Source organism: Manduca sexta, chromosome 24 (genome assembly GCF_014839805.1).
Source record: "Manduca sexta isolate Smith_Timp_Sample1 chromosome 24, JHU_Msex_v1.0, whole genome shotgun sequence".
NCBI classification, from domain to species: domain Eukaryota; kingdom Metazoa; phylum Arthropoda; class Insecta; order Lepidoptera; family Sphingidae; genus Manduca; species Manduca sexta.
The window spans coordinates 8540342-8684520 of record NC_051138.1 but is presented as its reverse complement, the minus strand read 5'-3'; the positions used below and the strand labels follow the sequence as shown (position 1 = coordinate 8684520).

Sequence of the window (144179 nt, the reverse complement as noted above, 5' to 3'; positions counted from 1 at the left end):
TGCCGTGTAGTACAACGCTATTCTGCCCTGTACGCTTTTTGGCGAAATCATTGGATAATTGCAAATCGGGATATAAATACTATCTATATGTAAGATTTTTAATACTTTTATTAAATAAATATTACTTAAGTAGAAACATACATAATATAGTAAGTAACTACATAGGTAAGCTATGAAATGCTACAAAATGCATATTGAATGAGTTTAATCTTGAGTTCTTGACTCGACCAAAAAAGCTTGAAAGCAAATTTAAACTAGGTTGGTAGGTACCATATCAAGCATGTCGTGAATATTAAGTAAGTAAGAAATCTTTGGGTAAACAGTAGACGGGGTGGGACAGCAACGCAACTCTGGCGGGATGTAAACAATTGTAACATATTGGGAGGTATTAAGAAGATTTTTATATAAGTACTAGGGTAAATATAGAATATATCACGTAGAGTCCGCCGTTTGACTAAAACTTAAAATACTGATACCAAAAATATTTAAAAAAAAATAGATATATAAGTAGTCGTAAATACAAATACGAACCGATTCTGTGACATCCTGGTTTTTTCCATGCTTCTGAGGCAAAAGTAAAGTTAAATATCAGTATCAGTGTAATATATCTAAGAAACATCTTGATCTGTTTAGTTGAATGTTCAGATTGCGAATGATAAAACAGCAGAAAAATCGTGCTTTTATTTTCGCCAGGGTTTACAGAGATTGGAAACATTTGGTTTAACAACTTAATTTCTATAAGATCCATGTCGGCACTAGTACTGCTAGCTGTAGAATATTTCTGCCCTCCGTGATAGCGACGTAAGAATGTTGTATGCATGCATGATGGTGTCGACTGGTGAGGAATAATCTAATATCCAGCTCTCGACAGTCGACACTGTCGAGAATCGACTTCACTTATCATCAGGTATAATAGAGATAGTTCACGGTGCCCGTTTAAGAAAAATGCTGGACAGAACTGAGTTTAGTAGAAAATATTCTATGGTTGGCAACAACTGACTCAAGGTTTAGTTGAGTTTTATAGGGGAGGAAGTTAAACTGAGTTGATAATCGGCATAAGAGTAATGGACTGTGTACGTAAAGATTAAATGATCTGTGAATTTGAAATCGTCAGTAGATCCCTATTATCTATACTATTATATAAAGCTGAAGAATTTGTTTGTTTGGACGCGCTAAACCCAGGAACTACTGGTTTGAACTAAAAAAAATGTTTAGTGTTAGATAGCCGACTTATCGAGGGAGACTATGGGCTATATATAATCACGCTATGACCAACAGCAGAGGAGTAGTAATGAAAAAAGTTGCATAAGTGGGAAAAATTTATTACTTTTAACCGACTTCAAAAAAAGGAGGAGAGTGTCAATTTGACGTGAATATGTTTTTTTTAGCCTCGGAACACATTATTTTTTATTCGAAAAAATATACTTACATCCAGATTGGTCCCATAGATTTTTATTCAAAATCGCTTCAGTAATTTGGTTTTAAAACTAAAAAAACTAGAATAAGAACCTATTTATGTCGTCCGAGAAAACGAAATCGCGAATTTAGCTTTCTTGTGACGTTTTTTAGTTATGTTTTTTCATTGAGTTTGGTTGAGTGTACTTCTTACATACTTATACATACAGCATAAGACCTTTTCCCTTTTTCAGTGGTAGGCAGAGGCGTAAGATTTCAGCGCGATAGTCCTATTACGTGCGAAACTCATTAGTTATGTTTTTGCCTGGGGTATAGTTGACTCTACTTCTTACATACATATATATAGCATCACACCTTTTCCCCTTTTCAGGGGTAGGTAGAGGTGTAACTCCTCAGTACGATAGTCGTATTGTAAGCAAATCACAACTACGCCATCGCGACAGTCTATTTTTTATTTAAACAAAAAAGCAACAAATAAATATAATTTAACAAAAAATTAAGCCGCTTTCAAAAACCACTCAAAACCAAAAAAATATTTCACGTAACAGGTATATACTGGATACCAATTTTGGAGTCGGTGCCTAATTAAAATTGCTGATTAGGCTAGATAAATACATGAACAAATGTACGAAAACAATGTGCTGCCAGCGTACTAAGTCAATAAGTCAGATTGTCGCCGAGATGAACACACCGCCGCAGCACACCAAAGGAAGCTGTTATGGAAATATTTAAATCTGTGAACTGTACACTACCCCAATGCTTCCCCTGTTACATATAGCTGGTCAAATGTGGGTGTATTACACTTCCTGCCCTGAAAAAAGAGCCACAGCTAAAGTTCTACATTTAATTAAATCGGAACCCAAAAGACTGGCTGTCAGACTGCAAGACACAGTGAGCTCATTCTGCGTAGATCGGACCACCAACAGCTAAAATTAAAAAAAAGTTGTATAATTGTTAAATGACTAGAATAGATATTGTAACTTTGACTTTGCGGATGAACAATACTTCGGTCCCGCCGTGACCGTGAAGGCTGCAAAGTTTTCGAAATATCGGGGGAAAACTAAAATATAAAAAACCGCGATAGAATCCGAAAACTAGTTTAATTTCAATAGTTGCTAAGTGTGAAGGAAAATTACAATTTTCCAAAACATTTACGAAATGTGACCAACTACGATACAGAACTTGGGTGCACTAAGCAATAAAAACTTCATTTTTGATGAAACAGAAAATCTTATTTAGTACTTAAACGTCCAAACATGAATCCATCAAATGATTCGTTAGTAGATACTTCACGACGCAAACAAATTTAATGAAAATGACCGATTTAAACGTTATAGGCCTAGGCAGAAGCGGCCTTTGGGGGAGGCGAACCGGGCAACCGCCCGGGGCGTCGCGCTTACAGAGGTCTCACGCGTTGCCTCGCAGGACCTTTTTCTTATGTTCTTACCGATATGAAACTGTTAGAACCGGGGAAGGTTTTTGTTATTCTGCCCGGGGCCTCGCGTCCGTTTTTTTTGCTTTCGCCTGGGGCCTTGCGTCGTTCAAGGCCGCCACTGGGTCTAGATAATTTCATTGAACGACGCGTGCAACTCGCAAGTACCTACCTTGGGCCGCTGGCGGATGGCTGTTACTGTATTGTACATAGATTTTGACTACGCAATGGATCGCATAAGTTGCTGTCAAAAATTACGAAACTGTGATGCACACATATCCGGTTCATACGGACATCTTTATTTTAATATATTTAGGGATAAAATACTACTTTAAAAAAATCGGTAGGTTGTCTTTTACACGTTGTGTAAATAGACTATGATATGGATTACCGTAAACTTGATAAAAAGAATAACAAAGGTGTTTTAGCGACTTTTCGGTACTTTTCGTAACATAATTGTGAATATTAAATAAAAAGTTTACTTTAGTGCAGCGATGTTATGAATATGGATACGGATAAGGATATAGGAATAAAAGTATATCGGTTTCAGATACGGTTACAGATATGGACTTAATTATGATAATTACGGATATGTACTTATACGGATATGCTCGCCTGTATGGAATAACTATGTTAAGTAGTTTTCTCAGTAAGTAATTAATTTAAATTCTTATGAGAAATAAATGATTCTTAAACCTTAAACCTTAATTATTTCGGATTATCCGTTAGTTTCGGATAATTTCTTTTACGGATATTAGATTAAAGTAAAATAAAAATAATATGTAATACGGTAAAGCGACGATTACTAACTATCGTTCGTCATCATCGTCGATTAAAATTATAATCGATGAACTAATTAGGGGACATGGGTGTTTGGAAAACCTCTGTGTTTTAATTTGAGATGAACTTTCAGTGAGGTAGTGGCACCTCCTCTCCGTGAAAACTTTTTATCACACTGTTTTCATTTAGCAAAATTAACTTTAACTTGATCAAAAACTGCCCAAATTAAATTACTTTGAACTCATTTTGTCCTTATAAATAAATTTTGTACGTAAAACAACACTTTTCCTTCACTTTATTCAATTAAGTACCAACACTTACTTTATTAAAATAAAAAAATACTATTTATGAATGAGGTTATGTTATGACTAAAAATAACAAACAAACTATACAAGATTCACGTGGCGCGCTAGCGGTGAAATAAAAACCTGTCAGAAAATAGGTATTATCCATAACTTATCTGAAACTTTTAAAACGGATACGGTTACGGTTATATTTCTATTTAAGAAATCCGATAGTTTCGGTTACGCTTACGGAGCTCTAAAACATCCCTGCTTTAGTGTTACGTAACTTTTAAGAGGAAAGTCGGGGGGGTATAGGAAAACCTTACGGTTCGTTACATGGGGGGATGGGGAGTTTAAAAATCTTCGAAAACTGCGTAACGTACTTAATACTTGAAGGGCCCCTAAGTAATTTTAATTAGGCACCGACTCCAAAATTAGTATCAAGTATATACTAACCTGTTATGTAAAAATATTTTTTGGTTTTGAGTGGTTATTGAAGGCGGTTTAACTTCTTGTTAAAATTATTTTTATGAGAAATCAAGTTGCATGCGCTGCGTAAACGATTAAAGTTATGAAACAACAATTTGTCACAGAATTGTTCTACTTAAAATAGTTCTAAATAGTAAACAATATAGGTATTATTGATCAAAGACCTCAGCCGCATTAGTTTGCCTGTCTGACGCGATAAAAGTAAGTTTTTCACCTTACACTAACATTTTCATAATTTTCATTAAAGTTACGAAGCTGATTGTTTTTAGCAAACAAGCATAACTAATGAAAATTTAGTCTCGAATAAGACTTCTTTTTTAAAAAGGAAATATTTAATCGATCAAATCGAAAATTCTCAAGAATTCAGAAAAATATTCATAACTCGAAAACTATGAAAAACCGCGGAACATACATGTGGGTGATTCGTATACCCCAAGGGATGCTCTATCTCTGGACTTTCGCTTGACACTACTTTCTAGGACACCCTGTATAATAGTTATTTAATTTCCTTAAATAATAATAGTATAGATTCCGGGATTTTTAGCGCGGAATCTATATTATAAGCTTAAGAGTATGTTTGTTTATTTAAACGCGCTTATCTTAGGAACTACAAGTTCGAATTGAAAACTTATTCTATTGTTTGAAATCTCACTTATCGGCGAAGGCTATAACCCTAGATTTTATATAACCATATAACATCACGCTATGAGCAATAGGAGCGGAGCATTTGTAAAAAAAAACGGGATAAGTTATTCCTCTTGAGGGCTTTCGTTGCGTGTGCTGAGTAAAAGGTTAAAGTTACGCAACAAATATGTATGACGAATATTCCTCTTAAAAAGTTTTAAAACGATATAAAAATATGAAGTCCCTTGCCACATCTGTGTGTCTGTCTGAACGCCATAAACTCAAAAACTTCCCAACGTGTTTAGTTTGAGACCCCGGGAAGAACATAGGCTATTTTTTTAAACACGTTTTTATTAGCTTGGGTTGTATCTATGTATGTACGTATGTAACGGAATCTTTGAGCTCAATTTTCACCAATTTCCAGAAATCTGATTAATTTGAAAATTTACACACGTATCAAGGACCGATGACAATGCAATAATTTGATAAGAGTTTCCCATTATCCTTACTTATTAGGACCGCCAGGATTAATAAATTCTTTTATAGATCCGCTGTGAAAGAGTAAAAGAGATAGAGCTAGCGCGCGATCTCACCTTCTTCATTCCTTATACATGCGTAGGTACTGATGAGCCTCATACTCGCAAATTACTGTATCTAATATTCATATCTATCTATACTATTATATAAAGCTGAAGAGTTTGTTTGTTTGTTTGTTTGTTTGTTTGTTTGAACGCGCTAATCTCAGGAACTACCGGTTCAAACCGAAAAATTCTTTTTACGTTGGATAGCCCTTTGTTCGTGGAGTGCTATAGGCTATATATCATCACGCTATACCCAATAGGAGCGGGGCAGTAATGGCTAATCTCAGGAACTACCGGTCCAAACCGAAAAAATCTTTTTGCGTTGGATAGCCCTTTGTTCGTGGAGTGCTATAGGCTATATATCATCACGCTATACCCAATAGGAGTGGAGCAGTAATGGCTAATCTCAGGAACTACCGGTCCAAACTGAAAAAATCTTTTTGCATTGGATAGCCCTTTGTTCGTGGAGTGTTATAGGCTATATATCATCACGCTATATTCAATAGGAGCGGAGCAGTAATGGCTAATCTCAGGAACTACCGATTCGAACTGAAAAAATATTTTTGTGTTGAATAGTCCTTTGTTTGTGGAGTGCTCAAAGTTATATATCATCACGCTATGACCAATAGGAGCGGAGCAGTAATGGCTAATCTTAGGAACTACCGGTTTCAACTGAAAAAATCGTTTTGTGTAGGATAGTCCTTTATTTGTGGACCGCTATAAGCTATATATCATCACGCTATGACCAATAGGAGCGGAGCAGTAATGGCTAATCTCAGGAACTACCGGTTTGAACTGAAAAAATCTTTTTGTGTTTGGATAGCCCTTTGTTCCTGGAGTGCTATAGGCTATATATCATCACGCTATGACCAATAGGAGCGGAGCAGTAATGAAACATGTTGCAAAAACGGGGAAAATTATGAGTTTTGAGAGCTTCCGTTGCCTGCGCTGCGTAAACGGTTAAAGTTATGCAACAATGATGTATGACGGGATTGTTTCACTTAAAAAGTTCTAAATAATATAACAAAGTCCCCCGCTGCATCTGTCTGTTACGTGTTAAACTCAAAAACTACCCAACGTATTAAGATGAAATTTGCTATGGAGACAGTTTGAGACCCTGGGAAGAACATAGGCTCCCGGGAAACTACTATTTTTATAACGGAAAACTTTAGCTTGAAAAACTTTATAACGCGGGCGGAGCCGCGAGCAAAAGCTAGTACTATTATATAAAGCTGAAGAGTTTGTTTGTTTGTTTGAACGCGCTAATCTCAGGAACTACCGGTCCAATCTGAAAAATTCTTTTTGCGTTGGATAGCCCTTTGTTCGTGGAGTGCTATAGGCTATATATCATCACGCTATACCCAATAGGAGCGGAGCAGTAATGGCTAAACTCAGGAACTACCGGTCCCAACAGAAAAAATATTTTTGCGTTGGATAGCCTTTTGTTCGTGGAGTGCTATAGGCTATATATCATCCCGCTATACCCAATAGGAGCGGAGCAGTAATGGCTAATCTCAGAAACTACCGATTCAAACTGAAAAATTATTTTTGTGTTGGATAGCCCTTTATTTGTGGAGCGCTATAGGCTATATATCATCACGCTATGACCAATAGGAGCGAAGCAGTAATGGCTAATCTCAGGAACTACCGGTTTGAACTGAAAAAATCTTTTTTTGTTGAATAGCCCTTTGTTCCTGGAGTGCTATAGGCTATACATGAACAGTAATGAAACATGTTGCAAATCGAGGAAAAATTATTAGTTTTGAGAGCTTCCGTTGCGTGCGCTGCGTAAACGGTTAAAGTTATGCAACAATGATGTACGACGGGATTGTTCCTCTTAAAAAGTTCTAAAAAATATATTATAAAACAATGTCCCCTGCTGCATCTGTCTGCCTGAACGTGTTAAACTCAAAAACTACCCAACGTATTAAGATGAAATTTGGTATGGGGACAGTTTGAGACCCTGGGAAGAACATAGGCTCCCGGGAAACTACTACTTTTATAACGGAAAACTTTAGCCTGAAAAACTTTATAACGCGGGCGGAGCCGCGGACAAAAGCTAGTAATATATAATATGATAACCTCGACTTACAAAAGGGTTCTTAATCACAACAAAATAATCAGAACATAAATTTTAATCTATTTATTTTACGGAACAAAATTTGGTAAGCAGTAAAGCTTTGAAATTACCGTCGGTAAAGAAGTAATTTAATACGATCAAAAAATTTGTAATTAGAAAGTCTTATTGATTAACAAACTAAAAAATGAAAAATAAATTATTAATAGTTTAAAAAAACTAAAAAAACACGCTTTTATTGCTAATCGAACTAAAAAGGAGAAAATAATTTCTAAGTACAAAGAATTTATATTACAGTAGTAGAAGGTTGAAGGATCAATCATAGTTAAGTACCTCAAAATAAAATTATAATAAACTTGAAGTTATTAACAGAATAATTTAACTCAGAGTAAAAAGCGTGGGGTGCTTGATATAGTATGTATTATAATCATTCTATTGGCTACTATCTATAAGAGGAGAATTATGAAAACGAAGTAAAATGCACATATAAGTTACAACTTGATGATATAATTTTAAGGTAATAAATGTTAGATCCAACCTTATTCAGCAAATTGTCGTACCCTAACATCAGAACCCTAACATGTTTTTATTACGTCATTGGTTGTTTGACGCACTTTGTGGTTTTTTGACGATATAACTTGGTTTGTTTTTGTAGTGTTGCTAGGTAACGGTGGTATTGAAGTAAACTTTATACAGTGGAATATGGATATCGCAAGAATCTATAAATAATATCAAAACGCGTTAAATAGACCACCATGGATATTGAATACAGAATATTGAATTTATATTCAAATAAACAATACGATGAATGTCTAAAGCTTTGTATTTTTGCCTTACAAGATAAAGACGATCGTACGATTGAATTCGTGCAAATGAGAGTCATGACTATTCAAGCAAAAATAGCTGGAAATGGTTACGAAGAAGTTGAGTATTATCAACAAAACGACGATTTTAATTCTGTTGGCATTGCTAAAACACCGAGAGTAGGTACCTCATTTCAAAGGGAGATAAAAAATAATCAACATTTTGGGACTGCTAAGGTAAACAAAAGACTATCAACAGATTGAAATTTGTGTGTAACAAGGTCTATATTATGTGCCTTCCCAATGAATGCCTGCTATCAGTGGTAGAGGTACGATTCATAGGAATTAATGTAAATTTTGAAAGGTCGGACCAAGGGGGTATTGTGTGCTCAGCGGCCGCAGGAAACTAATTACCGAAGGCAGTGACGCGCATAACTATCCTTATAGGTATAAAAAAAATAACATATCAGTAAATTACAGATATTATAATTATTATATACGTAGAAAAATTTATAGCCTTGTAACTACGGACCGACGTTATCAAAACTTTGTCTAGATACTAAGTGCTTACTTTAATTGTTGATCGTTTTGACCAGTTACTGTTTCTAATATACGTAATACTAATTTCTCCCACCGATAATTTCAATATATTGTATTACAGAAGCGCGCAGCTGTGACTGCCACTACGCGTCAACGTACAGGCATAAACGTAGCAGTTTCTCGAAGTGCAAGAACTGCGCTACACACAGCATCGCGTATGTCTCGCGCAGCAACATCCATCGTAGGAGATACGTCTTTCACTGTTGCCACACCCTTATCACTTCGCTTGCTTAGCAAGGAAGACAATTTATTTGTCCCAGCAGCTAAAACTTTTTTTGAATATGTGTTCTATTGTGAAGGAGATGTTCGAAAGGTATATTTCTTGTTTATTTACCAGTTTCCATTTAACAGCCACAATAAGAGTATATTATGTTTAGCTTTATAAATTAAATCTAACATAATTGTATGTTTTTCATTTCTCCAATAGGCTATGGACGTGGCTTTCCAAGCACTTAAAACCGGAGATGCTACGGACTGGTGGTGGAATTTTTCACTAGCCCGTTGTTATAATGCATTAGGGATGTATAGAAGTACAGAAGAATCTCTACGTCAAGCTCTCAAACAGAATAAACACATTAGTATATATCTACGTTTGGTTGCAATGTACGTTGGACTTAACCAACCTCTATCAGCATTAGAAATATGTAAACAAGGGTTATCTGTTTTTCACGGATATACTCCACTTCTCTTAGAACAAGCCAGGGTACATGATGAGATGGGGAATACTGCTTTAGCAGTTAAAGAATATCGGTTGGTGGCTATTGAAGATCCTTCTAATGTAGAGGCTATAGCAAATATTGCCATGTATAATTTTTATAATGACCAGCCGGAAATAGCTTTGCGTTATTACAGGTATGACATTGTCCTTTGGATTTCAAATAACAATTAATTAAAATTTGTAAGTTATTGTTTTAACCACCCTTTTTTTTCTAGGAGGTTATTAGCAACAAATTCGTCAGGTCCAGAAATTTATAACAATCTCGGCTTATGTTGCTTGTATTGCAACCAATGGGATCTTATTATTCCGTGTTTTAGACAGGCTTTGTATTTCTCTACCAACCCCGCAACTCGAGCAAACATTTGGTTCAACATTGCACATGTTGCTTTGGTACGTTACTGTTTGTCTTTTGATAATGCCCACGCATGCATTCATAGCATCACACCATTTTTCCTTTTAGATGTAGGCAGATATATCTACATTTCGTCAGCTTTGTTAATTCTCATTATGTAGGTAATTGGAAGTGTACTATTCGCCTCAAGGAACAAAAATATCAATATTTCTCTATACTTTTATATAAAACTGATGAGTTTGTTTCAACGCGCTAATCTCAGAAACTACTGGTTCGAAGTGCAAAATTAATTTATTTTTGGATAGCCCATTTATCGAGAAAGGATATAAGCTGTATAACATCACGCTATGGTCAATAGGAGCGGAGTATCAATGAAAACTGTCGCCAAAACGAGAAAAAATATTCCTTTTGAGAGCTTCTGTTGCGTGCGCTGCGACAACGGTTAGTTACCCAACAAATATGTACCTATGATGGAAATGTTACTCTTAAAGAGTTCTGAAAAAATTTATAATAAAAGAAGTTACCCCACCCCACCCCAGTCAAGTGGTCTGCCTGTCTGAACGCGATGAACTCAAAAACTACCCAACGGATTTCCATTAAATTTGGTATGGAGATAGTTTGAGACCCTGGGAAGGGTATAGACTTCTTCCTATCTCGGAAAATTATATAGTGGCACTTTTATCCCGGAAAACTTTTGCGCTTTGACGCCGCGAGCTAATGCTAGTCACTTATATATTTAGAAACCGTGGTTATATGCCGCTGTAATCTAAGAGGTTTGACTGAATAAGTAGGTTCACAAAGACATTTTACGGTATATGAGCACTGTTATAATTATAATATCGTCCACCTTTTACCACATCTTAGTTTTAGATAAGCTCATGTCATTTTGTTTCTTATGATTTCAGAGAGGAATATTAGATAAAGAACCCAAGGTCGCCAAAGATTTTCACTTAAGCGTACATACATATCAGCAATGAGACTTTACGAAAAGTGAGTAATATTTTTAGGTACCTTCAGTACTTGATATAAATTGGGCGTCGCGTCGGCTCAAGCTAGCGCGTATTCATGCATTAGAGCTAAGTACATACTATAACACCAAATAAGACTACCTTATCGTACACATATTTTTGCTTCTCAGAAAATAAGAAAACTTTGGCGGCCTTGGGATATCGATCTATATTTCATTTTCCATGGTTTGAATTCGTAAATAACTACTTAGCTATTTTAGTAATATTTATTGATTAATACTTAGTTTTTAATTTTACAGTCCACGGGTGACATGACGTTAGCTCGACGTTGCTTACAAGTGAGTCTTGCAGTGAATTCAGAAAATGAAACCACGTTAAATGCCCTAAATGCATTAGATTTTCGTTTAAGGGCGCGGAGAATAATTGTAAAATAAACACAATTAAAATAAAATGTTAAAATTACATACTATTGTTTATTTATAGATTGTAAATAATCGTTAATTGTTATATCTAATAAATCTGAAGTACGTAACTCATCATATTTTAATTTCGTAAGTGAGTCCACAGAAGATTCTGGATGAGAAGATTTTTGAGATTTCGTAGCAACAGATAATTTGTTCACCGGGTCCGTACCAATCTTCGATATGTAGCGAAGTTTCACCTGTTGAAAATGATTTTATTTTAAGAAAATGCTAAATAATCACTATTATCAAAAATTTGTTTATTATTGAATAATTTTATTACAAGATAGATACCTACCTCATCTCTCTCTCTATCTCTCCTTATACTCTAGTTACTTACCTCATCAAATGTACTCGAAGATATTCCAATACTTTCCCAATTATCAGAGCCTTTTGGAACGATGAGCGGCTTCATGAAATTTATATTTTTTTCCTTAAATGGAATTCCATTACCAAAACCTATATTATTTAGCATATCTTTTGTGTATTTTAATAATGCTGAGTCTTTTGAGGAATAAAAAAGCAAATGAGCGTTTTGAAGTATTGCTACACTCCTGAGTGTTGTGCACACAATTTTTTTTACCTCAGTATCTGAAATGAAAGTAAATAATAATATTTACCTACCTGTATAATTTAATGTAATGTTAAAGTTATATATAAGTTTTTGCGCACTTTTTCGCCCGCGTGAAGACGATTCCCGGGTTAAAACTCCAACTAACTACTTTTCTGAGATGAAAGTAGCTTATATTATTATGGTCTGCCGTTCAAAGGTTTTTGCGTTTGTGTCCAACGAACATCTTCACAAATATTCGCTACACACAACAACAAAAAAACATGCAGTCGAATAGAGTATCTCCTCCTGTTTTGAAGTCGGTTAAAAAAACAATTAAAAATTAAGTACTTACCATAATTTTTGAACAAATCATATTTACCACCTATCATTATACATGTTGATTCTACGTCTGATTTCGAACGCAGTTCATTTAATGCGTTAACACAATTTTCTACAGTTTCCCATAAGCGTTTTAGCTTACTTAAATCAAAAAATATGCAGTAAAAAAATTGCCCTTTTACTGGTAGAGTTAATAAAATATTATTCAGTGTTTCTAATTTTCCTCCATATTCCCAAATGTGGTACACATTTTTTTCAATGTGTTGCTTTGAATTGGATTTCCTTCCAAAAGAGTATTCTAAAAGTAAAGTTTCTTTAGGTATTTCTGTCTTGTTCATAAACGCGTTAATTAGTGTTGATTTCCCCTGAAATAAAAGCATTTTATGGGTAGGTACCTATTTTCTTATAATTTGATCGATATGAGTTATTTATAAGTACAGTAAGTACCTACGAAATATTTTATGATAGACATATTGAAGCAGGGTAATCAGAATTCGCTTCTCGTCCCAGATACCTTTGTATCGTGATGCAGGTATCATAACATACAATAACATTCGCTACAACTTGAGACGCTAAAGACGAGGAAAGGATCCCTAACCAGCCTGTACGGCGGCTTTCACCTCTTCCTAAAGTACATGATATCATTGTATTTTGTTATAAATCAATCAAAGTTAATAACAAACACTAATATTGTTAAACAATTTCTGACGAACATTATGGTGGTATTAAATTTTTCAAAAACACCGAAAAAATATTTTTATGTACTTAATTCATTCGCAGGTAAATCTTTGCTTATTCCCGATTGTAACATGTGCATTGTAAATGTTTAGAATTAATGCTCAATGCCGTTTGTTTGAGGAGCCATAACCATAACTGAATGCACCTTAGATACTTACCACGTCTTTACTGCCAACAAAAAAAATTGTCCGAGAACTATCGCTATCAGCTTGAGAAAGAATTTGTTCTACAATTTGTGTAGCTTTTTCGGGAATTGATAACATTTTAGGTTTCTGAAAAAGTCATATAAGAAACTTTTAACATAACATATAAATTATTATAATTTGTTAGATTCCGTCTTAAATACTTACAATATTTACTTGACGGTCCGATATACTATTTTGGTATAAATGGTACTTTTTTTCAATGTGGATACGTAGCCTTTTAATAAATTACTTGTGTTCGTAGTCTTCATGGGACACCGTTTTTTATATCAAGTAAGTACTTAGCCAAATTTTTATTTACGTTACGCTCTTTGTAATAATAATTGTGATTTGGTACCACTAGTTTTGATAAACACTCTGGGTTTTTCCTATTTGCCTTACACAGGTATTGCTTTTTGCTCTGGTTCTTCCTTTAGTATTACATTAAACTATTTGTTTGGTTTTAATATTTTAAATGGTGTTTTTCAGTAGTACTTACTTATTATAAATTTTCTTCGGGTTCCCTGGGTTTTTGAGCTATTTCATGTGTATCGACAAAAAGCAGGCAAAAGTGGAATATAATCCAAAGAGAATAATATAATATATATGGAAAATATAATTACTACGTTTAATGTATTGGTTTCAAAATTTGGTAACCTAGCAACTATTTTTTTTTCTCGAATAGTAAAAACGCGTTACCTCTAATACAACAAGGTGGGTGAGAGAAACGGTTATGTTGGTTTCACCCTAAGATGTTTTTATTACCTAGATACGTTGTCCGAGCTCAATATTGGCAAGAAGAAAACAAGATAATTGCCCGACATTCACTTAGTCTACTCAGCCTAGCGCAAATAGGAACAAAAAATCTTTTGTATGGAATTGACATGGCATTTAATGGCAGATATTGCTATCTTTCTCTCCCAGTACGATTTCTCTTTCTATTCCTCATCCGCCATTATTATTGTTTGTTTACTTCCTGACGTTTTGGAATACATTTGTGTTTTATTGATTTATGTTTGTATTATTTGTTATTCAAACAAGTAAAAATATACCAAGAAGTGTTTTTGTTGGTGTAAGTGAATACGTTTTAAAGACATGCCATGTAAAAAACGTTTCATTACGTGTGAAATTTGTGGAGATCGAGCCAGTCGAATAAATCACAAAAGCAGAATATTCATGGCGAAATTTCCATTGGATGAGGTCAGGTAAGCGTTCATTAGATGTTTTTAGTCATCGCGCAAATAAAGTAGCTTAGAAATAATAAAAATTCTCATTTTCTAATTACCATTATGTTACTAGTGATATTGTTATTATTATCGATATCGATACCTGTTTAAATTTATTAATCAATTTGCCCTCCGTGGTTTCACCCATTTAGGTCCAGATTCTGTGGGAACATAGTGATAAAAGTAGCAAAAAATACTAAAGTCTTGTATGTGTCGGTGTGAGTGTGTGTGTACTTAAAAACGCGTTGAGCAATCAATGTGCCTGGTCACTGTTTACGATTTTAGGCTTAAATATAATTTAATGAGCAATTTATTTACAATTAAAAAATATTTCCAGATGCCGAAAGTGGGTTCAGGTAGTGGGAAAAGAAGATTTGATATATGTGCCCATAGAAAAGCTGCATACTTTGAAATATGTGTGTGGTTCTCACTTTAATAACAAAGATTTTAATAAAAAGAACAATTGCATAAGAAAGTCAGCCATACCCTCGAAAACTTTGAAAGCTGATCCACTTCCTGATGAAATGTTGCTTGAATTTCCGTGCCATGTTTTTATAAACAATGATTGCAAAAATGATAATATCTTTCAAGAGAAGTGCGACAAAGAAGTGTCACCATCCTTTGACTTTATAATTAAATATTCTCATTGTGCCTTGACCTATCATAAGTGCAACTATATTCGCCTACATGGTGAATAAAGGATTTTATTTTAAAATACAATTATTATTCAACATGTGAAAGCTTTTTATTTTATTTTGAGTCCTCATTTTAGTCCAGGCTTGTAATTATAGTGCTAAAATGTTCACTATATAGCGGGAGTTGGATTGATAATGTGGACTCGAATATACATTATATGAATTTTATCAAAGTAGCATTAGCGACGATTCCCACCCAGTAGAATTTATCGATATCGATAAAAAGTGCTCACTACTATGTATTTTGTTCAGTTGGTAGTATTGTTATTTGACGTTCCTGACGTATTCTTCCGTGATATTGGTATTGATACGCCATGTAAATTAGATTTTATTACTTTGTATTAAGGCGATACCTCAAGGTCCATTTTCATACATTTTGTTTCACCTTTAATCTGGGTAACTAAACAAGTATTGGCAAGTAAAGAATTTAAATTCACGTCTAGTTAGTGATTAGTTCTCGCAGTTGAAAGAAAAACGTAAAAATAATTAATAATCATGGATATTTCGGCCTTTAAAATTTAGTATGACGAAATTTTAAAGGCAGAAATATCCAAACAAAATGTATAAAAATGGACCTTGAGGTATCGCCTTAAGTCCTGTCTCTTAAAACGTAGTGATTATATTCTCTTTGAGTCTACTTCCAACCACTGTCGCGGCTAGTCGGCTTACTAACTTTTGCTATTTTTATAAATAAAATGCCTTTCTGTGTTTTTAGATAATATACAAATTATACTCTAATTCTGAATGGAAAAAATCTTTCATTTCATTCGTTAGTACTTAGTATACACTATTAACTTATTTTTTAACTAATAAATACATGTTATTCGATTGTCACGGTGACGACGGTCGGCGCTCGCTCAGAATAAGAACAAGCATAGAAGGAATCTAAATTACCCTAATATACTTATCCTATTTTTTCAAATAGGCCAAAACCATTGAAAAGAACGAGACAAATATTATGTTGCTAAGGTCAGCTTGCGTACACATTACAATTATCAAATGGTTACCTTTGGTCCTCTTTATGATGCCTAATTAAAAAGCAAATAAAATGTCAAATGTTCCAACTTGCCAATCTCAAAACAATGTCACAAACGCGCCCACACAATTTAGTTACGTTATACTTCAGCGCGTGCTTTTCAAAAGTGGCTACATGTTTTGTAATATTTTTGTTGTTAATTTTAATAAATACACAGTGCTGGGGCCTTATTCTCTATCCCGCACGTTATTTTGACAGTGTGTAACAAGCACGTAACACAACGCATCATGTTTAGGACTATAGAAATTTGGCTTACAGAATACCATTCCACACACATTTCTCGAAGATAACATGACACGGCCGCGTTACGCGTTTACATTATCATACAGAATAAGGGCCCAGTTTAAGTATAATATAGCCCTACGAACAAGCAATGGTCTGCGTTATTGTCGGGTGTAAATCTCATTCTTCTCGTAAAGAAAATGAAACTGAAATCATCAGCTTCCATCGGGGAGTAAACAAAAAACCTAATATATTTGCTTAAACCTTGTACATAAGTGCAAAAAGCATTATTAATTAATCTTTATTATGCTGTAGTCATATTATAATCTGCTGTTGGCCATTCGATACAGTAATTATTAAGTATTTTTCATTTTTACCAATTTACGTAGTCGTGTTCAATAGTGTTGTGCTGCATATTCTGTCGATAACAAAGATGTTAAGTAGTATATTGTAGTTTACTATTTTGCATAAATTGCCTTTTACTTTCAATATACGGTGGTGTAGTGGTAAAAGCCACTTGGAAACCGTGCGCGAAGGCTGGGGTCGAGGAAACTATCTGATTTTCATACAATGTGTTTCATTGCAGATTCCCCACAGATGATGCTATGAGGCAAAATGGATCGTTGCCATAGCTCGTCCCAATTGGCATTGAAAAAACAGCACCGTGTTTGCTCTAAGCAGTTTGACAAAGTTTTATTTACATTGAAATAAGTTATCAAACATATGTGACATGAATGATACCGCTGTGTTTTAATTTTACTGTCCCATTTTAGTAGCTTATTTCAAATCACACCTCTTGGGTATCTTTTAATGCCTAAGAAAGTCAGAAAAGAACAGAAGGCGTACTGGCTTTCTTATAGACGAAATTCCGGCCGATTTCTTGTTTGTTAAGGTCAGGTGGGGCAAGTGCGCCGACGGGGTAAGTGCACCTACCCTAAAAAAATCGAGAACTATTGATGTTATACAATTACCGCAATCTTACATCTATGCTACTAACTGAAATACAGTTCCACTAAAAAACATAAATGGCTATGTTCATTTTAATAAGATTTATTCGCCATTTTATTTTAAGTGTCATTTAGACCTGTAAACCGAGATGACCCCCCTGAAAAAATAACATCAAATATTTCAAGATATTTAACATATTTCTGTAAACCAGTAAGGTGAATACATAGTTTAAACCTTTTATTTGAACTTCGTGCCTGAATTTTATTTATATTTACTCAAATAAATGATTTTTTAGGTAAGCGTAAATTGGTACCTTAAATTGTCAAGTTGGGCAAGTGCGCCACAGTTAATAGTCGTATGGCGCACTTGCCCCTGATCCATATATAACCAACCTTTTTGAGAATAAGTTTTACTAATATGAATTATTATTATTAAAATGTTATACTTAACAGCAGAATTTGTTGTACTCAAGGTATTTTGTTTTGAGCCGACTTAAATAAAAGGGCGTATTAGTTAATTCGTTTTTACAAAAGAAAAACTGAAATACCTTGGTCTAGAGCAACTTTACGTGAATAGGTTGCAACTGTTCGATCAGGCACGTTATCTGGATATAATGCAGCTAAAACATATCAAATGTCATAAGGCCAAATTCTAAGTAATTGAGTTATAACGCATTCAAAATTGTTAATTCCTATATTTTTGTATGTTTTTTCTTAGTTTTTAGAAATATAATGGATTTTATATTAGGGCTACCATTTTTTTATTCCAACATATCCGCACACAAAACTCTAACATAACAAAAAATTTTATACACAAAAAAATCTATAATGTTTTCAAGCCCTGATTTACATATATATGGCGCACTTACCCCGAATTTGATTTGACAGCCATAGTTTGTTATAATATTGAGTGATTAAAAATTATCCAAGAGCAATGCGAGTAAAACTTATTTCTCTATGGACTAAAGTGAGTGTTTTCTTTATAATGTTTCATATTGGCGTTTTTTTTACACAGGCGCACTTACCCCATTTCCGGAGGCAAGTGCGCCTACTACCATTTTTTTTTTACTTTGAGCAAAATATTATTAATTTATGGTCCGATTTCCTTGAATGGCTATAGGTTGTTATCACAAAATACCAAATATTCTTAAATTAATAAAATTACATTCTTAAGTCAGCACAAAAAGAAATTATTTTGCATTGAATCCAGCTATGAAAATTTTATGGCGCACTTCCCCCGACTGACCTTACTTACAGCGGTTTCCATTCCTTCCGAAATTTCTAACATTTTCTAATTTAATAATCTAAATGCTAAACTATTTTATGTGAGTGACGTTCTGGAAGGCATGGAAACTGCTGTAAATAGCAAATGAAAATTGGACAAAATTTAGCTCGAAGAAAGCCGGTAGTTCTATAGTTTATCGTAACTTAACAGCTTCTTAACGAGTGCTTTTATATACCCAGACTTCTTTTGGTACTTGAATACCAAATCAGGGTTTTGATATCTTTTTTGTAGCCTTTATCTAAAATAGCAATTTGCAACGGTTTGTAGTTGACTGATCGAAAAGTGTTTATTTTAACAGGTCTGTGAATTTACCATAGCCGATAGACAAAGCATCTATCGATATCGATAAGATGTCAGAAGGGATCGCAACACAATTAAATTTCTTGCTGTCTAAGACAAAGTACACTCAAATGTCATAGTGTTACTTCTATGCTTGTCATTGTTCTGAGGGCGCTCGGGACGTATCAATGCGAACTGTAACTGCCGATGTATATATATCCTTTTCTAACGAACGTATTCCTAATCTTTGTATTCCTTCTTCGAGCTAACTTGTAATTATATGTACAGGTATGTGACTGTAGTGAATTGTGCGCCGTTTTTATGTGTAACTAGATTTTGCTCGCGGCTTCGCCCGCGTGAAGGAGTTTTCTGGGATAAAAGTCCACTGTATGATAAAAGTATCGCTACATATTTTTTCGGTACTGATAAGTTCAAACTAATTTTATCCCCATGGAGGTTGAATTTATCAAAATCCTTTTTAAGCGAATGTCTTCATGATAGTAGCGCCAATCTTTAATTTCAGTTCAATCAGTCGAAAATCAAAGAAGATTTATACAAACTTTCATCCCCTATTTTATCCCCTTAGGGGTGGAATTTATCAAAATCCTTTCTTAGGGGATGACTACGTCATAATAGCTTTATGCATGCAAAGTCTCAGCCCGATCGGTTATAAATTGACAAAGTTTCATACAAACTTTCATCCCCTATTTTATAACCTTGGGGGTAAAATTAATCAAAATCATTTCTTAGTGAATGCCTACGTCATAACATCTACCTGCATGCCAAATTTCAGCCCGATCCGTCCAGTGGTTTGGGCTGTGCGTTGATAGATCACTATGTCAGTCAGTCAGTCACCTTTGAGTTACTTACATATATTTATATTTTGTTAGTCTATGACGCGTCCATTTATAAATCGTCATTGGTTTCACTGGTCTTACAGCCCAATGTCGACACTCGGGAGTATAAGATCATCTAAGCAGACTCCGCAGTCAACGCCGGGGGAGAAAAAGAATGGGATACTAGACTCCCCCGGCTTAGCGACTGCAGGGCTCTGGAAGAAAACTGGAAAAGGAAAATAGGAAGAAAAAGTTGTGGGAGGCGAAGGGACCATCTTAGGATGGGCGAAGCGGAAAAGGAAGGGAAATGTTCGCGAGTGCTTCTTAGGCCTGAATGTACTTACAACCATGAGATATACACATTTGACTATGTGCCTAGGGCCGCAATAAATGTCGCACCGTGCATGGAAATTCGGCATGCATTCGGTGTGGAGACCGAGTGCACAAAAAAATTGATTCGGTTGGTGAATATTGGGCCGAGGCATTGCACCGAGTCACTTTATATGCCCTACATCGGCATACCAGCCAAAACCCGCAATAGGGTATTTGACATAGTAAAGAAATAAATAAATTTGGTATTGAAGATAATATAATTTAAGGTGTTAATTAAGAATATTTGACTTAAATTACAAATAAAAATTATTAAATATTTTATTTTCCTAAATAAAAATAAGAGTTTTTGAATCTGTGCATCATTTACAAGAAACGTCTCAAGCGACCAAGACTAGAGAACGTGACGTCACGATGTATTATATGTAATGTCTTGTCTTTTGGTCTTGTCATTCCGAAAAAGATTTTGGCGCGTTTCATTCGCAGGTTTCATTAATATTTATATGATTAATTCGTGTCCAAGGTGCACTTTACCGAAAAAAACATGGATATTGGTTTTATTAAAACTGACAGTGCAAATTTGCCAAAAATGGAGTCTTTTATGATCGCAAATTTCTTTGCCTCAAACCCGGACTTTTGTTCTGCAGAATTTAGGAACGTGGAAACTTCATTGTAAGTACAAAACTATCGTTTTCTGATATTTTGTTCAATTCACAATAGATTACAGTTTGATTTATGTACTTAGCCTTATTTTGTTTTGCTATAAAATAACCTTTGTCGTCATGCATGTGATAGGTACATGTTTACTTTGTAGACTATAAATACAAATAATACATTATTACGTTACCAATAAAATCATAACTTATAAAGAATCTTACTCTGGTTAGGTACCTGTTATTTGTGTAAAATCTTTTCAACGAAAAGTTTCTCGTATTGTGGCTATCTGTGATGCTTTATTTCTATTTTTACAGATCATCAAGACAGCTGTATGGTGATGATGCTAATTCATATGCTAACTCAAATCCTAAAACATCAAGCTGATTACAAAGTGCCCGACATTCTTCAGTTCTCGATGCATTATTAAAGCATCAAGCATAAGAAAGGAAGTGACTGTGAAACGTTTTCAGCCAAAATTAATGGTGTTTTTACACAAGAAAATATAAATTTTGTGGAAAGTCTGACTCAAGCACAACACTAAATTCAAGCATGGCGTGAGTTAAGGTATTATTTATTTATAGTTATTGATTGCATTTTAAATGTGATGTTGTCTTTTTAAATGTGATTTGATACTGTAAGGATTGAACTAATAAGATATTTAAAATCAATGTTCTAGAGCAAAATTCCCAACTTGGGGTCTGTGGACATACCTAGAGTCGGCTGATTTCAATGTTAAAGCTATATGAAGTTTCAGGTTGTGCTTAAGAGAAGCATTTTTTTGTGATTTAAGGAGGTCTATGGTGATCATCTTTGCTCATTTAGTGGTCCACAGCTAAGAAAGGTTGGAAAATGCTGTCTTAGAGTAATATATATTGGAATTATATGTTTCCATGTGAGATGCAATCTCAAAATGTAAATTAGTCTTGTAGCTTTACTAGTCTTTGATGTTTGTGTTCACATTCATATGTGTTGGGCACCCATTCTACAGGGCATCCTAGTGGGGATATAAATGTATATGTGGCCACCAGGCAGTCACTAGTTTAACATTAAAAAAAAAATGAATTTTCTTTTCAGGAAATAAAGCATCAAAAGCAATTGATGTTTCATAATGCAAAACAACTATTGGCTCCTTGGTTGCCTTAATAATGGGAGCTAAAGTACCAGATACTCCAACCATGAAAAGAGGAAAATCATTAGAAGAAGTAGTAAGAAAGGAGTTGGAAAAAAATATGACAAGATTGCAGAATGTGGTTTTATTATCAGCGAAAAATTTCCAATGGTAGCTGCATCGCCAGATGGTATTTTAAAGGGTGACACAGTTATTGAAATTAAATGTCCAACAAGCCAAAAAAGTTTTATATATTATAATATATGTAACAACACAATCACAGAAAAGTTTGCAGTCTAAGTTCTTTTGCAAATGTATGTGAGTAATTTAAGAAAAGGTTAATTTTGTGTGGCAGATTGGGAATTTGAAAAAAAAAAAATAAAGTCCATGTAATACCAATAGAGTATGATGAGATCAAAGTAATGATATTTTATCTAAAGTTGTAAAGTTTTGGAAGAATAATGTTTACAATCTATTGTAAAAACTTATTTTTATAACTTAATATAGGAAAATAAAACATTTTATTCTAAATTTTGTTTTTATTCGTCAAATGTTTTTAATTAAGGAGCCTTGTAAATTAATTAAGGCACATGCAATAACAATGCAATCGTCCAAAAACTTAATTAAATTTGTATTGACAACTGAATGCGGTTTTAACATTGAGAACTCCCTTAGACGTCGGATGACTCTTTCAATGTGTATCACTAAACTTGCTATCTTCTTAGTTTTTCGAGCTTCAACTTAGGTTTCATTAGACTTAACTGATACACTTGGCGGTCTCACTAAACTACATCCCTTTTGTAATAACAGTTACTCAATATGCTTGAATTCTCTATCAGCTAGTATAATTGCACCAGGTTCCCAATGATCTAAAAAGTTGCAATTTTCAACCAAACATACATCGCTAATCCTGCCACCATAACCAGGAGAAATGTAATTAATAATACCATCAGGTGTGCTACTTATAAGGTATTTTTTTGTATTGGCCTTTTTATAATCTTGAATAATAAACGAATTTCACGTATTGTTTACATTAAGACTATTACATCATGACGTCACGCCTCTTATTTGTCACGTGACTTAGCGTTTCAGCGGGAAACACAAAATGTATTTATTAAAACTGTCTTTTTGCTATTAAAATGGCTCTAAATATAAAAAAAACAATTGTTAAGCGTATCTTTAGAGACTCTAGAACATTTTAAAGTACTTTACGAAAATTTGTCAAATACCCAATTGTCTACACCGACGCATAAGAGACGGCCTTGGTGTATCACTGTTATTGTTGCACTAAGTTAGCTGCGCGGAACCGTTGGTACTTGATACTCTCCTTCCGCGAGATGACGCGATCGCAGAAAGAGGCCATCGCTCGCCATGAGTTCCTGCCTCCGACCATGGCGGAAATCACGGTCGGCAACGAAAGGTCTCCACCAACGATTGTTCTAAGAGCGTTGCGTTGTAGATCCCAAGCTGTGCACAGGAGTGTGTTAAACCGCGTCCTCGCGGCCGTTGCGTTTGGCAAAATGGTGCCATATGGCTGACTAATCTTTTCTGACGTGAGACAGAAACAACCCGATACTCCTGTGCATCGTCAGTACTTACGTCAGTCGGAATGTTCGCGCACCGTGGCGCCTATCAAGCTAGCTTAACAGATCGCACTGTCGCGACAGTCCTCAAGTCCGCACTCGGGCTCTCCATCCTAGTATGCCACTTCTTCATGGCGACGCTGCGAATGGAGGCCAACTGGGCCGTGATCTCTCTTGGGCCCAGTATTCGCCCCACACAGAATGCCTTCTCACGGCAGAAGAATTCTGATGAAAGGTCCCACTGATGAAAATGATCCTTTTCCCATGACAGACTACCGGCTAAGACACAAGTCCCCTCGTGGCAGACCGTGCGGTAACTCGTGACGATTCGCTGCGCCAGTAAACGCTGCAGCTTGCGCAATAGAGCGGCGCATCGAGCATTCTGGTACTCGGCCCACATCGGACAATCGTATAAGGCCATAGACTGCACAACTAACCTGGCAAAGTAGCCTTTAAATGTAGCTTGTCGTATTTATACGTAGTAGCTTAGTTTTAGTTATTGTTCTGTGTCGTAGGTATATAATAATTCCGCACACGTGCAAATTTTGGAATCAACTCCCTACATCGGCTTAAAAAGAGTGCTCACCTTCAGTTAGGTAACAACTTGGCTGTGTAACTGGCATTGTAAAGTTCACGGGCGGCTGATGCTGCTTATCATCAGGCGGACCGCGGACCATTTGCTCGTTTGCCTATTATGGCTATTGAAAAAAAATGGTAACCTTAGGTACTTAGTAAAGAGCACTTACTTCCCATGTATATTATAAATCTCATTGGCATATGTAGTAGTTTGTGTAATAATATGCACCTACTTAGTTTGTTTCATCAATTTGTTCTGTGTAAAAGGCAAAAGGTAGGTACAACTACCAAAATCCAAAGAGGATGACAATACTACGGAACTGAGGAAAGTACAATCTAAACTTCTTAGCGTCGCAACATTGTTCATTCCACTCAAAGATTCCACTCCTCAGAACAAGAACAAGCATAGAAGTAACACTATGACACAAAGAGAATATAATCACTACGTTTTAAGAGACAGGACTACAAAGAAATAAAATCGAATTTACATGGCGTATCAATACCAATATCACGGAAAAATACGTCAGGAACGTCAAATAACAATACTACCAACTGAACAAAATACATAGTAGTGAGCACTTTTTATCGATATCGATAAATTCTACTGGTGGGAATCGACGCTAATGCTACTTTGATAAAATTCATATAATGTATTTTTGAGTCCACATTATCAATCCAACTCACAATATACAGTGAACATTTTAGCACTATAATTACAAGGCTGGACTAAAATGAGGACTCGAAATAAAATGAAAAGCTTTCACATGTTGAATAATAATTGTATTTTAAAATAAAATCCTTTATTCACCATGTAGGCGAATATAGTTGCACTTATGATAGGTCAAGGTACAATGAGAATATTTAATTATAAAGTCAAAGGATGGTGACACTTCTTTGTCGCACTTCTCTTGAAAGATATTATCATTTGTGCAATAATTGTTTATAAAAACATGGCACGGAAATTCAAACATTTCATCAGGAAGTGGATCAGCTTTCAAATTTTTCGATGGTATGGCTGACTTTCTAAAGCGATTGTTCTTTTTAAATCTTTGTTATTAAAGTGAGAACCACACACATATTTCAAAGTATGCAGCTTTTCTATGGGCACATATATCAAATCTTCTTTTCCCACTACCTGCTGGGTTATTGGCTAATTTTGACGTCTCGAGTGACCAACGAAACATCGATGTCAACCGAACTTTGATGTCAACTGAAATTTTGTATCCATCGGTATTGCGTATGACATTGTAGCTATAACCCGTATAAGTGCCTATCGGCGAACCACTTAACACCTCTACTTTTTTATCGACATTATGCGACTAAGTTAAACACACCTATGACACGTAAAAACTAATTGGATGAATTGGCCATCTTCGTTTAGCGGGTTAACTACGCGTTAAAAACTGGATAATTACTTTGTGGACTGGGAACCATAATATTATTATTAACTTTCAATTGAGTAGTTTGTTATAAATACGATAAGTGTTTGTACTCGTGTGGTTAAATTCTTTTTAAGTTACGATTTATGTACACTCGAGATGTTTGATGGAAGAAAAAAACTCCCAAGGACAGAGTTGCTACTTGTTTCTAGAATTTGTGGAGGCCCAAAGCTTTGGATCGCTTTTCAATGGGCCACCAATCTAGTCAATATACTAGACAAACTTGGGAATCAGTCGCTGTTATGTTTAATGGAGTAGAAGATGACATCTTAAGAACCACAGGCCAATGAGGTAAGTGTAAATATTACTTATGCGTAATACAATTAATTCTTGAAAGAATAACATTGTAAATAATTGTACCATATGCACCTAGTAATAAAAAGGGTGAAAGCACTTGACCAACTAACTATTCCATTTGAGAACCTATCACACCTATAGTTGTATAAGTACGTGCTGAGTGCCATACTGAATTATAAAGAACAGATTTGTTTTTTATTGCGATAAATATTGTGGCATTGTACACAATATGTAGGTATATACTTAATATTATTCATTTTTATAATTTTCAGAGTGTCGAGTTGAAGGAGAAGCCTTGATTTGAGCCTGTCTCGATATTGAGGAGTAAATGGCTGCCTTGAAAAGGATTGCTGTGGACCGATGGTCATGGAAAGAGCTAGTGCACTAATAATATAATTGATAATAACAGTACACCTCAAAAAAATTAATAGATTATAGATAGTGGTTCTATATGTTAGCTTAGTTGTATATAGCATTATAATTATGCTCTAATGTGAATTGTATTGTATTTTTTTATAATGATAATACAATATGTATTGAGGGTTTTTTTTAATAAACATTATTAAAGAATTATGTTTACCTACATCATTTACATCATTTAATCGAGAATCAAGAGATTTTCATTTTTTTTATGAATTTCTATTTAGTATTTTAGTATTACCTACTAAAACTAAAATAATATTTATAGATTAGTCGCTGTTGCTCGCGGCTTCGTCCGCCGTAAATATCCCGCCATATATTTCCTCGGGATAAAAGTAAATCCTTCCGATCTCTGTATACCAAATTTCATCAAAATCTCTTCGGTAGTTTTTAAGTTTGTTGCGTTCACACGAACATACAGACAGACACCCGACGGGGACGGAGACTTCGTTTTGTAATATGTAAGGATATTAGAAACGGCGTCGGCGTCTGTCTAAAAATAGTCTATTTTTTTCTTAAGTAAAACGCAAAAAAATTGCAATAGCGGAGACATAACTAGGTACCTAATATATAAAAAATCCACAAATACTCGCACTCACGTATAAATAAAGTAAAACTTGCAATTATAATATTGTCAATTTAAAAATCTCAATTCTTATAACATTTCTATTTAACTACTTCGCTATGCTACATGGCCGTGTAATAGTGTTAATTACTTTCCGAGGCAAAAACACTGCTCTTGATTCGTGGCTTTCAGAAAAATGTTGACAGATAGAGTGTCTAACAATTTGATGTCAACTTTGCTTAGACAATACCGATGGATACAAATTTACACAGCAATCGCCGCTATCGATATCCACCGTGACGTCACCGGTGTCTATCAATGTTCATGGGCACCACGAGTTGTCCACCGGTGTTAGTCAATACGAAATCAGTAGTTTGACAGTTAATTGATGAATACCATGACTAGTGCTTATCAAATTTCGTTGTCAACTGAGATACACAATAGCCCCGCTGAACCCACTTTCGGCATCTGGAAATATTTTTTAATTGTAAATAAATTGCTCATTAAATTATATTTAAGCCTAAAATCGTAAACAGTGACCAGGCACATTGATTGCTCAACGCGTTTTTAAGTACACACACACTCACACCGACACATACAAGACTTTAGTATTTTTTGTCCTGATGATCAGTCATCATCTTACTAATATTATAAAGCGTGTGCATGCAATTGTATGTTTATTATTCGTACCCGCAAAAAATCTAAAATGATTGCGATTAAACTTGGTATGTAGATAGTTAGAATTACTACTTTTTATCACTATGTTCCCACAGAATCTGGACCTAAATGGGTGAAACCACGGAGGGCAAATTGATTAATAAATTTAAACAGGTATCGATATCGATAATAATAACAATATCACTAGTAACATAATGGTAATTAGAAAATGATAATTTTTATTATTTCTAAGCTACTTTATTCGCGACATGACTAAAAACATCTAATTAATGCTTACCTGACCGCATCCAATGGAAATTTCGCCATAAACATTCTGCTTTTGTGATTTATTCGACTGGCTCGATCTCCACAAATTTCACACGTAATGAAACGTTTTTTTGGTGGCATGTCTTTAAAACGTATTCACTTACACCAACAAAAACACTTTTTGGTATATTTTTACTTGTTTGAATAACAAATAATACAAACATAAATCAATAAACACAAATGTATACCAAAACGTGAGGAAGTAAACAAACAATAATAATGGCGGTGAGGAATAGAAAGAGAAACTGTACTGAGAGAGAGAGATAGCAGTATCCGCCATTAAATGCCATGTCAATTCCATACAAAAGATTTTTTGTTCCTTGTTGCGCTAGGCTGCTATGACATTTGAGTGTACTCTGTCTTAGACAGCAAGAAATTTAATTGTGTTGCGATCCCTTCTGATATCTTATCCATATCGATAGATACTTTGTCTATCGGCTATGGTAAATTCACAGACCTGCTAAAATAAACACTTTTCGGTCAGTCAACTACAAACCGTTGCAAATTGCTATTTTAGATAAAGGCTAAAAAAAAGATATCAATATCCTGATTTGGTATTCAAGTACCAAAAGAAGTCTGGATATATAAAAGCACTCGTTAAGAAGCTGTTAAATTACAATAAACTATAAGTAGAACTACCGGCTTCCTCCGAGCTAAATTTTGTCCAATTTTCATTTGCTATTTACAGCAGTTTGATGCCTTCCGAAATGTCATTCAAACAAAAATGGTTTAGCATTTAGATTATTAAATTAAGAAAATGTTAGAAATTTCGGAAGGAATGGATACCGCTGTAAGTAACAAACAAGAAATCGGCCGGAATTTCGTTTAGGAGAAAGCCAGTACGCCTTCTGTTCTTTTCTGACTTTCTTAGGGATTAAAAGATACCCAAGAGGTGTGATTTGACAGAAGCTACCAAAATGGGACAGTAAAATTAAAACACAGCGGTATCATTCATGGCACATATGTTTGATAATTTATTTCTATGTTAATAAAACTTTGTCGAAATGCTTAGAGCAAACACGGTGCTGTTTTTTCCAATGCCAATTGGGACGAGCTATGGCAACGATCCATTTTTGCCTCATAGCATCATCTGTGGGGAATCTGCAATGAAACACATTGTATGAAAATCAGATAGTTTCCTCGACCCCAGCCTTCGCGCACGGTTTCCAAGTGGCTTTTACCACTACACCACCGTATATTGAAAGTAAAAGGCAATTTATGCAAAATAGTAAACTACAATATACTACTTAACATCTTTGTTATCGACAGAATATGCAGCACAACACTATTGAACACGACTACGTAAATTGGTAAAAATGAAAAATACTTAATAATTACTGTATCGAATGGCCAACAGCAGATTATAATATGACTACAGCATAATAAAGATTAATTAATAATGCTTTTTGCACTTATGTACAGGGTTTAAGCAAATATATTAGGTTTTTTGTTTACTCCCCGATGGAAGCTGATGATTTCAGTTTCATTTTCTTTACGAGAAGAATGAGATTTACACCCCACAATAACGCAGGCCATTGCTTGTTCGTAGGGCTATATTATACTTAAACTGGGCCCTTATTCTGTATGATAATGTAAACGCGTAACGCGGCCGTGTCATGTTATCTTCGAGAAATGTGTGTGGAATGGTATTCTGTAAGCCAAATTTCTATAGTCCTAAACATGATGCGTTGTGTTACGTGCTTGTTACACACTGTCAAAATAACGTGCGGGATAGAGAATAAGGCCCCAGCACTGTGTATTTATTAAAATTAACAACAAAAATATTCCAAAACATGTAGCCACTTTTGAAAAGCACGCGCTGAAGTATAACGTAACTAAATTGTGTGGGCGCGTTTGTGACATTGTTTTGAGATTGGCAAGTTGGAACATTTGACATTTTATTTGCTTTTTAATTAGGCATCATAAAGATGACCAAAGGTAACCATTTGATAATTTTAAAGTGTACGCAAGCCGACTTTAGCAACATAATATTTGTCTCGTTCTTTTCAACGGTTTTGGCCTATTTGAAAAAAAAAAGGATAAGTATATGAGGGTAATTTAGATTTCCTCTATGCTTGTTCTTGTTCTGAGTTCCACTCTTACTTTCCATATATATTATAATTCTCTTTGACTCTTACGTAGTATAATACCTACTTTATGCGTTCCATTGGTTCCAGCAAGAAGTGGGTATAAGCTTATTGGGTTCCTGCCACCACTTAAACTGACAAGAAATACTTACATTCATGTACGACTGTTTTCTTATAATATGTAGTGGATATTATTGTTAAAATTTCTCCTTGAATATTATCGATCACAGAATAAATTCTATGGTATTTATTGAAATAAATTTTATTTCAATAAAAGATACCAGTACGTTTACATTTTTTAAAACCCTTTTAAAGAAAAATATATATTCACTTATCAGCGTTTATAAGGTTTGTGTGAAACGCAATGAACTCTAGATTTGAATTTTAGATAGATAAAAGAAAGTATATAAATGCCAACGGCATTCAAGAGTAGATACTACGGAAAGCATTCTTCCAGTCCCAAAATTGAGAATCAATAATCATCATTCATCCACGGAAATATTCAGCGTGTTTTGAGGCAATGCTGTTAGGAATTCAGAATGGAATTTCTGGATGTACAAGTACGGCCATAAGTAGTTAAATGAATTATTTCATTTTAATTCAATTCATGTAAAAAAAATGTGTATTTTTTACAAAATTTTGCAGTGACTGTCGTCGGGGACCCATGGCCCGTTTGCCCTTCATGCCATACTATTGTTACGATTGCTACCAAGATAAACTTTGATTAAAGTGATTAGTGAACAGTCGTCAGCTCTGGATTTAAAAAAATATCCATGTCTGTGGGACATGGATATTTTTTTAAAACCCGACGACAGTCGAAGCAACCATTTGCCTCGACTGTCGGGTTGTAATGTTATTGCGCACCCTAAAGATGACCTAACCCAACAAAAGATTTGGAAATAATATAGAAGGCAGTAAATTGGTCGGTCGTCAAAAATGAGAGTCTCTGTTTTTATTCTATAATTTTGTCTTTTTCTTGCCATAGAGTTATTATAGATCATGCTTTGGAAGATGGTTTTTTAATAAAATCAGAAAAATAAAAAAATATATATCTTAGGTCATTTTTTAATGGTGCGATTTGTTTTCTATATAGCTCTGTGCCAAGGAAAAGTTTTCCTTGTCTCTGGGCCTTTGGCTGAAAGTCTGAGGCTGAATGAGAACAAGTGCAAAGCCACAGAAAAATAATATGAATGGCGAAATAACCATAGATTATTATTATTTAGAGCTGCGATATTGATGGATAGGTTTTTTTGGTGACAAGAATTTTGTCAAATATTATTGCTAAATTGCGTTTTATCCCAAAGGAGAGTTTTTGTGATTTAGGACGTTTTTTTTGAAGTTGGAGAGATATTGTGGATATCGATGATTAGAATAAATTGATTTCAAGTGGTAAGTTATTAAAATCGTCACCTTCAACCATGTCCTTACTTATTTTATTATAATGTGCTCATATTTCATCAGCGTCTTGTTTGTTTTTAATTTGGGATTTCATTAAACGTAGTTCGTGTGGATGTCTTAATATAGCATCTTCCATGTTTGGTCAACCTAACTGTGATTGTGATAAATACAAAAGAGAAAGGTGCATTGTTCATACTTCATAGTACGATTCTTTAGTATTAAACTTTAACCTACATAGTATCAAAAATATTTTTCCGTATGTTTTTTCTCCCAAAATGCTTTGGAATAAGTAGTGATTTCTAATAATTCAGTAATGGATTTACATGCCAAGGCCAGTTTTGTTTAAAAAATACCAATATTTTGTTAAAACAAAAACATTTTAATTTTGGGTAATTGTTTATATTTATGTCACTTACAAATTATTAACTCTTAATTGTCATTTGGTACTTAGTATTCCAGAGTGGCAGTTAGGTGTGTGGGCAAAAGTTAATCAATCACAAATATATCTAGGCATACATTTTTTTAATACTATTTTTTTAAGAGATACAGATTACAGGCCATCAGTTAGTACTTTAAGTTATTAATTTAAGTATAATCTTTAAATTAGCATGTTTCTTTCATTGAAGTTTATATTAATTATTACTGACCACAAAAAATATATAAATTATAGGGGTAGAAGAGTTCCATAGGAATCCACCCAATTATTTTATTAATAATGTGTACAGGGGCCATTGCATTCATAAATAAAACCATACACTATTTTTGACTTCTGCTAACATTTTACCAAAATTCATCCATGAATGACAAATATTTTTACCAAAAATCCCAGTTTTACCATTTTGATTTTTTATCATTTTATAGTTTAGTGCAAATATGGTACTGTGTGCTTGAGTGTATGACGGACTGAAAGTGTGAACTTGGCACTGTGATGAATTCCATTAGAATAGTTATTGGCTTTAGGGTGTGTAAAAATAAATTCACTTTTTATTGGCATTTATTTTGTGTGAAACTTACATATTGTTTGTTTATTGCAAGAACTCACTAATGGCAAAAATCATCTAGTACAGTTTATAACACCCTGAACATAATATAATATTTAACAACTCACTTGATTTTAAGAATAAAAATATTCAAGAATATAATAGTGTTTTACTTTTTTGAACATAATTATATATAAGATGATATAGGGAAATTAATGTAAATAAAACTAAATGTGGCTTAATTCATACTCTTATATTTGCCAGTTAATGAGTTCTTGCAGTAAACCAACAATATTTTTATGTTACATCTACTGTTCTCGTGATGTATTGTAAAATGTTATTTTCAAGAAGATAAGTATCTATGTGGTTAAATTTAGTAACACAATGTCACAAAATGAAACTGTATAAAAAAAGAAGCTGATATGTTGCTAGAAGATAGAAGTTGTTATCATATAGGTATAAAGTAATGCTTTAAAAAATATTGAGTATGAATTTTGGTTCAGAATAAAATAAAAACAATTTTATTCTCATATTTATCAACAATTTATTCCTTTTCAGGTATCTGGACCACTAACTTGGGAAGGTATGTAGAATAACATAATTAGCTGGTTGCATGATATGAGATTTACCTATTTCAAATACTTGTATCTAAGACTAGCTTTTGCTCGCGGCTCCGCCTGCGTGAAAAACTATTTCGAGATCAAAGTCCCGCCATGTATTTGTCTGGGATAGTAAGTAGTCTAAATGCTTTCCAGGGTCTTAAACTGTCTGCATACCAAATTTCATAGAAATTCTTTAGGTAGTTTAGGAATTTAGCAAATTCAGACAGCTAGACGGATACGGCAGGGGATTGTTTTTTTAATATACATTTTAGAGGTTTTTAACAGGAATGATTTTGCAATACATGATTATGGTGAACTATAACAGCTTACCATCGCATGTAAAGGATGTTCTCACAAGAAATAAGTTTTTCTCGTTTTTGCAACATTTTTCATTGATGCTACACTCCTATCGGTCACAGCGTGATGTTATAGTCTTCCTCGATAAATGGAATATCCAACACTAAAATAATTTTTCAATTCGAACCAGTAATTCCTGCGATTAGCGTATTAAACAAATAAATTCATCAGCTTTATATAATATTATAGATAAGTAGAGAGTTAGGTTTTTTAGCATAACATTATGACTATTTTTTGAGTTGTTTTTAATCCCATAATAATCACTTCCTAAAGTAATGTGATAACTCTAAGTATTTTTAACAAGGATCCTATTTCTTTTTATCCCAAATCAGTCTTATATTAGATAACGATATTTTTTATACGACTGCTTCCGTGGCGTAGATTTAATGCGTATACGGTACGAGTATGACTACTGAGACTGAGGGTTGGAATCCTAGTCGGACCAATAATAATTATAGAGACTGGGTTTTCCCATCTTAAAAATTAATTAGTTGCAGCTCGGAGTTATAATGTTGGCACTGTGATAAGCTTGTGCCTCGGAAAGCACTTAAGCTGTTGGTCCAGCGCCTGATCGATCCGCAATCATGTCGGATTGCCGTCTCAGCAGACTATGAGAGTGTAGGAACAGAGAGTGCTCCTTTGTATTGAATACAAACTTGTGCACTATAATATCTCCTGCAGATCTGGCTGATCTCCATTGAGATTGGCCGCCGTGGCCAAAATTCGGTTAGGAGGGATTCATTAATTTATTTTACACATGCACACACAAAATATACAGAACAGTATATTATACAGAAGACCTAAAATAAAATTATCAGTTTTTAATCCTAGACAGTTTTGAATCCAGACATAATCAAAATATCTATGAATATATTTTATTGACAGAAAATTTTATGCCACTTTAAAAAAACAAACACCTTCGATAAAGTAAGTGATAAGACATCAAGGGTATACTATTCTCAACTTATTCTCATTTCACTTTGATATCATATAAGCCCCAAATCTATGAAATTTTTATAAATTCTGCTTTTATGTGCATTAGCTGAACCTCAAATATTAATAGTATATTTTAAATGTGGCCTATAATTTTTTAGACAGTATTTATATTATTAGGGCAAAAATATAAAATAATATCAACACAACTAGAATCCCATAAGAAATAATATAATTAATATGTATATTGTAACATTCAGATGGCAGAAGTGGATCCAGAAACACTGTTGGAGTGGCTGCTCACAGGTCAAGGCGATGAGCGCGACATGCAGCTTATTGCTCTTGAACAACTGTGCATGCTGCTGCTCATGTCCGACAATGTTGATAGATGCTTTGAAAGGTATTCACAGGATTTGGATATATTACAAGTGTAGGAACACTTAAAAGTAGTAATCACTGATTGATTCTCGTTATTAGTTCAATTTAAATCACGAATGATTTATACATTTTCTTTTTTTATTGCAGTAAAAAAAATATATATAAATATTTATGATTGTGATGAAGTCACTAGAAGATATTATGATGTTGTAACTTTATAAAATATCCATTTAGAATATGTTTTATTTTGTGTGTTTAGCTGCCCACCAAGAACATTTTTACCAGCACTTTGCAAAATATTTTTGGATGAGAGTGCACCTGATAATGTTCTGGAGGTAACAGCAAGAGCTATTACATATTACCTTGATGTCTCTGGTAAGTGTAATGTTTATACTGGGTTAATGAAAAACGGGAATGTAAATTATTATTTTTATAAATCACTCTGTGATACACAAAAGATTTAGTTGAAATATATATAGAAAGCAGTGGCGTAGCGAGGGCGTCGGCTGACGGGGCGAAAGACAATTTGGCTGCCTTCTTACTTTGGTGTTTTAATTTAATGTCTACTATACATGACATACATTAATTCTAGAGAACTTTTCGCCAAAAACAGTCATCCTTATTTTGCATTGTACACGTTAGATTTTAAATAAAAAAGTTTATAAGAATATCAAAAATTCTTATACGTCTTATTCTACTTAACTTAATAGAGCTTCGTGTCTACAGTCCTTTTACGTTTAAATTGTGGAATAATCAAACTTGTAGGTTAACGCGATCAGATATGTCCATTTATGTTGCAAAATCTCGCAATTTTCGTGATATCCGAAGGGAATCCAAACCTACAGGGTACTTAGCGTTGACCTAGAAACATGAAAGTTGACATGAGTTAGGTATATTTTATAGGACATTTATCTACAAAACTTTGCTTTCTTTTTTGGTATTTATTATGAAATTTAGCCGCCTACTAAACATTGCCGCCCCTGCCGTCGACTACGCTACGCCACTGATTGAAAGTATATTTTTGTAGAGAATCCATCCATCTAGAATAGCTAAACTTGATCTACAACCTGCCGAGCATTTGCAAGTGAACTATCAAACTTTAAAACAATTACTAAAACTGAAGAAACTTTATTCAATTCATCACTTGAACTATATACAGATCTTATAAGAATAAAATTATTCAGTTAATTCTCAATACTTTGTATCCAAATAATTGTTCAATATAAACTTGTAAATACGTTTTTAGTAGTAGTTAATGAATGAAAAACGTAAATTCATAGGTCAATGAATTTACCTCGTGGCTCGAGGGGCCATTGCCCATAACTAAGACATTGTTGTAGCCTGTGTTTAAAGAACAAACGTTGAGTACATTGCTAATCTAGAATGCCTAATAGCACTGTAACAGTGTATATCGAATTGTGTATGTTTTTCAGCTGAGTGCACACGGCGTATTGTTGCCATTGAGGGAGCTGTCAAGGCCATATGCAGCAGACTGCTTACCGTTGATCCTAATAATCGTACCAGCAAAGATCTAGCAGAACAATGTATAAAAGTTAGTATAAGTGTATGTTAATATATGAAACATTATATTCTATGTAGTATTTGAATAAAATAGAATTGGTTGTGTTAATAATAATATAGATGAGTAGCACATTTTACATGTACTAGGACGTTTTTTGTATGGAGTTACATTTTTTAAACATATAAATATTACACTATATAAAGATTTGAATCTCATTATCGATATATTACGAATTGTTAATATCAGTACCATACATTGCACGAACCCAAAATAAAAATAATTTTAACAAAAAATTAAACCGCCTTCAAAAACCACTCAAAACCAAAAAATAATTTCACATAACAAGTATATATTGGATACCAATTTTGGAGTCGGTGCCTAATTAAAATTGCTAGTTAGCTATATTTGTTGCATAGTCCATCTATGAGCTAAATTTCTTTCAAATCAATTAAAAGGAGTAGGTTTGCGTGTACTACAACATACACAGTGAAAGGTGTAATACCAAGCACATGTATGGGGTTTCATCTTTTTATTTCCTCTTTTTTCGAGGCAGGGAGTGTAATACACCCACATTTGACCAGCTATATGTAAGGGGGCAAGAATTTGGGTAGTGTACAGTTCACAAATTTAAATATTTCCTTAATAGATTCCATTTGCTGTGCTGCGGCGGTGTGTTCATCTCCGGTGACGATCTGACTTGCTGACTTTGTACGCTGGCAGCACATTGTTTTCGTATATTCGTTGATGTATTTATCTAGCTTAACTAGCAATTTTAATTAGGCACCGACTCCAAAATTGGTATCCAATATATACTTGTTATGTGAAATTATTTTTTGGTTTTGAGTGGTTTTTGGCGTTGAAGGCGGTTTAATTTTTTGTTAAAATTATTTTTATTTTTTGCTTTTTTGTGTTAGTAAAAAATAGACCGTCTCAGTGGCATAGTTGTGTTTCGCACGCAGTATGGCTATCGCGATGAAATTATGCGCCTCTGCCTATCCCTGACACGGGGAAAAGGTGTGATGCTATATATATTTATGTAAGAAGTATATTCGAGGAAACCTAACGCAAAAACACAACTGATTTATTTGGCTCACAGTACAACTATCGCGCTGTGGTGTAACACCTCTGCCTACTCCTGAAAAGGGGAAAAGGTGTGATGCTATATACATATATGTATGTATGTAAGAAGTATAGTCAATTAAACCCAACCCAAAAACACAACTGATATGTTTCACATACAGTACGACTATGGCGATGAAATATTACGCCTCTGCTTACCCCTGACACGGGGAAAAGATGTTATGCTATATGTATAAGTATGTGAGAAGTACAGTCAACCAAACTCAATGCAAAAACATAACTAAATACGTCACAGGAAAGCTAAATTCGTGATTTCGTTTTCTTGGACGACATAATTATTCTAGTTTTTTTTAATTTTAAAACCAAACTACCGAAGCGATCTTGAAAAAAAAATTATGGGACCAATCTGGAGAGAAATTCTTTCGAATAAAAAAAGAATTTTCCAAATCGGTTCATAAATGAGCGAGTTATGAGGTAACAAACAAAAAAAAAAAAAAATTCACGTCGAATTGATAACCTCCTCCTTTTTTTGAAGTCGGTTAATAATTATATTGATGGACAATGGAAGCATATGTAGGTGAACACCAAACTCATTCAATCAGGGCATAGGAAGGCCTCTTGTATTCGGGACTCTGTCAGGCTATCCTGACAGATTCGGAGTCAGAGACCTATGTTCCACCATGATCTTTATTAATGCTGACAAGCACCATTCATAATCGTAATCATTGTTGTGTTATATTTGTAGAACATTGTACATACATACATAACATCACGCATTTATCCCCGAAAGGGTATGCAGAGGCGCAACCAGGTCACCCACTTTTCGCCAAGTGTGTTCCGTCCCATGATGTGATAGGGGGCTGATGATGTGATAGCCTATCGCCATATCGGGCACAAATTCCTGACTCCGGGCTGATACTGAGAAGAAAAAACCCAAATATCACTTTGCCCGACCCGGGATTCGAACCCAGGACCTCAGAGCGCTATTGTACCGGGCATGCAATACAACTACGCCACCGAGGCAGTCAACATTAGAACATTGTAGTCAGCCAATATTAATTATAATTAATACTGGTTGGCATTAGACGTAACATTTAATGCCTCAGGATTATCGTCAGATTAGCGTTATTTGTTTAATCAAAATCAATTAAACACTCGTTTAGCTCGATTACGAGCTAATAGCTGCGTGGTGAAGTAAATCTAAATATTTTTATTTAGGTGTTAGAGTTGGTGTGCACACGGGAAGCAGGTGCTGTGTGGGAAGGTGGTGGTCTTCCTGCTGTGTTACATTTCATCACTCAACATGGCACCTCAGTGCATAAGGATACCCTTCACTCCGCGATGGCTGTTGTTTCCAGGTATTTCAATTATTTACTTTATTTTGCTTGTGGCTCAGCCCGCGTGAAAGAGTTTTCCGGGATGAATGTCCAGCTTTATATTTTCCCGGGATTGAAAGTGCTCTATGTCCTGCCCAGGTTCTCAATCTATCTGCGTACCAAATTTCGTTAAAATCCGTTTGTTAGTTGTAGAGAGGCAATGCCCATGTCATAAATATAGTCTGTTAAGATTTTTATATATTGTCTGTGGTGTAGTGGTGCAACACTATTTTTGTTTATGTCATTGTGGTTTGGTTTTCTAAAAATGTAGTTATGTTTTCTTATAAAATTAATAAAAAGTATTTATTTAATAACGCTGCATATAATTTTGAGATCCCGGAAGACAAGCAAAAATACTAACATTAGTTTTCGAGCTTATAAGCTCGAAAGCCTCCATCGGGCAGACAGTAGGGGACCGGACAAATTTTCAGAAGGTGTTTTAAATTGATCATTGTGGATATAAATAGCCAAGAAAAATAGTATTTTGCACAAATAAAGCTTAAAAAGTACATAAAACCATGCCTAAATGTTAAATAGCTATAATTCCCGCGCAAACGCTACATTATGTCATTTCGTCTCGTGTGACGTCATACGTGGATAAAGCAACTTGACAAGTCTTGTCATTTGAACAGTGATTCAATAATGCCAGATTAGGGTTATTTACCCTAGATTTAGGGTAAAACTGAATCAGCAGGGTATTTTTTTTATGGTAATTTTTGAGGTAATTCTACGAGTTAAAGTATTAAAGCTATTGTTTCACGGTATTGTAATAAATATTGAGCTTAGAGAAAGATGTTTCCTACAAAAATTGTAGGCCATGAAACAATTATAATTTTTTATTCAATAAAATTTTCGTGTACAGCTAGTTGTTCCTAATAAAATGAGATAATTAAATTAATAATTATTGAAGTGGAAGTGAAGAAAGAAGTGGCGTCTGCATAGATAAGGATATAGAAAAAAAGTACCGAATCATTTATGATTGGTTTAAGGGTAAAATTTTAAATTCCAAATAATCCTGGGGTAAAGAGAAATTATGATCTGGCAACACTGCATAGACCGTGTTAATCTCAGGCAATCTCAGGTTACTGTGTAACAACCAGAATTCTATATAAATAAATATTCTATTCCATATCATGTGGCAGCTAAAACATAAATAAATACATCTCATAACCATAACCCCCCTGGGTGTACAAATGATTTAATTAATTGAAATATTCATCGATTTATTTTAAACCGAAACACTATTCTTTATTTACTTACATCAAAGTGATCCTCACAGAACTAAATCGGTGAGTCTGCAGACATTCCGTCGTAGGTTCGTCTTGCTAACTGCAACCACTTTACTCGTATATCTGTTTTTCGTGGTACATCAATAAATAATTTGTTTGGTAAAGATATAGAAGTATTATTACATTCAGGTACGACGCACCAACGATATTTTTTGCGGTCCATTATGATTAACGATTAAACAATCTGTAAACGTTAAGCTGGAAGATAGTAACAACGTCCCGTATAAATTAATATTAATTATTAGAGCAGTTCTGTGACAAAAAACACATTTAAAGCATTAAAATAACACAACGCGGTATGACATCCAGATGACGTCTGTTTGTTTACATTTTACCCACGTGTGACGTCATGCGCCGTGATTGGTGTTTCATTTGCCGTAAAGAATAGACTAAAAATACTATAATTATTGTATCTTATTTATTGTTTTAAAAATACAAATCACAACTCTTTTACAAAAACAAATATGAGATAATATTTTTAATATTACAAACTTTACTTTAAACTGAATTTCAGATTTTTTGGTAATACCTGTCCGGTCCCCTGTTGTGGTGGGGGACTTTGTATTAAAATATATATTTTTTAGAAATTTTTAATAGCAATAATTCCGGCATACATGTTTGTTGCGTAACTTTAATCGTTTGCGCAGCGCACGATATGGAAGCTCTCAAAAAGAATAAATTTTCCCGGTTTTTCATTGGCGGTCCGCTCCTATTAGTCATAACGTGATGTTATATAGACTACCTCGATAAATAGGCTATCCAACAATAAAATATTATAGAAACACCTGTTTGTGTTCTAAACATTTATTCACAATCACAATTACCATTAAAATGATAATAAAAGGATTGGTGGCGTTCGCGCGTCCGTGAGCTCGAGAGCGGTTATTGTTCTCGGCTAACTTCGCGAAACCCGGTCGATCGACGCCTCGCGCGATTCGATGCGCACACCGCACGTCGGAGCGACTTCGGCCAATCAGTGAGGCTAGTGACGCGGCGGATTGCGTATAACAACAATGGCCGAGCGGCAAGCTCGGCGCGCGCTATTTTAAAAGTACTGCCGCCAAAACTCGCGCGTTACAATATTTTATTAAATCGACTCAGTAATTTCTGAGACAGAGTTCAAAAACAAACAAACTCTTCTGCTTTATATAATAGTATAAATTTAATTAGCACTATAAAACAGTATTATACTGAACATGGTCCTAGTTTTGTTAGATACATTGTTATTTTCCTTTTGACTATATATTTATTGGCATTTTAATTTGAATATTTATTTAATAAAAAAAATATATTAACTAACTTTAAAACAATATGCAGGTTAAATAAGTCTTTCTCGTGTGGACTGGAATAGTGAAGTAAAATTTTAATTAGTAAGGTTTTATTTGTGCTGTAGGTGTAGATTACAGCCTATAATAAATATTTGCCTAATCACTATTCACATTATTTGAAGCAGGAATAATGATAACTATAGTCGACGATACAACCTTTAGATGCTGCATAACTGGTGCATTAGTTCTGGAACACTTATGAGTAATGGATCAAGCATAGCTTAGCATTCAATATTTTCAACCCAGTTTTCACCAAGGTTCAACAGATGTGAGCCGTAAACACTTCCACGTTAACATTTGAAAGATAATATTATGACGACCCTTTGAAAAAGAAAGGTGGGGTAAAAACAGCCAGACTTTGGGTTTTGTTAGATAAAACGTAAATGACCTTGACAGGGCTAATCGTTACGCAGTTCTCCGCACCCTCATACCTAACATAGCTGATAGAATTCATTTAAAGGGAAATATTGGATATTAGTTCACATAGACATAAAGTTATATTGATGACGATTAGAATGTAAGATAATTAGATAGATTAGATAAAGAAGCATATTGCCTCATAAAGCTGTGTTGTTTTTCTTAAATGTTTGTGTAATAAACAGAGTGTGTGGTAAAATGGAGCCGGGGGACGCGCGTGTGGGCGACGCGGTGTCGTCGCTGTCGTCACTGCTGCGGCACAGCGACTCGCGCGTGGCGGACGCGGCGCTGCGCTGCTTCGCGTCACTGGCGGACCGGTTCGCGCGTGCGCACGCCGACCCGGCGCCGCTCGCCGAACACGGTACGGACCTAACATCTACAAACACGCATGACTGCATGTACTGACTGCAAGTTTGGTGGAAAAGAAATGGGCCCATTATCTTAATTCTCTCTAAATATAAATAACATCACTAAGTTTATTGTAGCCGTAATGCTCTATTGTATTTATTTTTAATGTTTTACTTAACGTATTCCAGGGGGATATAATGAGCAATATAAAAAATAAGACCTATATTTTTATGGCAGTTATCATTTATCTAATCTCGCATTTAACTAATGCTACAGCTAAATTAAATATCATTTATATACATTTTTGAATTTTATAGGTCTAATACAAGAATTGGTTCGAAGATTGGGAAACACGGAAGGCGGAGACGATAAGTGTTTGGTGCTTTCAGTATCCACAACTGTTAGTCTGTTGTCTACTCTATGCCGTGGATCTGCACAAATTACCCATGTAAGATCATTTTATTGTTATTTATTTTTTGTTTTATAGCAAACTAGCGACGCACTCCTGCTTTGCAAGGGGTAGACTAGCCTGATGACTTATGGAGGCCCGAGCGCTACGAAACTTCACACCCGCTGGGCTACTCTGAAGGTTATCTAATAATGTTACTCAATTATCTCCAGATAATTTGGAGTCCAGAGGGAACATACGTACACTCATTTATTTTTATACACAAATTAATTTATTAATTGCAAATTATAAAACTACGTTATGATTTGCATACTTTACAGATACAACACAAGCGTGTGTATTATCTGTATTCTAATTCACTTTTAGCTGTTATGAATATTGTTATGTTAATTGTTTAACAGGACCTAGTTCGACTGGACTTGTGTTCCGCGATTGAAACGGCAGTACAAGCCGACGAGCGCTGGTGCCTCGAGTGCATGCGGCTGGTAGATCTGCTGCTCGTGTTACTGTGCGAGGGACGGCACGCTATACAATCGTAAGTTTATTTGCCATTAGACTAGAGATGAGAATTAGGAATTGGAAAGAACGAAAGAATTTATTGGGCTTTTGGTTATTACATTTATATATCCAAGTGTGATAACATAGAAAACACTTTATGATATTTTTTACTGAACATTTATATCCATCGCTATAGTTATACGGTGTCTAAAAAAGCGTCGCCCAAAATTACTTATATTACGGATTGTCTCCGAATTCATACGAACAATATTAGAATTTTAAAATAAAAACGCTATAAAATCCGTAAAATAGTTTATTTTAATGTCTAACCTTCGCGCGAACATAAGAAATCATTAAGCAATATCTACGTTATGATATATTTTCAACAGTGGTTCAAGTCGAAATGGCGTCGGGTCGGGCCCGAGTAGCAGCGGCGCAGGCGCAGGCGCGGGCGGCGAGGGCTCCAGCGGCGGCGCGCGCGGCGACAAGTCGCACCGGCAGCTCATCGACTGCATCCGCGGCAAGGACACCGACGCGCTGCTCGCCGCCGTCACCAGCGGCGCCGTCGACGTCAACTTCACCGACGACGTCGGACAGACTTTGCTCAATTGGGCCGCCGCTTTTGGCACTAGGGAGATGGTCGAGTTCTTGTGTGAGAAAGGTTCGTGTGGTGATGAGACTATTTGTTAGCACGTTTAGATATTTAATTTTAGTAGATTTACAGCATGAAAATAAAAGTTGGACTACTCTATGCTCTTTACACCTATTCACCAATTGAATGCTCACTTTATATGTATGTTGATCCCAGAGATTTACTTTTCTTGCATATTATGCTCAGTTCTCCTGTAAAACTAGTGGATTCTTTATGTTTCAATGATGTACACACCAACATGAGCTTCCTTACACTAGAGTATTAAGTGTGGCTTCCTATTTTATACACAATTTTTTATGTAAATTGGCATCCTGATTCTGACTTATACCATCATAATACTTTACTTCGTCCAACAATTTCTTTAACTTTTGACATATCGACGGTCGAATATACATCGCTTGTTTAGTGGTTATTACCATGGCGATAAGCACTTCGATCCTTATTGCCCTAAATAAATGCAGTTCATTTTAATAAGGACCGTTTAAATATCGACAGTCCCTACGCATACTATCGAATCTGCAAAATTGCATTTTGCAGATTCGATAGTATACGTAGGAATGATGATACGTACGACGATGATACGTATGGACGATTCGATGTTTATGAAACAATACAAAATGTTGGGCAAAATAATATTTTAATGTTTTTAATCGATTAAAACTTCTTCATAAATTAAACTGATGGTTACAATAAATCGAATCGGTAACGCATTAATACATCCCCAATTGATTAGTAGCTGTCAAAAGGTCAATAAAAGATTGGACGGAGCAGAAGCAGAGCAGGCTCGTGAAATTTTTTGATGGGGGTTCACAAAAAAATTATTGAAAAACTAGAGCTTACTATTTATTTTATTTGTATTGAGCCGCATTTCGAGAGTCTTTTCACACTGTTTAATAAAAGATATACTGTATTGTTCCATTTCAACACAAAATATCGCGAACAAACTATTTTTTAATACTTATTTAAAAAAAAAACTGCAAATTAATTGACGAAGTCGACGAGCTTGCTTGAAGTTGTTGGTATACATAAGAACGACAACTGCGCATAAGTAGGATATCTCCTCGGCGCGCGCACGGCTGGCTGAACGACATCTAAGTGACGCGTGAGCGGCGCTCCAGATTACGCTAATTTCTCATACGATATCTTTTGTTTCACTCGTCAACCCGAGTCGATTTCTCTCTTTCGTACTCATTGAATACAGTACTAAGAGTCGTACTAAACTTCGTTTCATAGGAGCATAATCGCTGGCGCTCCACTCGTTACAAATTGACGCTACATGTACCTATATAGGTAATATAATAGACTTTTTATAGGCATAGTAAAATATAAAGAGTGTAATGTAAGGATCTTATGTATTATAAATATATATAAATTATTAGATTAGCTAAGTATGTAATTTTCGAGGGAGTGCACTGCACCAGCGCTCTTTCGGATGAACCACCTCTGGGGCGGAGTACAATTATCATTTCTGTGTACAGGTGCTGATGTGAATCGTGGTCAACGTAGTTCGTCCCTTCACTATGCGGCGTGCTTCGGCCGACCCGCGATTGCTAAGGTGCTTCTTCGATACGGCGCCAATGCAGATCTTCGTGATGAGGATGGAAAAACCCCACTTGATAAAGCGAGAGAACGCCACGACCAAGGTACATATGTTATTTTTATCTTTTATTATTGAGATAATTATTCAAATATAGTTAAATTCATTGAAAATGTACAATGATATTTACGAAACGAGCCCTATGCACTAGGCGACCGCGGAACACGCATTGCATACGGGAACTGTTAATTACTAAGGATGCGCATGAGCATGTGCTGCGAGTCGTCTCGACGGGTGCCGCGGGGGCGGTAAAGGGATTTGAGGTATAGAGGTAACACCGTTCGAATCAGGGTTCGCTAAATTGATCATATTGTTCCACAGAATATGCATTTGGAGATTGTGACCATACTTATTATGAAATATTTATAGGGCACAGAGAAGTTGCTGCAATATTGCAGTGTCCCGGCGAATGGTTGGTAGTCGGCAACAATGATTCACCTTCACCATCCAATGATGATGACTTTCCAGAAACAGGAGACAAGGAAATGGCTGCAATGTATCTGGAGTAAGTCATACCAGCAGTTAGATAGGTTATTGTTTTTAAGAACTATTCTTTTTAATTATTACTTATCATTTACATAGATTTGCGTGTGTTACTAGATGATAATATTATGCTTATGTAACTGTGCAGGCGCTTGGTGCCGGTGTTCTGCGCGCGGTACCTGGGCGCGGGCGGTGCGGGCGTGCGGCGCGCGTGCCTGTCGCTCGTGCGCAAGATGGTGCACTACGCACCCGCCGCGCTGCTGCGCCGCGTGTCCCGCGCTGCGCCTGCGCCGCCCGCCAGCTCGCCGTCCGCCTCGCCGTCCGCCTCGCCCGCCGCCTCGCCCGCCGCCTCGCCGGCCACCTCACCGGCCGCGCTGCTCACGCAACTCATCGCCGCCGTGCTCGACAACCTGGTAAGTGCAGATAACGAGCTAAAACGACTTACTATACTTACGAAAGGATGCACCATGCAGTATAATATGTTTTTTATACATTACTTTAAAATTAAAAGAGAGTAGTAGTAATGTATTTTGATCGTACAACATGTAATATTGCGTCCATATTATGAAACCGACGACTATACAAATGACATGGCTTACGCTATTAATAGTATCGTCCGACACTGTACCGTAGTGATGTGCTTAATACCGTAGTGTGAGTGATGTGGCATCATCAATATGTGTGTAATCAGGGCGAGGTTGGGGTGTGCCGGCGGCCGCAGCCGCGGTACCAGCGCAGCCGCTATATCCGCCCGCCAGCGGTAATGTTCCGATGGTGTGATCGTACCTCTCCTCGCGACTACTCTGACGCGCCGCCGCGGCTCTAAAAATATATAATCTTATATTTTTTATTTTAATTAATTACATCACGTAATTTTTAGAGCCGCAAGGCCTTAATTTTAACGGCAAGATCGAAAGTCTGTACATAAATATGAATAAGTGATGAATTAATCACACGATAATGTCGTTAATGATGTTCAGCTTTTAGTTTTTAAAAGTACATAATTTTTATATCCATCAACTAATAATGGTGTTGACAATATGACTACTTCTATCTTCATCACCTGTTGCCCTCAGAATTGCATTTATGTAAAACATCACACCATCGAAACTTACTTGCATCAATCTATCCTGTTTTGTATTGTGTGTTTGGACTTTGGTTTGCAATTGCTAATTTGTATTAGATATGTTTTCAAACAAGTATGTGCCACTCTCCTGTCGAGTTCCTTTGTGTGTAGTTTATAATCTTGCCTTGTTGTCTAAAAATGTCGTAAACGGTATATGATGTGATTTATGCCTACAGTTTTACATCTTTGTTATTTACAGAACTTAATTTAACATAACATCTTTCTATGGACTGGATCGATCCGGCGTCTGTTTGATCCGCCTTCAATTTCTCTAAAATAATTAGTTCTATATTTGCTATTAATCAAATAAAAGTCTTGGCCAGATTATAATTCGTAATAATCCATGAAACAATGTTGAATCAAAATAATTGCATCATGGGTTATCCATATCCTTACAATACAGGAAGAATGAGGGATCTTTGGATAATATAAAATAGTTAGTTCTATATTTGCTATTAATCAAATAAAAGTCTTGGCCAGATTATAATTCGCAGTAATCCATGAAACAATGTTGAATCAAATAATTCCATCATGGGTTATCCATATCCTTACAATACAGGAGGAATGAGGGATCTTTGGAATAAAAATAACAAAATTGAAAACTATTTGGTTTCAAATGCTCTGAACCTTTAATAATATCGCTTTCTGACCAACTCAGCAGCTTCCCTTCGGTGTCACATTTTTTAGAACAGCTATTGTATTTGTGCGTAAGAACCATTATTTATGAATTTTTAAATACTGAAATTAGAATTTAAAAAAACGGTACTTGGTTTTTAAATACTTTGATTAACCCATTATAATATTTTCTATGCAGGATGACGATGACGGTCACTTGATAGTGCTAGGCATCGCAGAAGAGCTCATGGTGAAGGCCTCTGACATATACTTGGAACAATTTGCACGACTCGGTGTGTTCGGTAAAGTGGAAGCTTTGGCCGCCGCTTCTGCCTCTAATTTATCTTCTGAAGTGGATAATTCTACGACCTCGGGTAAGTAATCTTAATATTATGTTCATTGATCATAAAAATGTATGATGATAATTTTTTGTAAGTGTATTGTTGTGAGGATTAGTTGTGCTAAGTACAGTATGACAGGAGGTGCGGGCGGCGAGGACGCGTCGTGCCTGTCGAGCGGCGTGGCGTACGCGTGGGGCGAGTGGGCGGTGTGCCGCGGCCGCGACGCGCTGTACGTGTGGAGCGACGCGGCTGCGCTCGAGCTCAGCACCGGCAGCAACGGCTGGTTCCGCTTCCTGCTCGACGGCAAGCTCGCCACCATGTACTCCAGCGGCAGTCCCGAACACCAAACTGATAATACCGGTTAGTTTATCACTTTATTGCAGTTTTTTAATACAAAAACACAGAGGAATAAAAAAGTAAATGTGACACAATTTTTGAAATATAGGCTGTTACTATAGTGTTTATATATATTTTGGTAAGAGCAATCTCTTGATACATATTATTGAATATTTCTTCCAAGTCTGGGCGTTCAGATAGTTTCATAATAAAGCTTTGTATAAATAATCTCCGACATAAAAAATCCTTCAATAAGTAAAAAAAAACATATGTGTTAAATTTTTTTTATTTCATTTGTTTCACCACTGGGCCTCGACTATCACCTATATAAAACGTAATAATTGAGACAATTGACAACATTTCACTTTTTCAACATACTCATTATCATGTTTATATTTTATGAAAATAGACCTAAAATTATGAGACCCAATTTTTTTTTTATTTCAGGTTTTTAATTTTTTTCTTTGAAATTAAGTATTAAAAAAATATTAAAAATACATAATCGAACTCAGAGCGGAAAAATTAAGAAACGGTATTTTTGTTTAGGCACTTTTATATTTTGAAATGTTGTAAATTTTTACGAGCCCAAACACGCAATATCTATTGTAGCTTGCTGAGGATTTAGGTATTGTTTAGACTACTTCATACTGCAGCGTCAGTCCAAGGCTGCCATGAATTTAAAAATACCACTGAAATAACCATATACCAAATTTGAAATTAGACAAGTGAAAGTACTAAATGAGCTGACAATTCTTTAAATTGCTTCAAGTGCCTAAATAGATCTTCATAAATTATGGCTAAGAACTATCTGGATTGGATCAGCTTTTAAACAAAAAAACCGCATTCGTGGGAGTTATGATGCCCAGAAAGGCATACAGCCCGCCCTTTTGCGTCAGGAACTAAAAATTTGCTTCTAGACAATGGAATTTTTTTTTCTTCAATACGAAATGTCCGGAGCTACCTATTCTGTGGTATTATATGCAAATGGCTGGATGTGTTTGTTAAATTCACTTTTTGTTATAGAAAACCGCGGAGAGTTCATCGATAAGCTCCAAAGAGCGAAGGTGTCAGTGAAAAATTCAGTTCCGCAACCAATACTGTCAAAACCTGGACCGACAAAGCTGATATTAGGAAACTGGTCATTATCTTGCAAGAAGTAAGAACATACCCCTTCATTCATTGACGTTTTATATCTAAGGGCGGAGCCAAGCTGTGATAACAAGTCTGTTTCTCTGTGCTAAGAATACGGGCGGTAGTATTATAAAGCAATGTTTATAATATTTTTTTTGTCGTTCGTATAATATTAACTCTGTTAACTGTTTTAGGGAAAAAGAGCTTCACATTCACAACACTGATGGGCAACAACAAACTACGATATTGAGAGAAGATTTACCTGGCTTTATATTTGAATCAAACCGAGGTACTCGACATTCGTTTACTGCCGAGACATTTTTAGGTAATTATAATATACTGAGTATATATATGGAATATTCACTTGTATTATATATTTTTAACCAACATTTTCTTTTACGATTATCAGGACCAGAGCTTGCGAGTGGTTGGGCGGACCGAAGACCTGTCGCAACCAATACAACGACTCCGAATCAAAACAGATTGCGGGTTTCAGCCAAGACTGAAGCGCTTAAGTCCCAGGTGACAAAAAATTATTTATCATATCGTCGGCTAAGAGTGCTGAGCTGCTAACTCCATAATAGACAATTAGTAACAAGATAAAAAAAACTGAATTATTATTTTATTTCTTACAACATCTAAAAAATGAAGATCCCGTTGGTAGATATTTCTTTAAGTTTTATATATTTGCACAAAACAACTATTAACTATCAAATGATTAAGAATTATTACAGAAAAATGGACTTAGCCATTTTTCGTTTTAGAAAATTAGATTTATATTGCTATTAAATTGGAGTTAGCATTTTATCACATTAAATAAATAATCTTAAATTTTAAGTAGAATGCGTTTATAAAAAAAATATATTAAACACATGCATATTACTATTAGTACCTATTCAATAATTATGTTTAGCAGTGAAATAAAACTTTCATAAAAGTCAAAAATTGGATGGGAACGTCTGCTTTATCACCTGCAAGTCGTTATAAGTATTCGACGATAAATATTGCACATCGACATTTGGATCTACAAAACACTAAGAATCCCGTGTTTATTACGTGCTGTTAAAATATTTAGGTGTTGTTTTTTGATTAGGGAAAATAAAGAAAATGTTTTAACATGATTACATAATTTGGTAAGTAACTCGTCATGTAGCGTACATATTAAATACTATTCATTATACATATAATTGCTAAAATTACATTTAAATGAAAACTTTTAATCATCTAAATTCTCAAAATTCTCATCATCATCAGCCTATATCTTTGTCCACTGATATACATAGGCCTCCCCAAATATGCGCCATTTTACCCTGTCTTCGGGCTGTCGCATCCAGTTCTTGTCAGCGACCTTTTGTAGATCGTCACTCCACCTTGCTTGAAGGCGTCCTACAAATACGTTTGCCGAGCAGTGGCGAAGCGTCCATACAAGCCGATTCCTACCGGGTTACCTTTTGTAAATTAATTTAAAATAATAAATGAAAAACATAACTATATACTTAACTAGAATAATAATAGTATATTCAAACAAGTCATCCTATACCTACTTATTTCATTACATCAATACTTCAACGATTACAGTATGTACATAGTTCATATTAATTCTTTAAAAATCGTACGTAACTCGCGCGCAGTGCTCGCGCCTTATAGTGTTCGAAGTGAACCCGGCCGGGCATAGCTTCCTTCGCGATATTGTTGTCTCTTTCACACGCAGCACGGTGTCTTTGTCTAATCTTTTGGAAGTGACGTAAAAATACATGTGTGCGTGCGTGTATGTGTACTTCAGGGTAACCCGAGAATTTGCGGCTTCATGTTGGGCCATTGGCGCGAAATTTTTTAATAATTTAGAATGTATAATTAGTGTTTGTGTATAGTGTGGGTTATTAATTTTTGTTGGGCTCTTTTAAATAAGTACCTATGTTCAAAATATGTGATTATATGTTAAATTTAGAGTTTAGAAATAATGTGTATATTAGTAGGAAACTATTATACCTAGTCTTGCCATAAATATTGTAATAAAGAAAAAAGAAAATTGTTAACTGCAAATAACATTTATTACTTTTACAGTGTGTCAGTTTAATACATAAATATAAAACAATTAAAAATATAAAAAGCTTATTCGAAGTGGTCTCCATTGGCTGCAATACAGTCCTTTAAACGATGAGGCCAGTTATCAATAGAAGCACGCACTCTTTCCATGGGAAAATTCTTCACTGCCAATCGTATAGATTGTTTTAGGGACTCCAAATTATCATGGCGTTTAGAGCAAGCTGTACTCTCTAAAACTGACCACAAATCATAATCCAGCGGATTAAGATCGGGACTAGACGACGGCCAGTCTTCAGCTCTGATGAAGTCCGAAACGTTCGATTCCAACCAAGACTGCGTGGACCGAGCTTTATGACCCGGCGCCGAGTCTTGCTGGAAGGACCATACTTGGTTATTGAACATGGTGATGTTAAGGGGCTTAACTACCTTCTCAAGAATGGTATCTTGATACACTTGTGCCGATGTTTTGATACCTTTTTCACAAAAATATGGCTCAGTCACTCCTTCATAGCTAACACCCCACCAAACCATCACTGAAGTCGGATAATGTCCACGTTGCACTCTGTCGACTAATTGGGAAGCTTCCTTAGAGCTTTGAGCATAAATACGGTCATTTTGTTTGTTAAAATGTTGCTCAATTGTAAAAATTTTCTCATCCGTAAACAAAATTTTTCTGTGACCTCCCTTTGCGTACCGCTTCAGTAGTTGTTTCGATTTTACCACCCTATTCTTCTTTAAATTATCAGTTAAGAAATGGCCAGTGCGTCTCTTATAGGCTGCAAGTCCTAAGTCATCTTTTAAAATACGCGACATGGTTCTAGGTGCTATCTTCATTTCCCGAGATAAAATCTTTTGCTTTCGGACAGGATTTCTTCGAATTCTTTCCCTTACTGCTTTGACCACCTTTTTCGTACGAACACTACGTGGACGGCCAGATCTTTTTCTGTCACAAACAGAGGAGGTCTCATTGTACCTATTAATAGCCCGGTACACAAACATTTTACTAATACCAAGTGTATGGAGAGTTTTAAAAATTGCATTTGGCTCCATACCTACTTTGTGTAATGCTATCACAGCGATTCGGTTCTCTTTATCACCCCACACCATTTTAATATCGCAAAATATTTTACAATGTATTGGCGCCAAAATGAGAAAACACAATGAACAATCGTATAAAAATGACAGATTCGAAATTCAAATGTAATATTTTTTTATAATTAAGTGTAACAGTATTTATGGCCAGACTAACCCCCATATTCATAAACGTTTTTTATCTAATGACGGAGCATTGCTATGATAACAAGTCTGTTTCTTAGCGCACGACGGCATGGCAGCCTTCGCAGTGCGTTCATAGGGACGTTGTGATTGGCTAATATTGAGATACAACTTGAATCTAATTGTCTGTCAGGTAAACAAAGCTGAACTAATAGTAAGCTGTCAGATAAACAAAGCTGAAAAACAGACTTGTTATCAAAGCAATGCTCAATCCTTCGATAAAAAACGTTTATGAATAAGGGGGTTAGTATATTATGATATTTTACTGATTTTAATTTATTGTGAACAGCGTATTACATGTTAACTGTAGAAAAATATATTTCCTCGGGTTACCTTTTGAAAATTTTCACCCTTCGCCACTGTTGCCGAGTCGTGGTCTCCACTCAAGAACACGTTTACCCCATCAGTTATTGGTTCTTCGACAGATATGCCCTGCCCACTGATACTTTAGTTTGCTAATCCTGTCTGCTATGTCGGTGACATTGTTTCACTGACGGACGACTTCGTTATGAAGTTTATTTTTCAGAGAAACTCCAAGCATAGCACGTTCCATAGCCCGCTGAGCGACCCTAGACTGGTGGACCAGACACTTTGAGCATTCACGTTTCGGCACCTTAGGTTATGACAGGTAGGACGCATTGGCAGAAAACCTTAATATTCAGACATTGCGGTAGAAACCACGTGAAAACCCGACGTAGTTTACCAAATGCGGCCCAGCCCAGCTGGAATCTCCTTTTAACCTCCTTCTCAAAACTGTTTGTTTCTAATTGCAGAATCTGCCCATGGTAAGATTATTCGGAAACAACTTTGAGAAGATGGCCATTGACAACGATATAAAGGTCCTTGTTCATAACTTTTGTCTTATGAAGATTCATTGTTAGACTTATTCGCTGTGAGGCGGATGCTAGGCTGAACACAGAATCTGTTGCAGCTCTTCCAGTGTTTCTGCCATTATCACTATGTCGTCTGCGAATTGCAAGTGCGAGATGTAATCACCATTTATATTAATGGCCATACCTGTTCAGTCCAGAGTTATGAACAAATCCTACAGTACGCTTTTGAACAGTTTTGGGGATATGCCATCCCCCTGTCTCGCGAATTAAATATCTTTGCTCTCAAAGAGTTCAATATCACTGTCACTATCGGCCATATTATTTACTAGTTTATCAGTGTAAGATCATCTACGTCGTGTTAAATTCTTAGATATTTGTTCTCGTATTTGATTGCATGATCGCAAACCTATTTCCATTCTTCAGCCCCGGTAATATTATTTTTCAATGAATATTGTTTTTACTGTAATCTAATTCATATCCTTGTTTCTAGCGGCTACATAGCCTTTCAGTCGAGACCACATATTTTAATTTGGATTAAAATCCGGTTGATAAGGTTGCAGTCACAACATAGTGTGCCCGTGTTCAGCAAGTAACTTATCCACTGAAAATTCTGTTAACCTGTGTTTCAGTTCCGAATTCGTTTAATATATTTTTCAAAGTTCTCCTTAAATTTCCAGTGGCATTTGCCACTCGTTCTTGTTGCTTTTTACGATAATTATTTACATTTTAATCGTTATTTTTTTTAATCTGTCGGCTTAGGTTACAAAATATGTATAAACATTGTAGAAAATTTCGAGTGACTGACTTCGTAAAGGATTCCCTCGTTGTTTATGGATGCCATCGTACTTTTGAAAGTTGGGGTCTTTTATTTTGATTAAAATAAACAGAACTATCACTGGCTACAGAAATACTTTCCCAAAGATTTCACCAACAATCAATCAATGTGCAATGTTTATCGCTGGATATAGCGATATAAAATACCCATAATTTGCTGATTTATTTGTAAATTTTATATTTATATATTTACAACGCAGTATGACTCGGCTACCCTTTACTGTATTACTTGGCTACGCAAATTTTCTCTCTTAACCGTGGATACCAACTATATATAATTCATGATATAAATAACATAAGTATTACCTATGTTTTTGAGTTAAAACATGTACAAAAGTGTTATTAAAGCACAGAAGGGTATTGAATTGCAAAAAATAATTATGTCTAACTCCTTTAAATGACTTATTTCTAAGAAATAAATCGAGCTAACTCCGAGGCCTAGCAAGAGGATGCCAAATTTTAAGCTTTTATGTATTAACACAATTCAAAAGACAAAATAAACATAGAAAAATTAAAAAACAAGTATCACCATTGTTCAATAATATCACACACGAAGTAAAATTGTAGTTCTTCTTCATATAGTAGTTATGATGCCATGCCCCGGGAATTTGAGCTACACATTTGCCCACAAAATGGCGCCAAATGAGGGAGTTAGCAAGTTTTACGCGAGTTAATTTCACATTCAAGGAGTTGTCAGATATTATTGAGGCTCAAAAAGTGACATTGTCGTGTGTTAAAGGCACTTGGTATGTTTTACGATTCTGTAGAGTTTTTCTCGCTCTATCTGATGATATCAAAACCTCATTTTCGGTAAAAATGGAGTTAGCAGCTCAGCACTCTTAGCCGACGATATGAAACGAAGTTATTCTTATAGTGAGGGGCTACAAATAGAAATTGTGATACGTGTGTGTTTGTATGCAGGTGAGCGCCCGCGCGCGCGCGCTGTACGCGCGGCACCTGGCGAGCGCCGCCACGCGCCAGCCGCGCGCGCCCGTGGCCCGCCTGCGCGCGCTGCTCGCGCGCCTGCAGCGCCTCGCCACGCAGCCCTCCAGTGCGTACCATCCCTTTTGCTTCTCTCAAATGCGTAGTAAACACATAACTTTGCCTTTTACGGAGCTATTGTTTATTGTCTTTTTCACATTATTTCTATAGCTAACTTGTCAATATTGATTGTCTTATGAAATTGACTGACAATTGAAGAAGCAATCCTTATTTTTATATAATATTTTATAGTACTACTGAAAATTGTGTTTTATTCATAATATTATTTCAGAGGATTGGCAACAGGATTTGAGCAAGTCCCTTGACCAACTCGCTGAACTTTTGTGCGGCGACGAGCACTTATCTGCATACGAATTACAGTCATCAGGTCTCGCGCCGGCCATGCTACAGGTCCTCTCACCGCAAGCAAATGGTAAATATTTGATCAATCAATTCTAATTGGAAAATTGTAAGAAAGATATATTCTAAATCTAATGAACCGAATGAATGGTTGATCGGCAAATAATAATACTGTCGGTAATTGAAAAAATGCGAAAATAATCAGAGTGGTCTGTTAGGTTTGTGAGTAATGTGCGTGTGTGTTGTGCAGATGTGCCCGGACAAGCAGCGGAACGCGAACGCCTGGTGCGCGAGTGGTTGTCGCAGGAGGAGGGGCGCGCCGGCGCCGTGCTCGTGTGCAAGCTGGTGGCCGTGCTCGAGAGCGTGGAGCGGCTGCCGGTGCTGGCGCCCGCCGCCGACGCGCCGCCGCCCGCCGCCGGCTCCTTACACCACCTCACTAAGAGGATTAGGTAAAGAGCATCTAGAATATAACCATCATAATATTTATATGTCTTGGTGACTCAATAAGTAATCTCCGAATAATGAGTAGGCAGCTGGTAACATGTTATTTTCTGCCCAAGCAAATTGATTTAGTACTAATCAAGTGAGGCCAGAAAATTACATCCTATAGGTTATTACATTTGGACCTAAGTTCTCATGATCCGTCACCTCACTTAGGCATGACATTGAATGTTGTATGTCTGTATTGTTGAAGTAATTAACGCAGCAAACATTTATGTCTGGCTTATAATATTATGTAGGTTGCGAGTGGAGCGTGCGAGCGATGACGCAACAGATGAGAACACCAATAACAGTAATAACTCCGGGCGGAATCTCAAGGTGGAAGCTTTGACGACGGTGCGTCAGCTCGAGAGGTTCCTCGCGAGGTCCGTCGCTCGACAGTGGTACGACATGGAGCGCTCCACGTTTAATTTCGTGCAAAAAATTAAGAACGAGGCACCTATCACGTTCACTTACGACGTGAGTTTTTATTTATTATATGTGGTAGCAACAAATAATTAAGCATAAAGTTGTAGATCTAAAGATAATTTGTGAGAGGGGTGCAAGTGGCTCGAGGCCTGATTTCCGGCCGGTACGCGGCCCGTACGCCGCGAGTCACGTAGACTTACGGTTGAAAGGGGGCCGCCATCTCGCCAACCCTCGGCACTCGATCGCCCTTTGCACCCCCGTATATTTATGTATGCAAATCTTTCAAAATATTTCTGAGTCTATAAAATGATACTCAATACGAAACAACAAACTAATAATAAATTGAAAAAGAATATAGTTTTTTAAACTCAATGAGCAATAATCCAATGTTTTTAAGGTAGACTATTAGTATGTAATACTTTCTAGTGGACCACTTTTTACGAATCGATTCTAATATGAAAATAGGTGGTAATGCAGTATATAGCCATCATATAACAGTTTTGGAAAACACTTGTGACTAATAAATCTTACGAAGCTTACCGTAATATTTCTAGTTGGTATATTTTGTGTACATTTATTGCAGCATGACTTCGACGAGAACGGCGTGCTATATTTCATCGGCAGTAACGCCGGCACGTGTGAGTGGGTGAACCCGGGCGCGCACGGGCTCGTGAGCGTGTGGTCCTCGGACGGCCGCCAGCTGCCCTACGGCCGCGCCGAGGACGCCCTGTCGCGCTCCCCCGAGCCGCTCAACGTGCACACCAACGACGACAGGCGCGCCTTCATAGCGCTCGACCTCGGACTCGAAATCATACCCATGGCGTATACGTTACGCCATGCACGAGGTTATGGCCGATCTGCGCTCAGAAACTGGCTGTTCCAAGTAAGATAATGTTCATATTATTATTATCATTATGGTCTTACTAGTCCCTGTTAGATTAGTAATATTGGTGAATTATAAATAAAAAGTGATTGTTCGTTAGATGTCGACTGACGGCGTGACTTGGAGCACGCTGGCGTCGCACACGGACGAGCAGGCGCTGCACGAGCCGGGCAGCACAGCTACATGGCGTTTGCGCGCCGATGTACCCTATAGATATCTGCGTATACAGCAGAACGGCAAGAATGCCAGCGGACAGAGTCACTATTTGTCGTTGTCAGGTCTCGAGTTGTACGGGAAGGTATGTAGGACTATTTTTTCTATTATTGTCAAGCTATTCATCATAATATAAAGTTGTAAGTAGGCTTATGCTTTTATCGGTAATAATTGAAATGGTATAGGTTGTGGGGGTATCAGAGACACCCCCGCGGCAGTGCGGAGCGACGGCCGGGGCGGCGGCGGGCGCAGGCGCGAGCGGCGGTGCGGCGCGCGGCCGGCGCTGGTCGCGGGGCGCGCGCGGGCTGTGCGCGGGCGCGCGCGTCGTGCGCGGCCCCGACTGGAAGTGGCGCGACCAGGACGGGCCACACCCGGCGCTCGGCACCGTCACCTCCGACCTGCATAATGGCTGGGTTGACGTTAGGTGCGATCGACGATCTTATTCATATTTATGCCCATTTTATTTTTTATTTATACCCATTAGTTTGGTTTCACCAAATGTTGCTGCAGGTGGGATCACGGCGGTCGTAATTCGTATCGAATGGGTGCAGAGGGCAAGTTCGATTTGAAAGTAGTAAGCGGTGCGGCGGGTGTGGGCGGCACAGGAGGCGTAACCGCCGTTGAAGGCGCGAAACACGGCCGCAAGAGTCACTCCACCCCCAGTCTGCCAGATGCAACTGCCATTGACCAGCAGGTAAAATAACTCTCATCGAATAGAATTTAGTACGTTTTAAGAATTTTTCGACCTTGTACTATTGAAACGTTACTTTTTTTATTATACATGTGGTGCAGGACGTCTGATTATCTATCTATCTATACTATTATATAAAGCTGAAGAGTTTGTTTGTTTGTTTGTTTGTTTGTTTGTTTGTTTGAACGCGCTAATCTCAGGAACTACCGGTCCAAACTGAAAAATTCTTTTTGCGTTGGATAGCCCTTTGTTCGTGGAGTGCTATAGGCTATATATCATCACGCTATACCCAATAGGAGCGGAGCAGTAATGGCCAATCTCAGGAAATACCGGTCCAAACTGAAAAATTCTTTTTGCGTTGGATAGCCATTTGTTCGTGGAGTGCTATAGGCTGTATATCATCACGCTATACCGAATAGGAGCGGAGCAGTAATGGCTAATCTCAGGAAATACCGGTCCAAACTGAAAAATTCTTTTTGCGTTGGATAGCCCTTTGTTCGTGGAGTACTATAGGCTATATATATATCATCACGCTATACCCATTAGGAGCAGAGCAGTAAAAGCTAATCTCAGGAACTACTTGTCCAAATTGAAAAAATATTTTTTGCGTTGGATAGCCCTTTGTTTGTGGAGTGGTCTTAGTTATATATCATCACGCTATGACCAATAGGAGCGGAGCAGTAATGAAACATGTTGCAAAAACGGGGACAATTTATTAGTTTTGAGAGCGTCCGTTGCGTGCGCTGCGTAAACGGTTAAAGTTATGCAACAATGATGTATGACGGGATTGTTCCTCTTAAAAAGTTCTAAAAAATATATTATAAAACAAAGTCCCCCGCTGCATCCGTCTGCCTAAACATGTTAAACTCAAAAACTATCCAACGTATTAAGATGAAATTTGGTATGGAGACAGTTTGAGACCCTGGGAAGAACATAGGCTCCCGGGAAACTACTACTTTTATAACGGAATACTTTAGCCTGAAAAACTTTATAACGCGGGTGGAGCCGCGGGCAAAAGCTAGTACTATTATATAAAGCTGAAGAGTTTGTTTGTTTGTTTGTTTGTTTGAACGCGCTAATCTCAGGAACTACCGGTCCAAACTGAAAAAATATTTTTGCGTTGGATAGCCCTTTGTTCGTGGAGTGCTATAGGCTATATATCATCACGCTATACCCAATAGGAGCGGAGCAGTAATGGCTAATCTCAGGAACTACCGGTCCAAACTGAAAAAATATTTTTGCGTTGGATAGCTCTTTGTTCGTGGAGTGCTATAGGCTATATATCATCACGCTATACCCAATAGGAGCGGAGCAGTAATGGCTAATCTCAGGAACTACTGGTCCAAACTGAAAAATTCTTTTGCGTTGGATAGCCCTTTGTTCGTGGAGTGCTATAGGCTATATATCATCACGCTATGACCAATAGGAGCGGAGCAGTAATGAAACATGTTGCAAAAACGGGGAAAAATTATTAGTTTTGAGAGCTTCCGTTACGTGCGCTGCGTAAACGGTTAAAGTTATGCAATAATGATGTATGACGGGATTGTTCCTCTTAAAAAGTTTTAAAAAATATATTATTAAACAAAGTCCCCCGCTGCATCTGTCTGCCTGAACGTGTTAAACTCAAAAACTACCCAACGTATTCAGATGAAATTTGGTATGGAGACAGTTTGAGACCCTGGGAAGAACATAGGCTCCCGGCAAACTACTATTTTTATAACGGAAAACTTTAGCCTGAAAAACTTTAAAACGCGGGAGGAGCCGCGGGCAAAAGCTAGTTACTTATAATAACATTGTGTAGGTGTCCGTGGCATCGACGGAACAAGCTTCTTCGGCAGATAATATTTCGAGCGAAGAGATGCCAAGCAACATGTCACGACCGAGAACCCACGCCACTGATCTCTCTGCTATAAACAATTCAACTCACCACATTAATTCAGGTATGGATAGCATTTCTTTCACAATCTATCAATGTATGTGGGGCATCGTGAATCACATATGACTGGTGGAGTGTTTTTTTTGTAGAAACTACAGTAACAAAAATATTTAGTAACGTTTTGTGTAACTGATTAATCTATACTATTATAAAAAGCGGAAGAGATTATTTGTTTGTTAGTTTCGACACGCTAATCTCAGGAACTACTAAATCGACTTTAATGTTTTTCATTAATAAGAAGTTACATTACTCATGAATGCTATAGACAACTTTTGTCCAGGGAGAATATTCATCCCGAAAAAACTTTTTCACGCGAGCGGAGCTACTAGTAAATTATAAGTGTTTACCTATCTATTATTTAGTACTAAACTCGAGATCATTGTAGAAGTTGAATAATTCCCCAATTTTACTCTTCGACAAGGAAAGCCCCATGTATATAAAAATGTGTGTATATATCGTCTGGAGCGATTGTACTTAAGTTTTAGGTAATCTTATTAGTTTAACACAGCGGGTGATCTTGTGAAGTTTAGTGCTTAGTGATTGGACCACCAGACGTCATTTGGATATAGATAATTAGTACTACCCTAGGCACGGCCCTAGAATATTATATAGAATTAATAAAATTTGGCTAGTGCACAAAAAAGAAAAAAAAATATTCTGAATTAATATTTAGTTATACATAATGATGTAATGCTATAAAAACATTATGATTGTATTTTTTTTTGTTAAAATATCGTTTTAATCTGCTTTATATATATCGCAGATCTGGCAACAATAGTAGAGTCATTGACTCTTGGTGCGGAGAGTAACAATTGTATGGCAGATCTGGGCAACACTTCATTCACCAACATGGAGATGGGCCCAACCAGTATAACAGACATCACCAAACCATACCCAGCCAAAGAACCAGCTCTGGAGACAAATGCACAGGAGGTGAGATAATTTACTATAAAGGATTTATTGTCTACTAGTTACACTCATCAATAGTTATAATATATTGCTCGCCTTAAACTTCTATAATTATGGGGGCTAGGATCGCAACAGAGAGCTTTTCCGTCCCCATAAAGAGTGGTGGATTGCGTGAGGGGAGGTGGCAATGCCAATTAATAAGGCACGGGAGGTTTTATCAATCATATATTAACACCAATTTCGATTATAATGATTCACTATCTTGATTGTTCCGGCGGACACTGTAGCGGCATACGTGCAGTAGTGCGGCGTGAGCGGTGCGGCATGCACGTCGCTCTCTCTCTCTCTCGCACTATTTTCATTGTGTTTTCCTGGTTGCTGGCTTCCTTTTTCTTGATTTATTCCTTTTCTTGTGTTGTTAACTCGAACTGAACTGTACTGGACCGAACTGCTGAATGACAAAATTGTAGCCACTTATATATGTCAAGGCTATCCCGTAGGGAGAGCCGCAAATAGAGCCTTTTCGAAGCCTCATTTTCACTTCCTAGTTTACACTATTTCACAAACAAAGCTCGGACCTCTTGAGTGCCCTACACGAATGTTACACCGTTTTATAGGCAATTTGAATCCCTATAAGAATACATAAAAACAATACGCCTATGTGCGATACGTAAAAAGTTAAATCCACAAAACTTACAAAAAATACCAATAATCGACGCACTAAAGCCCTAAAAACACTATTTTCTACAAAATTAGTTTACATATCATGTCCCCGTTTACGGTACGGGGTAGGTAAAAGCTTAAACTATGTCCGTATAAAGTCTCTACACTGTTACTTCAATATCTGTTGTGAGATCACTTTGTTACATAACACTAAAAAACAGTCACGCGCACGTGCGCGGGCGCATTGTGTATCCCTCTCTGGGTGTGTGGTTTCGCTCGACACACCTACTGCGCATGCGTGAGTGCGCTATCTCGTTCTTAATATGTGCGTCCTGCACAATAATGTTTATTAACTGTATGTAATGTAGCCTTCAGTCACTATATAATACATTTATGTAAAGATGGGTATATTTTTAAATATAATGTTTATATGAATATGTTTAACAACAGAATTTATTATAAACTACTTATTTGAGCGCAACGGGGGCTCTATTTAAAAATGACGTGTTTATTATAAATTTGTCTTACATTACTAATATTGTAAATTTTACTAATTCGTAAAGTAATATTGCATAATGTGACTAATAGTGACCAAAATTAACTAACAGTTTATATATCCTTTGGTACGGTAATTATGTAGAGTGGAGAATATTAGGGAGTGTGTTAAAAAGAGACCGATTAGCGAAATAGACATCCACTTCTATGTGAGGTGGGTACAAATACCCTGTAACAGTGGTGTTGCAGAAACGACTTTACTTTAAGTAAAGTGCGAATGTATAATACGACATAAATACGAAGCGTAGATAATAGTGTCGCGTTAGACGTGTGTCCATTTCGCTGGTCGGTCCCGGCGCGGTGCGCGGCGGTGCGCGGCGGTGCGCGGCGGTGCGCGAGGTCGCGTTGACGCGGCGCGTGTGCGCAGGAGAGCGGGGCGCGCCGCACGGAGGGCGACGCGGCGCGCAACAGCGCCAACGCGCTCTTGTCCAGCGACTTGCTCATTCTACCGGCTTCTCTGCTGCATACCTTGCAGACTAATGCCAATCGACTACATATACAGGTATCAGGTGTCAGGTTATGCTATTAGTTTAATAACTCACCTGTAATTTTGCCTGCAGTGTTATTGTTATCGAGCTAAAAGTAATACATAATATATCAGTAAGTTGAGGAAATATTTTTAATTACTGTATTTCGTTATGGTTGTTCAAATATGTTAGTTATTCTCATAACAATGGTCTATCGTGAAAAAGTATTTCATATCATTTTAACTTATTTCTGTTTGTCTACCCATATTGAATACGAGTTGATACGTAGAAGAAGCAAATGCCTAAAAATGTTTTTTTTTTTATGTGACATAAATTTTAACCAAGAGAATTTATACAATATACAGAGTGTCCCAGAAAGTAGTGTCAAGCGGAGGTCCAGAGGTAGAGCACCCCTTGGGGTATCCGAATCACCACCATGTATGTTCCGCGATTTTTCATAGTTTTCGAGTTATGAATATTATTCTAAATAACCTTAGGAATGATGAGGCGTCACAAAAAATAATTGTAATCTGATTGCAAATTTTAAAAATTTTCTACCTTGCTGTTTTAAGGCTGATTTTAGCCAAAATAGCCCCCATGAAGGACTATATTTTTTTAATGAATATGTAAGTTGAGAGTCTGGAGAAGTTTTTGACCTACCTTAGAACCACAAAGTCACCTGTTTAGTTTTTTAATTTAAAGTGGAAAATTGAGGTCATAATTCATAGAACGTAAGTTTTTCACTTTACACCAACATTTTCATAATTTTTATTAAAGTTACGAAGCTGATTGTTTTAAGCATAAAGGTACAACTAATGAAAATTTTGTTGCAATAAAAAAATCTGGACTAAGTCTTCTACTTTTTTAAAAAGAAAACATTTAATCATTCAAATCGAAAATTCTCAAATATCAGAAAAATATTCATAACTCGAAAACTATAAAAAATCGTGGAACATACATGGGGGTGATTCGGATACCTCAAGGGGTGCTCTACCTCTGGACCGCCGCTTGACACTACTTTCTGGAACACCCCGTATATTTGAATAGAATTCTTAATCACAAGCTTATTGATATTAATTTTAAAGACCTCCGTTTTCGAAATTTTTGTAATTTTGTTTTACTTAAAAATTACACTAAAATTTACTTTTTCGAAATTAAATGTTCTTAAAAATATAAAATTGACGAAAAATTTTGTCTAAGAATCGAATGTTTTTTTTTGCCCTGTATATCCGGGAACGATAATAACTGACAGCTACTTATATATATAATAAAAAAACTCTTCAAGAATACTTTTTCAAAGTCAATATTTTTAGACCAGTGTAATTCATATGGCATATAAATTATCATTGTTTGTGCAGTGTGAAGACAACGATAGCGGCGAAGGTCAATACGGCGACCACAAGAAGGACGGTCAGTCTGGCGGTGGCACAGGCACGATGAGTGCCAGTGAGCCAGATTTAACTCAACAGGTAACATTACGATATGTTATTACTTAGTTCTCGAAGGCCGCATGAAAAACCTTGTTACTAGCTACCACAATGTAAAGCATACAAACTTCATAATTAAAGCTTTTGTATTATTTGAAAACACAATTCTGGCTCTGTGTTTATGTAACGAATATTTAATCACGATTGTTGTGAAATGAAAGTCGAATAATGCTTTTCTTTGGGACAGGGTGCAGCACGTTTGTTAGAGTCCTTGGGAGTGGGCCGAGGTGTTACGGCCGGACGTGGCAACAATCAACAGCGAGCGAATCGAGCAAATCATTCGACAAGTCTTTTCCCGAGGTAATATAGCTATGTCATGAACAGATTTAAGGCAGTTGGTGCTCTTTTACAGGAATGTAAGAAGTGACAAACGCTTCTTACATCTATTATTACCTCGTTCTAAATTTCTCATAAGTTTCACTACATATACTCCTACAATTATTTTTAAGTATTAATTACATAGATATATAAAATATGTTATTGAAGTGCAAATTCTGTATAGTCTCAATTAATTTTTAATATTAAATTCAAACTAGTCTGTGCAGGTACAATCAAGTCAATATAATATTTTAGTTCAATTTAAATTTCTTTAACTACCTATAATGTTTATATCTAAATATTTCATAACATTATGAAACACTATTTTGCTTTAGTTGTAGAATTTAAAAAAAAAATTGTAACACAAATCACCTTTTCATGTTTTTTATATCAGATTTTATCTTGATTTAGTAAAAAGTAAATTATAGTTATTTTATATAAATGCCGGAGAATTTTTCTCGCTATAGTTGCAAGGAATATTTTTGATAATAGCATACCGAAACAATAAATAAAAAAAATAACAAACTATGGAGCTTGACTGAGCTAAAGATAGAACGAGTGCAGCTGGAAGTTAATATTGCGTTCCGCGCATCGGAATATACCGTGTACTGGTGTGCAGCCTGGTGCGCCTCGCGCTGTCCAGCAACTTCCCCGGCGGCCTGCTGTCCGCCGCGCAGAGCTACCCCTCGCTCGCGCCCAACGCACAGAACGCTCTCACGCTCTCTCTCACCTCCACCTCCAGCGAGAGCGAGCAGGTACCAGTACATCCACTACATCATTCTATTACATTTTACAAGAATGTGTGAAGGCAGACATCTTAAAAGGATGCTAGTAACGAGTGGTTCAAGTACATAAATTTGGTGAAATTTAATGTGCCTTTATTTCATGTTCCATTATTAGCATGCGTTGATCTGCCGGCCTAGCATGCGCATCACGAGATATCTCGAGAACGAGAGTAGACAAATTGTCGATGTCGATTAATATCTCGTTTTCTCTAACATGCGCACCACGATCGACAAATTCCTCGTTGAAGACATAAGTTTACTCGTGAAGACAAACCGATGTTGCCCATTGAAATATATATTCTAAACATTTTATTTTCTAATATAGCTACAATGGTTTTAGTTCATTCAATTTTTATAGATCTATGATCCAATTAGGTTTTTTTTGACTTTTTATGTGACAGTTTATGTCATAACAAAGAGCATAATGTAAATAAAAAACGTAAATACGTAAACAAATTCAAAATTAATAATAATATTGTACAATATAATAAGGATTCTAACACAAAATAACAGCTTGGCCCTATTTTGGAGTACGAAGTAACAAGACACAAATCAAATAAAATCTAATAAGACAATTATTTGTACGAGTATATGGTGCCCAAGCCGGACTTTACCTCGGGTGACTACGCCCCGCCGTGAGAACGATGTACCATAATGGCTAATGGAATCAGTAGTCCAATCGGGAAAGAGATGGCTGTGGCTTTGGGCCTCACAAAATACCCAATTGATGTAAGTATAGTGAAACAATAACCTTATTAGCAAAACACCAATGTTGTAAGTTGAACTTTGCAGCCACAAAGCTCAAGTTTGTTCTTATTCGATGGTAATTGATGTTTTTTAGTATTAGTGTTTATTAAAATATGAAGTAAGTATATATTTCCTTTTTGTTTTAGTTCCGTGAATCAAGACCCTCTACATTCATTGGAATGTCCCCAGCCCAGCAGTCAACACCATGTTGAAGAGCTTACCAAATACTACTCCCAAAGTTTTTTAGTTGCTCGGTTTGAACTTAATACCTTAATGAAAATATGTATTTTTATAACCAGTTTTTTTTAAGAAAAACTACATTTTTTAAATACTTAATATCATGTATATATATTTTGTTAGGTATCTTTATTTATACACTAGATAAAACATCTGTATGTTAGGAAATTTGGTTCTGTTCTGTTGTGTTCTTGTTCTGTTGGTTTAGGAAATTAATAATATAAGTAAACTGCAGCAATTACTTGAGAGTGCAATTTCTGTTTCTTGTAAGTGTTCATAGTATTTCATTACAGTAATTGTAGGAAATTTGTTGTATAACAAGTTCTTATGAAATATTCTATTGTTGCCTAAATTTGTGTAGAAGATTTTGTTGTAATAATGAAAACTATCTTGATATTTAAAATGTGAATATAATAAAATATACATTATTTACATAGGAAAATGTCTATTTATTATAATTGAGGTCATCCTGCTTGTGAGACACTTGCAGGTACTGATAACTGTACAGGTTCTTCTCACATATGATGGTCATTTATAATAGTTTCCTCCATTGGAACACTGTAACATAAAATACTGCATTACCTACAGTTACTTAACAATAGTAATATAATGTGAAGTTGTACCAGTGGTAAAATAATATTGTCAAACAACAATTTGAAACAGTGTATAACCATATATCCATTATTGTTAAGTCCATCAGTATACAATCAGTGTAAATGAAGTTTTTAATAAAGAAATAAAGCAAGATATTGTTTGTTTATATTGTTAAGTTGCATAGTAATAGTATCTTCTCCGATACCTGGCATTCACATTAAGAGTTTTGCTGTTTCAATCCATAATGTGACATTTTTTTGGTAACATATATTTAGGTACTAGTTTTGCAAAACATAATGGTAAACCAAGTTACTCATTTGTATTTGTAGTATTAAAATAAACAAAATTAAAACTGCAATTAATCTGATTAAATAGCTCTTATTACCTCATTAGTTGGCACACTAATTTCATTTTTATGAAAGGTAACACGCTATGTATTAATTGTGAAGATATTTCTCAAAGTCCATTTATTTTTTATTTCTATTAACTCTAATAATTAATAAATAGTACATTACCAGTTGAACCTTGGTGTCGCAAGCATCCTTCCTCATTTTTTGATATTGTGCACTTTGTGGCTCATTAGGAGGTAACATTTTTATATGGGTACAATCTAAGAGCCCTAACCTTAATACCTTGCACGTAAAATTCATGAGTCTCACCTAAAAAAAATAAAAATGATTCCATTATCTATAAATCAAAATACTTCAATTGATATTAAACTCAGCTACTTATGTAATTAAGTATGTAATAAATATATTCAATTACCTTTAAACGGATGGCTATGTCTTTGGCTTGAGACTCCAAATCGGGAGCAAACTTTTCTTTAATATACAATGCCATTCGTTTTGTAGCAAAGGGATATCATAAATCAATTAAGTATAATATGTCTTCTTTCCACTTTACACGCCTCTCGTTTGTCGTATATCGATATTATTTTACTATAGTAAGATACCACCATCGCGTTTTAACGAATAAATTAAATTGATAATTTTCTCGGTTTATCTCTTCGTACAATATCAAAGAAGACAAATATCTCGTTTACATGTGTCAAAAAACGATAAAATTATTTGCTCATGTTAGGGTTTGTAGACAAAAATACCACAGATTAATAAAACATTAATTTTTCTCTACTTTTCTCGTGACAAGTCGAGAAAATGAGCGCGCATGTTAGTGTCGGTAGACATATATAGGTAGAGATAAACGACAAAATCACGAGAAAAAGTGTCCACAAAATTTTGTCGTCGTGCGCATGCTAGGCCGGCAGGCTTGTTTTTTCGAAGTTGCAGGTATGTGAGATCTGTATTATGTAATTCTTCAGGTGTCGTTGGAAGATTTCCTGGAGTCATGTCGCGCGCCGGCGCTGCTGACCGAATTAGAGGACGACGATGAAGGCGATGACGCACTCGATAGCGACAAAGAGAACGAGTCAACGTACCAGGAGGTAGTGAGTAAACTTTTGGTGATTATTGTTTTTTGTTTTTAAGTAGTATTAGTATAGTTATATTTGCTAACATTAAATATTATATATAAAGTTCTAACAGGGCCTAAGTCATTTTTAATATTTGAGATTTAAAAATGATTAACAAGTAACAATACTAGCGTGGGTTTTGTTATTTTACGTGTTTCGATATTTGCAGTTTTGTTTGTTACTTTCAAACACAACTTTTTTGACTACTTACCTTTTAGATAGCTATTAACATTTATCACCACTGTTTATGTACTCAAAAAAATAAAAACAATAAAAAAATTATTTACGCATTGTTACAACTTCAATGACATTAAGGATTAAACATATAAGTTGACATCTATATTCCCGATAGAATAGCCACCACTGTCATTAGTAAAGTTACGGTTTGCACATTCCCAAGTGATTACCGACCAATAAAAGTAATTGTATTTTGCAACAATTTGCATTGGACAAATGGCATTTACTTGAAGATTTGTTTTTAGACATAAACTTTAAATCTAATGGGATTTAAAGAAGGGCATACACTAATAACTAATCACTGTGTTTTACATACCCATACCCTAAGATTTGTGGGTATTGCGACGATATTATATTAAAGGTGCGGAGATTTGTGTATTGTGCCTTGCACAGTATTACATAATATAAGCAATATTGCTATATCACGATTTTTCTTGAAACAGCAATCATGTTTGCGCAGTCAGTAATAAGTGTTGCAGCTTAAATTAGCTATAGCAGGGCTATGTTATTCAAGCTTATATGCTTTTGTACATAATGTCACTAGGCAGCAGATTATTCCAGGTTTTTGTTAATTAATTTGTTTGTATTAGGAAATTATTTTGCTCTTGCTCTCACATATTTTGTGCTATGTGTTCCATAATATTGCTAATAATGATCATAATTTAGCTAAATATCAAATGAACAACAACAAATACCTCAATTTAAGGAATTATTTTTGTAAATTTATATGCATACATGCTTAAAAATTGAGAGAACCAAGTAATTTGTTTATTATGAGCTGCTCAGCAGTTTTGATAACTTTCAGTCATGTTAGTAAAACTGAATAAAGTACTAACTTGTCAATCATGAGCTACACAGGAGTTTTCGAAACTGCCAATGATGTTGATAAAATTTTATAAAGTACCAACTTGTCAATGAGTCCTACACTGTAGTTTGCACAACTTTTAACTATATTTGCAAAACTGTGCAATTCTACAGTGGCATACATACGAGTAGTCGTAGTTAATTATCTTGGTTGCATCACTATTGTGAAATATTATTTAATGTTTATTCTTGCATTACCTTCATAATATTGTGACATATTGACATTTCATGATATTATTTATACCAATCTAGTACGTAGTAATGGTGAACAATTTATGATAGCTATATGAATCTTGAATCTTGAATTATTTATTATTGGAAAAATGTAGCTCCAGTATATAAAACGTCATTAGACTTAAAGAGAAAATGATTGATAGTTTATTGGTATAGTTTGAAAAGGAAAATTAAAGATTTTGACTGTAATTTAGATTTGTATCGGAAACTGTTCTTTACCTCTAGTAATAAGGAACCAATTACACGCTTTCTGTAGCACTTTTATAGAATACATGAGTTAGAATCAATTACGATTTGAGTTATAATGTGGCGTGACAGGTGTCGCGGAACCTTTTGTCCCTAATGGAAGAGGAAGCGCTGGAGGCAGTGCGCGGCGGCGGGGGCGCGGGCGGGCGCGGCGCGGGGGGCGCCGGCGGCCGCGCCCGCCGCCCCTGGGACGAAGACTTCGTGCTCAAGCGACAATTCTCTGCGCTTATACCTGCCTTCGACCCGCGCCCCGGCAGGACCAACCTCAATCAGACTGTCGGTTAGTTTTTTTTATACGTGCACGGCAAGGAAACCCCACTGCACTTAATGGTAAGTGGCATGGGTTCCAATATGATGTCGACTGACGAGAAATGATTACCCCTCGGCGTCGACACAATTATACCGGTCCGTTCAAACCTGATTGATATACACAGTCTGATTCTGTAACGCGACACACTTACGTGATCCACTATGGCGGTTATAACACCTTGTGTACGGTGGTCGCTATCCGGGCGGATATAAAATATATATTCTACCACTAGCAAAATGTACCTACTGTGTTTATTTTAATCTATATGTGCAATACTTGAAAAATTATTTTCGTTGATTATTGGTTTTAAACTGATATTGACATGTGACATTACAATAAAACAGTTAATTTGGTATCCGTATATAGATTTAGAAATACCATTAAACTACGACTCGGACGAAGACGACGAAAACCCGACCATACCGGGATATAGTGATCTGCCGGGTGCGCCGAGCGTGCACGGGAAACAGAATGCGCCGGCGCTGCGTCTGACGCTGTCGGCGGGCAGCACGGGCGCGGGCGGCGCGGGCGCGGGCGGCGCGGGCGCGGCGCTGGTGCTGGAGCGGCCGCACTGGACGCTGTACCGCGCCGTGCTCGCGCTGGCCGCCAAGCAGCCGCACCCCGCGCCGCCGCTCGACCTGCATCGCGACACCACGTACACGTACGGACTGATACTACTATAATATTTGTTTAAATATTATGTTTTTTTGCGTTGACAACTTTTATTTGAGAATGAGATTTCCCCGTAGTCTCAAATAATATTTTTGATATCACAACTATTACGTTCACAGGTTAACTTACAAAGAAGTGGAGGGAATGGAAACCTTCGCCTCCTCGAGTGATAGCGAAGATGACGAACCTTGCGATCCAGGTAAATCGAGTTGGTCATTTTATCATAATTATTGTTTCCTTTTTATTTTTCAATGGAAAACATTTGCCTTATAAAACTAGAATTGACTGGATGAAAACTTAAGGGTAGTCCTCTAAGAATTGCCTCCTGAAATTTCAATGGTTAAGGTAGTTATACTGTATGTATTATGTATCAATTTTAATATTTACGTTGAACGTCACTGTTCGTGATGGTGGCAGTGTGGGCAGTGTGTGCAGTGGGTGATTTGTTCGTGTTGCAGAGCGCGGGATCGCGGGCGCGGAGGGCGCGGCGGGCGCGGCGGCGACGTGTTGCGTGCGCGTGCTGCGCCGCCTGCGCGCCGCGGCGCCCGCGCTGCCGCCCGACGCCTTCCTCTCCACCAAGCTCACCAACAAGCTGCATCTGCAGCTACAGGATCCGCTCGCGCTCGCCGCCGGCGCCACGCCGCACTGGTTAATACACTGACATTATTAATATATATTATTATACAATAACACACTGTGTATACAAAATTACTATATAATAATCAGGGAAGAAAAATAAATATAAACAAACAGTACTCTCGTTTACAATAAAGATTTTGCTTACATTTGTCATTTGGGATAATAATATAAAAGAGATGATTATCCTTAATGCTCTCCATAAACATTACAGGTGTCAACAGTTAAACGACTGGTGTCCTTTCCTGTTCCCGTTGGAAACGAGGCAGATGTTCTTTGCGTGTACCGCATTCGGAACGTCACGCACTATAGTGTGGCTGCAAGCGCAACGAGACCGGGCATTGGACAGGCAGAGGTACAGAATTGTTAATATCCTAATTGCTTTATTTTGTTTTACACGGAAACACTTAATATTATGGTTTTGTATGCAGAGCCGGCAATACGGTGTCACCACGACGTGCCGATTTGGAAGCGACCGAGTTCCGTATGGGTCGCTTGAGGCACGAAAGAATAAGAATTCCACGAAATCCGGTTTTATTGCGATCGGCTATGCAGGTTAGTCGTTAACAATAGATTATCAAAATAATTATAATTGTTTCATGTAACATTATCTTTCAATGTATTGTAGATTTAATGAGATAGTTGTCATGAAGTATTAGTTTGAGATATTGTTGTGTGCGCACCCGCAGCTGATGCGCGTGCACGCGACGTGCAAGTCCGTGCTGGAGGTGGAGTTCGCGGGGGAGGAGGGCACGGGGCTCGGGCCCACGCTGGAGTTCTACGCGCTGGTGGCGGCCGAGCTGCAGCGCGCCGACCTCGGCATGTGGCTGCACGACGCGCCGCTGCACGACGACGACGCCGCGCCGCACCACCTCGTCCTGCCAGGCGGTAACACTCAGCACTTCATTCTTCTGATATACACTGGCTGTACTAATTATGACGCGGACACTTCAAACATAACACAATCATTTTACCACAGAATTTCCTGTTGTTTTAATTTGTTATAAAAAGTTTATTTATTATAACCTATATTATTACCCGAAAATCAGTTTCTATAATATTTTTATGTAATACATATTATATAAATACATTATGGTTAACTTTTCAGAGAAACCTCCTGGATATTATGTGACGCGTATAGGCGGGCTATTCCCGGCGCCGCTACCGCAAGATTCTCCCGTCTGTGATAAAGTATGCAGATATTTCTGGTTCCTCGGAGTGTTTTTGGCGAAGGTGAGTGTGATTCCATAAGGGGGCGTCCATAAATTACGTGAGGTGTTTTTTTTAAATTTCTTGTCCTCCCTCCCCCCTGATGGGATGTCGTGAGATTTTATTCAACCCCCTCCCCCATCCCCCAATCTCACGTGAGATTTTTCAAAATGTGGGTTTCTTATGTAAATGCGTTGGATTGTTATTGTAAAAAGAAAAAAAATGCTTCGTGCTTTTATTTACGACTAGTTAAGACTAGTAATCAATATTGCTGAGAGTTATAAGTGTAATAAAAAATTAACAATAGAATACTTAAATCGTAACTACTGCGATTAAAAAAAGAATATCTACTCTAATTCAGTCCATGGAGAATCATGCGCGGTCTCAAGATGTAGATGTATAACGTCGAAATATGAATGAAAGTATTTTCTGTCGAACGGATTAGTGAATGATCTTAATCGTGTTACGATTACGCTTAAGATTTAATCTTAAGCATGTACAATCTGGATTATACGGACAAAAATTGCGTGATATTTGGCGAGACCCCCCCTCTCTCCAACGTAAGATTAGATGAGATTGACTCCCCCCCCCCCGCCCCTTAAACATCTCACGTAATTCATTGACGCCCCCTAATCAATATTAATATTATAAATGTAAAAGTTATTCTGTTGTATGTCTATTACGTTTCCATAAGTAAACCAGTGAACTGATTACGATTAAATTTGGTAACGAGTAACTTTTAACCATATGGTTGGACATTGGCTATTTATTCTCGCAGTAAACAACACAACGGGGCTTTGGGAAAACGTTTTCAAGCCGCGAGCAATACCTTGTTATTACGATATCCACAATAATAATAGTTTGTTTTATGTTATAATAATATGTGCAGGTGTTACAAGACGGCCGGTTAGTTGACTTGCCGCTCTCCGACGCATTCTTACGCATCATGTGCGGCGAGGAGCTATCCAATGAATACCTGGAGGAGGTGGATCCCATCAGATATAGGTAGTTGAAATCATAATTACTTTCATCATACTTAGTATAAGTGTAGATTTACTATTGTTCTACATATTAATATTTCGAGAGTAAATATAAGGATTACTGTATAGTGTATAGTATTAATATTTTTTTTAAGGTTCCTCCAAAACGTATTGAGTGCAGCAGAATTATACGATAATATTATGCGCGACACTTCTCTTGATGCGGAGGAGCAAATGAAGCGCGTGAGCGAGATAAAAGTCGAAGGCGCCACTTTCGAACAACTTTCACTCACTATGACTTACGTGTCGTCACACCATGAGCCGTCTGTCGCAATACAACCATTGTGCGAAGGAGGCGAGAATATAGAGGTAATTTGTGTTTAAACTTTATAGGAAACTAGCTTCTTTTGAGGCGTATAATACCTTTTATTTGAAAAATGTAATTGTACTTATTTTTTTTAGGAATTTACGATAATAGATTTGATTGATTGATTGACTTCTGGGTAGAGAATAATTAGGAAGCAGAAATGATGGGTGATGTGTGTACGTGCAGGTGAACGCTCAGAACGCGCGCGCGTACGCGGAGGCGAGCGCGCGGTGGGTGGTGCGCAGCGGCGTGCGGCGCCAGGCGGCCGCCTTCCGCCGCGGCTTCGGCCGCGTGTTCCCCGCGCGGCGCCTGCGCGCCTTCTGCGCCGCCGAGCTGCGCCTGCTGCTGTGCGGCGAGCGCGGGCCCGTGTGGACGCGCGACCATCTGCTGCAGTACACCGAGCCCAAGCTCGGATACACGCGCGACAGGTACAACACACGCATGCACACACTTACACCTACGAATACCTTTCAGTGCCCTACAATTTCTTAATTTCTTTGTTGTTTCATGCATTTAATATTAACTCTTCCTCTATTTAGGATGATACTTTAAAGTAAATAGTTTAAATATATTTGCCTGACTTGACTGCCTCGATGGCGTAGTTGTATTGCATGTCCGGTACAATAGCGCTCTGAGGTCCTGGGTTCGAATCCCGGGTCGGGCAAAATGATATTTGGGTTTTTTCTGCTCAGTATCAGCCCGGAGTCTGGAATTTGTGCCCGATATGGCGATAGGCTCGCCCCTATCACATCATGGGACGGAACATGCTTGGCGAAAAGTGGGTGCCCTAGTTGCGCCTCTGCATACCCCTTCGGGGATAAATGCGTGATGTTATGTATGTTAAATATATTTGCATTAAACTGTTCCATTCGAAACACTTGGTTAATAAGTATATGCTTCGTATAGTCCCGGTTTCCTGCGCCTCGTCGACGTACTTGTGGAAATGTCTCTTCGCGAGCGTAAAGCATTCCTCCAGTTCACCACCGGCTGCAGCAGCCTGCCACCCGGCGGGCTCGCTAATCTGCACCCCAGACTGACTGTTGTGAGAAAGGTAATGCAAATACATAAAAACTTGTAATTCACATTCCGATTTGCATAAATTATTTTTGCGTTCATGGTCAGTGATAATTGTTTATAACAGTTTTGCAGAATTCCAGCTATAAAAATCAAATATTTTCCAGGTGGATGCCGGTGATGGATCATACCCGTCGGTAAACACATGCGTGCATTATCTAAAATTACCCGAGTACTCGTGTAAGGAAGTGTTGCGCGAGCGACTACTCGCAGCCACGAACGAGCGCGGCTTCCATCTTAACTAACTGTTCCACGATATTACAAAAATAATGATTAACAAGTTGATAAATACATTTGCTTACTTACATACTTATTGTTCTATCACTAATGGCCTCTATTCAGTGTTAGGATATAATGTTATATTTTAATTGTATTCTGATATTATTTCATGCTGAATGCTCGCTAAGAAAAAATGTGCGTTTTTAAATTCTATCAGTATAAATAGTGTTTAAGAACATACGTTATAAATACTAATATTCACCGCGTTTTAAAAAATATGTGATGAAGTGGTGTCTATTCATCACACACTACAGTGTGTGTATAGTCCTTATCTCTCTTTTTGATGTATACTGAGAACTGGGACATATACGCTAGAGGTATATACTCTACACAGGTTGGGTACATGCTTGTGCTTAGGCGTCACTGCACACTGTAGAGCAACAAATAGCAGAATTTGTAACTTGTGACTATATATTGGGTATACGACGTACGGTCGAGATAACGATAAGCGTCTCGCGACAACAAACGTAAGCTTGCCGATCTCTCGTTAGTAATTCTAATGCTAAATATGTATAACATTTTAATACGTTTAGTCTCTTTTACTTGGATTACGCCGTTATGTTATAACACCATTAACTTAAGCCACAGTAGACATATTATGTAACAGTCATAATTTGGCCAATTTCATTCTTTATATATTTTTTTCTTTTCTATTAAAGCTAGAGATGATAATATACACGTATCACGGCACCCCGTGTTACTCTCCACTCTCTGTCCACCAGTTTATGGCTGCTATTTAATATACTTTTGAAGAGATGTCTTAAAACTTTATTTTTATTATGTACATACAATTTATCAGCGTACGATTAGAAATTAATAAAAAATTACAATTCTAATATTATAGCTGCATCTTATAACGTTAAAACGTTCAAAATACTAAAGTATAATTTTAGTACTACCCCTGGGGTTGGGATTGGTATAGTTGAGGTGCCTACTTTGTAGTGTTAAAATGAAATATGTCTATTGTGCTTAGGCTATGGATATCAATTGTATAAAATCTAATAAACTTATACAATACTTTACTAAATATTTATAAACAAATAGTTTTGACACTTTCAATATCAATATTACATATAATAAATAACATTTTATACTTAATACATTTAATGTAAACAATTAAATTACTTTATCATAATAATGTAATGTTTCACTTGAGTCAGTTAATGGCGCTAAGTAAGATATGTACACATTTATTTTAGATAGTTGCTTTATCAGTAATCAATAGATGTCAAAAAGACATAACATTATAAATTATTGAAATTTTCCATCAAATGAATAAGTAAATGTTTGTCGTTTACTAATTATAAAATATTTTTGGAGTAGTGCTAGTTTGATCTGCTTCAGTTGTGTGTGTCTTTTGTGTCTTTATATTAAGTCCATTTATATTATAATTTTTTTGTTTGATTCCTGACATTAATTGGCTATTTTTCAATGTAATGTTACCAAATCTTGTACTTGTGACTGATGAGTAGTAGGACTGATATAACAATATTTGGTGAAAAGACTTAGTTGCTCAAAGTATATCAAAACTGCATGACTGTTTTAAAAGAAGTCAAATCGATGTTCCACTTTTATCCAAGAATAACTATGTATTTTATGCCGATTTAAAAAAAAAAATGATGTCACCGGATTGTGTGACCGAAATGTTGGTAATGAAGTTATGATTTAACTACTAAGGATATCTCACGGGGCCACAAAGTGACACTTTACATGATAACCCTAAACGAATGGCGGGATAACAGCATTTTTAGAAGCTATCTGTATGTATTTACAAAACATGTAGAAAAAAAATTATACACTGCATTTGTACTATGTTTTAACGCAACTTTGGTTACAATTTTTTTTATACGCATATTGTTTCATCAATTTCATAATGAAAATGCCACAAAAATTGTTGATTCCGTGCATCTCCTAAAGTATATATCATAATATTCAGTTGAAACTAGCATTGCAAAATATATAAATTAATAAGAAATATTTGGTTAATATTCAATTTAAAAAAAAATTTAAAGTTGATTTCGAAAGAAATTGTTTGTAAATCTTTTCATATTTGGATTCGTACCTCGTGCGCCGTAAAAGTGTGAAATTAATACTCAAGGCCGTTTGTTCGGGAGAGGGCCGAAAGTACCAAAATACCTTTTATGTACTAATTGTAATTATATTGTTAATATTATATTTGAAATGATCCTTAACGCCTACAAGCTAAGTTTCTTATTCGCAAAAATGTACAAAATAACATTACTAGCCTAATTAGCTGATCGATGAACATCTGTAATCTGTCTATGTTCAGATTTATAAACTTTTGACTGTGGTGTTTTAAATAGGGAGAATAAATAGCCTAAATAATATGTTATATTCATTTGTTGTTTGTTTTCTAAATCAGTATATACCGATTAATGACAGTTGTGTTATTTCCTGTGTATTCCGATTGACAATACTGTTCGGTCCGTGACGCTGTGCCCATCTGCGATATCCGTAGTATTTAAGCGTTGAAGAGTTGAAAGGAAATTTTGTTTGATCCAAAGTAAAAGATTGTATTTAGTCATTGGTGATGCGCTTAAATTCTTAAGTCTTGAGGGTTTTATTCATTAAATCGTAAATGTCGACGCCTAATTTAATCATAAATGAAGCGTTTTCTTTGTCAAGATTATATTCACAAAGTATTTTATGGAAAACTGTAAAATACTTTATAATTATGTTTTAAAGAAGCGATTATTACACCTGTTCCGTAAAAGAATTCGATGATTCAGAGTGTGTAACACTAATAACGCGTTTCTTCAAAAGATAATATTTAGCTGTGTTCCTTTAGTTAAATAATTTTGTCAACTGAAAGTTGGTATAATATTGTGATTTACTATTATAAATACATACTTTACGAATTAAAATATATTTAGTTTAAATTAAATAGTTATTTAGATTAAAATTATTAACAATATTGCGTCTTGTAGCAGTACTCCTGTAATTGTTGTTGAGGATTATATCAATAAATAAGTAACAAATATTTTGTATTTTAATTTATTTTGGGGTTATCCGTTTTATAATTGGACACAAGTTTACAAGTCTATTTGTGCCATCAAGAAAATTTTAGTGGCAATTATTCGGCTCGGAGATCGATATGTATCATTATGTTTACCTAGTAGTGCAATATTGGCCTACGTTAGACGGAAAACTTAGGAGCGTTAATCTGCTGCCGTCCTCAACGAGAATGAAGACGGTATGGTATTTTGAGTCATCGTTTTGATTTGAACTGCGTTCGGCTGGCATTTGTGACATGCCAAAGCCTCATCAATACAAGACACGACTAATTGATTAAAGATAAATGAATACTAGCGATATTTGTGGCTAAAGAGCGATTATAATCTCCAGCATTATTCCGTATCTTGTTTACAATAAGCTCGGCGATTGTGGCGAAAATTCATATCACTTAAAAGCCCTGCCATAGGTACACAAGTTTCATGTAATCAATAGGTCATCACCTGTTGCTGACACTGTGTAGTGTCACATGTGTATGTGTAATAACATTATTACGAGCTCAATTTATTAAGCTATGACAGGACAGTCTTTACCACTTTTGGAAGTTTCTGAATTCGAGCCTCGATATTTATGATGTTGACATAATATTTAAATCTCATTTTCTTTTTAAATATTAATTAAGTATTTGATATCTAATTTCAATTGATTAATGACCATTGAATCAATATCATCAATATCTAGCTTATGACAGTCTTATTTGAACTTCCTGGTGCTCTAGAGTACGGATCTAAAAGCCAATAATTAAATTTCTTTAGTAGAATTTGTATGATACATCGTTTGGATACTTTAGATTCTACAATGGCATGGCGTTGTGATTATAACTAAATTGTTCCCATCCCAGTTTCTATATTTCTGTGTTCCGTTCGGTGGTCTAATTATTATGAAATTGCTCATCTGATTCATTAAAAGGTTTTGAATAGTTGGTTATGATAGTTTAAATTCAAGAGTTATATCAAGCACTATCCACAGCAATGTGTTGCTCATAGTTTCTGGTCATAGCAATAATAGCATAGAATTACAGGCTTTAGATAGCTTCGTTTCTTGATTCGGAGTGAATAATGTAGTGATGATGTTTGATCTTAATTCCTAATGGAATGACAGTTCCATAACACGAGTCAGTGCAGGTAATCTTACTTTTTATCTTATCTTACGTCTGACTACTATAAAAAAAGATTGTGAATTTTTTGGTATGTTTGTTAGATGTAAACGCAGAATGGATTTGGATGAAATTTGGCATATCGTTAGCTCATATGTCATGGGTAGCTAATTTTTATCCGGGTAATTTACTTTCATGGGAAATAAACGATTTATTGATCTGATTTTTAAATACACGGGGCTGGCATCGAATGTCGTCACCTTTCTCGCAGGCGAAGCCACGACCAACACCTAAGAATAACATAAGGCTGGGTTGGAATGTTGCACCTTATTTATCGCAAATGCTTAAGATGTGGGTAACATATGCATATACAGCATGGAAGCTTATGGTAGTTAATATTGCTGAAAAAGTAACTGGAACGATTCATAGTACTAAGTATGGGCGCTATTAGGAAATACGTATCATTCCTTTTTTGTGTCACATTAAGCATCGTTGTATGGTAGGTAAATACTGTAAATACATGATGTAGGTACCTACGCACTATAAAAAGAAAAGAAAACGATAGTTGTTACCATTTATTTGTTTTTAGCGTTAGATCAAACTTTGTGTTGGGACATCGGCTTCTGCAACGCACTTTTTTCACGGCTTGGCTATTTGCAACCTTGGTGATTTACACAATTTTCATACAATACAAAACGATTAGTATAAAAACACAGGCGCCATTTGTATTGACATCAGTCAGCTGCTTCAATCACTGGCACCATGAGAGCTTTACTAATATGCTGTGTCGCCTTTGCGGCGCTGGCAGTTGCTAGTTGTAGGACGGCTCGCGAAAGACGCGATGCCGACCTTCAAGAAGCGGCTAGCCATCATGGTGGCAAGTGGGACAAAGGGGGTGGCCACGAACATCACGCTGATCATCACCATGATCATGGCGAAAAGGGTCACAAAGGATACAAGGGACATCACCATCACGAGCATGGCAAAAAGGGCCACCATCACCATGAGGGTCACAAAGGTCATCACGACGAGCATGGTGGCCATAAGAAACATCACCACCACGATGATGGCTACCATCATGAGCACCACCATGGAGACAAAGGTCACAAAGGTCATGGACATCACGAGGAGGGGCATTACCACAAGGGACATTCCACTAAGGGTCATCACGGTGTTCATAAACATGACGAGTTCAAGAAAGAAAAACACTTCCACGATAAACACCATGAAGGCGGTCACCACGAGCACCACGGTGGACACCACGAGGAGCATGGACATAAGAAGGGCGGCGGCTTTCATAAGGGTCATAAGGATGGTGGTCATCATCATCATGAGCATGGCAAGAAGGGCCATCATGAGAAGGGAGGACACCACCACGATCATAAGGGTCACCATGAAGAAGGTGGACATCACGAGCATCACCACCACCACCATGACCACGGAGACAAGGGAGGTCATGAACACCACAAGCACTGGGGCCACAAGAAGGGTCATTGAAGATGTCAGTACCTGTTTAAATACATGCGCACTGATGGAACCAAGTTTAAGTTCCTATAGTTAAAGTTATGTTAAGTTTTGTTAACTGTGATGAATTGTTTTATTAAATATTTCGTTAATAATATTACAGCGTTTTCATGTCAGACGTGCGGCCCAGCTCAAAATCTGTAATATAATATTATCTGTAATCTTTGTTAGTAGAAAAACGAACTTATCAATTTCACAGCACGTTTCGACAACAAAGTTACATAAAATTGTTGGCGGTGGACCGTTGGCAACGGCTCCCGGCAAGATAAGTAACTCAGCGTTGAGAAACTAGGGCGGTGCCCGAGATTGGCCTACATATTGGTGAGTAAAGAATTAGTTGTGGTTGCAATCAAGCGTTTCCTATAGAAAACATTGCAGCCGCTGAAATTGATAAGGTTTCTTAATAAAATGTTTGGTAACCGTGTTGTAGAAAAGTCTAGAAAATCTTAATGAAACAGTATTACATGATTCTTTTGTAATATTTGAATAAAATAATTTCAAAGTAGTTTGTTTAGTTTTATAAATTACTGTAATTGTGTGACTTATACAAGGTACTTAGTAGGTTATAAGGTATGTTCCGGTCGGGTTATTGATATTATTTAAAAAATATGAGAGATTTGGGGACACAAAAACAACATAACATATATATAATAATAAATAATATCAGCCCTGTATTATATACTGTCCCACTCTTAGGCACGGGCCTCCTCTACTACTGAAGTGATAAAAAATAAATATTAGATATATATTAATAAAAATAATTTTAACAAAAAATTAAACTGCTTTTAAAAACCACTCAAAACCAAAAAATAATTTCACATAACAAGTATATATTGGATACTAATTTTGGAGTCGGTGCCTAATTAAATCTGCCTACCCCTGACACGGGGAAAAGGTATTATGCTATATGTATAAGTATGTGAGAAGTACAGTCAACCAAACTTAATGCAAAAACATAACCAAATACGTCACAGGAAAGCTAAATTCGCGATTTCGTTTTCTTGGACGACATAATTATTCTAGTTTTTTTAATTTTATAACCAAACTACCGAAGTGATGTTGAAAAAAAATTTATGGGACCAATTTGGAGAGAAATTCTTTCTAATAAAAAAGAATTTTCCAAATCGGTTCATAAATGAGCGAGTTCTGAGGTAACATAGAAAACAAAAAATCACGTCGAATTGATAACCTCCTCCTCTTTTTTGAAGTCGGTTAAAAATACGCCATATCGCGATTTGCGTGATGTCTTAAACATAATGAACTCTTTTTTTTTCTCTACCTAACAATATAATGTTATGGCGGCTGTACACTCTCGTCGAGGGACGATGAGCCTAGGCGAGCGCGAGAGTGTACAGGGTACACTCGTTCTGTCTCGCGATGCCTCGCAGTCACTCGTGGGCTCTCCATTCGGTGTCGGTTTTTTGAGCACGAGTCAAAGGGTCTCGCTTCCCCCCGCGAGGTGGCGCAAGTGCATCACTGTATACTCTCGCGTCATTCAGTTAATTCAGGCTATCCTATTGATGAATAAAAAAAAAGAAGCTTTCGCTTATGGCAACGTTCAGAGGGCACATACAGGACATCAATACGTCTTTGAAATCTGGTGCAGGGTGTGATGAAGTTCACAAACCAACTTGGTTTGCTTTCGAATTAATGAATTCGTTTTTGGGACATTTATACAAATGTAAAGGAACAGGAAACATTGTAAACCAAGTAACAGCTGCCGTAACCTGTAACGCGTCCATTTTCTCGGTGGTCGCAAAGCGTACTGAATAAACGAGAGTGTACAAGGTCACGTTCGTCCCTCCACCTTTCGCGCGAGAGCTCTCGACGAGACATCGCGAAAGCACTCGCATGAGAGTGTACAGCCGCCATTATGAGCATTACCTGTGTCATCCATACTATCCAACTTAGACGTGCTTGTTTTAGAGTTCATTAGGCGAAAGAATAATATTCATCTGACTATTATTATAGGATTTTCCCTGGAATACACTGTGATAAAGGAAGTATGAGGATAAGAGAGGTTGTTTGCAAAGTTTCTTGGTTAGCCATGTTTTTGTTTTAAAAAATCAATTATAATACGCGACTCGTACTTACTATAGCAGTACCTAAGTGCATAGAAACAAAGAGTATACATTTTACACGTGTCGACGACGATACATGGTACCTACTAATGAGGTACGTACTCGGCTATTTAGTGAGGTTCATACTTTTCATTATAAATGGAGAACACGTTTACTCAAAAATCTATAGAATTATACCATTCTGACATTCAACATTTCGATGGGTACAATTATATTGAATCGTGTCTTAGAAGCTAGGGTTACGGTAAAAGAGAAGCGTCTTTTGTTAAACTGAACAGGGATTATAGTAACTACTTGTGTATCTTTTAAGGAATGTAGGCATTTACTACAAAACTGGCTTATCATTGTGTAAGGTTTATAATTTTAATTAAATTATGAATATTCTGTTAGTCGCAGCCATATAGAGATGTCAGTACATCAAACGCAGTCGTTTAAACAGTTTATGTAATAAATCAATGATCAAACAAAGCGCCTGTAGAACTTGTAAGCCTGCTATAAACTATCTGAATTGCCTCCAGATATAGGTATAAATGCCAGCGATTTTTGGTAGGTATAAATATACTAGTTTTTGTTCGCAGCTTCACCCTGTGGAAAAGTTACCCGGGATAAAAAAAAATGTGTATGTTCAATGGTTGGCCGTGTAAGCGTAACTGACAGAGTAAGTTATGTTCGCATTTATAATATATGTAGGTAAAGTATGGTAGTATGGATTTGTAGTTATTAAGGATATATGTTATAGTTTTATTAATCTCTGCCTACCCCGGGCACAATTATGATCTTTTAACACCAAGTGCAGTGAAGGCACCTTGCCAAGCTTTCAAGAGGAAAAAAATGGCGATGTAAATTAAGTCAATGAATGTGCGTTTTGTATAGCCAAGTCAGGATCAAAAACTAAATCATTACTAAAATGTAAAAACGTAAGAATGATTTGAGTACCCAAAGGGTCTCTACAATCCGATTCTATCTGGCAGGTTAATTTATCGCCATGTTTAAGTTTTGTTGTTATAATAAGTGTGAGTTTCTAAAGTGCAGGAATTGAGAAATTGAATCTCTTTATCAAAAATGTGCATAATGTTTACATACTAAAAATGATAATTTACTAAATATTAGAGACCGTTATACTATTAGATGACATTTACTTACCTATTTGTCTATACAAATAGATAAGTAAATGTCATCTTAAGGACCTTTTCGGCATGGCAAAGAGCCAAGAGCGCCAACAAGCGATGACGCACAAATGGAAAAAGAATTAGCTTAAGGTACTTGTGCAGCAGTGCATACTGTTATAAACTATTTTAAACTTTGACACGGGGTAACAAAATTTACTATATTAAAACAGACATAATAATTAAGGACATTTGTAATGAATAAATTATGTTGTTACGAAAGCGCGGAGATGCCGTCAACTTGTTGCACCAGACAAGCAACTGTCAAATAATTAGCTGTTGATTAGCAATTATGAACAACTGTCAGATTCGTAGTATTTATAAGAGCATGAAGAGTAGCAAGAGGTATCGATATAAATGGATTGTTCAGTAAATATATATACGTTTTGAATTTTGAATAAATAGAAGTTAAGTTTTTGTTGTTTATATTGTATCTGTAGTTTAAAAAAATGTTCATTGTTCATTATTGTTAATATTATGTGTACCGTTTTGAGGCCCCATAAAAATATGCTACTCGCTGAGTGCTGTGACGAATGTTATGTACGCCGTACTTGTTGTACATATCAGTGACTATAATTATAGTTTAAAACTAGAGTAACTATGTGTAACTGTTATTAAAAATATGTACAATGTGGCAGTTCTAATAAATAAATAAATATAATTTCTCTCTCTGCATAGACAATATGGAAAAGTTTGCTTTGCGACCAACAAAAAAGTAGCGGATCCACGGTCCAAAGTATTTTAATAACAATAAGGTACAAACATTTTCGGCACTGTGCAGTTTTAGATTATTAGGATATATCCAAAAGCCTATTAATATTTAGTAAGTTTAATTATTGTCGTATTACAATATTATAATTCAGTGGCGTATGGGGAGGACGATGGTGTCAAAAATAAAACAATAAAAATGTGCACTGAATAACATTCATATCCATTCGAAAGGAATAACCAAATGTTGTCAGTTTTAAAAGTCTAAAATCAATCAATCGTTAATTGAACAAACAACATACCTATCTATTCACAATAACGGAAGTGTTGCAAGACTGCCAGCTAAAGCTGCGTATGCCTAACGATTTTTTCAGGCGTGTTAGCACGATTCATTTATACTTTGAATAACAGTAGTCATCCTGGGGAATGGTTTTGTTTTCTGCCCTAGTGACCCGTTTACAATAACATACTATATCATTATATAAAGTTAATAACGATCATTATGAAATTGGATTTTTTAGTTTTGACAAGAAACCTACAGGAATAAAAAAAGTAGTCTATAATATTATGTAATTCAATGATTTGTCTTTTGGATATTATTTACTACACAATCAGCGGTTTATGTGTTAAATTCTAACAAACTTCCAAACACTAAATTAGAATCTTTCACTTCGAAATATTATTTATGTAGAAATTTAGATCAGTGTGTGTTCAGCATGGCTTATTACATATCCATTTAGGCATTAAAGGTTAATATTACTGAAAGGTATTTGTTTGTTATCAAAATAACGCCTGCAGCTGCTTCAACGCTTACTGCAACACAGCCACGCGCGGGTTGTCTCGCGACGCGTCGATTACCACAGCTTACACAACTGTTTATATAAAACTGCTGCGCCAATAATCTTGTTGTCAATTTTAGGAATAGAGCATTCTTATCGACACCTAGTGATAGAATTGTTAACAAAATATGAGGTTGACTTTTGCTTTAGGATTTTTAATAGTCCTTGTGATTGTCGATGCACGCCGATTGCCTGCTAAAAACCATGAAGTTCATAAAGAAAAATTAAATGTAGCCGATCAGGCCCCCGCTGAATCGGGGCATAAGAAGGAGGAACATCACGACCAGAACTTCAAAAAAGGAGGAGGTAAGGAGCACCATGCTGAACATCATCATGACCACGAAGAAAAAGGTCATAAGGGCTATAAGGGTCATCACCACCACGAAAAAGGCGAAAAAGGGCACCACGATAAAGAACACCACAAGGGAGAATATGATGATCATGGTGCTCATAAAAATGAACATCATCACGAGGATGGACACTATGATGAACATCACAAAGGTGAAAAAGGCGAAAAAGGTCATAAATACGAAGAAAAGGGACACTACAATAAAGGACATTCAACTAAAGGACATCACGAAATACACAAACTGGATGAATTCAAAAAAGATAAACACTTCTTCGACGAAGAAGGCGATTCCGGTCACGAAGAAAAACATGGAGGATTCCATGAAGAACATGGACACAAAAAAGGTGGACACTTTAAGAAGGGACATCATGAAGGAGGCCACCATGAGCATGAGCACGGTAAAAAGGGTCACCACAGTAAAGGAGGACACCATCACGAGCATAAAGGTCACAAAGAGAGCGGCGGCCATGACGAGCATTACAATCATCACGACGATCACGGCAAGAAGGGTGATCACGCGCATCACAAGAAATGGGGATACAAGAAAGGACATTAAGGTACTCGATATAAGCGAAATTTGGCTGTGTCAATATAATTTTAATGTTGTTGAAAATGTGATTGTTATCTATGTTGTTATTTATTTTATCAGTAAAAAGCAGATTTTACCTAAAATCTGTCTGTAGAACATAGGGTAAACTGTGCCGAAATATTAAATTATTTTTTATGTTTAAGTAGTTTGTAGACGTTTTTAGTATATGAAAGTAAAAACATGCTACAAAAATGTTTGAAAAAAAGAAAATTTTGTGCACTAGATGTATCGACAAAATTAAAACATAAATTGACAATAGACTTTGAAAATTAAATTATTGATAATATGCATTCACTATTCTCTTATTTTTATTATACATTTGTTCCAGTATTAATTAGAATAATGCTAAACTATATCATTCAAAATTTCGGCAGTGCTAAAATTGCTTGCTATTTGCCTTTCTATTTTTTATTAAAAAAAATATTAGTCCACTATGTTTACATAATTTATATTTAGTTATTTTAATTGTGCTGGACAAATATATTTGGAAGTTTTAAAATTGTTCCAATTGATATTAAATATTGGAATTCCTTTACAGGCACGTCACAAACAGATTTTTTTTGTGGATTCAAAAAAATATTAAATTTTTTACTGTATGAAGTATGCTTTCAAAGCAATAACGGCATATTTTAACGCAAAAATTAAAAGTACTAATTGTTTATAATGATTAACAATTCCTATTGTCAAGTCTTAAAAATAGCGTTGAAAAACATCACAACTAATACCTTGTAGTTGTTTGATTGCGGCTGATACCAAAAACGACAATTAACTGTAGTAAAAGCGCAGTACTGTTAAGTATTTATGATAACAGCAAATAGCTATTTCACATTATAAATTCAACTGGGTGTTTAAGTAGGCATGCTTTTAAACTAATAACGGTGATAACCACCACTCAGGATCTTGTGGCTTTTACACCATGATAGCTACCCGCTTTACTTCCCGTAACGTAAGTAGGTGTACCGTGTATCCAATATTAGCTATTATTTGTTGGCTATTTTACTGAGATTTTTGAGAATAAAAATAATAATACTGTGATTTTCATTACACCTTATTCAATTAATATTATGTTGAAATACTTGTACATGAAGGATTAAAATTATTATATTGGAATGAATGACCGAATTAAATTGATCATGAATTTATTTAGAAGTAGATTTTGATAAATATAGCAGTACTAACTACTAATGTAATTTGACAGACAATACAAAAAACAATAGGGGTGGCGTGCTTGTTCTTATTCTGAGGGGTGGCGTTAGAAACGCATTCTATCTATACTGGCCCCTGGAGCCTTATTCTCTATCCCGCACGTTATTTTGACAGTGTGTAACAAGCACGTAACACAACGCATCATGTTTAGGACTATAGAAATTTGGCTTACAGAATACCATTCCACGCACATTTCTCGTAGATAACATGACACGGCCGCGTTACGCGTTTACACTATCATACAGAATAAGGGCCCTGCACTGATTGGTCAATAGTCAGTCTCCTATCTCTGCTACTATGAACTATATAAGCGTCATCAATTTTGTCTTATAACTACGCTTTTCTGTAAATTGATGAGAAATCCGAGGTCTGTTCTGGTGGTCTTGATTATAATATTATAATAATATCAGCCCTGTGTTATATACTTGGCCAATGCTGAGCACGAGCCTCCTCAACTACTGAGAGGGATTAGGCCTTAGTCCACCACGCTGGCCTAGTGCGGATTGGTAGACTTCACACACCTTTGAAATTCCTATAGAGAACTTCTCAGATGTGCAGGTTTCCTCACGATGTTTTCCTTCACCGTTAAAGCGAACGATAAATTCACAAAGAATACACACATGAGTTTAGAAAAGTCAAAGGTGTGTGCCCTTGAGATTTGAACCTGCGGACATTCGTCTCGGCAGTCCGTTCCACACCCAACTAGGCTATCGCCGCTTCTCGATTAAGACGATTCTTGATTAAGTTACATTATAAATAACTGTAGCATAAGTTCAATATACCGAATTAGGTGGCGATTAATGATGTCCTTGTAGTTTCAATAATTAATATAACATAATGCTTTTCTATGAAATTGCATTCTATTGGCCTAATTTAGTGACAAGCAATTGCGGTCTATGTCGTTATTTGCTAATTTTACAGATTGATTGATCAAATTGATTAATTCTCGTTTAGTGCGTTGAAGTTAATAATTGTATTCGATAGTACATTATGTGTATTTGTATAAAAATTTGATCAACTTTAGTCAAGGTTTAGGTTTGCCGCTTCCTTTTAAAAAATAAATTACGAATGATTTCAGTCGAAGGGTATAAACTTATATAAAGCAAATTTTATTACTATGCGCGGTTTTAAGAGCCATTGTTATTTCTGTATCATTAAGTATCTTGTTTTAATAATCCCTCTATAGTACCAAAATTGCCTTTAATAAGTTAAATATTATCTGATATAATGCCTCAGTACCCCTTTACGGCAGAATAAAACAGATATTATTCTTAACGGCTATGATGTACGTATGGCTAAGATTAAGCTAGTTTTCTACAATTTATTAAATTCAACATGTAATTTGGCTACTTCATGTAATACTTAATAGGGTACCGGACTCATTTTTGTTCTTTACTATTATCAAATATTTACATAATAGAAATTATAACACAGAAGGAATTATTAAAATCCGGTAAAAAATCAACAAGTTATAAGTCTTTGAATTTCGGTGGAAGGGGTAATTAACAAGAAACAGAAAAGAGACGAAATATCCACATGTGACGTCATCGGGAATTACGACGCGAGCAAAAAAAAGAGATGAAGCGATATCCCCATATCGCGCCCACTTCTGCACGTTACAATATTTTAAATATGAATTACTCGCTCATTTTTTAACCAATTGTTATGCAGTTTTCGCAGGAGTGCTTCTTTTTCGTATTATTAACCATTACATATAGAATAATGTACAAAATAAAGCATAGGCCGGTCCCCTATTATATTCTTTTTCGTAAGATTTATCTCACCTATATAATAGTTAGATCAAGAATTTGTATGTTTATATTAAACAAAACAATTTCGATTACTAATTATAAATCCCTCGAGAAAAGTGAAATTGCCACTGTTAATACTGTTCTTAATTAAGTGAGTTGCAGCTTCCAGCATAGCGGTATGTGATCAGGGCTATACCTTATTCTGCTGTATTGATATCTTTACTTTATAATGTCACTGTGTTGAGTTCAGACTAAGATTCCACATACGTATATTGTCTCGTTTTGTGCTTTTGCTTTCGTCTTTCATGTAGTCGGATTTTAGTATTTTTTTAAAGATCTAAATAAAATACAAAGTCATTTAAAGAAAGGTATCCTTGTTACAAAGGCAGCATATAAGGGCTGTAGACTAGAAAGGCTTGGCTTCAATTTAAGGTCGGCCAACACAACTGTGGATTGTTTTTTATATAATTATTTGTTTGTGTTTGGATTAGTTCGAGACTGACGTCAGGATGGCGCTCGTCGCAAAAACTAAGGCAAAGTATTTTTGGATGAGTATACATTTGGGGTGAATAACTGCTGTTTCTTAAAAAAAAATTTTTTTAAAGGACATATGTATAAATTACATAATCCGTAAAACGTAAATCAGGACGAAGGTACTCCATTGATAAGGCTTTTACACTAATTAGCGAGTGAGTGTGGGGCTTAGTTATGTCGCACTTCGTGTTAGATTTATGGGCGCTGCCGCCTTCGTCGATAATCCTGGCCAGTGTGACGAGGAGTTGACGTTGTGGATCGAATCCGTTTAGTTTAAAGCGTAGTGAGTTTTTTTCTGTATATGGCTAACCATTTGTGTGTATGTATGTAGTGAATGATATTCATAGATATTGCGTTATCTTAAAATTCAGCGGCGATGTAACTACTGTTTGGAATTTTTGTGCATGCTTGAGTATTTACATTAGGTACTTGGTGACTTGAGTTAAATCGTACCAAAATTTATTAATCACCTGCATCATTTTAAAATCAATATTGTTGTCTTACTCATTCTATTAATTATCGCATGTTTGGTAATTCTTACTGATAGTTATTGTCTAATAGTTTTTTTTCTCAAAAGCTAGCAATAAGTAGACATAACAAAATAGTATCTGGTTGTTAGGTCGTTGTCTAGTTACTAAGTATAAATTTGTACATCTATATTTTTTTATTATAAATGTTGTTGTATCATTTATTTTAATTATGTATACATAGTTAAAATATATGTTATATATAACATATCTCTGTAAATTTAATAAATCGCTGAGAGTAGCCTAGAAAATTCAATAAACAAAAATTAAATTCACTAAAGGTTTAAAATGTATTCCTTTGACTAAGGAAAATCAAAGTTAAACTCTTACTCATAGATACTGAGAGTAAGACTATTTTTCTGTTTGACTCAAGAGAGAGAGATGTCTCTAATTAAAATATGTAAATCATCAGTTCTTCACTGCGGCTTTCCAAGCGTTGAAATCAAATACTATCCTTTGTGAAATAGACTTCAATTTGAAATACGATTCCTTTATATTAGATACACTAATGGAAACTATATAATATTATGTCGGTCCAACTTAAAATTCGAAACTGTATTAAGTTAATATTTTTCTACTGAAAGGTATTTTTTTTCTATTAATTAGTAATTAGTGCCTATAAATATTGTATTATATGCACAATGCACATACATATATGCAAATTTTCATACCGTGTGATTTTGGCTCGGTCAATTTTTATACAGCTTTCACTAACAGGTAGTTGACTTAAAAACAAGCAACTTATATTTTTTATCATTTCATGGATTCAATGATTGTAGACAGAATTTATGGTGGGAAAGCAACATGAGCTACTTATTATTTGGCAAAAAATTCAGGGTTCCAAGAAACTTATACGGGAAACAGATATTGTAGGTGAATTTGCAAGTTGGAACTTTGAGGTAATAAATATTATGGTTGTGGTTACAATTTTGTGTTTACTTATACGGTGTATAGTATGCTAAATAATATGTCGTCAATGGTGGCTTTATGTCACCACCTAGGAACTACGGCAGCAGTAATATGATTTGGCGAGCGCCTGCCAATTATAGTGGCAATTTGTTTGTCAATCCTATGTAATTCATTTCCTAAAAGTACCTATTAGTCTGTATAAGAGGAATTGAGTTATGCGTGATACTCTAAATATAATTTTTATCATGAGACATCTAATTTAGTAAAAAATATCAGTTTTGATTGTAATAACAGTGTTTATATACATAGTGTTAAAGGATAAAAATATAACAACAATATTTATGTACAAATAGGCAAAAGGCTTAGTGTCCCTTCTTAAAGCCCCAGTGTTTGTGGTCTTCATGCCCTCCTTTCTTTCCATGACCGTGATGGTGATGATGATGCTCGTGGTGACTGCCTTCGTCGTGATGTCCCTTGTGGTCGTGGTGGTGGCCACCCTTCTCATGATGTCCCTTCTTGCCGTGGTGATGTTCGTGGTGTCCATCGTGATGGTGTCCGTGGTGGAAGTGACCGCCCTTCTTGTGACCGTGTTCATGATGATGACCACCATGGCCTTCTTCGTATCCAGACTCTCCGTGCTTGTCGTGGAAATGTTTGTCTTTCTTAAACTCGTCTACTTTGTGTACTCCATGGTGACCCTTGGTAGAGTGTCCTTTGTGGTAATGGCCCTTCTCTTCGAACCCGTGACCTTTCTCCCCCTTTTCTCCGTGATGGTGCTCATGGTGGTGGCCATCGTCATGATGATGGTGCTTCTTGTGACCGCCGTGGTCATCGTGATGTCCTTTATGCCCTTCGTGATGGTGATGTCCCTTGTGGCCATGTTCGTGATGGTGGTGTCCCTTATAGCCCTTGTGCCCCTTATGGCCGTGGTCATGATGGTGGTGGGCGTGGTGCTCCTTGCCACCGCCCTTCTCGTGTTTGGAGGCCGCTGCTTCGAGGTCGGCTGCTCGTTTTTCTCGCAAGTCACGGGACTGTGTGAGCGCGACGAGGGCGATGAGGACGCCACAGCTGAGGAGTAACGCCACCTTCATTGTTGTGTTCTGTACCGATGTTTGTTGTGTTATGGCAGGTAATAAAGTGCACGTCAACATTTTATAGAACATTGAGTTCGATTTTCTTGTCGGCGGCATTAGGCAATTGTTGCACCGCGTCCCAGGCTCTTGCATCTCAACTGTCAAGGTCAGGCGCCCTAGTGGTATGAAAGAACAACTATATTAAACTATTTATTGTTTGTTAAATAAATGAACGGTTACGTAACAGTGATTTTTAGAAAGCATATGAAATGATTTCAGTATTTAATGTTTGTTTTGTAGAATAGTAACGCAGGTAATATTTCTCGACGTGTGTTGAAAGGTATGTATACAGTAGTTTGAAACATATTTCTACCCTTGTGAGAATTTATATTTCAAGGAGTAATAAAATTACAAGTATTCAATTAGTTACGGTAAAAACCACACAAGGTCCATAAGGATTTGATATAATTATTTATTCTTTGAAGTTAAAAATAAATCTCGGAAATGATTAATCCTTTTCTTGGCTATATACATATAAAACTATAAACAAAGACTGGTTAGATATATTTTTTATTTCAAGGTACTGAGATATTGTTTAATAGGCTATGATAATATAAAACATTATTTTAGTATATTACAAACCCGAAATTATTTTGTCGAGAATCAGTAGCACAATTAATTGCACCAATTTTTAACATATATGTTATATTTTATCCCGAAAACATATTAAAAATTTCGCCATGCTGGTTACCTTTTGTATTAATAACAATGCGGCGCATGTCGGTCTCTCCCTGATAATTACTACTACTGGTATACGAAAGTTAATGTTGTACAATTATCATTTCTTATTTGGATGACCAACGAGGAAGTGGGACATGTGTATTTTGTTACGTGGTTTCACTGGCCATTAAGAGCCACAACAGCAGGAAAAACTGGTAGCCGTCGCGCCGCACCTATAGAAATGGCATACGGTTTAAAGAGGTATTCTTAGGGATTTGTTTTTTGCAATTAGAAAATTTATTTCTAATCTTCTTATGTTTACGCCAATGTTAGACATTAACAAGAGCATAATTGAGGATTATTTCCTACTAGTTTTTGCCAGCGGCTCCGGTCGCATGAAAAAGTATTTTCGGGATAAATATTTTCCTAGGATAAAAAAAGCTTATAGCACGCGGGAGTAATTCAAACAAACTCTTCAGTTTTATAATATAATAGTATATATATTAAGAGCACAATTTACACTCAATTGCAATCGGGGCTAATTGTGTGAATCATAAGATTCCTTCAGATAATCCCAAGATACAAGACAGACACGCATGTGTGCATCTCTCCAGGTATAAGTATATTAAACACATACCTACTTAGGAGAATCGTGTATATAATAATGTTAAACATAAACAATGAATTTGTGAATAGCACATTATTCAATTCTACTGATCCATTCTTATAAGTAGAATTGCAGGCGAAATTGCTATTATTAATGACAATTATAATTGCTAGTAAATAAATATTGTTGACTTGGTAAAAGCATATTAAAGAGCGAATTTGACTTTCATCTGCATCAGTATTTCCGTCTTATAATAATGCGGATCTTTTTCGTATATTTTTCTGTAAACAGCTTGCGATGCTTTTCAGGCTAAAAATGTTAGGCCTAAAGTCGGTATTATCTTGCGTTTGTTGTACAAATATTTTATATGTTTTATAAAATTTAAAAATACAAGTACTTTTTCCTAACTATATAGACCGGTGCAAACATTTTAGTATTAGGAGTAAAATTCTATACAAGGATTTGCAGTCGATGCCTATAACCCAATCAGTTATATTTACAAAATACACAGAGGCTTAAGGTTTTCTGTCATACCGATTTGGATTATATTAAGTTAATTATTTATAAATTCGAGGCGCGCGGATGTCGATGAACGATGCTCTGAAAAATTATTCGATGCGGTTGTATATCACATTACGATTGGTTAATTAGTGTCACAATCGGCTAATTAATCTGACGCTGTCTAATGCGGTAATTTACGAGTAGTGATTGTTGTCAGTAGTAGACATAGGATTTCACTGTATTTATGTTACGAATGTGGGTATATATTGTCGCCGGAAAGATAAATAGCAGATATTCACAATAAAAATAATTTTAACAAAAAATTAAACCGCCTTCAAAACCCACTCAAAACCAAAAAATAATTTCACATAACAGGTATATATTGGATACCAATTTTGGAGTCGGTGCCTAATTAAAATTGCTAGTTAAGCTATATTTGTTGCATAGTCCATCTATGAGCTAAATTTCTTTCAAATCAATTAAAAGGAGTAGGTTTGCATTTACTACTAACAAACATACCTACACAGTGAAAGGTGTAATACCAAGCACATGTGTTTCATCTTTTTATTTCCTCTTTTTTCGAGGCAGGGAATGTGATATACCCACATTTGACGAGCTTTGTGTAACAGGGAAAGAATTTGGGTAGTGTACAGTTCACAAATTTAAATATACCCTTAATTGCTTCTATTTGCTGTGCTGCGGCGGTGTGTTCATCTCCGGTGAAGATCTGAATTGCTGACTTTTTACACTGGCAGCATATTGTTTTCGTATATTCGTAAATGTATTTATCTAGCTTAACTAGCAATTTTAATTAGGCACCGACTCCAAAATTGGTATCCAATATATACCTGTTATGTGAAATTATTTTTTGGTTTTGAGTGGTTTTTGAAGGCGCTTTAATTTTTTGTTAAAATTATTTTTATTTTTTCTTTTTTTGTGTTAGTTAAAAATAGACCGTCTCGATGGCGTAGTTGTGTTTTGCTTACGATACAACTATCGCTCTGAGGAGTTATACCTCTGAGTACCACCAAAAAGGGGAAAAGTTGTGATGCTAAATATATGTATGTAAGAAGTTGATTCAAGCAAAACTAACGCAAAAACACAACTGATATATTTGGCTCACAGTACAACTATCGCGCTGTGGTGTAACACCTCTGCCTACCCCTGAAAAGGGGAAAAGTTGTGATGCTAAATATATGTATGTAAGAAATAGATTCAAGCAAAACTAACGCAAAAACACAACTGATATATTTGGCTTACAGTACAACTATCGCGCTGTGGTGTAACACCTCTGCCTACCCCTGAAAAGGATAAAAGATGTGATGCTATATATATGTATGTATGTAAGAAGTAGAGTCAACTAAACCCAACGCAAAAACGCAACTAATGTGTTTCGCTCGCAGTACCACTATCGCGCTGAAATGTTACACCTCTGCCTACCTCTAAAAAGAGGAAAAGGCGTGATGCTATATACATACATGTATGCATGTAAGAAGTAGAGCCAACTAAACCCAACCCAAAAACTCAACTGATATGTTTCACATATAGTACGACTATCGCGTTGAAGTGTTACTCCTCTGCCTACCCCTGACACGGGGAATAGATGTTATGTTACATGTATAAGTATGTGAGAAGTAGACTCAACCAACCTCAATGCAAAAACATAACTATAAACGTCATAGGAAAGCTAAATTCGCGATTTCGTTTTCTTGGACGACATAATTATTCTAGTTTTATAGTTTTTAAACCAAACTACTGAAGGGATGTTGAAAAAAAAATTATGGGACCAATCTGGAGAGATATTTTTTCGAATAAAAAAAGAATTTTCCAAATCGGTTCATAAATGAGCAAGTTCTGAGGTAACAAACATACAAAAAAAAATAATAAAAAAAAACTTCACGTCGAATTGATAACCTCCTTCTTTTTTTTAAGTCGGTTAAAAAATCTGATATTTCATTGAGGAAAAGTATGTTATGCCGAATTCAGGAACTGATGTTATATTACCATAATATTTAATCATTTTCGAATTACCATGAAATATAATGTTTGTATACTAATATATTAGTAGATGACATAAGTATTTCATATTTATTACGATGTAACGAAAATAATCAATCAGCAGGCCGGGCCCGTTTTTACGTAGTATAAGAAAATTAATTAGTTTCCGTACAATTTTTGTTTATATTACCTACTTTAGTATAAGTAAATGTTGTGAATTGTTTTTTGTAGACTCGTTTCCATAGTATAATATCGATTAGGGCATAGGTTTAAAGAAGACAGTCTAGTCTTAATGTAATTTAGTGTTTAAGTAGTATTTATAATGATTGTGGTCTATGCTATGCCTTTTGTTAAATAAAAAAAAATCAAATACTTAGGTGCCTCGAGATTTATCTCACGTAGTATTTAGCACCGTTGCTGTCGTAAGTTGCCCTAAGATATGAGCTGATACTTATTTCACTACTAATAATGTTAAAATAGACACGATCTAATATTTAATGCCGAATTCAACTAAAGAAATATATCTAGGGCTAAAAAAGAAAAGTGCCTAAAATGGCGTATAAAAAATATAGAGAGACAATAATTATTCCTTATAAAATGTTATTAATTGGTATAAAAACATAACAAAAATACATGTCTCCAAAAATTCAACAAATAACAGTTGTAGACTAGAGCCAGCCAGTCGTTGATTAGTGACCCTTCTTGTGTCCCCAGCTCTTGTGGTCCTCATGTCCGCCTTTCTTGTCATGGTCGTGATGATGATGCCAGTGGTCGTGGTGACCGCCCTCACCATGGTGGCCCTTATGGTCATGATGGTGTCCTCCTTCCTCATGGTGTCCTTTCTTGCCATGATGGTGTTCGTGATGTCCGCCGTGTTTGTGTCCCTTGTGGAAGTGACCACCCTTCTTGTAGCCGCCCTCGTGATGGTGACCACCATGATGTTCATGGAAGCCTTTCTCGCCATGATGATCGTGGAAATGTTTGTCCTTCTTGAATTCGTCATGTTTCTCGATGCCATGGTGTCCCTTTGTATCGTGTCCTTTGTGCCAGTGTCCGTGTTCATCATGACCGTGACCATGATCGCCCTTCTCTCCGTGATGGTGATGGTGATGGTAACCCTCATCGTGATGGTGGTGCTTCTTGTGTCCGCCATGCTCGCCGTGGTGTCCCTTGTGTCCTTCATGGTGGTGGTGGCCATGCTTTCCATGGTGGTGCTCGTGGTGACCTTTATGTCCTTTGTGGCCATGGTCGTCATGATCGTGGTGGTGGCCTCCGTGGTGCTCGTGGCCGCCACCCTTATCCCAATGATGGCCGGAAGCAGCTGCTTCCAGATCCGCGGACCTCTTTTCGCGGATTTCCCGGGCGGACACTATCGCCGCCAGGGCCAAAAGGCCGAAAGCCATTAGAAGGCTTGTTCTCATTGTTATGCTAGTTGCTGTTGGTGAATGATAAATTCCTAGAGGTGGCGATGATTTTATATACTGGTTGTAGCGGCGCTTAGGTAACAGAACTGCCGATAGTGTCAAGGTCGCGTAAACTATTCGCCGGTGATTTCTACTTCCTTCCACTGCACCGGTAACGTACTTCGACGTCATTAATGGTTCAAAGGTTTATTTGAAGTCACTTTGTTTTGCTTAAGTATTTCTAAAAAATGTATGGAAAATTTGTAAGTTTGTTTTTATTACGGTCAGTGTGAGTTTATTGGGATTCTATGGAACGAGTAAATCATTTCTCAAAACACTTAGACTATCTCAGCATTAGACTTTTTTGAATAAAATTGCTTTTATTTATTTTATAAGTACTCAAATACGATAATTGTTTATTTAAGTTATAAAGGAACATATATTTACTATTTCAATATTCCGAAGAAAGATTAAGATGACGTATAATATTCGGTTATAAAATTCACTGTCAAAGGTAGGAAAATGCGATATGTATATTCCCTTGCAAGTCAGTAAATAGTCAGATGCAAGTAGTAATTGTCATCACAGTGGATTCCACTTATGTAAATATTTATTTGCATGAAAGTGATAATTTTTAATTATGTAGGCGATCGTGTACCAGTACTCATTATTAAAATGTTCGATTTGTGTTTTTTTATTTGCTTCAGTTGCTTTATTAAATTATAGGTATTATAATTATTATATCTATATTCATGTTTAGGAAGACGAAAAATTGTGACGAGCTATCGATCGATCTATAACCGAGAATAAGTTCTCCATGATCATTTTGATAGTATATCCCCAAGGCATGCAGCCGGCAGTAAATATTAAGTACATTTTTTTTTCAAATTCAAATTCAAATTCAAATTCAAATTTTTATTCATGATATCGGGTAAATAGGTACATTGGTCTTAAGTAAATACGATAGAGTTCGCCGACATCTGCTTTCGTAGCATATAAATGTTTGGAAAATAGATGCTTAGATCTAGATTAGAATTTAAGTAATAAGTTTAAAGCAAATACGTAACCTTTGGCAGAACAAATAAAATATATATGAATAGGTACACAGAATTATAAACTTAGTATATTTATAGCTTAAACAAAACAATAAACCTTCTTAATTTTAAGTATTAACAGGTTAATAAATATTAAGTTGTTAAGTAGGATAACAGTATCTCCAATAATATTCTTCTAGCAGTAACACATTATGTAGTAATAACAATGAGTGAATCTTGTAAATAATCTTGTATAGTGTAATAACACTTTTCTATAAGTAATGTATGTAGCCTTGTTTTAAATGTTTGTATGTTTAGATTTTTTATGTTTTCAGGTACTTTATTAAATATTTTTATTGCCATACAGTATATACTCTTATGTTTTAAGGTTGTTCTGGAGACTTCAATACTTAAGAGATTGTCCCCTCTTAATTTGCAAGTACGTATTTAGGAGTTTATAATAAATAAATTAGGATTCGTTTTTACGAAAATGGCAACTTCATATATATAAAGGGATGCTAAAGTTAAAAGTTTATGTGACTTAAAGTATGGCACACAGCTATCTTTTGACTTAATGCCGCAAATTGCGCGTATGCATCTTTTTTGTGCCACAAAAACGGATTTATAATCACTGGAATTACCCCAAAATATTATACCGAAACGTAAGTTACTAACGACATATCCGTGATATGCAGTCAAAACTGCCTTTTTATCTACTATTTTGGAAAGTTGATGAAGGGCATATGAATACTTATGTAGTTTTTTGCATAACATTTGAGTATGTTTTTTCCATGTTAATCTGTTGTCTATGTGTACTCCTAAAAACTTAGTATTGTCAGTGTCCCTTATAATATGCTCCTGATATTTAATTTTGATGTCATTACTTTTTTTGGCTTTTTGAGAAAAATGCATGACTGTAGTTTTCTCCAAATTAACTTTAAGTTGATTATTTTCTAGCCATGTAATAATCTGATTTAGAGCATTATTTATTTCTGTTTCATATGTTGAGTAGTTCATACATTTTATTGTTATTGTACTGTCATCTGCAACGAGGCTTATAGGATAAGTTACATTTAATGGCAAATCGTTAATATATATTAAAATTTACATTGTGTTACATCCTTGAAAAAGGAGAAGTAGAAGGAGACTCGGATCATACTCAGATACATTAATAATTTTTTGAGATTTAGTTTCTCATTATTTCTCGATTTTACAACAGAAATCAACTACTCTTGTAAACTGATTTAAAAACCTTAACCCCCGTATAAGTTAGGCTCACCCACCCAAGAGCGCTGTGCGAATATAATTATGAGTATAATTTTTGTTCGCTTCCGGTTTCCGGCGTCTGAACGTAGAATTCACATACCTTTTCGTAAATTCATATGAGTATCTATAACTTTCTTCATTATTAATATAAACTGATTTCATATTATGTGAGCTTTTCATTCATCATTCATTTTGTATAGGTTTGTAAATTTTTGGCGTAGTTACCGTGACTCGTTCAAAAATATATTTATTATGGAAATTTTCTCTTATATTGTATTTTTCATGCATAACTATAATATGCAGTGTCCTGCGTATTGTCGGGTGCTGCTAGTAATAAGGTATTTCATACATATTCTCATTAAACTAACGAGTTAACTAACTTCAAATATCATCATCATCATTTAAGCCAGGAATCGTTCACTGCTGGACATAGGCCACTTCCATTGAACGCCATAGGGACCGGTTCGGGGCCGCCCTTATCGATCGGACTCCGGAATTGACAACAACTTCGTGGCGAACACGAACCGGAAGACGCAGCGTAGGCAGGCCCTTCACGAGATGGACTGACGACCTGGTGAGGGTCGTTGGAGTCCAATGGATGAGGGCGGTCCAGAATTTCAGATATATTTCGTCGCAATGGTAATTGGCAGAAAACATATTATACTTCCATTTTTGTACTTAACTAACAGACTTTACAATCGCAAATTTATGGAAAACTATCTATCATTCAGAGTCCGCCGAAACAAAATGTCCATAAGTTACTGTTTACTCATTAATCATATAATAACTTGCGAGCCGCGACTAGTCAGAAAAAATGTGATTAGTAAGTATAGAAATTGCTTGTCGCTGTGACCAGCTTTAGATAAAAGAGTTATCACCGGGCGCTAACATTGTGTTATAACTGGGAGTTGTAGCTCTAAGAGGGAGTAAAACATTCTCAGATGAAATTGTTAGGGTTATTAAAACAAGAAGGTTTTTTTATTATCTGACCGCATGTCGATTCACCGGGTTCTTCACTAAATATGAAAATAACCTACATAAGTCTGAATTTATTAACTTTTTTCATACACGACTTTCATAGAATGCCGGGAATCGGGAAATGTTGCGAAAACAACATTTCACAATGATTATAATTTTGTCTGTGGTAAGAATCGAGTAGCTCTATATTAAGTGTGAGAAATCCTTAACGCTTTGGAAAGATTTTTTTTAAGTTTACATATATAGTAATATGTCTAATGTTCATAAGGTTTGCAATTATTAAAAGGGGTGTAACGAAAGTAGTATACGTAAAATAGCAGCAGTAAAGTATAGAAAAGGATGCCGAATTAAATACAAAAATGCGTTGCTTCACGAACTGTCAGTCATTACGTGTTCGCGCCGGTTAACATTAAATTAACCGCCCGCGAATCCCGCAGCTTTTCGCGCATCCCGTGGCTCATCCAAGTAGACACTCGTATGCCGGTCGTCACGCCATTGAGACTGTCTATTTTTTACTAACACAAGAAAGCAGAATATAAACCGCATTCAAAAACCACTCAATACTAAAAAATAATTTCACATAACAGGTATATACTGGGTAGCAATAAACACCGAATCGATGACGATGCGAAATCAGCGCAGGCAGTAAACTTTTTAAACCACATTGCCTCAAACACGCTACGGAGTCCGACATATTATCATGAAATACATGCAAAATAAATTCATTACTAATTAGTCATAGTAGTTAGATCAATGATATTATCGTTAATGATGAACCACCATAACTAGTAATTAGAATAAAAAGCTTCTACGATATTCCAGCGCTTTAAAATTCAGAGTAAAGTTATGTTCACTTATTTTATGTTATATGCTATTTTAAATTTTATGCGAGCAAGCGATCCAAAAAAGCACAGCATATAATTAAAGAATGTAATTTTTATGTATAATTATTACGCATTTTATTCATTTGTACAATATGTCTTTATAAATATAATGCATTATTATTAGAAATAGCATTGGTTGAGCGTTAATGTCATGATATATTGCTGTAGTGATTTCTGTGTGAAATAATTTTTCTGAGCTACGAGCTACATTACTATATATAAACCTAGCAAACAAGCAGCAGCTAAAATTGGTGTCCGGAGACTGAATTAGGTATTTGTAAATGAGGAAGAAAAAACGTAGTTAAAATTATCATATAAAATATAAGATGGCTCATGTTTTTTCTTTATAAATTATATATTTTTCTTTTATAAATAAAACAAAAATAATTTTAACAAATAATTAAAGCCGCCTTCGAAAACCACACAAAACCAAAAAATAATTTCACAGAACAGGATATACCTACTGGATACCAATTTTGGAGTCGGTGCCTAATTAAAACCTTGAAAAGGGGAAAAGGTGTGACGCTATATATATATATATATATATATATTGCATCTACGTCTTACATATACATATATGTAAGATGTAGATGCAAGCAATCCTAATGCAAAAACACACCTGATATATTTCGTTCACAGTACAACTATTAAGTTGAAATGTTAAACCTCCACTGCCTACGGTTTGTGACTAAGATAATTATAATATAAGAGAAGAAAATTTTCCGCAAAGCAGTTCAAGCAAAAAATACCTATGGTTTCTGATAATTTATTTAGTTATTTGGGAAATGCATATCGATCTTAATAAAAATTGAAATATTTATTTTAATTACATTCGGCTAAAATTTGGCCAATAACAAAGGTATTATAGGGTAAGACATAAATCAGGAAAATAAATAAAAGCTTAGTAAAGTAAGTAGTCAGTAATAATTTATTTCCATATCACAAAATATCAACAATAACAAAACGCATCATAGTTTATATGGAGGTATTCAATAACATGAATTGTCGCTCAATTCATTTGTGTCCTTTTTTCCAGCCCCAACCTCTATGGTCTTCGTGTCCTCCTTTGCTGCCGTGATCGCTGTGGTGATCCCAGTGCTCGTCAAGCCCAGCTTCATCATGGTGACCCTTGTGGTCGTGGTGGTGGCCTCCCTTCTCATGGTGACCCTTTTCGCCATGTTCATGTTCATGGAATCCACCGTCTTTGTGTCCCTTGTGGAAGTGGCCTCCTTTATTATAGTCGGCTTCATGATGATGACCGCCGTATTCTTCTTCGAAACCAGATTCTCCGTGCTTGTCATGGAAATGCTTATCCTTTTTGAACTCATCTATTTTGTGAATGCCGTGGTGTCCCTTGGTGTCATGGCCTTTGTGGTAGTGTCCCTTCTCTTCGAAACTATGGCCTTTTTCGCCTTTATCACCATGGTTGTGCTCGCCGTAGTATCCATCATCATGGTGGTCGTATTTTTTATGACCACCGTGTTCGCCGAAATGACCTTTATGTCCCTCGTGGTCGGAGTGGCCTTTTTTGCCGTATTCGTGATCATGGAATCCTTTGTAACCCTTTTCTTCGTGGCCACCGCCTTCACCGAAGTGGTCCCCATGGTGTTTGCCGCCGCCACCCTTCTCCCAGTGATGAGAGGCAGCTCCCTCGAGGTCTGCGTTTCTCTTATACCGCGTGTCCCTAGCATAGCCGACGGCCGCTAGCGCCACCAAACAAACAAGAACGATAGTCCTCATCCTGCGCTGGACTCCTGTTTCTATTGGGCAATGATTGCTAAATGATGCCTGTCGTAGTTGTGGCTCAGTTTTTATAGTATTGCTAATAATAAAATGAACTTGTAAGTTTTAATGTCAGGGTGAAGAATGGCGGTCACAGGTACGACTGACCTGAATTATATTTTGAGTCATTCTCGCCGGGTCATGCAAGATTTCTTTCATAGCTGATTGTGTTATAATTAAACTTTACGCTTTGTAAAATAAATTAGAAATTTCTAGAACACGATTTACTTAACTTTAGTGCAATTGGAGGTAGTAGTATTACAAATGAAATAGATAATATATTCCGTTTGTTAAATTTTATCTGTTAAATGTTAACTAAATGTAACACAATGTTCTACATGTGTACGAAAGACGCATTCTTATTGATTTTTCAATAAGGATTATAACGTATTAATAAGTTTTGGAATTAGATACTACAATATCTAATTGCTTTTTAGGAAACAGAATCTGGATAAAGATCATTTAATAATTTTATTCAGACAAAATTATATTCTAGGTATGTATTTAAGGCTAATCTGTTAAGTTTATTAGACAGTTATTCTCGTTTTAATGTGAGGCAAACAAAGCATACTAACGCTTTACAATAAAATTTCCTTTGTACCAAATAATTTTATTACATTATATTCACAAGAAATGCGTGCTCGATGGGATTTATACATCCACAACATCTAACCTTTTAAAAATCCTTTCCTAATGGTGACCTACACAATATTTATAATGGCTCGTGCTCGTCTGCAAAATAATTTCATGCTTAGAGCCATCGGTTTAAGCTGTTCATTGTCCGTTCCTATGCCAATGCTAAGAATTACATTAGGTAGAAGAAGAATTGGGTAATTGACAAGTTCATTACGACGTTTTGACGATTAAGGCATCGGTGCACAGTCTATTTAGAACTTTGTAAATTTGTTTTAAATTTTTTCTGTTCATCGTAAATATAGAAAAAACTTTCACATAAATTGGTTTTTCCAGGAATGTAAGCGTCCCCAATCACAAAATAGGTCTTCCACTGCCTTAAAATCGGATATCATGATAAATCAAGTCCTGTTGAGAAAAAAAAACAAAATTTTATCAAAAATCACATTTTATTTCGTATTTCGGCCCTTAAGGTAATAGTACACATATTATGTTTTCTTAAGATTCAATTTACTGCCAAACCGATTTCACCGATCAATTAAGCGTCTGAACTACGCATATTCTTTATTTCGCATGCTAAGAGATTGATGCGAAAAATAAGTAAATACTTGTCATATGTCGAGGAATGGATTTATTAGCGGCTATCCAGCTTGGGAATTGAACTATATTCTCTCATTCACATATACGTTGCCAATAAACCAAAGAAGGAATAGAGGTTGGTTTAAAAATCTTTTCTGATATTACTGATGTCATCTTTGGTATTATAATAATAATAATAATAATAATATCAGCCATGTATTATATACTTGCCCACTGCTGAGCACGGGCCTCCTCTACTACTGAGAGGGATTAGGCCTTAGTCCACCACGCTGGCCTAGTGCGGATTGGGAGACTTCACACACCTTCGAAATTCCTATACAGAAACTTCTCAGATGTGCAGGTTTTCTCACGATGTTTTCCTTCGCCGTTAAAGCGAACGATAAATTCACAAAGAATACACACATGATTTTTTTTAGAAAAGTCAGAGGTGCGGACATTCGTCTCGGCAGTCTGTTCCACACCCAATTAGGCTATCGCCGCTATTCGCTATCTTTGGTATTGTTAAAATATTATATAGATCAATTTCAAAAACGAATCCTCATAAGTATTCGTCTGTAAATAGTGTTTATACAACGTTAATAATATTTAAAATAAATCATACCTATCTGCATAAAATATTAGGTGTTGTTATAAGAGCTGATTAACGAATGAAAAATAAAATAAAAAAAAATTACACAAAAAATGCATGAAGTTTCAAATGTAGGATTAAATAATAACCATTTTTCTCTGCTCAATGAATAACAGTTGTACCAAGTTGAGCAGACCATGACTGAAAATTCGTTTCATTTATAATGATTTGATTATTTTTTATTGAAATAATTACAGTCTATAATGTATGAGGGATAATTATGATATAAAAATGAGTATAATGTATTCGATTACTGTAAGTGTTATCACTTTTATTTTTATCAACTGAAACAAGGTATGTATAAACGCAACGTCTGTATCACTTATCAATGACATATATTATGTACTGTATACATAGCTGTAACATTTTTCTTTATTTCCTTATAGTATATATGTAACTTAACAACTGTTACAAGTAGTACATGTTTTGGCTGCTGTTTGGATGAGACAGCGCCGAGCGTTTTCACCGGAGTCAAGGCCGTTTGGTGTCAAGGTGTTGTTGCGAAGCTGTCGTACTCAATTCTTTTATTATAATCATTTTGTTCAGTTTTCTTCAGATCGATTTCTTTTGTCATAGTTTATGGTCGGTTGCGCACGCTCAACGCTCAAGTACCAATCACAAATAGGTTCTGTATTGTAGCAGACACAGCAATATTTGTACTGTGTAATTGGATTTTAATTATATTAAATTCATATCGAGACATATTTGTATGATGACATTTTGCAAAATACTAGGTTACACTAGAATTCTATGTGTTATGTATTGCGCATACTGTAAGCATTTATGTAGTAAAAATAATTGATTGCATAGTAAATTTTATTTCTAATAACAAGTATATAATATCTTTAGTGAAGGTACCACAGTACATATATTCATTATGAAAAATCGCAACTTTATATGTTTTAGATTTCTTTTAATGTATTTAGTAACAAACCTTCTGTAAGTTATCTGTGAGTCGTATTCTTGGCAGCTAAGCTCGGCCGTCCTTTTGCATTAACCGGTCGATTAACGACACAAGACTCTTTTAGATTTTCTAGATTTTTAAACTTTAGTAATTGTGGTAATAATATTTGATAAGTGATGTTACAAAAATATGTTGCAGTCATCTTGATATTAATATTGTAAATGCAAAAGAAAGGTCGTTTGTTAGGTCATTTTTCAGGAAGCAAACGGATTGACATGTTTTTTGCATAAAGACAATTACAGTATTTTTTATTGTATAAACGATGACATGTTATATATGTATATTGCAGATATAATTTTTAACCCGTCAAAAGTTATTTTAACTGAGAAAGTAGACATAAGTTATTTTTGCGGAAAATATTGGTGAAAAGTAGATTTGTTAATAGTGTTTTTGACTGAAAAATTACGGCTAAAAGTTGTTGTAACTAACTCTTAGTCAAAACTACTTTGACTGCTAGAACATCAGTCAAAATTACTTTGAAATGGTTAATATTGCATTTACTATAATATGCTTTGATTATTAATGATTCCCTCAGTCTTAGCTTAGCTTGGTTATAGTCAGTAAAATTATGCTCTTTATCTATCATAATTAACCGCAGGATGTCCACTGCTGAACATGGACCTCCCCCAAAGATTTCCAGATAGATCTATTGGAAGCGGCTCGCATCCAGCATCGTCCTGCGAATTTTACTAGGTCATCTATGCACTTCGTGTGTGAACGTCCGACGCTGCGCTTGCCAGTTCGTGGCCTCCATTTCAGAACCATCGTGACCCATCGGCCTCCGACTGCCTTTAATAAATTCACCACTCTGAAGTTTTGTATTGGTACTTTTTTTCGAAAAAAAATAAACCCAATATTCTAATCTCATAATGTGCAAAAAGGAGTTTTATACTTGACCATTAATTTCTATTTGACTTTTTTATTATTAATTTCTTCGGACTGTCTCGGTGGGGTAGTTGTACTGCATGCGCCGTATGGCAGCGCTCTGAGGTCTTGGGGTCGAATTCCGGATTGGGCAATGTGATATTTGGATTTTTCTGCTCAGTATCAACCTGGAGTATGTAATTTGTGCCAGATATGGCGATAAGCTCACCCTTCATCATATCATAGAACGGACTCACTTGGCGAAAAGTCGATGCCCTAGTCGTGCCTTTGCATATCCCTTCGGGGATAAATGCGTGATGTGTATTTGTTTTACAACGTTAGACAACTTCTGTCATTGTTTATGCGGTTTCAACCTAACCTAATCGATTTAACGATTTCTTTTTACAATATCAGATATTAGGTAACTTAAGGTGACATTGAGTGACAGGTTTTCAAATCATGTTAATAAAGAGTATCATCGGAATCATTTTGGTTGTTCAGCAGTGAAAGCGTAACAGATAGACAGAATTAGTTAAAACAAGTTTTAATCGGTTCCATTGCAAAAACAAAATTTTGCCGGTTATTTCAGTCAAAAGTACTACTGGCGTAAGGCTACGGTCAGAGTACTTTTGACTGAATTTAATAGTAAATATATTTTGGACTACTAAAACGGTTTGACTTCAATATATAGCCAGCAACCAACTTATTATACATTATTATCAGGAATTATTTGGGTGTGGTATAATTCTATTCCGCTATTTTATCCGTTCTTTGCCGGTTAACTAATTAAAGTTATTTAAATCGGCTGTGACTAATATACCAAGGTTCAAAAGGTGCACACCCCACCTGATACAGGGATTGCCACCAATTTAATTAAATTTGATGGATAAAATGGGGCATAATGAGATTCATGAAATCAGTTGATTAAATCCATTACTGTAAATAGTTTACACATAATATTGTTTCATAATACTACAGATATTTTTGATATTTTAATTAATCTGCCAGGCGGGGGCGAGATACTGTCGCACAAAGAACCAGAATAAAAATAGGAGCTTTGCTATCAATAAGTATGTACAGCCATGTATCGTCATAATATTTATTTTATAATAGCATAGCGCAAACACTTTATTGTTACGCATCGTATATTTGTAACATTTACACAATTATTTGTTATCCCAAATAAAAAACAATGTATCCACTGGTAATGTTGGGATTCACTGGCGACATCCCTCAAATCTGGTTACAGTCTTCTGTAAAGAAACAGCCGTTCAAAAAGGAATAAGCTATGCCTATAAGTCTATGATTTAGTGCATATTATTTTACGGAAGAAACAATATGAGTATGAAAATATATAAATAAAGACTGTTTATTTGACCGTTGTTTTCCTGTAATATGAGTACATCAACGAGAATTGTTAAGTCACGTAAATATCGACATTATCTTGAACAAATACCTGCAGAACTGAGCCGTTAACAGAGTTAACGTTTGCTTGTTTCCAACTGCAGCAAAGTGGATGCAGTAATTGTTCATGCGACTTAATTAACATCATCTAAGCCCATTTCGTCGCAGATACGGGATACAAATACAGCAATTAAGTATAAACAGATGCTTAATGTAATCCCAATTATAGGAGGCAGAGTCAGTTTTGTGGAAAGCATTTTAAGTATGAGGCAGCGGTACCAAACAAAGAAAAATCTGGGAGACGAATCCCTGATTAGATTCGATATTTTTAAGTATTGTTATGGATTAATGGATAAAAAAGTTATATTTTGCTGTTTAATAATAGGTTAGGTTTAGTAAGTACACACAACTGTTGGTAGACTCAAGTATATATTTCAAATTTTTCTATTTATAATTATATTCCACTTCTTGCTGTGTTCCATGTTGACGATCATTGACTTTCTAGAGTGGCGTTTGCCCTATTCAAGTGTATGCAACGTCGTTCCCCACCGCTGTGAAATCAGCTAATATCCGAATATCGGATGGTATCATTTTGGCTTGTAGTGTAAATTATATTATTAGAATATTATATAAGCTAAGCAAAAATTATATTGCAATCACAATAAATATAGTTATTAAAATAACAGGAGAATTATCACAATATTAACAATTTACGTTACATCCGTTACGTCACTTTAGGACAAAAAGTAATACCAACTGCTTTGTACCCATCACTTATTCCAAACTGAAACAATATGAGTATGTAAATATATAATAATAATATGAGTATGAAAATATATAATATATAATGAATGAATTAAGACATATAATATGTGCCATACTTTATAACCGATAACTCCATTATATGTAACCGACATTCCGTGATAATGCACCAAACAAAACAATTAATCATTATGAAAGTTTTATTTGACTGACTGCGTAACGATATATTAAATACGTTATTTTATATCATTATTAAAGCTCTTCCTAATATATATTTTTCTAAATGAATTAATGGTGTTTGATAATATTCAGCACTTGTGCAGACAGGAACAAAGATGTCATAGTGGTCAATTCATATCCAACGCTATGTCAATTTTGATAACATAAAAATATATTTTTTATTCAAAGAAGCGTTGTTGAAAAGGCGAAATCTTCCCTTACCATTTTGGAAATAAATCACTCTAATAAATTATTAAAGTTTTTTGTTAGCGTTGTAAATTTAAATTTATTAACACAAGTTGCCAATAAGCATGTTATTTTTAAGTTGCTAGCGCCATGAACTTGATGAATAATTGTAAATAACATAACATTTAATAATAATAACATTAAAGAAGATTATCCCCAGTACGTAATTGAGAAAAGAAAAAACTGCAAGACTAAGTTATTATAGAAAGAGAACAAGGTAACAATGCCTTCATCAAGTATAATAAACTAATAATATTAAACAATAAAACCGTTGGAGATTCATCCTTAAATATTACAAAAAGAAACCTCTATGCTTCTCCGAAAAACGACACAAGTGTTCAAAACTCCCTTAACAAAACACAAGCAATGATGAAAAACATGACCGTCTATTTAAACTCTACATCCCAGAAATCATGTAGTTTCTCTGATAGTATGGTTAAGCCGGGAATTGTATTTTTTTAGTAAGTAAGAATGGGAAAAATCCGAATGTAGAGAACAATAATAAAGACTCATAGCACAATCAGTAGCTTTCTTCTCAGAAAATGGAAATAAAGAAATTCAGAATTCACAGGAACGCATCTCCCAAGCCGGCTGGTCACCGAGCGAGATTATGAGCGTAGTGAAGGACATCATCATATGATACAAATCTGGAAACGAAAAGTACAAAATACCTTTATTTAGAAACCTATAACGTTGGAACACTCTCATGCTACGAACGAATATTAGAAATGGAGAAAGCACTAATAGACATCAAATATGGCATTATTGATATATCGGAAGTCAGGCGCTTCGGAAATAAAATAGAAAACTATAAGAACTTTATTCTCTGTTATACTGGACAAACACCAGGCCAATATGCAGCTGGCTTCATAATGAACAAACAACTCAAACATCATTTGAAAGCTATATTGGTATTTCGGAGCGAGTCGCTTTACATAACTTGAAGTTACCAGATAAGACTATTGTCCCACTGCTGGGCCAGATAAGAAAATGTCAATAATACAAGTTACCGCTCCGACAGAGGCAGCAGAAGAAGAAGAAATAAATAATTTATACAACGCTATACATAAGGCCATAGATGTAGCATATGAAGAATAATGATTTCTTATATTTACGCGAATGTTAGACATTGAAATTAAACTAATTTTCCGGATTCTATCGCGGTTTTTTGTTTTTTATTTTTCTCCCGACGTTTCGAAGACTTTGCAGCCTTCATGGTCACGGGGGACTGAGGTGTTGTTCATCCGCAAAGTCAAAGTTACAATATCTACCTACATTTTACAATTATACAACTTTTTAAAATTTTAGCTGTTGGTGGTCCGATCTACGCAGAATGAGCTCACAGTGTCTTGAAGTCTGGCAGCCGGTCTTTTGGGTTCCGATTTAATTAAATGTAGAACTGGATCCCAGGCTTGTGCAAGCTTCCAACCATCTTCCCTATTGAAATTAGGATGTTTTTTAATTTCAATAGCCTCGCGAATCATCCTGGGCAGGAATCGGTGTTCTTTGGCGAGGATTTGTGGCTTGTCTAATCGCAAATAATGATTGGCGCCTCCTTCAGAGTGTTCAGCGACTGCAGACTTCGTCGAGCGTCGGTGTTTCACGTCGGCTATATGTTCTTTTACGCGTGTCCCTATATTTCTTTTTGTTTGCCCGATATAAGAGAGGCCACAGTTGCAATCTATTTTGTATACTCCCGGTTCTTGTAGAGGTATATGACACTTGACAGGTGGTAAAAATTGACTAATCTTCTTAGGCGGCTTAAAATAAGTTTTTATGGAAGCACGCTTCAGGATGTAGCCAATCTTGTCGGTGACTCCTCTTACATATGGTAATACAACCGGAACACGTTCAACTGTGGCTGGTTTCACTCGGTTTCTGTGACGGCGGCGTGGAATTTGAGCTTGTTGTCTCGCAGTACTTGCTTGACATGTTGCAGCTCAGCGGCCAGGTGTTTCTCGTCACAGATTCCTTGTGCTCTCTGGAAACAAAGATTTGCCCACGGTAGCTAACTGTTTTGGATGGTGATGAGATTCACCGTTCAGATATTTATCCGTATGGGTCTGTTTCCGATACACAGTATGACTTAAGGTCTGATTAGGATTACGGATGATTAAAACATCTAAGAAAGCAAGAGATTTATTGTGTTCTAACCCATAGTAAATTGGATTTTATTGTTGATGGAGTTGAGATGATTTAAAAATGCAGTTACTTTATCAGATGGTAAAATTGTGAAAGTATCGTCTACGTACCGTTTATAAAACCTTGGAGTGACCGGGGCTGTACTCAGGGCTGTCTCCTTGAAGTCCTCCATAAATATATCGGCGACTACCGGAGATACAGGGAGCCCATCGCTACCCCCCTCAACTTGTACATAGAACTGATTATTCCACAACATATAGCCAGATGTAAGGCAATGTTGGAGTAGTTCTGCATATTCTACAGGAATGTTATTCTCTGCCAACTTCTTAGATACAATTCTGATGCAATCTTGTACTTGTTGTTTCGGCACTTTCTTTTGACGCAAAATTGACGAAATGTCCTGGCGTATCGCCTCCGAATCTTCGTGTTTCAAGTTATTTTTGAAGAGACTATTCTCAACATTGCAAATAATGTCTTCATACGGTATCCTTCGTGGTGTAACAGCAAAATTTAAGCCTTTCGATTCGATCGATGAAGGACCTTACCATTCTCCGTGCAGATAAAGGAAATGCGACAGTAGTAATGGATACGTCAGACTACAATAATAAAATGGAACAACTTTTATCGGATGTAAGTACCTATAAAATAGTCAAAACAGACCCGACTACCAAAGTATTAAAGGCTACTAGCTCTTTAATAAAAGATTACTCCGATAAGTTAAATCTTGACGTAAACTTACTTGTTCCTTCGTGTGCAAAACCGCCTAAACTGTATGGGTTGCCGAAAATACACAAATTAAATGCTCCGCTACGTCCCATTGTGAGTCAGATCGACACACCAACCTACAGATTGGCTCAGCACGTAGCAAAAGTGCTTTCACCACTTAGAGGAAACACTAGAGCGTCTGTGAAGGATTCATACCAATTTGTCAGCGATATTAAAGACCTAAAATTAGCTGACAATGAAACTATGGTCAGTTTTGATGTCCAGTCTCTTTACGAGCTTACCAGTACAAGATTGCATCAGAATTGTATCTAAGAAGTTGGCAGAGAATAACATTCCTGTAGAATATGCAGAACTACTCCAACATTGCCTTACATCTGGCTATATGTTGTGGAATAATCAGTTCTATGTACAAGTTGAGGGGTAGCGATGGGCTCCCCTGTATCTCCGGTAGTCGCCGATATATTTATGGAGGACTTCGAGGAGACAGCCCTGAGTACAGCCCCGGTCACTCCAAGGTTTTATAAACGGTACGTAGACGATACTTTCACAATTTTACCATCTGATAAAGTAACTGCATTTTTAAATCATCTCAACTCCATCAACAATAAAATCCAATTTACTATGGAGTTAGAACACAATAAATCTCTTGCTTTCTTAGATGTTTTAATCATCCGTAATCCTAATCAGACCTTAAGTCATACTGTGTATCGGAAACAGACCCATACGGATAAATATCTGAACGGTGAATTTCATCACCATCCAAAACAGTTAGCTACCGTGGGCAAATCTTTGTTTCAGAGAGCACAAGGAATCTGTGACGAGAAACACCTGGCCGCTGACCTGCAACATGTCAAGCAAGTACTGCGAGACAACAAGCTCCAAATTCCACGCCGCCGTCACAGAAACCGAGTGAAACCAGCCACAGTTGAACGTGTTCCGGTTGTATTACCATATGTAAGAGGAGTCACCGACAAGATTGGCTACATCCTGAAGCGTGCTTCCATAAAAACTTATTTTAAGCCGCCTAAGAAGATTAGTCAATTTTTACCACCTGTCAAGTGTCATATACCTCTACAAGAAACGGGAGTATACAAAATAGATTGCAACTGTGGCCTCTCTTATATCGGGCAAACAAAAAGAAATATAGGGACACGCGTAAAAGAACATATAGCCGACGTGAAACACCGACGCTCGACGAAGTCTGCAGTCGCTGAACACTCTGAAGGAGGCGCCAATCATTATTTGCGATTAGACAAGCCACAAATCCTCGCCAAAGAACACCGATTCCTGCCCAGGATGATTCGCGAGGCTATTGAAATTAAAAAACATCCTAATTTCAATAGGGAAGATGGTTGGAAGCTTGCACAAGCCTGGGATCCAGTTCTACATTTAATTAAATCGGAACCCAAAAGACCGGCTGCCAGACTTCAAGACACTGTGAGCTCATTCTGCGTAGATCGGACCACCAACAGCTAAAATTTTAAAAAGTTGTATAATTGTAAAATGTAGGTAGATATTGTAACTTTGACTTTGCGGATGAACAACACCTCAGTCCCCCCCGTGACCATGAAGGCTGCAAAGTCTTCGAAACGTCGGGAGAAAAATAAAAAACAAAAAACCGCGATAGAATCCGGAAAATTAGTTTAATTTCAATATGAAGAATAAATTATAATGGGGTACTTAAACGAAAATATAGGAGAACCACAGATGTATGAAAATTTAATAATGGGCAAAAATGGGTACGGCGTGAGAAACGACAGAGGGCAAAATTTATAAACTTTGGAATGGAGAATAAGCTAGTAATCATCAACACCGTTTACAAGAAAACTGCTAAAAGAAGATGAACATGGCGTTATCCAAGTGGCCAATATAAAATGAGATAGATTACGTATTGTCAAATCGCCCAAAAATGTTTCAAAGTATAGAGACACTCAACAATAATTACCCCTCAGACCATAAATAACTAAGAGTCCAAATATCACTTATCAAACCAATAAAAAGTAGAGCTAAATATGTAAGTAAGCCAAGTAGTAGACTCAAAAGTGAAGAAGGAATACAATTATATAGACACCACCATCTTTACACACTTCGGATTTGATTGTACAAACATAGTATGACAAATTAGTAAGTTGCATCACAAAAAGTCTGCAAACTGAACACAAAAACAACCGCACAACCAAAGAACACAACATATTAACAATGCGTACAATAAAACTTTTAGGTAGTAGGTTAGACCTACAAAAAACTAATAACAAATCCCGAACCATGAAAATTAACTCAAGGCGTTGTATAAATTATCAAGTAAGTACATAAAAATGGACTACAAACATCATAAAAGTAACGTAATTAGGAAAAACCTACAACAATAGGGAAGCCTAAAAAAAGGCTACAAAGAATTTCGAACAAAGAAAACATGGACTAAAGGCCTAAAAGAATCGAGTGAAAATGTTATGTATAACCGCCGAGATATAATTAATATCGCAACAATTTTTTATAAATAATTATATAGTGCGTCAAGTACTTACAACAATACAAGTCTAGTTTCAAAGGAAGTGGTGGAATACGGGAAAACACAACATATCATAGAACCAATAAGCGACACGGAAGTTATAGGAAAAATAAACAAACTTACACCCGGCAAATGCCCAGCTTCAGATAATATTACAAATGAGGCCACGAAAGCAGCCAGTTTTATATTAGCTCTACCTCTAGCAACGCTATTTAATAGGGTATTCGAAACAGCTAAAACACCATCGCAGTGGTCAGAATCCAATATCATCTTGCTCTACAAAAAGGGAGACCCTAAAGATATTAGTAGCTACAGGCTTATAAGTCTACTGCCATGTATGGATAAAATCATTTCATCAATTTTAAACTATAAGATAAGCCCTACTCTAGAACAACACCAACCTATGGAACAAGCTGGGTTTAGAAAAAAAAATTAGCATCTACCTTTTGCATACTTAGAGTTAATAATAGAAAAGTATCAAGAGCAGCAGAGACCACTCCATATTGCATTTATAGATTACCACAAAGCATTTGACATTGTTTCCCACGAAAGCATATGGAACATCCTAAAAACACAAAATGTAGAGTTCAAATATATAGAGATATTAAAAAAAACATATATATGAAAAAAGCACGAGTAGAGATAAACTGGAAACTATTGGACCAAGCTTTGCAACGAGGAGAGGTGTAAGGCAAGGCGACCCTTTATCCCCAAAAATCTTTATGGCGTTACTAGAATCCATCGTAAGTAAACTAGCTTGGCAAAAGCTAGGCTTGTATATTTAGGGAATGTATTTGAACTATTTACGATTTGCAGACAATCTAGTATTGCTATCAGAAACAAGCGGCCAACTACAACATAGGACTGAGACCTTACACGAGGCTAGCGTACGGGTAGGTTTGCAAATGAACATCACAAAAAAGAAAGCCATGTCAAAATATCATATAAGGTCAACAATAAAAATTGGTAACAATGCATTAGAATATGTTGAACAATACGTATACCTGTGTAAACAAATTGTATTCAATAGAATCAGCAATGAACTAGAAGTGGAGAGGAGAATGAAAAGTATATGGAATAAATACTGGAGCTATAAAGAAATATTTAAGAGTGATATGCTCATAATGCTTAAAAGGAAAGTTATTGATTCATGTCTTATTCCATGCCTCAGATATGCATGCCAGACGTAGAAATTCAGCAATAAAACCATAAATAAAATGATTACATGTTAAAGAGCAATAGAAAGAACCATGTTAAACATTAAAAACTACACATACAAGGCACATAAAAATAAGGTTATTGACAATGGCAATTGACGACCTAAGCCAGGCAAAAAAATTTAAGTGGAAATGGAAAGGGCATATAGCGCGCCTCAAAGACCATAGGTGGACATAACTAGTTACAACATGGAAAGGTCCACCAGGTAAAGGCTACAGAGGAAGACCTTACACACGATGGGAAGATGACGTAAAAAAATCGCCGGTCCAAAATTGCAGCAAATAGCGCAGAATAGAGAAAGGTGGTAATCCTTGGAGGAGACCTTCACTTGAGAGGGGTTCCTGATATTCTAACTTAACGGTTAAATCTGCCACCAAGTATTGTAAAGATTGCATCAATTTCATGTAATGATGTATCAGGAAATCAAAGGTGTTTTTATTTTTTTTTTATTTTATTAATAAATAAATAACATAACACGACTGCAAATGCTACCTAATTAATGTTACAGGATTACAAAAAAAATGTTCTGAACAACTAACTGCTATGCAGAAGCAGTATATTTATTATTTATATTTGCATGGGACAACGGAAGACATTTCCGGACTCAGGACTACGTATAAATAGCATATTATAATAATTCATATCCAGTTCTAGAGTAGTAGACATCGTTATAAACAGTTGGAGGTTGAGGCATCTAAATGCGAGGGCTCGGCGGCCGCCCGGCGGAATTCGTACGAAGCCACGCGACGGAAGCTATTAATGAAATTGGAATTATCGGCAGCGACGGAGCTCTTGTTCTCCCCAATTGATTTTCATAGACGGGAATTGTCATTCCGCCAGAGATTCGATGCCTCGAGGTCGGCAAGTGTCCTGATATGAAAAGCAGGTGGATCGGGCTTACGTGACTTGAATACTAACCGGCTTGTTATCGTCTCATTCTAGGCGTCGGCCATCGTTAAAATATCTCTTATCTACTTTTTGGTATTCTTTTTGAACTGCGTTCCATTTTAGAGTTTTAATTTAGTCTGCTATCTCTCGGGATCGGCACTGTAATTGCACGAAGCTGTGCCTGTACTCTCTCACCTATTGATTAAACTGTTTTTACTTCAGTGTTTTGTAAGTTGTATTTGTATTGGAAGCGCTGAGCGCATCGTTAACTATACAAAAGTAATTTAAAATCAAATCGCATTACTTCTGATTATTGAAACTTGATTCGATTTGTTTTTATTCGACATGTTATATGTTAAATAATCAAAGGGTAATACTTATAGAGCGTCAGGCCCAGAAGCGAAAAGTGAAAAACATACTGTTTTTTTTTATTTTTAAATACTAAAAACATTAAAAGAATCAAAAATTATAAGTCCGCCAGAAAATTTAATTAATAACATATTTGTACATAATCTTACAAAACTGTAAGAAAAAAAAAACACCCTTAATAGGTAGTACACAGATAGCTAAATACTAAAACAAATAATACCTATACTTTTAAATATTGCTTAAAAAATATTCAATTTTTAATATTTTTAATTGATAATAAAATGGCATTGCTCTTTCCATAACCTTAAATATGAAAGTGCAATAAAATGATATATAACTTCAAAGGTAATTTTAACGTAGAAGGGATATTAATAATGTATAAAGCATTTAACATCTCTGACCACGTCAAAGAATATGTAAAGTAAAATAATAATAAAAAACGTAGAAATATAATGCACTCGTAGGTTCACTTTATTTTTTTCACCATTACGGCGAACGACCGTAATGCTATTACTATGAACACAAGGATTTATAAAGATGTTTGCATGTTTCGATGTTTATAAAAAGCAGGCATAGTAGAGCGAGATTAAAATTTTCTACGCTGTATGGTTTTTAGTGTGTAGTATGTTTTTAATATATATATTCAAATAAATCCTGTAATCCTCAGTAGATGCCTATTATATTAAGTTGAATGGTTTGTTTATTTGAATGCTCCAATTTCAAGAGCTACTACTGGTTCGAATCATCACGCGATGACCAACAGGAGCAGAGATTCAAAGAAAAATGTTGCGAAACCGGGGAAAAGTGATTCCTTTTGAGAGCTTGCCGTGTGTGTGCTGCGTAAACGAATAAAGTTAAAGTTACGCAATAATCATGTATGGCAGAATTGTTCCTCGTAAAAAGTTGTAAAACAAATTATAAAATATTAGAAAACAAAGGCTCCTACCGCGTCTGCATGGACGCGATAAACTTAAAAACTACCCAAAAGATTTTGATGTTTAGAATATAGATAGTTTAAGACCTTGGGTAGAACATTGACTACTTTTAACCCGGAATAGTACTTATACTTATAAAGTAGTACTTTTATTCCGAAAAATTCTTTCACGCTGGCGAATTCGGAACCAAAATCTAATTTATAACTGTAAAATATTTCACTTTATAGGCTATATATACAGTATTATTTGTATGGGCGATAGACGGCTGCATCGCATATTAGCAACTTCGTGTTTTACATCGTTGCATGATTGCGAATTTTATTCTAGTTTGGTGTAGGTAAAAGCTTTGGCACTTCAGAAATCAGTAAGTTTTATATTAAAAGTATAAGGTTTAGTTATTTCATGTAAAATAGCGCATAACTAAGATAACTTAACGCCTTTTTCCCAGAGGCAGATAGTCTAGCACCTACACTCACACGTTGAGCTCACATATATTACATCCCATTAAATAGCGAGCCTATGGACACAAATTCCAATCTTGGTAGTAGGTGTGTTTACAGTGTGAAAAACTCAATTACTTTTTGTGGTTTGAGTTGGCAATTGAACCTAAAAGGTCACGGTTAACAGCTCAAATATATTTATGTCATGTTTAATATTCTTTTACAATACCATTATATATAACACTAATAATGGTAGTTTTCCCTGACACCGCGTGGCAATAACGCTCAGAAGGGTGAAGTCACGATAAACGTGGTACGGCGAGCTTCACGAGAGACAAACGACTGTTGTGTTTTGTGCCGAACCTTAACCTTGCCGGCCTATTCAAAAGTTGCGTACACGCGTATTTTCAAGTTTTTTTTATAGTTGTTAGTTTTAATTTTAATTTAGGGAAATGTAAAAATTAGTTTATGTCTTGTTCATCATAAGCCTTATAAGTGAATGCAAAAACTTCTGAATGAATATTGATGGAATTATGCACAAAGAAGTTTTGAAAGCGCAGAATGACAAGCAAGTGGTGTTGTATGATGTTCATCATTTTTAAAGACACTCCACACTGGAAAAATACGGAGGTGTTCGTTTTTAAGAGAAGGAAAATAAGTATTAAGGAACGAAGGTGTTCACAAGAAAATGCAAAGGCAAGCCTCGTGAAATGCAACTTAACTGCAAGACAACCAAGTTTTGAATTAATTATTGTTTGCGATCCAGAAAAGCTGGGCCTTTTTAGAACGGATATTTATGAACAAGGAGCCTCGAGCAAAAGCTAGTTATTAATATTTCGGGCGAATCACCCCTGCGAGCTAGTAAGGAGAATCAATAATCTTTTTCCCAAATAAGTTTTTATGATTGCAAACGATGGGAAAGATTTGTCGTAAACAACTCATTTTTTATTTTATTTGGGTTGGCATTATGCCCGGTGTCCTGTCGGAATGTGAAAATAGGTCGACGTCATTAGACTTACATTAGACTTTCTTCATTAAAAACTTTACTGCAATATATATTTTTAATAAGCTATTTTTAAAGAAATTATATTATATTTAAATATGTTTAAGATACTATAAAGGCAATGTATATTTAAAAATAAGATTTCACTTATTTATATTTTATTTAAATGAAAGTTCTTATAATCGCTTAATGGTGGTGGGCTAAATAACTCTCTTATAATAATAATATTATCAGCCCTTTATTATATAATTGCCCACTGCTGAGCTCGGGCCTCCTCTACTACTGAGAGGCATTAGGCCTTAGTCCACCACGCTGGCCTAGTGCGGATTGGTAGACTTCACACACCTTCGAAATTCCTATAGAGAACTTCTCAGATGTGCAGGTTTCCTCACGATGTTTTCCTTCACCGTTAAAGCGAACGATAAATTCACAAAGATACACACATGATTTTTTAGAAAAGCCAGAGGTGTGTGCCCTTGGGATTTGAACCAGCAGACATTCATCTTGGCAGTCCGTTCCACACCCAACTAGGCTATCGCCGCTTTTATAATAATAACTCTCTTACCCAGTTTTAATAGCTCTTCCTTCTTTTTAAAGATCTACATATTAATATTTCATATATATTAATCACGATACGCGAAGATACCTGTTTTAACGCGCAGAACATCAGAATATCGTTGCCCTGATACTATGAAAGAATATATATATATATATATATATATATATATATATATATATTTCAATTTTCATATATATTAATCACGATACGCGAAGATACCTGTTTTAAAGCGCAGAACATCAGAATATCGTTGCCCTGATACTATGAAAGAAAACGTCCAACAAGAAATCGCAGTCATTACGGATGCGACGTGAACTGCTCAGATATTTTACTGTTCATTTAGTTCCACGAGCTGGTAGGATTAAATTTCATTATTATTTTAAAATAATTTCCAATTCGAAGTAATCTTAGTTTCAAGTTGATTGTTGTGTTATTTATTACTAGGTTTTGCTCGCGGCTTCGCCCGCTTTAAAAGTCTTTCCTGCTACAAAAGTTCCTAAACCACTATACTGATTTATAGCGTCAAACGTACGAGGCTATCGCCATATACATATATATTTCCACATGAGAAAATAACCGGTATAAAAGTAGCCCTATTGTTAATTCAGGGCTTGGTTTATGTGTGTGCTAAACTTTATTTGAATCCTTTTAGCTGTTTCTGAGTCTGTTAGTAATAAACAATCAAACATTTTCACAAACTTTCGCATTACAATAATAGCAAGATTAAGAGATTTCTAGAGATTTCTATGCAACTTCCTATTGAGACAAATAAATAGTAAGGGGCTTTATTCTCTATGCCACACGTTATTTTGACAGAGCGTAACAAGCACGTAACGCACCGCGTCACATTAAAGACAATAGAAATTGGCATACAGAATACCATTTCACGCAAATTTCACTAAGATAACGCGACATGGTTGCGTTACGCGTTTACAGTGACATACAGAATAAAGGAACTATGTGACATTAAATTTTGAATTCCAAAGTTAGTATTGCATGTGAACCTGCACTGTAAAAGAGAATTAGTAGGGTGTTTCCATTAGTAATCCATCATTAAATGTTGATCTGTTTCCCATGTCCTCCGGCGGACTAAAGCTTGGCCGAAACATCGACACTAACACAGCAGTTAAGAGGTATCTGAGGCTGGACGGTCGTGGTCACTACTTTCCTCATGAAAACAATAGTTGGACTCTATATTATACCATTTCGAAACTCCAAATTGAATTTGTCTAAGACAATGCAATATCAGTTACTGTGTATTATCGGTACATGTAATAAAGTATGACACAGTCAACGATATTTTAAAGTGGTTAATACATTGCATTTTGTTAGGAATCAATTTAATTTTAGATTTTAGACTCATCTCATGCCTACGCTGCACTATATGTGTAAATGCATTAACCACTAGAGTACTCCCTTTCAATCAATAAATAGTATAATATGTTAATTAAGTACCGAGCTTTTCCACGTCGGAAAATAAAATAAGGAATGCTTAAAGATTGGAGATGTGGTCGCTGTGAGTGCGCACTCCGACTTTTGTGAATGCCAGCTATGCATTTCTCGGCCCGCTGAATCGGAATGTATATTTAATTGATTTTAGTATTGCGACCTGAATGCTAACGAAGGCATAACTTCAACAAAAGTTCACTTTTTTCGGCGAAATAATACGACGAACTACGACACTCGTAATAATAACTATAAGTAGGTACACGAATAGTTTTTCTTAAATTGAAAAGATACCTTTTTTTAACTTAATTAACAAGTTGGAGGAATAAATTGTAATGTGGTTCAGGAAAATATGTATACATCATTATATTTAGAAACTAGCTATTGCTCGCGGCTCCGCCCGCGTATTTAGGTTCTTTTCAGGACCTAAAAGTTTCGTCTTATTGTTTCCCGGGATAAAATGGGGATAAATCTTTTAAATTAGTCCTCCAATAGTACAACGGTGAAAATTGCATTCAATTCTATGCTGTGGTTTTTACATGATGCGTGTATAAACATACAGACAGACGCAAAAAAACTGTTGTTTTCATTTCTGTTGCTCTAATAAAGACTCCCATATTAGTTTTTCTTCAATATCTGTAATGTACACACATCGCCTTGATATAATTATATTATAAATAAGTAGGGATAATAAGTTTGTTGAAAGTGACTTTATAATGACAAACACATGTATTATAATTAAAATAATATTATTTTTGTTTACCGTCACCCTATCTCACTATCCTCAATTCTGCATGTGGTCAATACCTAATAAAGTTAAACACTCGTCTGCACGAGCTTCGAAAATTCTCTAACAAATATATAGGATACCGGATTTTCAGATGTGGAGCAAACCTTGCACATTTTTTCTAACTGTACCATAATGTTTATGCGAATGTTAGATATTAAAATGAAACAATTTTTTGGATTTTATCGGCGGGGAGGGGGGGCGGTTCCCGTGACCATGTAGGCTGTAAAGTCTTCGAAACGTGTTGTTTAAAATTTCGAACTATATACGCTTAGTACTTAAGTCTTTGTTTATGACAACATTTAAAACTAATAAATGAAAATGGCAGGTGCACTACTTGTTACACAATATTAGGCTAACTTAAGAATACCAAGTTCTCGCTGTAATATGTCGGGAAATAACTTTTAGATGCGTTTTCTCTAGTGGCAATCTTACTATTACTTCTACTATTATTCATAGATTTTAATCATTAGATGTGCCCGCCCATACTTCAGTTGCACGGAATTGTATCGTCGTTGGGAAGAGTGAGCTCACTCTTCAAGTCGTAGTCGGTTGTAATAAGTAGTGAACGATGTACGTTGCTTACGTTTTTTTTTCATTTTTTTTGCTATTAAGTCTCTAAATCTGTAAAAAATGCTTTCCTTATCAAAAATAAATAGGTACAAAAAGACAAAATTTCGATAAACACGTTTTATTCGATGGTCAGCCATTTTAATTTTTATGATTGATGTTTTCATTTTTCACAGTCAAAATATATTTATTCAAACAGACCTTACCTTCTTAAACTTGTGTATCTTACTATTATATAAAGCTGAAGAGTTTGTTTGTTTGTTTGTTTGTTTGTTTGAACGCGCTAATCTCAGGAACTACCGGTCCAAACTGAAAAATTATTTTTGCGTTGGATAGCCCTATGTTCGTGGAGTGCTATAGGCTATATATCATCACGCTATACCCAATGGGAGCGGAGCAGTAATAGCTAATCTCAGGAACTACCGGTTCAAACTGAAAAATTCTTTTTGTGTTGGATAGCCCTTTGGTCGTGGAGTGCTATAGGCTATATATCATCATGCTATACCCAATGGGAGCGGAGCAGTAATAGCTAATCTCAGGAACTACCGGTTCAAATTGAAAAAAATATTTTTGTGTTAAATAGCCCTTTGGTCATGGAGTGCTATAGGCTATACATCATCACGCTATACCCAATGGGAGCGGAGCAGTGGTAGCTAATCTCAGGAACTACCGGTTCGAACTGAAAAATTATTTTTGTGTTGAATAGCCCTTTATTTGTGGAGTGCTATAGGCTATATATCATCACGCTATGACTAATAGGAGCGGAGCAGTAATGGCTAATCTCAGGAACAACCGGTTTGAACTGAAAAAATATTTTTGTGTTGGATAGACTTTTGTTCCTGGAGTGCTATAGGCTATATATCATCACGCTATGACCAATAGGAGCGTAGCAGTAATGAAACATGTTGCAAAAACGGGGAAAATGTATTAATTAGTTTTTCGTTATGCAACAATGATGTATGACGGGATTGTTCCTCTTAAAAAGTTCTACAAAATATATTATAAACCAAAGTCCCCCGCTGCATCTGTCTGCCTGAACGTGTTAAACTCAAAAATTACCCAACGTATTAAGATGACATTTGGTATGGAGACAGTTTGAGACCCTGGGAAGAACATAGGCTTCCAGGAAATTATACAGCGTGACTTTTATAACGGAAAACTTTAGCCCGAAAAACTTTATAACGCGGGCGGAGCCGCGGGCAAAAGCTAGTTATTAATATTGTATTTTATATTTAACTAATATTTATTTGGGAAATTGTATATATTTTTATTTTTCGGATAGACACACAGATATAAATAGTTCAAGGAGCAGAGAGCACATATAATGATTTAAATCTATGCTATTATTACTAATCTTACTCTTACTACCACTAATATTATTATACTTAAAATATAATGTTTGTAAAAAAGTTTGAATATTTGTTACAAATAAAAGCAGTAACAACTGAAAGGATTTTGATGAAATTTGGCACACGGATATACCATGTTTTTTATCCCGATAATTTGTTCCCATGGAAAATAATGTTTTTTTTTAATCTGGTTTTCAATAGATGGCGCTAGCGTCGTGTAGAGTTTAAGGGACTTTTATATCGGGAAAGGCACTTCACGCGGTGAAACTCGCGAGCAACATCTAGTATTTCAATAATTCTATAATATCTACATGCGACTGGCAGCAAGTTCTGTAAACATTCAAATTCGCAGAAGTCAGCCTGATGTGATTGTTTACACGCAAAAATTAATTTCTACAACTTTTCATGCCGATCTAAACCTCGCTTAATTATGCTCATTTCATTGTACAAGTAGCATCGTAAAGCTCGTAGCGACTGTAGTTTTCTGAGTTGTCATTTCCGTTACTATAACTATTTGGGGTCACAAGGACTTTTACTTAGGCATTGCTACAAAGAAGAACTAGCCAAGATATTTTGTTTCTTACTCCAAAATATGTAATTATAATTTGATTTTTTTTTACGAATTTGTTTGATTGTAATTAATTATAACCGGAATGAAAGGCCATTATATGTGGTTTAGAATAAGTATGCCATTTAATGTTAGGTTAACATGACTGTAATATTATGTAATTACTTGTAAGTTCTATCCGCTTCTTTAAAATGTGGACTTGTCAAACATATAGTCTCGTTAAGATGATCAATTTATCTATGCGGCTCTTAGATTAAAGCATTCATGTTTATTTCAAGTTTAACCAACTTTTAAAGAAACTATTATGCACGTTGATTTGAGCATTTTTTATTCTTTAGGATTGTGGCTCATGCTGTGATTGCTTATACCCAGAGTTACAATTACGTAAGTGATTATAGCTTTAAATAAGTATGTGTAGTTATTATAAGAATGATTGTAAACTCCGTTAGCTATCCTTATCCAATAAATAAATAAATAATGTCTTGCTGAAACTTTTAAGTATTATAACTTTTAGGTATATAATAATATATATACATATTTTTTTATTTATTTTTTTTTCAATGGGAGCGTTCACAGCATTATGAATTTGTGAAGATATAAGTAATAGTCTCGGAATAATAAATAAAAAGAACAGTAGTGATTGTTATCATATTTCCTCGAACGTAAACTCGTGTAGAATTTTAAATTAATGATGTTATAATTTATCAAGCGTAATACTTTATTCAAGGTCACAAATTTAAATTTCCAGTGAGGTGGCGTAGGCGGCAATTTTTTAAAAATGCAGAGTGTCACAAGCACCGGAGCAGGTATTAATGGAGTCTTAAATGGAGGTGAAACTTTAGCCAAGTCTCGTTACGGCGGCAATTTGTCAAACAAAAAATATGACCAAACTTTCCACCCAGAAGCGTTGTATGACATGACTTATATAAATAACCAGTGCCCGGCCCGCGACCGATGGACGGTTAGTTTCAGTTTTATTTTATGGGACTTTTTTATTTGATAGAACTTGAAATGTTTGTTAAGTTTTTATGTAGTTATGCGCATTAAAGTTATCCCAATGAATAAGGACTGTATATTATTTTACTTATCAGTTTCAGCAAATATTTAAATGTTTTAACCAATATGGATTAATAAATTGAGAAAATGTTAAGGTAGCGGGTCGCACATGTGCAGGATATTATTTTATTTTTTCCACCTATCCTTTTAAATTAATATTTTTAGTCTCTATATTTGTGAAACCATATACAAACCTTATAAATATACACTTTAAGACGTTTAAAGTAAAAACTTAATGTGAAACTGAAAATGAAGAAAAAATGGGAATAAATTTCACTGTTAGTAGGTCTCTCATATGATCGAATACAACTGGGTAGGTACCTCCGCAATGTTTATTCCTGCCGCCATGCTGCAGTATGTAATCACTGTCGTGTTCCGGTTTGATGGACATTGTAGCCATTATAACTACCGGACATAATGAGACTTAACATATCATTCAGCGTCATTAAGAGCAATAAAAAAAATACTTATTAAGTACTTATATTAATATTGTTCTCTTTCAATGTACACAACCGGGTTATGCAATATTATTATATTATGGAAAAAAAATGTTTCTTAGTTCGTATTTTACGAGATCTCATACCGATGGTTATAAAACTTTATTAACTTATTGCTTGCACTCGCGCGAAGGTTATAAGCATAGTACAATGTAGTAGTAGGTGGCGTACGTGACGTACTGGCAAATGTGAGTTAAAGAATATTGAAGGAGTCTCACTTGCAATCGATATTTTCACAATTACTTCTACGGCATCAACGCACCGGGTACCTTATAAAACCGGGGCTAGTTTTAATAATAAGTAGATTTAAGTGACAAATCTTTTTTATTACTTTTAATTGGAAAAGAAAGAAAAGGCGCCAAAATTTCAATTCTTATAATTTATCTATAATTAATCCAGAAACCCTTTGCTGTTTATCGTTTGGATTGGAATATTATGATGCACGATGTAGAACGGCGGCGCGGCGGATAGGGCCAAGTGCGAAATGTTTAAGGCGTGTAATAGCTACTCATGGAAAACTTTCGAACTAGTATCAATCGCACAAACATTCATCGAATTACTCGAGGATTACTAACTTATTTCATTAAGAACTTTGGTAAAATGTTATTTTGGATAGATTCATCGAGAATTATTTAGTTTAGTTGCCAGCTATTTATTATGAAGCGATGCAACCAAGGCTTTAGCGCGTATAATTATAATTTATTGTGATGTAACATTTTATTGTTTAGAATATTACGACGATTGATTAGTGTGAGTCAATAATAATTATTATTATTCCTACAGCAATATTAATTAAATTAGATTATTTTATGTTCGCAACCAACTGATTATTATCGATAATATCGATATCGTCCCAGACTGGGCAAGACTCTAACGTGTGTTGGGCCGTATCTCGCGGGCAGTTGTCACAATGGTGACACACGGCAGACTCCTCTACCCCTACTATCTGACACAGATACTCACCGAAGCAGCCATGCCCGGTGAGTACCTGCGTCAGGTGAAATGTTGCCACGCCGTGGCGCCTGTCCAGCCACTCGACAAAGACAGGACGCACTGTCGACAGTCCGGAGCCCCGCTGATGGGGCCTCCAGCCTGAGACGCCACTCCCCCACGGCGGCTCGCCGTAGAGAGGCCTTCATGGCCTCCACCTCCTTCGGGGCCGGACTCTGCCCGCGATTGAACGCAGGGGGCGTTCCTCCAATGGAAAGTGTCGGAGAGAGCTTTGGCGTCCAGCTCCCAGGGCAAGAATCCGGCTAAAAGACAAGCCGCCTCGTAGGAAACCGTGCGGTACGCCCTTACGGCCCGCTGCGCCACTACCCGCTGCGGGCCCCGTAGGAGAGCGACTAAACGCTTCCTCAGAGGGTCAGCCCAGACCGGGCTGCCGTACAGTGCCATGGACCGCAAGACCCCGTGGTACAACCTTAGGCAAGTGATACCAGGACCTTTCAGGTTGGGCAGCAGGCTAGAAAGAGCCCCCCTTGCTCTGGACAACTTTGTCTGCAACTTCATGAAATGGGTGCGGAATTCCCACTGGCTATCTAAGATTAAACCTAAATACTTCATACTATTTCCGATGGGAATCCGCACCCCTTCAACCACGATGTGGGCACCGGCTGGTGGTCCAGTCCGAGGCCCGTGGAAACAAATGGCCTCGGTTTTTTCGAGGACCACCTTCAATCCTAAACGACGTATACGATTCACAACGTGACCGGTACCCACCGCCGCCAGAATCGCAGCGACCTGGAAAAACCTGGACGTCGCCGTCACCAGCGTGTCATCTGCGTAACACGTCACACCAACGCCCCAGAGTTTGGCACCCAGTCGTACCCGATGTTCCACAAGAGGGGGCCAAGAACCGACCCCTGTGGAACACCGCACGACATCGCTCTCCAGTGCCACCCGTCAGCGCCCGGAAACACACATCATCAACCACATCCCTGTCAGAAAGGTACGCGTGCACCAGACGCCGAAGATAGGGCCAGGGTAGCGAATTGAAGGCATTCGAGATGTCTAAAGAGACTGCAATCACTATCTCTCCTCTGGCCACTGCATCTTCCACCTGTGACTTGACCCGCAGAATCGCATGGACGATAGAACGCCCCCTCCGAAAATATATCCTACTACAGTTCCATAAAATTAACATACGTAAGTGTCAGTAATATAAAATTCATTAATATGTCCTCCCCTTATCAGATTCAGACGAAAAGTAAGGAAATTGGAAAAGAAAATAGATAATCAATGTCTTCGTTCTTAATATTTTATTAAAATCAACTTCTCAAAAGAAACCGTAAAATAGCATTTGAATTGAAGTCGCATTAAAAGTTTGCGTGAGCAGAGTTCGCGGCACAATGGGGCCGTTGGAAAAATTCTAATTACTTTACCGACTTGGTTTGGAATTTTAAAAAGTTACGCTTACTGTTCGTCCTGGTCTTGACACACTATTTTATAAGCAGCTACAATTTTACACTTTGTTGACGGTAGACGTATACCTGTATCTGTACCTGGAAAATATGAATTTAGACAATTAGTTGTCCATATATAAATTTAGTTTATATTCCTGAAAATTATTTCATAATAATAAGCGGTGATAGCCTAGGTGGTTATGGAACGGACTGCCGAGACGAATGTCCGCAGGTTCAGATTCCAAGGGCACACCTCAGACTTTTCTAAAAAATTATGTGTGTATTATATGTGAATTATTGCTTGCTTTAACGGTGAAGAAAAACATGGTGAGGAAACCTGCATACTTGAGAAGTTGTTTATAGGAATTTCGAGGGTATGTGAAGTCTACCAATCCGCCGCCCTGTGGAATGGGGGCGTTTGGAGAATTCCACCACGGTGTCCCCTGCCTGTCGTAAGAGGCGACTAATAGGGGCCACGAAGGGGGTCGTCGGCGGGCAGCAGGGGGCTGTCCGACTTAGTGCATTTTGTGCATGTTTGCACATCTTTCGGTTGACCCTCGGGATGGACGGTAGTGTGTTGTTGGTCTCATACTCCCGTAGACGCCGAGGAAGTCCTTCGGTGCGCGGGGGCTTTTGAGATAGAAGACGGGCCGCAAGGCGGCACCGCGCAGGGGCGGCTGCGGCCGCAGACTTAGACACTTCAACGTCAGATGAAGCTCGCAGCCGTCCCAAATGCGCTGAAGAGGGCCGCCGCGGAGTTTTAGCTGGTAGGCCGTGCATAGGTTTAAGTTGTATATAGGGTTAGGGACTCGCCCCGGCGGTCGCCCGAAGGTCACCATCAAATCCGGGCGGCTCAACGCCGGGCCGTAAGGCACGGTTACCCCAGCATAACCACTCAGTCGCCCCCCACGAAGGCTGGGGGGTAGTATTAAGGCCATTTCTCCGCGAAACCAAAAAAAATAGGCTACCAATTCGCACTAGGCCAGCGAGATGAATTAAGGCCTAATCCCCCTCAGTAGTAGAGGAGGCCCGTGCCCAGCAGTCGGACAGTCTATAATACAGGTTTGATATTATTATTTCATAATTATTACAATATGTTATTTTGTGATTTGGTTAAATGGGTCTATTTAGAGTCTAAATAATATCTGTTGTCCCGTTGTTAGTAAGTACAAGTAATAGTAGTTAGTAGAAAGTAAGTAAAAAATTCCTAGTTGTTCTTATATAACACTTCCTTAGATCAGAGTTCGATGCAATGTAACAAATAATGAACTAGATCAAATTCCAGTAAACGCTTGAGCCTCAAAAGTGTCGGCAATTTAGAACAACCGGTGCCGTTTGTTGCTGTCGTTTTTCTTCCGGTCTCTTCAATAAATGTTACTTCCAAGAACCTTTTTCACAGCGTTGAGTCCATAATACACGCTCATAGTTATTATTTATACTATTTAATAATGATCGTGACTATTGTGACAAAGTTTGAACATAGTAATTGGTAATTTATAGCATCTGCGTAATGTGTGCCTATATTATTCGATAACAAAGAGTTCTAATGCTGTATTCGATAATGTGATCACAAATTGTTGCCGAAAAAAAGTACTTTTTAATTTCTGTGTAATATCTGCAACTTTAGTGTGGACATTTTTTTCCATAATTGAGTAGTAGACTTTTTTTATACATTTACCAAAAACGTATGACATAAAAAACTAGCGGAAAAGAATTTAAAAAATCCACGCAATAATAAATAAGCTATAAAGCTATCTTTATATCTTTCGCGCCAGAATCGGTCTGATAAGTCACCAGCGTACCTACGCTATAAACACCTGTTTATCGTACCTATCATCTACAACGAACGCTACTTAATCATTTCACGTAGATGTTAATTGCCAATGATGATAAAGCTATGAAATTTAGTGTAAGGGGTAACGGTCGAGTAACAGGAATATAATAAACTTTGACTTTACCGAGTGTCACCAGACGTGAAGCTGCATGCCTGAGAAAGAGATAACCCCACCACGGACCCACTTTTGCTTACAATATTTCAAATATGTATAATTGCTTATTTTCAACGAATTTTGATACGGAGTTCATAGATGAACTTTTGTATCGTATTATTTTCTGTTACATGTAAGTCAATGTAATTAGACTTGGGAAAGTGAGGCTTAGAGTTCAGTAAACTGGACTATTAGGCCCCTCTCTTGTGTGTAGGTTTTAAATAATTCAGTACAGTACTTTTTAACAAATCTTGCTAAGAAATGGGATTTTTAGAATACTACTCACTATTTGTTAGTCTGACGAGGTAATTTACATTTTTGTTGAATTGAATTATATTTATTTTTTTGCTCAATGAAATTAGATTTATTTATCACGTAGAACGTAATGTCAAGAAATATAATACTTGTATTATGTACAAGTTCAGTTTTCTTCAATGTGCTTTACATTGTAGACCTATATGTATGTACGATACATCCTTCAATAATACCCGATTTCAATGATAATGTTAAGTCTTTTTGGAAACATAAGTAAATTAATCATGTTCATTAAAACACAGTATTTATTAAAAAATATATGAATTGTATATAGAGCATATTTTGCCTTGGCAATAAATTCCGAGGCCTTTGACATTCCTGTGGCTTCCATCGAAGAGACACGTCTAGAAATATTATTGACTAAGCTGAATTATTCTTTTCTCGCAGGTGCTATCTTTATAAATAACTAGCTTTTGCTCACGGCTTCGCTCGCGTGAAGGAGTTTTCCGGGATAAAAGTCCCACTATATATTTTCCCGGGATAGTAGCCAATAACCTTCCCAGGGTCTTATACTATCTCCATACCAAATTTAGCTTTTTTATACCACGTCTTATGTCACGTCCCATTACCGTGGGAACGGGATAAATCATCATCCGTTCTTGCGTTATAAATAGTATAGTTAACACCACTTTCTTTTATATATATAGATAGGCAGTTGTTATGTCTATTTTATATTTCTTGTGCGCAGTGTTTAGCCAAAATAAATGCTTTAGACTTTAGGTCAACTTAAACTATAGCCCACTGAACTAGGGGCCCTCTAGGACTTTGTCTGGCACTTGTTCTATCTGTGTGCAAAATTTAATTAAAATCTTTTTAATATCATCAAAGCATATTTTTGTAGTAAATAAAAAGTTAAATTTAACAAAAACAAATTCAAGCTAAAAAAAGACTATTTATTATGAAAAAAATCTTCAATTTTAGCACAAATAAAATTCAATGATTTCTTCGACCCTAGTGTACAAAGATACCTTCTCTCAACACATGTTGTATTTAGGCACTTTAACAAATTACGCCGTTAAACGAACAAGACAATTATGTCTGTCTGTCTGTCTGTCTATGAAAGTCTTGATGACATCACTGGCTACCACGTTCTGAGATGACCACATGCTCAATGACATGATACGTCGTGCCTCGGTGTCTGCTGGTATAGCTTCAAAGTTCACGTTCTAAAACCGCCTGGTTTGAGTCGCTCCGTTGGCAAGCGGCCTGATGGTCTGACTTTGATACCATGGCTAAAGGCCGTTGTCTTTTGTGGGATGTGACGTGTGTTAGTACATACACCGCTTCTCAATTGCCACGCTCGATGTAAAAAGCTGGTTCAGCGGCCGAATGGGCGGCAGCTCAGAAACATTTGAAGTATTCCGCGCTCGAAGATCGATATTTGTTCATACCCTTCGCTGTAGAGGTTAATGGCGTATAGTGTGCGGAGGTCAGAGAGTTTGTTCGAGAGTTGGGCCAACGCCTGCGTAGAAACAGCGAGGATTTCCGCACTGAAACATATCTGGTGCAATACTTATCTCTTGCCATTTCAACGCGGCAACGTTGCTAGTATTATGGGCACCTTTGCACCTAATATGATTCGGAGCGGTCTTTTCGATTAGGTATTTTTAATTTAATATGTAGGTAGTTAATTGCTCAGTATTTACAAAAATGTATTTTATAATTTACGAATATAATATTTTGACCAGTAATAGTATAGTAGGTATTCTTTCCGAAGTATAATGAGGAACTATTACTATAATACGCTCCACACCGAAACTAAAATGGTGACATCAGAAAGCGAGCCTAGAGCATTGAAATCTCAAATCTCCAACGTAATATTGATGGTCAGTGGACCTAATAACATTTTTCTGACTGATTATTTTTTGCTCTCTTACTACTTCTCATAACGCTACAGATAGCGGATGGATCTTTAGAGTTTATTGAAATTTCACTGGTACAAAAGAAATTCATTTCAGACTCGGTTCCATTGAAAATGTCGTCTAAATAGTTATGACATTATGATTTTATGTAAGGAAAACCATAATTGTAATGTGTTGTGTGTTAGTTAATAATCTTTGTAATTTACCTATATGAAATAAAATTATGGCTCTTACTTACTGCTTGCGTAGTGTTGGTAGGTCTTATGTAATAAGGTATAGCCCGGTGTGACACCTTCATTTACTGGAACTAATTTAGTTGCCGCAAACCATTTTATATGTAAAATTGAATTGTCGCTTTTAGACAGTATTCTGCTGTTGATATTCAAATGGAGATTATTGTCCGCTGGCTCTGGATTTTCGATGTGTTTTAAATTGAAATACCCTTACAAATGAAATCTGTACTTCATACAAGAAGTACAACACATAACACAATCAAATAAGATACATAAAGCAGGAGTGGTGCGTTCGGAAACAAAGCCCACCGGGCCACCGCGCCCTTTCGAATTAAAATCCCGACAATACCTTTGTATTGGGCAGGTGTTTTACGTGTGTTGTGTTTTATATCTATTATCCTGTAACATCCGTACCTACTTTCAGACCGTTTCATCTTGCGCCCGAGCGGGTCAGCGTAATTTATTACCTATTGTGCGGATATTTCATTTATCACGGTGAATTCAATTTACAGAACAATTAATCATTCCACAATACTTACTCGCCGACAGCGGACTGGTTGCCGGGCGTCGGAGACGGCGTTGAAGCGAAAAAAATTACTCTTAAAATACGCAGATACCGGCTAAATACAGATTTAACGCTTTACATTATACGCCATAACGAAGCTTTGTTTTGTAGACAGTTTTTTTTAAGATAAAGAACATGTGATGTACATACATAATACGTCGTTGTTATTAATTAGGAAATTTATATGTAAATTAAATATTCCGTATTTATCTAAATTTAAAATAACAATACATAAAATAACTTTGACTATGTTTACAGGACACAAACAAACCAAATCAGTAAACAGTGAACTTGTTATTTCAATCATTAAAATACGCTGAGGGCTACGAGATTATAATCCGGTGTAAAAGCACATGTGTTATTTGAAGATACGTGTTCATTTTAAGTCGGTAGTTAGCATTCAGTTCCCTTCGTCGGAATTGAATTACTCTGCCGGCGACCTGTGACCTCGCGTGCGAAGGGATGTTAAATATGAGTGACATAACATGGTTACCCTAATTGCGATCTTTTTAAGATTAAATTTGCATGCACGTATGCATATTATCTGTGCGGTGTTCAAACTCATATTGCTTGTATAAGTACATCGAATACAGAATTAACTAGCACATTGAAATAGGGATACTATCATCCATTGTGTTTGTATTATAAATTAGCTTCTGTCTGCGACTGCACCCAGAACGTAAATGGTCGCTCCGGGTTGTTTCATGATTGAATAAATAAATTAAATAATATATAACAAAATGGCTAATGTCAAGTAAATGATTTTTTTGCGTGCTTAAATTTCATCATAATTAAGTATTTTTAATGCATTTATATTATTAAGGGATATTCTATCCTATAGATCACTATTATATAATAATATCATTTCCTACGGGAACAAATTACTGGGACACAAAGTAGTCTATGTGTTAGTATACGTGTGTGTCAAATTTTAACCAAATCCTTTTAGGGGTTTCTGCGTTTACTTATAACAAACATCCAAACATTTTCACAAACTTTTGAATTTATAATTATGAGAAGTAGTAGTAATTAGTAAAGTATTAGCTACTATCGACAGGTAAGCATACATGTAGTTATAGATATGCAATATTTTAAAGACATTGTCTTCATTCAAATTAAATTCCATGCCTAGCAATATAAACATTTATTTAATTAATGGAAGGCAAGCGTGATGTTTAAAACAATTTGTATGTTGTTGACACTTAATGAAGAGTTCTTGCAATCATTTCATTACCAATTTCGAAAGAACTTATTAATTAGGAAAAGTTATTTGTTTGTTTCTGTGTGTCTTTGTATTCCGAAAGTAATGTGATTTAATATCTGTGTTTCATATTTGTTTATTCATATAAGGTCCTGAGTGTTTATAAAGATTATAGGAATCAAACTAGTATCGTAATATTTTTTTAACTTAATATTGTGACTTTTATATCATCATTGAATGATGGTATAAAACCCATAAACTTTAATATACGCACGACTGATTATAATTTGTGCCATAATCTAGAGATGCATTGTATGTGATAACGTATCAATCATTTATATGGTCATGATTAAAAACCTAGTAATTGAACGTACACATGACACACCCGTGTCATTATTTTCTTTTACCCAAACTGTATTATTTGTGTTCGGGAGAGCTTATTCAATTCGCTGGAAAAGTATAAAAATGAAATAAAGGCATATTTACGGGTTCATTACAAATTTCATTTCATTTTACGTTGCCAAACATCAAAATGGTGTAAACAAAAGCATACGGGCTTAGTATGTGACGTCAGTTTGTTTTATACAAGGCATTCGATTACAAACGTCTGTAGCCGGGAGTGAGCCTTCGTCAAGCAGAAGTGTCGTTAAGTGCTCGGGCCGCGCCGCCTCTGTCAATTACCGCTACGAGCCTGTAATGACCCAGAGAGGCCCTTATTAAAACTTGCTTAACCTCAGTTTCACCAGTTCTACTAAAGTTTAAAGGAGCGATGCATAATAATTATTGTTAAATCGGTTAAGTCATTGAGATTGTTCCGCGGTGAGGTCACAAAAGATTTCTGTTAGTTTAAGGTACGGTCTATTAGCATTCAGCTAATAGTAATGATGCTTTAAAATTAAAATGGCAAATAACTTCAGATACTCTTTCTTCTCTAAAAAATTACAAAATGTTTTGTTTCTCGTATAAACTTATTATATAAAGTACTTAGTAAATCCAAACGTCGTCACCTCGGGGGACCGCTAAAGAAGTAATTCACCTTCGAAGTCTAGAATTTGGTTCGGAACTGTGTAATTAGGAAATGAGCCGATAGTCTTTAAACACCTGAATAGATCATAAATTATAGCCAAGAACCATCACAATCATGTCCGATTTCAACCAAAACTAAAACACATTAGAATCAATCTACGTGTTTGGGAACTACGATGCCATAAATACAGATATATAGATAGTCACAGTTTGGTTTATCTGCACTTGGCGGTACTATTGCACTAATACAAATATGGGAACCCTATCGACTGCTATACTCGATAACTCTACTGCAGACGCCATAGTTCCCATACACACCTTAAATTCACACTTCCTCTTTTTGCGTTTAGGGTTAAAATTTCGTTTAATGCAGCTGTCAAAACATATCGTGTTAACATTTATTCATAGAGAATTCGTATATACCTGACCAACAGTGTACCGATAAATATTTTCGTAAAAAAAAAATTGACTACCTCGTTGAAATGAACGCCAATAATATTAATTAAGTGCAACGTTGGTGGTATAACTGGAACATTTCCGGTCTGGTAACTATTTATTGCACCTTCATTAATACATTATCAATATCTACCATTACGCAACTGGTAATAGCCGATATTAACGGTAAATAATTATTAATAAATGAAAAAAAATAGATCTTCAAAAAGCACTAAAAACCAAATAAATATTAGACATTACAGATTCTTCTTTCAGATGAAAAGTTTTCCAAATCAAATAAATTCAAATCGGTTAATTAATTATTGTACTTTGAGCGACAAATATAAAAAAACACGTCGCATAAGGTATTAGACTACATGTGTTTAATTTTGTGCTTTTTTAATATGTAATAGCAATTAGTACAAAAAAGTAATAGTTTCCTGAAAGCAGAATAAAAATTCAACAAGAAATGAGACAGTAATTCATTTTCAAATATTGATACGTGCGGGAGTAGGGATATATTCCATCTCTTCTTTTCGCATGCATCCTAATTCCCGATGACGTCACATGCATTATTTTGTCCCTTTTCTGTTTTTTGACACTAAACCGTATTATCTAAGTCAATGGCTTAAAACTTGTATATTATTCACCAGATTTCAATTATTTCTTATGTTTTAGAATTTATACGACGAACAAATTTTATACCAGTTAAAAATAAATCAAATCCCCTATTGGAAAACTCCTTCCTTTTTGAAGTTGGTTAAAAATAGATTCCGGTAGAGAATTATTCTGGGTCAGAGATTATTTATAATTTGAAAGCGCCGTGTATCTGGTATGTGAGTACTATAATATTTAGCAGATTATTAATGATATATATTTATTTAGTTATATAAGGAACAAAGGATCCATAGCAGAAATTTAAGAATAGTAAAACAGTATTTAGTAAGCCATAGCATGTTATTTTTGAACTCAATACTATTTTAAACTAGAATAGGTTATATTAAATGACGAACTTTTATTCAGCATTATATATGAAACATGTTTGTCATAGAGCGATCTGGTTTACTAGCTATAATTTACTTTAATTGGTAACATAGATTTTTTAATAGGATTAAATAGTATACAAACAAAACAAAACAAAAATTTTCTTCGTATTTAATGTTGGACATTTTCTAAACAACTTTTGTTCAATTTTTATACCCAGCTAATTATTTTTTTAAGCCTCTTATATAACACAAATTTTGCCAGCGATTCCGACCGCGTGATAGATTTTTCCAGATATAGTTTTCTATTATAAAATTTATACTTTATATTTTTCCGGGCAAAAAGTAGCCTATGTTCTTCCCAAGGTCTCTAACTATCTCCATACCAAATTTCATCTAAATCTGGGTTACACGCGTTCAGACAGGCAGACAGATGCGGCGGAGGACCTTATTGTATATTTTTTTTGAATTTTTTGAGAGGAATAATTCCGTCATACATATTTATTTTAAAATTTTAACCGTTCACTCAGAGCAAAAGTAATATTTTTTCCCCGTTTTTGTAACATTTTGTTATGCCTGCTCCGTTCCTATTGGCCATAGCGTGATGATATATTACCTATAAACCTTCCCCGATATTTAACACAAAAATGTTTTTTCTGTTGGAGCCGGTAGTTCTTGAGATTAGCGCGTTCAAATAAACAAAGATACAAACTTTTTAGCTTTATATAATGGTATAGATACACACGTTCGAAATAGAATCCATTTAACTAACTAACAAGTATGTCAAACTATTTGATAGTGGAACAGACTTTTCGCAGGCTGGTCCACTAAACTTGTTACGTTTGTTTGTTACTCATATGATAATATTAAGAAAGGTGACCTAATTGCAATAACCTGCCTAAACTTCTTTATTCTGTTTACCAAAGTAGACCGCGCAATTTTGTTTTTTCTTTTTTAAATAAAATATTGCTATATCACGCTTATAAGGATAGGATCTCGTTATGATAACAATGTAGAGTCGACTACGTATGTATTTGAATCTATGGTACATACATCAAGAATGTCATGAATACCGATCTTATTTCCAATATTTATAAAATACATTATGGACTGGATCTATCTCGTTTTGTATAAGGGTCATATTTGTTGACTTGTGAGCTTGTGCGGATTCATATTGCAATTTTTGATCGATTTTGATTTAATGTTAAAATATACACATTGTTTTTTGTAGGACATAAAGCCTTTTTATTGTATATATTATAAATTATATTTAACTTCTCTATACGATTAAAAATTATGCGCTATACATTCTGCATTGTCTAGCAACTTCACGCGATAATAACAACTTCGCCAAAAATGTGGGGCGTCATGTGTTTCGCCTCAATTGAGGTCTAGTGAATACATGGCTTTAGATTTGGCAACGATCAGTTTCACTTATAATGAGAGAGAATTGGTGACGTTTATAATTTCAGGAATTTTAAAAGTTATACTGCGTTATGATTTTATGTGTAAAAGAATTTATAATTAATGTTGAACAACTAATCTTTCATGTTAATTGCGGAAACATTTTTATAAAATACTTTTTACCTTAGAAAGCGAGTATACAACGCTTTGTATTAAAATTTATTCAGCATCTGTGAAAGGTTGTAAAAACAAAATTAAAACAATACGAGGCGAGAAAGGCGGCCTTCTAAAAACAATTTTACTGGCCATTTTTTATACACCTTCCACTGTATAGTAGATACACTGTAGACAAGGTAAACAACACGAATCCTCGAACCTTATATCTTATTGATTTTATGAATATGAAAGTTTATGAAGATCTTCAGTTGTTTATTAGAAGTGTATGCAGCAACCGGTTGAACAGACATTAATGAAATTTTGTAGATTATGTATAGGTTTGTGGTAAACCTATAATTTGGATTGTGATACAATGTGTTATGAGGGGATATCTTAAGCCTTGAATATAAATAATATCGTTTTTTTATGAATCCAATTAAGTGGGCGAGGAAAAGAGAATATTATCCATCTGATTATGATATAACTAGCTTTGGCTGCGGCTCCGCCCGCGTTATAAAGTATTTCGGGCTAAAGTTTTCCGTTATAAAAGTCACGTTATTATTTTCCCGGGAGCCTATGTTCTTCCCAGGGTCTCAAACTGTCTCCATACCAAATGTAATTTTAATATGTTGGGTAGTTTTTGAGTTTAACACGTTGAGGCAGACAGATGCAGCGGGGGACTATGTTTTATAATATATTTTTGTAGAACTTTTAAGGAGGGACAATCCCGTCATACATCATTGTTGCATAACTTTAACCGTTTACGCAGCGCACGCAACGGAAGCTCTCAAAACTAATAAATTCTCCCCGTTTTTGCAACATATCTCATTACTGCTCCGCTCCTATTGGTCATAGCGTGATGATATATAGCCTATAGTACTCCAGGGACAAAGGGCTATCCAACACAAAAATAAGTTTTCAGTTCGAACCGATAGTTCCTGACATTAGCCATTACTGCTCCGGTCCTATTGGTCATAGCGTGATGATATATAGCCTATAGCACTCCACGAACAAAGGGCTATCCAACACAAATATTTTTTTCAGTTCGAACCGATAGTTCCTGAGATTAGCGCGTTCAAACAAACAAACAAACTCTTCAGCTTTATATAATAGTATAGATTAGATTTTAAAGGGTAAAATCTAAAAAAGCTGAACCGGTTTTGATGTTTTAGAATGAATTGTTGCCTGAAACCCCGGTTACCGTTTTTTTTTTAATAAATCAACGTGTAATATTATAAAAAAGAAATGGAACTAAACCACCGAAGTGTTTTTAATGAAATGTGGTATCAAGGTACCCAGAGCAATAGTAATGAATCTATATATATAAAAATTATTCCCTATTTCCCTTGGTCCCGCCATCACGCGTGAACGGCTGGACCGATTTCACTATTTTTTGTTGTTGTGTTTGTTATTGTCAGGAGAAGGTTCTTATCTATACTATTATATAAAGCTGAAGAGTTTGTTTGTTTGTTTGTTTGTTTGTTTGTTTGTTTGTTTGTTTGTTTGTTTGTTTGTTTGAACGCGCTAATCTCAGGAACTACCGGTCCAAACTGAAAAATTCTTTTTGCGTTGGATAGCCCTATGTTCGTGGAGTGCTATAGGCTATATATCATCACGCTATACCCAATAGGAGCGGAGCAGTAATGCCTAATCTCAGGAACTACCAGTCCGAACTGAAAAATTCTTTTTGCGTTGGATAGCCCTTTGTTCGTGGAGTGCTATAGGCTATATATTATCACGATATACCCAATAGAAGCGGAGCAGTAATGGCTAATCTCAGGAACTACCGGTCCGAACTGAAAAATTCTTTTTGCGTTGGATAGCCCTTTGTTCGTGGAGTGCTATAGGCTATATATCATCACGCTATACCCAATAGGAGCAGAGCAGTAATGGCTAATCTCAGGAACTACCGGTTCGAACTAAAAAATACATTTTGTCTTGGATAGCCCTTTGTTCGTGAAGTGCTATAGGCTATATATATCATCACGCTATGCCCAATAGGAGCGGAGCAGTAATGGCTAATCTCAGGAACTACCGGTCCAAACTGAAAAAATTCTTTTTGCGTTAGATAGCCCTTTGTTTGTGGAGTGCTATAGGCTACATATCATCACGCTATGACCAATAGGAGCGGAGCAATAATGAAACATGTTGCAAACACGGGGAAAAATTATTAGTTTTGAGAGCTTCCGTTGCGTGCGCTGCGTAAACGGTTAAAGTTATGCAATAATGATGTATGACGGGATTGTTCCTCTTAAAAAGTTCTAAAAATATATATTATAAAACAAATTCCCTCGCTGCATCTGTCTGCCTGAACGTGTTAAACTCAAAAACTACCCAACGTATTAAGATGAAATTTGGTATGGAAACAGTTTAAGACCCTGGGAAGAACAAAGGCTCCCGGGAAACTACTACTTTTATAACGGAAAACTTTAGCCTGAAAAACTTTATAACGCGGGCGGAGCCGCGGGCAAAAGCTAGTGAAAGAATAAAATCAAAAAATTGCGCGGAAAATTTAAGAAAATTCAACGCAAATATTAATTTTATATAACTGTCAATTGTTTGAAATAACTGTCAGCGATTGACAGAATGCGCGCTGCAAATTCATAGTTAAGACGGGACAACGTCTGTCGGGTCGGCTAGTAAAAATAAATGTATACTTTTAATCTAGGTATTAAGTATATTAATTATAGTTCAATATAATCTAACAACAATCATTGTTATAAAATGCAATGAACTGCAAGAAATAACTTACTTTAAAGTAAATATATTGATAATATTAAATCATCCCCGAGCAATGCTCGGTCGCCCAATGTACTTATAATTTAATAAAAAAAAAAAAACATTTTTCATAATTACCTTTGACTTATAAATCAAGGTGCTCTATGCAGTGAAACTTATTACAATATTCAGTTTTGTCGAAGATTCTTGGAATTATTTAGATTGTCCACTGTAGTATGTACAATGTACATAGAAAATTAAATAAATCATTCTTTTATTCCTGACCAGCACACTCTCGGTACAATGTATGTATTTTTTTAAAGACAAACAAAAAATATTTTTAATACCTATAACTAATGCGAAATAATTAAGTGAGTTGCTCGCTTAATGGTAAACGCCTTATTTATCCATCGATCCATTGTTTAACTTATGCTTTCGTGTGTTGTTGTGATTCAACATCTATTTATTTAAAACAAAGTCGCAATAATCACATTATTTATAACTCAAGAACGGCTAAGCCTATTTTTGTGTTATTTAATTTGTTTTATTTGTCTTCGCCTCGAATAACTAAATAACTATTCAAACATGAACAAAAAATATGAAGTAAATTTATTTTCTCATACATTTCATATGCCACGGGTTATGATTTCTCGACAACGGATTAATCGATATAAATATTTTTTTTAGTTAAGTATAATCAAATAAATTGTAGGTGTGACCAAGTTCACCGGGTCATCTAGTTGAAAATATTATGTTACAAATTCCTATTAACGTCTATAGTACACTTGTCACTTTGAATCAATATCTATGAAATATACATAGTGAATGCGCACTGCAGCGTGTGTAAGAAATAGACATTGGTAGTATCTACCTACGTACATAGGTAGTATCCCATACAAAAATCTGAAGAAAGCGTCCTTACCTACCACGTTGTTAAACCCATTCTTGTAGCTTATCGCATATTTGTAAAGTACGGTAAATTATTAATTATTATAATAGTACCTTCCTTTGCGATGAGTGAAAATTTTACCTCAAAATATCCTGATACCAACAATTCGTACAAAGCCGGACTGGCAATAAAATAAAAACTCCTTAGGCGTATAAATTTTGAGTGCCGCATAAAATGAACGAATGTGTGATGCAGCCCAATTTTATTGGTGTCATCGAATTGTGTGACCGTAAGCGCCGTGTTTTATTGCATCCAGTGCTTATTACTAAACCCGGCTCGGTGCGATAGCGCTATAAGTAAGTCCTTTCGGCCTCACGCCTGCAGATAACTAACGCTAAAATAACATTCGATTGTGGATCCTTAAGCTGATCCTAATTGGGAATCGTGCTTCTGACTTATTGCTTTTATAATTATTGTAGTTAAGGAGACTTATAGGGTTTGGCTGAAATTCTCTGGAAAATAGTATAAGGTAAGGGAATTATTGATGTCCATCTTATTTTAAAAATCTTAATTAATTAAAGAACTAACAAAAAGCATA

The 144179-nt window shown here is 35.9% G+C and overlaps 8 protein-coding genes across 12 annotated transcripts in view; 4 read left to right on the top strand and 4 right to left on the bottom strand.

Moving 5' to 3' along the window:
• The window catches only part of LOC115453281 (thyrostimulin alpha-2 subunit), a 1478-nt gene extending 856 nt beyond the window's left edge, over positions 1–622 (bottom strand). Inside the window, exon 1 of the mRNA XM_030181974.2 lies at positions 532–622. Within this exon, the coding sequence (XP_030037834.2) occupies positions 532–619 (88 nt within the window). The 5' untranslated portion in view covers positions 620–622. The remainder of the gene's footprint in view (positions 1–531) is intronic.
• Positions 623–7951: 7329 nt separating this feature from the next.
• On the top strand, positions 7952–11575 carry LOC115453278 (tetratricopeptide repeat protein 8). Its single transcript, XM_030181968.2, has 5 exons — positions 7952–8723; positions 9148–9399; positions 9514–9938; positions 10020–10194; positions 11424–11575. Exons 1-5 carry the CDS (start codon positions 8439–8441, stop codon positions 11556–11558), a joined length of 1272 nt encoding a protein of 423 aa, XP_030037828.1. The 5' UTR covers positions 7952–8438; the 3' UTR covers positions 11559–11575.
• Positions 11571–14181, bottom strand: LOC115453280 (cytoplasmic dynein 2 light intermediate chain 1). 2 transcript variants are annotated; one of them, XM_030181972.2, is made up of 5 exons: positions 13566–14181; positions 13374–13487; positions 12491–12842; positions 11926–12176; positions 11571–11785 (listed from the first exon to the last, which is right to left on the bottom strand). In XM_030181972.2, the coding sequence occupies exons 2-5, from the start codon at positions 13476–13478 to the stop codon at positions 11591–11593; spliced, it is 903 nt and encodes a 300-aa protein (XP_030037832.1). In that variant the 5' UTR covers positions 13479–13487; positions 13566–14181; the 3' UTR covers positions 11571–11590. The 2 variants fall into 2 exon arrangements, with proteins under 2 accessions (XP_030037832.1, XP_030037833.1); XM_030181973.2 differs by having other exon boundaries at positions 13897–14181.
• Positions 14182–30986: 16805 nt separating this feature from the next.
• Positions 30987–78465, top strand: LOC115448072 (E3 ubiquitin-protein ligase Ufd4). Of its 4 annotated transcripts, none has more exons than XM_037442326.1 (46): positions 30987–31358; positions 32906–32930; positions 34500–34639; positions 34877–34992; positions 36051–36169; positions 38438–38577; positions 41815–41990; positions 42295–42425; positions 42788–42921; positions 43274–43545; positions 45015–45179; positions 45503–45638; positions 45765–46029; positions 47557–47731; positions 47837–48058; positions 49058–49190; positions 49360–49490; positions 49575–49687; positions 55075–55204; positions 55427–55567; positions 55745–55943; positions 56235–56454; positions 56987–57286; positions 57387–57584; positions 57685–57923; positions 58010–58193; positions 59992–60130; positions 60890–61059; positions 62621–62755; positions 64079–64189; positions 64395–64507; positions 65145–65280; positions 68207–68329; positions 70010–70217; positions 70614–70908; positions 71039–71118; positions 71378–71567; positions 71770–71910; positions 71987–72110; positions 72245–72443; positions 72664–72788; positions 73654–73769; positions 73900–74113; positions 74298–74539; positions 75018–75162; positions 75293–78465. In XM_037442326.1, the coding sequence occupies exons 3-46, from the start codon at positions 34500–34502 to the stop codon at positions 75428–75430; spliced, it is 7323 nt and encodes a 2440-aa protein (XP_037298223.1). In that variant the 5' UTR covers positions 30987–31358; positions 32906–32930; the 3' UTR covers positions 75431–78465. The 4 variants fall into 4 exon arrangements, with proteins under 4 accessions (XP_037298223.1, XP_037298222.1, XP_037298221.1 ...); XM_037442325.1 differs by having other exon boundaries at positions 68207–68332; XM_037442324.1 differs by having other exon boundaries at positions 68207–68347.
• Positions 78466–80311: 1846 nt separating this feature from the next.
• LOC115448084 (histidine-rich glycoprotein-like) lies at positions 80312–81622 on the top strand. The gene has a single exon (XM_030175384.2). The coding sequence runs from the start codon at positions 80356–80358 to the stop codon at positions 81088–81090; it is 735 nt and encodes a 244-aa protein (XP_030031244.1). The 5' UTR covers positions 80312–80355; the 3' UTR covers positions 81091–81622.
• A 4347-nt stretch (positions 81623–85969) lies between these two features.
• LOC115448081 (histidine-rich glycoprotein) lies at positions 85970–86878 on the top strand. Its single transcript, XM_030175382.1, has one exon. The coding sequence runs from the start codon at positions 86040–86042 to the stop codon at positions 86814–86816; it is 777 nt and encodes a 258-aa protein (XP_030031242.1). The 5' UTR covers positions 85970–86039; the 3' UTR covers positions 86817–86878.
• Positions 86879–92034: 5156 nt separating this feature from the next.
• Positions 92035–98140, bottom strand: LOC115448071 (sarcoplasmic reticulum histidine-rich calcium-binding protein-like). Its single transcript, XM_037442394.1, has 3 exons — positions 97373–98140; positions 93751–93802; positions 92035–93045 (listed from the first exon to the last, which is right to left on the bottom strand). Exons 1-3 carry the CDS (start codon positions 98094–98096, stop codon positions 92139–92141), a joined length of 1683 nt encoding a protein of 560 aa, XP_037298291.1. The 5' UTR covers positions 98097–98140; the 3' UTR covers positions 92035–92138.
• A 5010-nt stretch (positions 98141–103150) lies between these two features.
• LOC115448083 (histidine-rich glycoprotein) lies at positions 103151–104039 on the bottom strand. Its single transcript, XM_030175383.1, has one exon. It carries the CDS (start codon positions 103978–103980, stop codon positions 103255–103257), a length of 726 nt encoding a protein of 241 aa, XP_030031243.1. The 5' UTR covers positions 103981–104039; the 3' UTR covers positions 103151–103254.
• Between the last annotated feature and the right edge of the window lie 40140 nt (positions 104040–144179).

Coding starts and splice junctions, on each gene's coding strand:
- LOC115448083 (XM_030175383.1), bottom strand. CDS start 103,980: ATGAGGACTATCGTTCTTGTTTGTTTGGTGGCGCTAGCGGCCGTCGGC.
- LOC115448071 (XM_037442394.1), bottom strand. CDS start 98,096: ATGAGAACAAGCCTTCTAATGGCTTTCGGCCTTTTGGCCCTGGCGGCG. Junction 93,803..97,372: donor GAGCTGGGGACACAAGAAGG/GTCACTAATCAA, acceptor CCATTTCTATAG/GTGCGGCGCGACGGCTACCA. Junction 93,046..93,750: donor GTTGTGGCTCTTAATGGCCA/GTGAAACCACGT, acceptor AGTTTAATATAG/TTGTTCTTTCATACCACTAG.
- LOC115448072 (XM_037442324.1), top strand. CDS start 34,500: ATGGCAGAAGTGGATCCAGAAACACTGTTGGAGTGGCTGCTCACAGGT. Junction 49,491..49,574: donor TACTGCCGAGACATTTTTAG/GTAATTATAATA, acceptor TACGATTATCAG/GACCAGAGCTTGCGAGTGGT. Junction 62,756..64,078: donor CCAATCGACTACATATACAG/GTATCAGGTGTC, acceptor TTGTTTGTGCAG/TGTGAAGACAACGATAGCGG.
- LOC115448084 (XM_030175384.2), top strand. CDS start 80,356: ATGAGAGCTTTACTAATATGCTGTGTCGCCTTTGCGGCGCTGGCAGTT.
- LOC115453278 (XM_030181968.2), top strand. CDS start 8,439: ATGGATATTGAATACAGAATATTGAATTTATATTCAAATAAACAATAC. Junction 8,724..9,147: donor AACATTTTGGGACTGCTAAG/GTAAACAAAAGA, acceptor ATTGTATTACAG/AAGCGCGCAGCTGTGACTGC. Junction 9,939..10,019: donor ATAGCTTTGCGTTATTACAG/GTATGACATTGT, acceptor TTTTTTTTCTAG/GAGGTTATTAGCAACAAATT.
- LOC115453280 (XM_030181972.2), bottom strand. CDS start 13,478: ATGTTATCAATTCCCGAAAAAGCTACACAAATTGTAGAACAAATTCTT. Junction 12,843..13,373: donor TTGTTGGCAGTAAAGACGTG/GTAAGTATCTAA, acceptor CTTTTATTTCAG/GGGAAATCAACACTAATTAA. Junction 12,177..12,490: donor TGATTTGTTCAAAAATTATG/GTAAGTACTTAA, acceptor CTTTCATTTCAG/ATACTGAGGTAAAAAAAATT.
- LOC115448081 (XM_030175382.1), top strand. CDS start 86,040: ATGAGGTTGACTTTTGCTTTAGGATTTTTAATAGTCCTTGTGATTGTC.